The 144,179-nt window shown below is 38.8% G+C and overlaps 2 protein-coding genes and 1 pseudogene across 3 annotated transcripts; 2 read left to right on the forward strand and 1 right to left on the reverse strand.

Annotated features, from left to right (window-relative positions):
* The first annotated feature begins 27,519 nt into the window (after window positions 1–27,519).
* On the forward strand, window positions 27,520–28,319 carry LOC117654949 (peroxiredoxin-1 pseudogene; annotated as a pseudogene).
* An 11,854-nt stretch (window positions 28,320–40,173) lies between these two features.
* MAP3K8 (mitogen-activated protein kinase kinase kinase 8) lies at window positions 40,174–71,183 on the reverse strand. 2 transcript variants are annotated; one of them, XM_034401984.3, is made up of 11 exons: window positions 70,941–71,173; window positions 62,176–62,233; window positions 61,712–62,046; window positions 61,105–61,198; window positions 58,788–59,152; window positions 55,348–55,512; window positions 54,001–54,262; window positions 47,205–47,311; window positions 46,446–46,598; window positions 43,260–43,506; window positions 40,174–41,999 (listed from the first exon to the last, which is right to left on the reverse strand). In XM_034401984.3, the coding sequence occupies exons 4-11, from the start codon at window positions 61,121–61,123 to the stop codon at window positions 41,869–41,871; spliced, it is 1,449 nt and encodes a 482-aa protein (XP_034257875.1). In that variant the 5' UTR covers window positions 61,124–61,198; window positions 61,712–62,046; window positions 62,176–62,233; window positions 70,941–71,173; the 3' UTR covers window positions 40,174–41,868. The 2 variants fall into 2 exon arrangements, with proteins under 2 accessions (XP_034257875.1, XP_034257877.1); XM_034401986.3 differs by lacking the exons at window positions 61,105–61,198; window positions 61,712–62,046; window positions 62,176–62,233 and having other exon boundaries at window positions 70,941–71,183.
* A 14,430-nt stretch (window positions 71,184–85,613) lies between these two features.
* MTPAP (mitochondrial poly(A) polymerase) lies at window positions 85,614–100,247 on the forward strand. The gene is made up of 9 exons (XM_034402644.2): window positions 85,614–85,829; window positions 90,042–90,214; window positions 90,548–90,781; window positions 92,919–93,143; window positions 95,240–95,451; window positions 97,337–97,563; window positions 97,781–97,873; window positions 97,971–98,044; window positions 99,534–100,247. Exons 1-9 carry the CDS (start codon window positions 85,658–85,660, stop codon window positions 99,831–99,833), a joined length of 1,710 nt encoding a protein of 569 aa, XP_034258535.1. The 5' UTR covers window positions 85,614–85,657; the 3' UTR covers window positions 99,834–100,247.
* Window positions 100,248–144,179: the final 43,932 nt, after the last annotated feature.

The raw sequence follows: 144,179 nt of genomic DNA on the forward strand, positions 1-144,179 counted from the left end.
GGATTTGTCCTACAGTGGCTTCATCTTGATGGAATATCAAGATGGAGATGATCTACCTTGATTAAAGATGGGCTTCTTGCATGTTTACATTTATATTTCTAGTGCATTGTAAGCTGTACAAAATTGCTTTGGATAGCGAAGTGGGCCGCAGATAATAATAAATGAGTAAATTTTAAAATATGAACTGAGCCCTTCACTGATCAGAAGTTCCCTTTTGCATGGTGAATTCAAAGGAGTGCTTTGCTTAATTTCTGATTAAGTAATGTATCCCTCTGAAGACCTCCGATTTTGGCCCGAAAAATGACCTGAAAATGGCTTGAAAAACAGCCTGAAAATGGCCCAAAAATGGCCAAAAACAGGACAAAAAATGGTTGGTGGCAGGGCCAGCCAGCGGTCCAATTTGCCGCTTCTCTGAACTGTGAAGAATGGGAACAACTAGTTCAGGCGAACCGATCCAAACCGGCAGCAGTCCTCCTCTGTTTACAGCCCTCTCTAAGCGGTTTACAGAATCAGCCAGTGGTGGGATTCAAATAATTTAACAACCGGTTCTCTGCCCTAATGATTTCTTCCAACAACCAGTTTGCCAAACTGCTCAGAAAGTTAACAACCGGTTCTCCCGAAGTGGTGCGAACTGGCTGAATCCCACCACTGGAGTCAGCCTATTGCCCGCAACAATCTGGGTCCTCATTTTACCAACCGCGGAAGGATGGAAGGCTGAGTCCATCTTGAGCCAGAAGGACTTGAACTGAATTAGCCTAAAATACCGTATTTATCTATTGTGCCACACAATTCTTAGTATATACTGAAAACCAGTATGCCATTTCGCAGGTTACAATTTGTGTTGGGCACCTGAATTACAACAGGATTCCTTAGTATCTTAATCTTACCCCTGATATTCAGAAATTAGTTTAATTCTGAATACATTTCCAATTTTTTTTGTCTTCCTATCAGGCCCACAACAATATCACCTGGAACATCATAGGAATAGATCCCATCCCAAATGTTCTATTGATATTCCAAAATTAACTACTGTCCCTGCCCCCAAATGCTTCCTCCTCCTGTGGGAAGCCGCCCTGCCAGAAGAATGAAATATTTTGGGGGATCTTAAAAGAGGCAGAATATTACATTTCCCCAAAGGAGAAATGGAGAAAAATCTTAACAAAGACAGAAAGCAGCTCCAACAACCTCCAGCAGATGTCTGGATTCACTTACCTTTGCAACCAGTTCACTTGCCAGCCTATTCGCAAACAAAACACCTTCAGGTCCAGATGATCGGATTAAGAATTTACACCACCTTGCCGAAATTCTAAGAATAGGATATGACCTTGAGGACATATTAGGATTAACCCACCACCATTAGAATAGCAAAAGCCACTAGGCTCACTATATTGCACCACTCCCTGAAGCATCTCAGAATCTGATAAAAATCCATGTATTCATCAAACCAATTCATCAGCTGTTCCAGAACTGCATGCTGTAGTTGGTTCTGCTCATCAATAAACAGAGTCCTCCTTTCCAATCAGCCTCCATTTTATTTCCAGCACCTTTCTCCCAGCTTGGAACTGGACCGGATTTTTCTTCCAACACTCATAAACCTCTCCTCCCTCCTAGCTTTGGCAGAGTTAGGTATTGAAGGCTGTGCAGTGTGTCCTAAGCCAGTATTTTTCAAATTTGGCAACTTTTAAGATGTATGGATTACAATTTGCAGAATTTCCCAGCCTGCATTCTAGCTGGGGAATTCTGGGAGTTGAAATCATGCATCTGAAAAATTGCTACATGTGAAAAACATCACTTTAAACCATATTTGGTCATGCTTGTTGCATGAGGCCACAGTTCAAAGGGCAGCTGGAATGTCTGGAACTGTACAATATCTCTGACATGTTTCAAATTAAGAGGGACCAAGCTGATAATTTCCCTCTCTTCAAGCCACTAGGAAGTGTGGAAGATAAAGAAGATTATTCAGAAGGAATGAAAAAGCGCCTCTTGGATACAGTTCAGGCCACGTTCCTGCGACCACATCCCTTTATTATGTGAAATAAGTCTTTTTCTTTTCTTTTCTTCTGAAAGAAGGTTAGAGGAAACCTAGAAGTATTTGGGTTAATGTACATGAACAGGAGGGGGATTAAGAGGCCCAGTCAATTAAGGTGATCCCTTTAAGGATTTGCCCTTTCACCTTCCTGAGCTTGGATTTAATTTTGATTCAGACTGATGTGACCAAACTCATTCTAACCTGACAGGCTGACATAGGTCAAAAGTTAACTGTGCTCAAGCATTAAAAGCCAAAATTCTCATGCTCTCAGAAGGATCACAGAGATAAATTATACTAGAAAAAGAAGAAAGAAAGAAAGAAAGAAAGAAAGAAAGAAAGAAAGAAAGAAAGAAAGAAAGAAAGAAAGAAAGAAAGAAAGAAAGAAAGAAAGAGAAAGGAAAGGAAAGGAAAAGAAAAGAAAAGAAAAGAAAAGAAAAGAAAAGAAAAGAAAAGAAAAGAAAAGAAAAGAAAATCTACAGTAGTAGCAACCTTTGTGACTGCAATACATTTGGCCTTGATGTACATGTTTACTGCCGAAGGAGAATGAGGCATACTCTTTGGAAATAGGTGTGCATTGAGAGGTTCCTGGATAAATCTAGTTAAATACTACAGCTTTTCCAATCTGAGTACCTTCCAGAGTAAGTTTTAATGCCAAGGATTCCCAGTGAGCAATGTCATTACTGAAAGCTCCCATAACAGAAGTTTATGTTTCTAGAGCAGTGGGTCTCAACCTTCCTAATGCTGCGACTCTTTAATACAGTTCCTCATGTTGTGGTGACCCCTAACCATAAAATTATTCCATTGACCATTGAAAATATGTGTTTTCCGATGGTCTTAGGCGACCCCTGTGAAAGGGTTGTTCGACCCCCAAAGGGGTTCCGACCCACAGGTTGAGAACCACTGTTCTAGAGAGTATCAAATTTGGAGAATCTGGACTGTTTGTATGCAAGTTTCTCTAGAAATTGGCTTGCTTATCTCAGCCATGCTTATCTCAGGGGTTGCCACAAAGAAGAAGGAGTCAAGCTATTCTCCAAAACACCTGTCCTGAGGACAGGACAAGAAGCAATGGGTGGAAACTAATCAAGGAGACAAACAACCTAGAACTAAGAAGACTGTTCCTTCTAACCATTCTATTCTATTCTATTCTATTCTATTCTATTCTATTCTATTCTATTCTATTCTATTCTATTCTATTCTATTCTATTCTATTCTTTATCTTTAGCTCCCATTTGAGTTAACCCATTCGCAGAATCACTCTCTCAGTTCATGACATACAGTATGTAGTGAATTCCATGCTGGTTTCAATGAAGAAGGATAGAGCAGTGAATCTTGTTTTATTTTTTCAGGTAGAAGTTTCCTCTAATATAAAGAGAGGGTTGGGGACAGATTGTTGTTTTAAAACCAAGCCTTAATACCTCTCAACTCTAGCCATTCTGGCTAATTTTCCTGAGAGTTGGAATCTTTATCCCTGATACCAAAGCTGTGCTAATGAAATAACTTTCCAAAGTATTTAGGACTCCCCCCCACAATAATTTACTAATTATTTTGACTGCAGGAATTAGAAGGACGGCCCTTTGAAGAGAGACCATGAATTTAAAAGCAAGACTATGCTTCAGAAGTAGCTATCTAGATTAACTCCCATTGGCCCCATCATAGCAAGATAATGTGTCAAGTATAGTCCTCCCTTATAGAAGGCAGCACGTTATCTATCTTGCCCTAAATTATAGGAATGTAGGAGCTGCTTTGCTTTTTTTATGTGCATCAACATAAAAAGCATAGTTATCACTGTGATCTTGACCTTTTTATAACCACACCTTGCATATACTTAGAGACAAGTATATGAATAATCAAGAGGAGAATGGAAAAGCTTTCATCTGCCTGGGCTGTTCTGTGGATATCTCAAGGATAGTTTATGGTTTTGGCCATGATCTGCAATCCACTTCTGATTATTTTTCAACTATAGGTTTCTCGGCAACTTAACTTTGAGAGATTTCAACCCTGCAGACGCAAGGCTCTGCTCATGTAGAATAAAATAAACAACATCACTTATGGATCATAGAAAGTTTGCAACCCCAGGAACAAATCACTAGAACATTGAGCCTCTTAATCCATACTTGATGGTGCTAGATAAGATTCCCTTCCATTACCATGTACTTTTTCATTTCCAGTAGCCCTGAGCAAAGGCAGAATTGGCAACTCTGCAGAAAATGAGTTTTGTGTTAGAAATTAGTTGGCATTATGTTACCTACAAAATCAGTACCTTAAATGAGATTCATTTTGTATCTGGCAATATTGGGCTTATGTAAAGTAAGACACACAGACACAAACAGAAAGAGAGAGTGTGTGGGGGGGGGGAGACTTTTACTCCTGCATTCTTCAAAGGCTTTCTAATCATTTTAATTCTAATATTTTATTAGCTTTGGGCTGTCAGTTTCTTTTCTGGTGTCTGAAAGTTTGCATTGTGTCTAGTCCTTGGAAGAGCACACACAAAATCATTTGAAAACATTGGAGGTTTTTAAGAAGAGATTGGACAACCATTTGTCTGAAATGCTTTAGGGTTTCCTGCTTGAGCAGGGAGTTGGACCAGAACACCTCCAAGGTCTGTTATTCTTGCTACACTTCCAAACCCATCACTTCTGCAATCAGTTGAGGGGTGATGGATTACAAAAGGCAGACAGGCTCTATCAACAAAACAATGGATTCTAACAATTCTAAAATGTTTCTAAAATTGTTGCTGTGAGCCACAGCCTGCTCCACCCTCACCTCTGCCCCTTGTTGATTCAGTGCCTGAACAGTTTTAACTAAATTGTACTTCTAGGTGGCCACTCAGGACACAAGCAGCAGACCTGAGAGTTCAGATATAGATTGCCATTTCTCTAAATTAGACATGGGAAGGACATTTGTTTAAATTATATTTGAATGTGGACCTTTGCATTTTTTAATTTTTAATTTTTGAATTTTGCCTAAATATGATATGTCAATATAAATGATGTATAAAAAACATTATATCAAAAAAAAATTGTGTACTTTATGGAAAGTTGAAATTAACATGTTTGTTGGCTTCTTTGTTAGTTTCTTTGTTAATTTACATACCCACCCACCCACCCGTGTTTCAGAAATACATGCTGAAATACAGGAAATTTAGTACAATTGTTTTTATTTAAAAAGGTTAAGTAAAATAAATTTTATGAAGTAATTTACACAAAACTAAATTTTAAAAAAAACCTGAAACTGATCACTCTATTTTGCATTGCAGACAAAGGTTTAGCTTAGTGAGTTGGAAGAAACAGAAATGATGCAAAAAGAATACATTATCTTCAACCAACTCACCTGCTGAATTGTATACTAGATTTATAATTTTTTAAAATGTTTTAATTATACACTGCCCAGAATAGCTCTGTGAGTGACTTAGGCAGTTTGCAAATGAGAGAGAGAGAGAGAGAGAGGGAGAGAGAGAGAGAGGGAGGATAGATGATAGATAGATAGATAGATAGATAGATAGATAGATAGATAGATAGATAGATAGATAGATAGATAGATAGATAGATAGATATAGATGATAGACAGACAGACACACAGAAGTGTGTGTGTGTATGAGAGAGAGAGAGAGAGAAAAGAGGTGATAGAGAGGTGATAGAGAGACAGACAGACAGACAAACAGACAGACAGATAGACATGTGTGTTTGTGTGTGAGAGAGAGAGGTGGGGGAGGAAGAGGAATAATAAAAGATCTAAGCAGAGCTTATTTGAATACCAGGGGGGTGGAATCACCCAAGCTGGAGCTTTGAGGTTTTCTCAGTATTACAGGTTGCGTAACCCTTGCTTCTGCAATGATGGATCTGGTCCAGGATACAAACACTAAGCCAAGACTTGTGGAAATTAAAAACGGTATGTATGAAGAAGCATTTGAATAGAAGGATTAACATCAGAGGAGTGGGTGAGAAATGAGATATCCAATTGAATTGGCAGAAGATATATAGTTAATTGAAGTGAGAAGGAGAAAAGGAAGTATTAGAGCAGCACAACATTTAAGCCTACGATGCAGTAGTTGAGTACCTGATCATGAACATTATTTTAAGGGTCAACTGCAGGCTGCAGATTATATTTTTTCCCATTATTATTTCTTCTCCTCTTCTTCCTCCCCCTCCTCCTTGGAAACTGGCCTCTATTTATAATGGTTGCAGTATTCCAAGATCATATGATCACCATTTGTGACCATTTGCCATTGTCTGACAAGCAAAAAACATGGGGAAAACCAGATTGCCTTAATAACCATGCAATTCACTTAACAACTACAATGATTTACTCAACAACCTTGGCAAAAATTTTGCAAAATTAGGTGCACATCATTTATAGGAACCCCTTTGGTTAGCAATGGACCATTTGTCTGAAATAGCATAGAGTTTCCTGCCTAAGCAGGGGATTGGAATTGAAGGCCTCCGAAGTCCTTTCTACCTCTGTTATTCTATTCTGTTCTAAATTTTGTTCCCAATTGTAGTTGTTAAGTCGAAGGCTATCTGTATAGGGTAGGGCTTGGATCAAATGGTCACAGCCACCATCTTAATTTTTTTTTTACATCCCATTTCCTCAAAACTATCTCAAATTAAGGATTTGCCATTTGTAGCCATTACATAAGGAAAATGTGCAGCTCATATACCTGGGAGGTATATGATACGATGTCAAAACGTTTGGTGTAAGATCTTCTTACTATAAATTTATGAAGAAAGAACACAGGAAACGAGGGATCATATTGTTGGCTAACTTCTACTGAGTTCTTCTAAAGGCCAGATAAGTTTACATGTTTACAATGTGGATGTATGTTGACTTTTTCTGCACAGAGATAGCCTTGTATTTTGTAGGCTCTTTAGACTATATTTACTATAGCTTGTATGTAAGAGCATACGAGCTATACATGTACAGTTATGATTTCAGTCTTTGGATGAACATGTAGAAGTGCTATAGCTGAGATGTTGGACCCAAACTTGAACCCCAGCTTCACACATTCATTCTATACTGGTTTATTGACTGGATTCTTGTATCACAAAATTACAAGATACAAGAATTGATTATTGAATGAATACATTCTTGGGATTTTCACTATACCTGGCTCATAAACCAATCAAACAGGGTGGATTCTCACCATACCTCAAGCAACGAAAGACTAGCCAAGATTAAAAATAGCCAAGATTCTGTTGAAGGTCCAAATAGATGGACCTTCAACACCTCATGATTTACTGACGCATCATGATTTACTGACCACAAGATGGTAGTACAGGATAGATAAAGTGTTAATGGATTTATTCTGGGAGCATGATCTTTGACTCTTCCCTTAATTCAATATCCACTCCTCAACTTACAGCCATTCATTTAGTGACCATTTGAAATTACAACGTCACTGAAAAAATGGTCACTGTCATGACCATTTTTCACATGACTTTTGCAACCTCCCATGGTCACGTGATCAAAATTTGGATGCTTGACAACTGGTCATGCATTTATAATGGTTGCAGTGTCCCGCAATAATCTTTTAGGACCTTCTGATGAGCAAAGTCAATGGGGAAACAAGATTCACTTAACATCCAACTGTGGCAAGAATGGTTGTAAAATGGGACAAAATTCACAATTGTCTCGCTTAGCAACAGAAATTTTGGCTGAGTTGTGTCGTAAGTCAAGGATTTAGGTGCTTTGCCTATCATTATAATGCATTTCCTGAAAACAAGAATTTCCTTTCAATTGTAATTACAAACCTACTTCGCTAATCATTGTTCAGATCAGATTCCGACTCATAGGAACAGTCTCACTCACCCAGAATACTTCAGTCTCCAACAGATTCACCTGTTACATTCACCTGCAGCAGGTAGTGAAGTATTCAAGGCAAATAGTTGAAGTTGTAGCAAACCTATGGCAGTAACAGAATAATAGAGTTGGAAGGGACCTTGGAGGTCTTCTAGTCCAACCCTCTGCTCAAGCTGAAAACCCTATTCCATTTCAGACGAATGGTTGTCCAATCTCTTCTTTGAAAGTTCCAGTGCTGGAGCACCTACAACTTCTGGAGTAGTTTTCAGCTCAGAAGGACATAAATCAGCATTTATTCTCCACTGCTGATCGTATTTTCTCAGTGTTTGCTTAATTGCCAAATGCAAAAAGGGAACATGGACACTGTTTTCTCTTCAGTTCCACTTTGTCTTTCAGACTTTCTCTTGTCAATCTCCAGTAGCAAAGCGAACAGAAGAACATCAGCTCTGCTTTGGCAGCTATCTTCAGTTTGCCATTCCTCCCCCAGAAGTCTGGCTCTTCTGACTGCAATCTGTTAAAGAAAGCTCACAATGCCTGGATAAAGGATGATTGCTGTTATTAAAAGCTTTTTGGGGATATTCCTAAAAAATACACTCAGTCTGAAGAGGATGAATTATGCAATATTTACATTGGCATTAAAATTCATATGAGTGCCATTGCTGTGCTATTTATGGCTTTCTGCCATTGTTTACATATTCCAGACATATATATATATATCTATAATCAAATTGTTTTCAGGTTATATTATTATTATTACTGTTATTGTTGTTATTATTTTGCTAGGAATTTTTCCCCTCAGAGAATCAAATCTAGAAAATCTTAGGTTCTGTAAATGAAACGGCTAAACAAACATCTTTCTGTCAAGTAAACCTATTTTTCCTAATGCATGTTAAGAATAATATGAAATTTATCCTATTCCTTATGAATAGTTTTCCTTGGCACTTAAGTCACACAGCTGTCAATGGACTGAGTTCATATATTCCATGTATACAAATCTTCTCTCAGACATTTCTGGAAATGTTCGACTATCAAGCACAGCCAATGCCCTTTGTAAGTAAAAATTATGGATACTTAGTCTATTACAGTTGGATAACAGCTGTAAGGGGAAATATCTATCAGATAAATATTGTATTTGAATCAAGTTATAAGAAATTCACATGGGTAAAATGATTATCACAGGCTAACCCTAGGTGGCAAAACTGCAAGAAGCAAGCCATTTATTAATTGCTCTCACTGTCAGAAAATTTCTCCTTATTTCTAGATTATATCTTTCTTTGACAAACTTCCACCCATTACTTCTTGTCCTGCCCTCTAGTGCCCTAGAAAATGTTTATCCCCTTTTCTTTGTGACAGCCCTTCTAGTACTGAAAGACTATTATCATGTCCCCCAAATCCTTCTCTTCAAAAGGCTGGACATACCTAGTTCCCTCAACGTTCGCCATACAATTTAGCCTACATCATCTTTGCTGCTCTTCTCTGCACATTTTCCAAGGTCTCAACACGATTGAGTTCTGCTGCTTTATTATGTGTGTTGCAATCTCAACACAGAAAGAACAACCATATAAAACTAAGTTGGAAGGGAAAAAAACAAGATGTGAGACTCAAACAAAGCATCCTACAATGATATTGCCCTCAAACAGAGCAAAACAGTACCTGAATTACATTGCCCACCATTTTCAACATTGGTTGATGAAATACAACCAATACAGTCCATACCTTGGGCTATTAGAAGTTGGGACACAGTGGCCCACAGCAGGCCCAAGATTCCCAAGCCTATCATATAACATCTGAACCTGAAAGCAGAACATTTTTTGTGGTTTTAAAGACCCTTTAGGTCATGGGTGTCAAACTTGCGGCAGCACATTGCCATCACGTGATCTATCGCAATGTTTTCCCCTTTGCAGAACTGGGGTGAGTGTTGCCTGCACATGACAAATATGGCCTATGGGCCACCAGTTTGACATCCCTGCTTTAGGTCCATATTTCTCAATCTTGGCAACTTTAACATGGATTTCAACCAGAATCTCCAATCAGCATGCCTTAGATTGAAAACTACTTCAGAGTTCCACATCTTAACTTTTACATTAAAAGAACCACAGGTTAAATAATAATTCAGAGTTACACATGTCAACATTTGTGTGGGGTCATTTGGAAGTCAAATCAGGTCAAGCCATCTACAACAAGAAGTCAATCTTTCCATTCTGGAATCCTAGGCATTGAAGTCCACCTGGCACTCCTCTTGAATCCCAGCACTTGCCTAGGATTTAACTTGGCCAGAATTTTGCACGACAAATCATTTATTAAAACTCAGCCAATCATAACAGCCATTTGGTATGGCTGGGAAAGTAGCACCTCCTTGCCAGAAGCTGCTCCTATGCTGAACAGGGGGAAAATTGCATAAATATTCTGAATGTATATCAAAATAAATATTACCAGTTGCAGGAAATATGTTTAAATTACTCTCATTAATATTTCAGGGTGGATTTGGCATTGTAGTAACTGTTATAAAATGCCCCCCTCTTATGTCCTTTGACTGATTCTAGAGCTGAACCTTTACCACTTCGGCCCAAAAAATGCAATGAGGCATCAATTTTCCACCTCTAGGAAATTCCCCAATCTTGGCATTTCTCAGCCAGATTCCATCATCATTTGGTATGATTTTTGTCACCAGGTTCTTTTTACTGCAGTAATTCAACGGTTCTTGAAAATATAAGAAAGAAAAATAAAAGGGAAGCTTTGATGGTGGAGAAGGGTACAAATGACAGAGGGTGACAATCTAACCCTGAACCATAAACATGGTTTTCTGGTTTTGCTTTAACAGATTTGTGGAAACGGAGTCACTAAGATTTGTAAAACCTGCTTCACAATTTAGTTCAGTGTTCCTCAACTTTAAGTTATGTCGACTTCAGTTCAGTGGTGGGTTGCCTCCGGTTCGCACCAGTTCTATAGAACTAGTAGTAAAACGGGCGGGAGGCTCCGCCCACTGACCCTGATGTCATCAAAATGCTTCTGCGCTTATGCAGAAGAGCGTGTGTGGCCCCATTGCGAACCAGTAGTAAAGATAAGTAGAACTCACCCCTGCTTCAGTTCCTAGAATTTCCACCCAGCATGAGAATGGAACTCCAGACATTTTTTTTTTTAATTTGATTTATATGCCGCCCTTCTCCGGAGACTCAGGGCGGCTTACAATGCGTTAAGCAATAGCCTTCATTCTTTTGTATATTTATACAAAGTCAGCTTATTGCCCCCACAAACTGGGTCCTCATTTCACCTACCTTAGAAAGGATGGAAGGCTGAGTCAACCTTGAGCCTTGGAGAGATTCGAACCAGCAGAAATTGCAGGCAGCTGTGTTAATAACAGGGTGCACTAAACCACTGTACTATCAGGCTATTTCATTTTAAAGCAGGGGTGAAATCCAGCAGGTTCTGACAGGTTCTGGAGAACCAGTAGCGGAAATTTGAACAGTTCGGAGAATAGGTAGTGGAAATTTTGAATAGTTCAGAGAACTGGCAAATATCACCTCTGGCTGGCCCCAGAGTGAGGTGAGAATGGAGATTTTGCAGTATCCTTCTCCTGCCATGCCCACCAAGCCACGCCCACCAAGCCACACCATGCCCACCAAGCCACGCCCATAGAACCGGTAGTAAAAAAAATTGGATTTCACTACTCTCGTAAAGTTGCCATAATTGAGAAACACTATTAGATAGACTATTAGATATGAAAATCGGAATAGGGCTGGAAAGGACCCAGAATACAGCTAGAGGTCTTCTAGTCCAGCCCACTGCTCAAACAGGAGATCTTATTACCATTTCAGACAAGTAGCTGTCCAGTCTCTTCTTAAAAAACCTCCAGTGAACTTCCAGACTTCATTTCCTTAGAGTCCTGAGAAAAATCAGGTAGAACAACGGCTGATGACTTTTTTCTATTGGTCCACAATAGAAAGTGTCCTCACGTACTGTATAACAGTATGACACTCTGGTTTAACACGGACAGGAAGGCACTACAGAGAGTGATTAATTCAGCACAAGAAACATTGGTTGCCCCTTAACACCACTGGATGGCTGTTTCAGCAGAGTAAGGAAGATATTTAGGGATGATACACCCTAGTCAGTGTCTTTTTTTCACTTTTACCGTCAGGCAGAAGACACAGAAGTATAGCCAGCCGGACAAACAGGTTTAAAAACAGCTTCTGCTCATGGGCTCTCAGACTCCTACACACAATATAGCACCACAAATTTCACTGGTGCCAGTGTGGTGTAATATGTATATACCATAACATAAGATCATACATCCAAGTAATATACAAATTGCACAGAATATATTGGAGATATGGGAACATATGACTAGTTTTTTCCCTAACTACTTGTATAAAGATTATCCTTTATATTATTCACGTTGTCTTGTATGAACTGCACCAGTAGAGGCTAAACCAATTTCATTGTATACATGATGTACAATGACAATAAAGGCTTTGACTTTTGACTTTGATGAAGCACCAGTGGTGGATTGCTACCAGTTCTCACCGGATTGGACGAACCGGTAGCGGCGGTGGTGGGAGGCTCCGCCAACCCGCCTGGATGTTTCTGCACATGCACAGAAGCTTCTGGGTATGTGCAGAAATGCCACGCACATGCACGATCAAACCGATAATGACGGGATTTGGAACCTGCCCCTGCAAAGCACCCACAACTTCTGAAGGCAAGCTGTTCCCCTAGTTAATTGTCCTCACTGTTAGGAAGTTTCTTCTTAATTCCAGGTTGCTTCTCTCCTTGATTAATTTCCATCCATTGTTTCTGGTCCTGCCTTCTGGTGCCTGGAAAATAAATTGACCCCCCTCCTCTTTGTGGGAGCCTCTCAAATGCTGGAATACTGCTATCATGTCCCCTCTAGTCCTTCTTTTCTTTTTACAAACCAAACCCAAATCCTCCAACCACTCTTCATATGTTTTAATTTCCAGGTATGTTTGCTGCCTTTAGTTATTTATAAAAACAATAAAGGCATGATAAAAATGAATAATTAACATAGGAATTGGACTGTACCTGAAGCAGCAGATAGATAGAGAGGTGGGCTTTTTTCTAATCTACAATATGGATTCCTGTGTTGAGTAACAGAAGCTAATGCAAATATAAGGATTAGTCTACAACAAAATTATATGCTTTCAAATAATACGCTATTCTATTAAATCTTTGTGTTTTATCTTCTTCATCCCAACATTTTTGATGGTAATTTTATCCAGTAGAAATATTTTGCTCATACTATTTCCTAATATCCAGATATGAATATAAAATAGCTCATTTTTGCTTCACCACCCCAAATTTTTGTTCTCAGAGTTAGGTCTGCTGTTGATGTTCCATCTAAACATCCAGTCTAATAGTTGTTGATAGATGCTTCTGGCCCATCTCTTTTGCCATTTATCTCATACAGAAATATAAGGCTGTTGAGCAAAGAAGAGAAAGCTTGCAGCTGAGAACAGATGCTCTCCTTTACCTGCCACAAATGATTTTTATCCAACCAATTTATATCATCAGTAGGCAGTAAGAAATCTTTGGATTTGTTTCCACATGCCATGAATGGCAATTCCATCATAAGTCCAGATCATACAATGTGCTTTAGAACATTGAGAACATAGAAATATTTGGACAAATCATTAGCTGTTACTGTTTAGATTACTATAACATACAGCAATACCTTACCTTTTCCTCTGGATTATATTGAGAATAAATACATTCAATAAATTAAAAGAAATAATAAATAGAATGAGAAAAATAGAAATGTCAGTGAGATGCATGACACACTGTAAGAATGTTGTGACCTTCCAAAAAAAGCTGTGCTTGAGAAGTCAGAGATAACAGTAATTGGGAAAATAAAAAAACTTTTTACAGGAAAAATGTGGCTGGCAAACAAGATATAAAACAAAACAAAACAGACAGCAAGACATGGGATGATGCAAGCAGCAGTTAATACAAGACTACAGCAAACACGGCAAAAAAATAAAAAGATGATTTCTTGGAATGAGATAAAGATGACTCTCTGGGAATTAGAGCTGAAGTCCACCATTCTAAAATTCCCCTTCAAAACAGAGGAAGAAGAATAACTGGTAATTGGGGCAATTCATTTCAGGGTAGTATAGTTTTTCTCCAACTCAGGGATGGTAATTAGTACCTTGTTTCCCCCAAAATAAGACATCCCCTGATAATAACCCCAATCAGGCTTTTGAGCACATGGCAATAAGTCCAAGCGCTTATTTCAGGGTTCAAAAAAAATATAAGACAGGGTCTTATTTTTGGAGAAACATGGTAGTTTAGTTCAGCAATGAGGAAAAGCTTATGATGACTACCATGTTTCCCCGAAAATAAGACCCTGTCTTATATTTTTTTGAACCCTGAAATAAGTGCTTGGCCTTATTGCCATGTGCTCAAAAGCCCAATTGGGCTTATTATCAGGGGATGTCTTATTTTGGGGAAAACAGGGTAATCATACTGCTAGAAGATGAACCACCAGTTGTTTGGGTTTTTAAAAAGTTTTTTAAAGATTATTTTGCATTTTTCACCAAGGTTCAGTGGATGGTTTGGTCCCCTCTTGATGTTTTGAAGATTGATTTTTGCATTCAACAGGCTTGACTAACCAAGATCATTGATTTTAGAAGTATTTCCATGGGAATCTGCTATAGCAGTCACCGTCAAACAGATAAATGCATGATATTTTATGTTTGCATTTGTTCATAACTATAACTGTCCTGCTTAAGTCACTATTGTTGCAAGAAATTAAATCTATTGATTTTTTTATCCAAACTGTACTAAATAATTGTTTTGCAATTTCAAAGGAAAAAAGTACTCAGCTTTAACAAATATGCATCTGTCCCTGTTTCTTTTGCATTTCTGACTTTCTTAGGCCAAAACAATATGTATTCAACTGCCATCTACTGGAAAGTAAAAAAATTAAAATAATTGTACCCAGGGCAAAGCTAAAAAAGATACGGGTATCCGAAAAGCAATCTATATTTGTGTTGCAAATATGTTTTCCCCCACTTTTGATTCTACAATAACAATGGTTAATATGGAGAATGTGAGTGAGACTCAATAAAGATTGAAACATCACATGGAAAGTGTATTCTTAAAAACCAAATCATGCATGTTTCAAATATGGACTAAGAGGTCTTCCATTTACAACCATCTGTTTAGTGACTGTTTAAAGTGACATCATCATCATGTGTGAAGCGCATAGGACAGTAAGCTTCTTCTAATGAATCCTATTTTATTAGCGTCTTTGGCATTTTTCCATTCAATGTCCACTGCAGCTGGAGTTTTTGAAGTGACAACAGCACTGAAAAAATGACTTGCAACCAGGCTTTACACTTATGTCCATTGCAGTATCTCAATGGTCATGTAATCAAAATTTAGACACTTGGCAACTTACATGTACGTATGACTGCTACCACATCCTGTGATCATGTGGTCCCCATTTGCAACTTTCTCAGCCGGCTTCTGACAAGCTAAAACAAGGGGCTGAATTCATTTAATAAATGCATTAATAGCTTAAATGATTTGTTGGACAATTCATTTAATAAATGCACTAATCACTTAAGTGATTTGTTGTACAACTGTGGCAAAAAAGATTGTAGAATCAGGCACCACTCGTGGAACAACTGCCTTGTTTAGCAATAAAATGGCCTCAATTGTAGTCATAAGTTGAGGACTACACTGTATATCCAGGATTTTTGCCTCTATCTTCCACCTGTGAGGACACTGAATGACTGGTCCATAGCCAGGAGTCATAGAAAGTTACTCTAGTTTTTACACATAATTTCTCATCAATCCACTAATCGGTTTCTACTTCAAGTTGAGGTTTATTTGAAGGTCTTTGATTTTTCTGGAGGCACTGGAACTATACCCCCATCTCCATCGACACAGCATGCTATTGTATATAAACAGAAAGCAAACCCCACTTCCTTCTAGCAGTGAAAAAGTTACCTAGCCAAGTAATGAAACGTCTGCAAGCATACAAGAAAGTATGTACTGAGAGCACCAAAGACTTTGTAGTTCAACCCTGAACTATGTATGAACTATGTAGTTCAACCCTGAACTATGCTTCTATTGGTACATCCAAGAAACATCATTTAGGATAGAATAGAATAGAATAGAATAGAATAGAATAGAATAGAATAGAATAGAATAGAATAGAATAGAATAGAATAGAATAGAATAGAATAGAATAGAATAACAGAGTTGGAAGGAACCTTGGAAGTCTTCTAGTCCAACCCCCTTCCCAGGCAGGAAACCCTACCTCAGACAAATGGTTATCCAACATCTTCTTAAAAACTTCCAGTGTTGGGGCATTCACAACTTCTGCAGGCAAGTTGTTCCACTTATTAATTGTTCTAACTGTCAGGAAATTTCTCCTTAGTTCTAAATTGCTTCTCTCCTTGATTAGTTTCCACCCATTGCTTCTTGTTCTACCCTCAGGGGCTTTGGAGAATAGTTTGACTCCCTCTTCTTTGTGGCAACCCCTGAGATACTGGATCACTGCTATCATGTCTCCCCTAGTCCTTCTCTTCATTAAAATAGACATACCCAGTTCCTGCAACCATTCTTCATATGTTTTAGCCTCCAGTCCCCTAATCATCTTTGCTGCTCTTCTCTGCACTCTTTCTAGAGTCTCAATATCTTTTTTACATCGTGCTGACCAAAACTGAATGCAGTATTTATTTATTTATTTCATTAATTTTGTTGCATTTCTATGCCGCCCAACTCCGAAGGGACTCTATTCCAAGTGTGGCCTTACCAAGGCATTATAAAGTGGTATTAACACTTCAAGTGATCTTGATTTATGCATACACATATGCAGATGAAGTAAAGGCTAGGATAGAGAAAGCTGGAACAACATTCTTCAAAATGAAAAAGGTCTTCTGTAGTCAGGACATAAGCCTAAGATTGAAAATCAGGCTTGTCAGATGCTATGTCTTTTCTATCCTGCTCCATGGAGTTGGTCTCTGACAAAAAGCCACTTGAAGAGACTAGAAGCATTTTGAAATATGGATTTAGAGGCGGCTGTTACTTATAACTGGATTGACAAAATCAGAAAGAAGGAGGTGATAAGCTACCTGGGAAAGCCAAAGGAAATCATCAAAACCATTAAAAATATTTCGGACATGTAATGCGACACCCAGAAAAATATGGCACCCTTCACTTAATCCTCCAGGGAAAGATTGAAGGCAAACAAAGTCCAAGCAGAAGAAGAACATCATGGCTTCAAAATCTAAGGGACTGGTTCAGACAAACTCAACAGCATTCTTTTGTGTGGCTGTTGATAAAAAATAGGATCGCCAACATGATCGTCAATTTCCGATGACAGATAGGGCACAAGAAGAAGAATATGCAGAAGTTGGAGTTAGAAAGTGTGTGAATGGTAAAACAATTTTTTAATTTTTTTCCTTTGTGCTTATCACCTAATTAATGCATTATATTATGGTTTGTTTTCATGTGCATCAACTCAGCCATTTGATTGGACAACCATGATTTATAGCTTTGGGCACTGCATAAGCTCAGTCAATTGAAATTTATTTTATCAAGCAAAATATGCAGTGGTGAAATCCTCCGCAAATTACCACCCGCGGATGCACGGTGCATACCAAAAGTGATGCGCAGTGCACGCCAAAAGCACGTTGCACGCGCATGCATAATACACACCAAACACATGCTTTCCACGAAAAAAGGAGGCTTGGGAAGGTAAGTAGAACAGCAAGGAGGGAACAGCTGTGCCGTGTGATTTAGCTTCACTAGAAAGCAGGATTTCCTGCTTTCTAGCGAATATAAACCGTGCGGCACATCTGATCATCGAAAATACCGGTCCGTACGAACTGGTAGCTTTTTTAATACCAATTTGCCCAAACTGGTAGTTTTTATCACTACCAGTTCACCTGAACCGGTGCGAACCGGTAGCATTTCACCCCTGAAAATATGTCTTAGCCCACTAAGAGCCAAAGGAAATACTATGTTATTTTCTGTCTCTCTATCCCCTCTCTCTGGATAACCTGTAAGTGTTGCTTATTCACGGCATAAGCATTAAGAAAAACAGTTACTGCTAGACAAAAAAAAAACCCAATATCTACCAGAGGACAGAGGCAGAACATCCAACAATCCATTAAGTCATTTGAGGAAATTGTGGACCCATCCTTTCAAGGATGTCGAGGGCATGTGGGTTTGAGTGGCTGGCTTGGCTGCTGTTGTGCTAGACATGGATCAGCAGAAGAAGCAGGAAAAATATGGAGAAGCAGCTCAGGTGTTGCTTGTAAGAGCAACATAATAAGCTCTCCTAGATGTTAGACAAGACCCTAGGGGGTGCAGATGTAGGCAGCAGCCCCATTGCCAAGCCTTGTATATAACTTTGAGGGGGAACCCACCATCTCAGCCACTGGAGGACATGTTGCCAGTGTGACCTTTGAAGGTGGACAAGAGGAGAGAAAAACAGAGATATGTCACCATGCTTTAGCAAGTGTTACCAAAAGCACTGTTGACTGCTAGATTCAGTTGATACACTGAACATCAATTTGATCGACTGAAGCCTACATACATACTCCTTGATACAGCCATACCTTCACAAGTCACTAGATGGCGCACAATCCTCAGGTGTGCTATCCCATAAAGTTTATAAACTGAGCACTGACTCAGGACTTTGCTTCCCCCCCACTTTTTTTTTTTTTTTTGAGGTGGGATGGGGATAGTTGCTTGCACACATGATTTTCTAAGCATTCTATAGCAAGTTCTTCCTGTGCTATTTCCTTCCAATGCGAACCTGAGGTCCTAGACAGCCCATCAGGCAAGGGTTATACCTTCTTGCTATTATAGTAGTCATGTGAATAGGAAGCAGTTTAAATAATTGTTCATTCATAAAAACAAGTTCAAGATACTTTTATAGAAAGTCAGCACCCACCCCTCTCCTAGAAAATGAAGTATTTTGATAAATATTTTAAAAAGGCAGAATATTATATTTCCTTGGGTGAGAAATTGAAAAACAAGTTTTTTTAGAGAGAGAAAGCAGCCCCCACCTTTCTTAATAGCCCTCAGCAGATGTCAGCACTTAAGAGATAAAGAGCTTATTGAAAAAAGCCAAATATTTAGGTAGCTCTATTCATAGCCAAAATTCCCTGCAACAAGGTCTGAACAAAGGTAGGATTAGCCCTCAGCCATAATAGGAATTGCCAACACCCTTTCAGAACACAAGCTCCTTCATTGCATTGTCTCAGTTGCACCATCCCCAGCCAAACTTAGCTCAGAAAAATATGATCCTATATGGTCCCCTGGGAGTTTGACAACAGCCAATAGGATACACATTCTTGCACAGGAACAGGAAGCTCAAGCGCAAAGCTCAGAGAAGGTATAAAAGCCACTCACTCTCAACTCCATGTAGTCAGCGGCCCAGAACCATGTGCTTGGTGGTTCTGTTCATCATTAAACCATCTTTCCAATCAGTCTCCATGTTTCCAGTGTCTTTCTCCTAGCTTGGAACAGAAACAGATGGATTTAAGTCAAACTGGCTTTTTAGAATTGCATGGATAAAATTGTGTAATGATTTCAATAGCAGGACAAAAGTGATTGACCAGTTTCACATTCCAGCATATTTCTCAACTTCCCATTATAGCCTATAGCTCTAATATTCCTTTGATATCTCCCACCCAAATATTCATCATGCCTGAAGCTGTTTAACGTACAGATTGAGCCAAGATCAGCCAGGTGTTGCCACCTGTTGAAGCACTTTGCAATTTAAAAAGATCTATTAAAGCCCAGTAGGAGCTCAAATCTAAATAAGGCCTTGAGCTATAGACTATTTCCAATGGCACTAATTTACCTATGCTGATTTTACAAGAATGTATGCAATATAGGATGCAATTACTCCTGCTTTCAAAAGATAGGTTTCACCTCTGATGAAAAACGGAATGCCAGGCCAAAGCTTTGACCAGTGGGAGGAATGCCTATTATGGCATATTTTAGAGTAAATTCATCAGAGGAAGTTATTTGCTTGATTTTCAGGCTGTTGATTCCCAAGGCTGGCAGATACTTTTGTCACATGCCATAAACATAATTAAACCTGCTTTTCCACATAGCTGCACTCTCAGTTGCACTCTGACTCATTGTTGTTGAATAAAATTGAGCAGCCAAAAAAAAAATCAGAATGAAGTTTGCTACCATCAAATGCTACCAATAAATTAAAATTACTGCAATCAAACATACCAATTAAAAAAACAACAACAGACAAATTGTTCATCTTTAGAAAATGAGCCATATGAGAGAACTGCAAGATAGAAATGTGTTTTATTATTTGATCCATTGGTGTTATCTGGACACATTGGTGTCCAGGTCAATTAATTTAGAGAAGCGGTAGTGTCTCTTTACACTTGTTGCTTTCATCAGAATAACCAAAGTAGCATTGCAAAATTATACCACAAACTCTGCCCTGTCAGGTATGCAGGTGACATTGTGATGCATACAAAGAAGCGAGCAGGATTTGCATTGTGTTGGAAGAAAAATCCATCTGGTTCAGTTCCAAGCTGGGAGAAAGACACTGGAAACATGGAGGCTGATTGGAAAGATGGTTTAATGATGATGCAGAACCACCAGTGTTTAGGGTTCTTGGTGCAGCTGACAAAATGGAGTTGAGAGTGGAGATTTTTTATACCTTCTTTTGGGCTTTGCATTTGAGCTTCCTGTTCCTGTGCAAGAATATGTATTCTATTGGCTGCTGTCAGATTCCTATGGGGATCATGTAGGGGTTATTTAGGGGTCATAGCTGGCTCTATAGGCAAAAGAGGAAATGCAAATCCTAGGTGTTTGTCTGAGCTAATCTAGTCAGCCTCTGTCTTATTGTTTATCTGAGCTCCCAGGTAAAGTTTGGACTGCTCTGGGATGGTGCAATGAAGGGACTTGTGTTCTGAAAGAGTGCGGGGCAATTCCTATTGTGCCTAATGACTTTTGTCCTGTGTTGGATGTTGGGTGAGGGGCTGCTTCTAATCTTACCACTCTGCCTCTTTTTCAAAATATCCTGTCTTGAATGGATTACCAAATCTGCATTTCTAAAAGTTGGCCTCCTCAGTTTCTGCTTGGGGCAGGGAAACTGGGGCTAGTTTCTGAATAGGCTGTCCCAATCTTTCTTAATGGGCACAAAGTATCTGCTGGGGGCTATTAAGAAAGACTAAGTTTGCTTCCTGCCTCTAAAAAAATATGTTTCTCCATTTTTCATTTAGGGAAATATAACATTCTGCCTTTTTAATATTCCTCAAAATATTTCATTCTTATGGGGGGGGGCTTTCCACAGTTGTGACACTGCTATGCTGTGATCCTCCTCCACTTCGATTCTCCTTGATTCCTCTCCAGACTCTAGATAATGTGAATTTTCTTGGAATTATATTTTCTGAGCCCGCTTTTCTTCTTACAAACATTTCATTCCCAACTTTGATTATATCATCAGGACTTTGACACAAAGGAGTGCAGTTTAGATGGGAACTTGTCCTATTGTTTTGATCAGGGTTGTTGTAGTTTGGGAGGGACGCTGTCTCTGATTGGCCTTCCTGGCATACTGCTTGCAAGACCCCTCCCTTTGCCATCCATACCTTTGGTTTTTAGTCTCTATTTAATTCTTATTAATTGTAACTGTTTTTATATTTATCTTTTCATCAATTTGTAAGTTGCCCAAAGGTACTCCAACAATGAAATGGGTAACATATAATTTAATTAATAAATACAAATGTTACATAGTTTGATAATACAATATTTGCAAGAAGAAAACCCTGCTCACAAACCCCAAATCCTCAACATTCCACCCCTAAGCTACAGCTATTCTCCACTACAATATTCACAGGCTAATTTTTAACCCCAAACAGAACTGGGTTTATTTGGACTAATTCACACTCACACCCACCCATATATATGCACCAAGTTGTCTGAATTACTTTCAGAATGATTAGATATCTCTTTCAACACCCACAATTGAAATAATGGCCTAAGTGTGACTCAAAAAAACAGAGATTTCTATAAGCCTCTTGTTTCAATGGCTGTTTCATTTCTCATTTTTTAAATCATGCACTTGAGTTTAATATTATAAAACACAAAGGTTCTGGAAAAAATAAAATATAATGCACAACTGGATATGTGCATAAGAATATGAAGTGTAGACTTCATATTAATATTGTATATGATAACAGCAGCAAGATTGTTGATAGGTAAATATTGGAAGAATGAAGCTTTGCCTATTATCGAGGAATGGACTTTGAAGATGGCCAGTTTTGCAGAGATGGCGAAGATTTCAGCATATTTAAAAGATTGTTCACAAGAGACTTATGAATGGGAATGGAAAAGGTGGATAGAATATGTTCAGAACAAATACCAAACTAGAAAGTACCAAATAGCTTTTATTTGAAAACAATGTATTAGAAATATTTTAATGTAAAGAGATAAAGAGGGAAAATTATATAGGGGGAGGGATGGGTTCAGGTATATATATCAGTATTATTAGTTATGAGTATATAATAGGGAAGTCTGGGGGGGAGGGTTAGGGAGGGCTAGGGAGGACGGGAAGTTTGGGGAGGGAGGTGGGGGGGTGAAAAAAAGGGGTGAAAATGTAATTGTAAAACTTTTGCAATAAGAATATGAAGTGTACATCATTACCTTTAAAGCTCTACAAAGCTTAGAGCTGGGATACTTACAGGACATACATTTTTTCCTGGTTTCTACCCATCCTATGAGATCTGGCAGGAAAGGCATATTCGAATGCACCTTTGGCTAAAAGGTGTTGTCTGATGGGACTTCAGAGAAGAGATTTTTTCTCTTCTGGTCCCCTGGAGCATCTTCTAACCTGAGATTAGATTAGATTAGATTCCCTCCAGGCTAGAAGGCTTTGAACAGTTCTGTGATTGCTGCCTGGGCATGTGATAGAAATCATTTCTTCCTGCTCTATGTTTTTTAACTCAATTTTAATAAGAGAGCGTGTGATGGTGTGCACTGCCCAGAGTCATGGGCAGAGATGGCCATAAAAACCAGAGAGATCAGATAGACCCTGTTTCCCCAAAAATAAGATCCAACCAGATAATAAGCCCTAGCATGATTTTTCAGGATCTTGTAATATAAGCTCTATCCCCAAAATAAGCCCCAGTTAAGATTGTCAGCCAGATGGATGCATTTAGTACTGTATTTCCCAAAAATAAGACCTAACCAGAAAATAAGCCCTAATGTGTCTTTTGGAGCAAAAACTAATATAAGACCCAGGGAAAAACTAATATAATTTTCAGGGAAACAGTAGATAGATGATAGATGATAGATAGACAGATATAGGATAAATGGTAGATATATTTATTTATTTATTATTTATTTATTAATTATATTTCTATACCGCCTTTCTCCCATAGGACTCAAGGCGGTGTACAGCCAAGAAAAATATAGACACACAAACATCATAAAGTTACTAATTAAAATTATTACTTTGTTTGGCCAATATGATAAGAAAAAGCAGGGATAGAGGGAGGGAGAGAGAGTATATCCTAAGTTTGGACAGAGAAATAATAAACAGTAGACTTAAGAAATGTAGAAAAATATAAGTTTCTGGCTAGACCTCTCTACAGAGACAAAAGTCTTTTTAAAGAGATGTTGCTTTTGTTTTTCAGTGTACCTGGATTTCCTGGTGATGCTATACAGTATATGTATCAATCAGGGGCTGTCTGGGTAGATGATACAAACCACTTGTTTACCAGCCTCTGACCGAAAATTTCATCCTCATTTTAGCTGCAGCAGAGATAAAGAACTCTGCATCTGACCAAAAGAACAAGGATGTTTATTGAGATGTAAGAATCCCTGTGGTCTGTCATTGGGAAGAAGCTTACATTCACAATAGCCCCCCAAGCAGTCAAGGGTATCATATAAGAGTTATGTTCCTCCATCTCTCTCCCTCTCCCTCTCCCCCCCTCTCTCTCCCCCTCCCTCCCCCCTCTCTCTCTCACCCACACACAGTCTATCTCTTTCAAAGGGACAAACAAAAAGGCAGGAAGTGGGAGGGAAGTAATAACTATCCAGCCTCTTGTTTGGTGGGCTGGGTCGAGTAAAAGATGCTCACTGCTGAGTGTTTCCATCATTATGGATCATGTGCTGATGACACGTGAACTTGACTGAATTGACTAAGGGATACTCACTGGGTGAGCCACACTTTGCAAACAAAGCTACTGAAAGACATTAGTGCGTAAAAGAGATTTTTGCAAGCTGCATACAATTTATTTCACAAGGAGGTTTTTTCAGGATTGTCATGGACACAACTTGGCACATTATTTATTTATGAATTATGAGGCCACAGGACAATCAAAATGTTGCTTCTTTTTTATAACTCCAGTACTCTTAAATTAATTTAGATAAGGAATCGAGTAGGATGCAAAGTAGGATGCTAAAGCATTTTGCTTTGGGTATCTTGTGAATCCAATAGGATTGAAGATTAACATACTACATATAAAGTTTCCCAAATCTAACGCCTCCCAGTTGTTTGGACTCTGCTATAACTATAATTCCAAATTATCTAGATCAGGGGTGTCAAACATGCGGCCCACTAGCCGGATGCGTCACATGCTGGCCATGCCCACTCCCATTTTAACAAAGGGGGAAAAAATCACAATACATCACATGACAACAATGTGACAATGTGAGTTTGACACCCCTGATCTAGATAGCGCTAATTGAAAGACTGGCCTGTATGATGCTCTGCTTTCAAACATGCTTTAGTATTTTCAAGTGCAGTAACTCATCTTAACACCCACATTGTGACAGTAGCTATCTTGAATTTTACAATCTTTCAGAAATTTTGTCTCTTAAAAGATCAGATTCAACAAAATGGCAGGTGATAATTTTTTGCTAGGTGTCTTTCTACACTTGCTGGAAACAATTGCTTCTCTTAATCTACAGTTCCTTTGCCAAATAAAACTAGCATTCCTTGTGCTTGGTTCCCATTACTGTCTAAGTCCTATCATGGGAGTAAATTGTGGAGTCTATTGTAAGGGGAAGGAAAATCAGAATCGAGCATATATGAAGAATCTATTAGATCAAGCTTCATCTACTGTGGTACAGGTTATTCACTTATGACCATTTGTTTAGCAACTGTTCCAGAGGTTAGTTTCAGCAGGTTCTGACCAGTTCTGGAGAACCAGTAGCGGAAATTTTGAGTAGTTCAGAGAACCGGTAGTAAAAAGTCTGACTGGTCCCACCACCACCTATTCTCTGCCTCCCGAGTCCCAGCTGATCAGGAGGAAATGAGGATTTTGCAGTAACCTTCCCCTGGAGTGCAGAGGGAATGGAGATTTTACAGTATCCTTCCCCTGCCATGCCCACCAAGCCATACCACATTCACCAAACCATGCCACACCCACAAAGCCACACCCACAGAACTGGTAGTAAAAAATTTTGAAACCCACCACTGAACTGTTCCAATTACAGCGGTGCTGAAAAAAGTGACTTACAACTGGTTCTCACTTTTATGACCATTACAACTTCACCACGGTCATGTTATTATGATTTGGGCACTTGCAACCATCATATATTTACAATGGTTGTAGCATCCTGTGATCACATGATTACCATCTGCAATCTTCCCAACCACCTTCCAACAGTTGGAAGGAAGTTGCAAATCTTGGTCATGTAATGTCTCAACTATCACAGATGGTTCATTTAATGACTGTGACAAAAAAGTTGTAAAGTCGGGCATGGTCACATGGTGCCTCACTTAATGACCACATCATTTAATGATGTGGCTGTAAATGAAGACTATCTGGATACCAGTGACATTTGATTAGCTAAATGTTTCTGAGAAAGTCACATGCTGGACATGAAAGCAATCAGTGTAGGGGCCAAGATTTTGAGCTTTCTTGATGTATTTTTATACAAAATACAGAAATACAAAACAAGAGTCCTTGGACATTTAATCAGCAACTAGGGCCAGAATGCTTCCATTTAATTGGATCACATTCTGGTTAGAAAGAGAAATCAAGATCTTTGTAGCTTTTTCTTTGCTGTGATAGCTAAATTCTTAGCTTAGTTCTTTCTACGTGGCAGAGAGTGAAGTCTCCTAATGGCTTAAAATCCACATGTCAGTTTCATTTTAATTTTATACATGTAATTTATACATGCAAAGAGATGTTTGGAGGGAAAGGCCCAAATATCAAGATGGCAAACCACAATCATGAGATCAAAGCCTTTCTCCCTTTTTTATGTATATTGCTGAATGTAACAGTGATTCATTCAACTAGCAAAGTATCCCTATGCTGCTAATGTGAATATTATAACAATAATATTTAATAAAGCCAGATCCTTATTTTAGAATAAGATCTTACATTTTTATAATAATTTAGAATGCAATATGATCATTCATTTGCTGAGCAGTGAATTATTTTTCTTCAGGTAGAAAAAAATTCTTCTAAAATACTTTTAGCAAAATCTTGGTTTCTGTTCTCATTTGATCTTCTCTATGGGGAACTTAATGTGTCACATTTCTAAAACATTTGTAATTAAGGATATTGAAACTCTGTTTTAGCTATTGCAGAAAATCATGCTTTAATTGTGGCAAATAGGTAGGTTTGCTTTTTAAAGTAAAATATTTATGCTTCATTATTACTTTGTCTTTGGAACTCAGCAGTATTCAAAGAGGTCCATAGTATATAAAAAATAACATTGGTTTCACTATAAAATACAACTAGACTGGGGAAATAGTTTTAAATAATAGCAATTATTCAAATATTCAAATCTCTAATAGAATAAATATTTTGAGCTGTTCTTTTAAAAGCATATGTATTCTATAGTTTCCTAAAAGTTGATAGGATGCTTGGTAATTAGATACAGGTTCTTTTTTGTGGTGGCCCCTGGCATAATTTTTTTTCCCCTTTCAGTACCAGACTGAAGGATTTTGGACTTGGAGATTTTTTATTCCATAATTTTTGGCTTTTTTTTTAATGTAGTCAAGCTGTATGGCTTGTTACCTTAGATTAATATTATTTAGCTTTGTATTAATTCAGTCTGAAAAATATTGCCCTGAAAAGTAAAGTATGAATTACCACTCTCCTGAAATCAGTAGTGGGTTTCAAATCCCAGCACTACTGGTACGCTATCGGTAGTGTGAGGATGTGTGCGCTCGCTTTGCAAGAGCATGGCACTTCTGCTCATGTGCAGAGCATTTTGATGACATCTGGGCAGGTGGGGGGAGCTCCCACCACCGCCGCTACCGGTTTGCCTGAACCAGGGTGAACTGGCTGCACTGCCTGAAATCCTTAGAAGAAAACAAGGAAGATTTTCCAGGATGACATTTTTTTGGAGCAGAATAAGTATGAAATATACAAAGATAAAGAAAGAGAAAAAGTTGAAAGAGACTTTAAAAAGGCTTTTTAAGACTTTTTAAAAGACTTTAAAGACTCTGATCAGAATCAGAGCATTGAATGTTACAACCAAATAATCTCTAGAAACTAATTAATGTGCTCAGATAGGCACATTAGGCCTATGATTCTGACAACCAAAGTATGAAAGACAACAGTTAATTTACCTTAATTCACCTTCCTCTGAAATAGATTAATGGTGGGCCATATAATGATGAGAATAATTCTGCTACTCCCCAGAATTCACTGCTTCATTTGCTGAGTGATAAGACTGGCTTGACCATCTAGCTTGTACTGGTCGAGCCCGTAAGAGTCTGATCTCAATTCCCTTTAGCTTCAGTCACAATGTCCTTGGGAAATGCTTTCATTGGGAAACCAGCCCCAGACTTCAAAGTCACAGCAGTAATGCCAGATGGGCAATTCAAAGATATTAAACTTTCTGACTACAAAGGGAAATACGTTGTATTCTTTTCTATCCACTTGATTTCACCTTTGTCTGCCCAACTGAAATTATTTCATTCAGGGACCGTTCTGATGAATTCAAGAAGATAAACTGTGAAGTGATTGGTGCTTCTGTTGATTCTCACTTTTGCCATCTAGCCTGGATCAACACTCCCAAAAAGCAGGGTGGACTAGGCAGTATGCGCATTCCTCTGGTTTCTGACACAAAACGTCTAATTGCTAAGGATTATGGTGTACTAAAGGACAATGTAGGCATTTCTTACAGGGGCCTCTTTATCATTGATGAAAAGGGGATATTGCGCCAAATCACAATCAATGAGCTGCCTGTTGGTCGTTCAGTTGATGAGACACTCAGGCTAATTCAGGCTTTTCAGTTTACAGACAAAAATGGAGAAGTGTGCCCAGCTGGTTGGCAACCTGGAAGTGACACTATCAAGCCAGATGTCAAGCAGAGTAAAGAGTATTTCTCCAAACAGAAATAAATGTATGTTGTATTTTGTACAAAAAAAAGGTATACTGTAACATATGACAGAGCAATCTTTGCCATTTCTTATTTAAGAGTAGCCATGTTGTGAACTGATTGGTTTACTGCCTCATTTTATAAGTCTTTAATTTTGGATCGTGTGGATCTGAATAAGGGGATTATAGAAAGACAGATTTTAACTATCTAGCCTATTAACCTTGGCCAAAGTAGAGAATTTGGTCCTTGTACTCATGCACATAGCTGACAATTGTTAGCATATTAGTGACTGTCTCTGGTACATGTGGAACAAATGGCTTTTCTTGTATTTTGTACTGTTATTAAACTTTTATGAAAAAAAAAAAAGACTGGCTTGACCACACTTGAACCCTGAATTCAGGAGCAAAGAGAAATCAAAAGCACCCCAAGCCATTCATCTGATCCTTGAAAACGTGCACTCAAGATGTCCAACTTTTGTGTAACTTACACCAACATTCCCTCAGCATCTTCAATTTATTTAGATTCATCTTCTGCTTGATTACCCGCAGTTGTTCTGTGAAAAGCTGCTTCTGATCTTTACAATAGCTAATTAAATCATTGGCTTATTATGACAGATTACAGACATTACACTGTTGACTATTGCAAGTTTGCTTGCTTGGTTACTTGCGGGTAATTGTAAAGCTTTCAATACATCTTTTGCCAGAAATTGTTCAGATGCATAATGCCTAAGGATGTTAAAATGCTAAAGCTATCTTTGAATTGAATTTTGTATCTTTTTCTTTTACTTCCACTTGTATACATAGCTTTATTTTCAATAGTTGTTCCTAAGTAGTTGAAACATTTCCAAATTTGCAATAACCTTAGATTGATGTTCTTTTTTCACCATGAATTATCAAAACATAAAGCATTACCCTTTAGATAATTCCTAACATAGGAAGCCAGAAGCACTTCTGTTTTTTTCTGATGTAGCAAGTAGAAAGGCTGGTTAGGCAGCTGTCTTGTACATTTGCTACTGCTGTGCTGTGTCACTAACAGAAACTGTGCTAATTTACTCTTGCATGTGCTGTGAACTGACCAATCTTATGAGGAACCAATTTTCAAAAGCAAGTTATGAGTCAGGTCTGAAACATGAACATCAAGTAAGATAATTTTAGGATAAACCAGATCCTATCTCATGAGAAGGCTGGGGGGAAAATATCTCCCCTGGATGGACAAAAACAATTGATTGCACCACCAAAGATTTATAAACATTCATTGGACCAGAAGTGAACCAAGAACATAAGCAAACTATGCAGACAATTACTTCTGTAGGAAAACTTATCTAATTTTAGATCTTAGATTTAATGATTCTACAACTCCATTCCTTGTTTGGGAGAGCATTATTGTCTGTGTAATTCCCCCCCCCCCCATTTGGTTATGTGCCTTTGGGTTAAAGTTGAGTATTAGAGACCACACCAATAAACTTCTCCAGAATAATCAGTTCCAACCTGGCCCTTCTAATGGTGCACTCATTGTAGCTATAATTGAACCCTTTCGCATTGATGATGGTTGTCTTTTTTTTTTTTTCTTGTAGTTTTAGTTTATCTCAATCTCTGGGGCATTTATGAAGTCATTAAAGGTTTTTATTAAAATGGGGGAAATGTACAAACCAAGTACAGAAAACAGCACAATAGAGATAATATAATAAATAACGATAAATAGCAACACAGCATAAGAATGACAATAATCAAGAAACATTCAAAATAGTAACCTTGCAGAAGCACCAAAATAGTTGTTCAAAATGAATGGTGGATAAATAAGGGGGTCACCTGGTACCAAGAATTGGGCAGTGTCCAGGGGTGGGTTCTAAAATTTTTTACTACCGATTCTGTGGGTGTGGCTTATTCTGTGGGCATGGCTTGATGGTCATGTGACAATTATTTAGGATTTAGCAGAGGTACTGGTCTACCAGGCTGTTAACTGCTTGCAGAGCTGTACTGACCTACCCATTTATTTTTGCAGGCACTGGTCTAACCATTTATTTTTGCAGGCACCGGTCTACTCAATTGTTTTCTTTTAACACTGATCAGCTGTAGGGCGGCCCTTTGAAGCCCCACGGCAAGAGTTTAAACAGTTTTTTTCCCTCTAGCCATCAGCTGGGACTCAGGAGGCAGCAATAGATTGGTGGTGGGGCCAAATAAAAAGTAAGAATAATGCGAGGGGGCAGGGGGGGGAGAACCGGTTTGGTGACATCATATCATCACCGCTACTGGCTCAGCGGAACTGGGCCGAACTGGGAGGAATCCGCCACTGGCAGTGTCTCTTATGTCATTTGTGCAACATGCAACAGTATTCCTTTTCTTTCTTCAGCATGTGATTTTTATCATACTTTATTTTGTCTGGTAAAGAAAAAAAAATGATGAATCAAACAACCCAAATGTAGTTTCTAGAAAAGAGACTGCAGCACATACAATCAAGAAACTTGTGGCTTATATATATAAAAACGAAATACCACTCATGCATATCACAAAATCTCCAGAACTGTGAAGTCTACAAACTTGAAATTTGCCATCTCCGTTCCTCTTGGCTTCTAGATGCTCACTCAGAAAGAGTTTTTTTGAAATGACCATCAGAGCATTAGTATGTCCTATATTATTATTAACACGCTCTGATGCTAAGGAGTTCTACTCCCCTTCCCCACCTGAAAAGAAATCTGTTCCAAATGCAAAACACAAGCAGAGGAGAGGAGCTTCAGTTTCAGTTTTACTTTCACAGCAGCAAGTGGGATAGGACAGGGGAGGCTTCTATGGGGCAAGGCTGAGGGAGAGAAGGGGATAGGATAGAGGAGGCTTCTGTGGGGCAAGCCTGAGGGAAAGAAGGGGAGAGGAGAGGGCAATCGTAATTACTCGTTAATTTTCAAGCTGTAAATGTCGATTTATCAAGCCCAATCACATAGTTTCATAGCAGAACACGGGTATTCAGCTAGTATCTAAATAATCCTGTCCCCAAATTGTAATGTTTTTCTCTATCTGATCATGGTCATTTCTACAGCTTTTGGGTGTAAATATGGAAATGTGCTTGGATTTCCTTCCACTGTCTTTGCTAAACACATTAAAAGAAGAAGAAAAAGCTACTGTGACAAGCAATGTGCATGTGAATATTCTGAGCATAACCATGGCAGCAAACATGATATTAGCTCCGTTTACTACAGTCCCCATAATTTGCCACCCCAGGGAACTGAGGTATGAGTTCCTGAAATCCTTCATTAGGCTCCTTGTTGAATCAGCTTCCAGTAAACCATGTTGTGAAGTTATGGTGCATCATTCTTGGCTAGGGTCATGAGACTCCAGTATCCCCAATTCATAAGGAATTGGATTGTAATTATTTTATAAAAGAGCAGTCCTCTGCAGAAGAAATCTCTCTCTATCCCAGAGGCAATGGTGGGTTCCTCCCGATTAGGTCCGGTTCAGCCGAGCCAGTAGCGGTGACATATGACATCACCGAACCGGTTCTCCCCCCCCACCCGCCCACGTTATTCTTACCTTTTATTTGGCCCCACTCCCAATCTATTGCTGCCTCCTGAGTCCCAGCTGATGACTAGAGGGAAAAAAACTGTTTAAACTCTTGCTGCGGGGCTTCAAAGGGCCGCCCTACAGCTGATCAGTGTTAAAAACAAACAAATGAGTCGGGTCGTAAGTGCAAGGACTGGTCGTAAGTGCGAGGACCTTCCGGAAATGACTCTGACCAGCTAGCCACGCCCACCTAATCACATGACCTCCAAGCCACACCCACAAAATAAGCCACACCCACAGATCCGGTAGTAAAAAAATTTAGAATCCACCCCTGCCCAGAGGATATACTGTATTCCCTTGACAAGGATCAAAAAAGCAAAATACCTTTTGTACAGGTATACAGGTTCCTTTCCTCCTTAAGGCAAAGGAGCTCAATTAGTTGAGATAGCAACATCTTAAGAAACACATTTAATTAGTCTAGTGTAGAATGATGATAGTCTGTGTCTTCTTGTCCCAGGTAGCCAGAGTTTGCTCCACTATTTCCAAATTCTCATTTCATCTTTTGTGTCATGATTTGGAAAGATGGAAGGGAAACTATGACCTGGATGAGCACTAAAGTAACTACAAGTCAACACCAACATGTGCAGATGACACTCAAGATTCACTGGCCATGTGTTCAGTAACATAGCCACACTTCCTTTACATACTCAGCTGGCCATGCTGCTCTGAAGCTGAAGGCTGTTTGCACAAGTGTGTCCTGGGTGATACAAAAACAACCTAGTTCAGGAACTACTCAAGCTCAAGAGTCATATTCTGGAATAACCACAAGGAAAAGCATTTCAGATAGTTGCATTTTAAGGATTGGTTGGAGAATCCTGTCTGCTAGCCAAAGGAATTTGTAAAGGTGGATCGATGCATAGTCTGAATGTGGGAAAATCTATGCGAATAACGTAGTCCTTGACTTACAACTGTAACTGAGCCTGCCTGTTATGGTCATAAATTGTGACTGTCATAAAGTGGGTCATCACATGTTTGAACCCAATTTTACAATCTTTTTTGTGGCAGTTGTTAAGAGAATGTGGCGGTCATAAAGTAAATGTGGCAGTTGTTAAGAAAACCCATTGGGTGGGGAGTTTTGGAAACCTGAAGAAAATGCAGGTTTCCAAAGGAAAAATGTCATAAATTCCAGTCATATGACAGCAGAGTCTTCAAACAGCTGTAAATGTTGGTTGGTTGCCAAGTGCTCAAAGTGTGATCATGTAATGCAGTGGTGGGTTTCAATTTTTTTTACTACCGGTTCTGTGGGCATGGCTTGGTAAACGTGGCATTGCTTGGTGGGCGTGGCTTGGTGGGCGTGGTAAGGGAAGGAATATTGTAAAATCTCCATTCCCACCCAACTCCAGGGAAGGTTACTGCAAAATCCCCATTTCCTCCTGATCAGCTGGGACTTGGGAGATAGAGAATAGATAGGGGCGGAGCCAGTCAGCATTTTTACTACCGGTTCTCCAAACTACTCAAAATTTCCACTACCGGTTCTCCAGAACTGATCAGAACCTGCTGAAACACACCTCTGATGTAATGAGACAGGTGTTTGTGTGTGTGTGTGTGTGTGTGTGTGGTAGGGGCGCAAACATTGTAACTTCAAAACTGAGTTGTAAGTAGCTTTTGGAAAGTCCTTGTAATTTTGAATAGTTGCTAAAAGTAACCAGTCATAAATCATAAATATATGTAAGATTAAAAAAAAATAGAAAAAGAAATAAACAGAAATAAACACAATATTCTAAAGGACATTTTATAACAATCACAAAATAAGCAGTTAGCATCTGGTAGCCAGGCTACATTCTTAGGTATCCATGATTTCCAAACTTACCACTTGCATTCCTTACACAAATTTCTATTACACACTGATGATATCAGAGGTAGGAATGCATATCCACTTGTTTTCTTTTATTCCCAGAATGATGTTGGTGAAAAAAGAGATGGGATCAGAGGAACACAACATGGCAAGAAACATTCAAGTTTTCCCCTTAACTAATGATGCCTCATATGGAAGGAGGGGAATCTCATCACAAAAGAATACGATCAACTCCTTCCTCCTTTAATAGAGACCATGGTCAAATTCACAGAGCTTTGTAGCAAAAAAAAAAAAAAAAATTTTTTTTTGGGAAATCTCTAATGTGACAATCACAGCTATATCCATTTTAATCTTGGGATGAAAAAACACTAGAAGTGATGATGAGAAATGAATCTTCCATTTGTAACACTGGACCAGCCTAACACAATCTGAAATCATCTAGATTTTTAGATTACAACTCCCAGTGCACCTAGCCAAGAGCCAGGAATGATGGAAAAGGAAGTTCAGAATTATTGGAGATCGCCTAACCTAATCTACTGAGAGAAAGGTGTCCATTAAACTACAATATTTCTCTCACAAACAAGAACAGAAAAACAGACAACATATGGTGGTATGAGTTTTAACCCAGAATCTCAAATTATGGATCGTTGTGACCCAACAAAATGGCCTGTTGGGAATTGGTAGTTGCTAACTAGAATCAAACATTTGGCCAATATACTAGATCCCAATAAGCTTAACCAGTGGTGGAATTCAAATAATTTAACAACTGGTTCTCTGCCCTAATGATTTCTTCCAACAACCAGTTCACCAAACTGCTCAGAAAGTTAACAACTGGTTCTCCCGAAGTGGTGCGAACTGGCTGAATCCCACCACTGAGCTTAACCAAACTCAAACTTATAAGAAGAAATAAAATACAGAACATAGTTGCTTATATTTTCAGATACATTAATGACAGCTATCAACACAAGGGAAGAGAAAGGAAGTGTTCCCAATTGTGAAATAGGCAGATATATAAATCATTAACAATTTTTTTAAAAAAACAGGGAGCTTCACTATTGCAAAGTACATATTTCCTAACTTATAATGTATATTAGAGACAATTGGATATATATTTTATTTATTTATTTTTTATTTTATTTTGATTTATATGCCGCCCTTCTCCGTATTAAAGGATGGTGACGGTATTCAGTATATTTCTATATTCCTGCTTGATTTGTATGTACCAATAGAAAAAAAATATTTGTAGCTCGGGATTAAATTATTGGTGTTCTCTGAGCTTGGTTGTTTTCTTGCAGACTCTTAATTACCAACTAGTCATCATTAGTGCAGAGAGTGAGGTAGGCTCTCTGTTTATATATTAGTGGCTTGTTGATGGGAGTTCCTTGATTGGACTGTTGCTTACTGTTTGTTTGAGTTGGTAGCTCCTTCATTGGAGTATTGTTTACTGCTTTATTTTTGGCTTAGTATTAATCTTGGTGTTAGTCTCTGTTTATGTGGGTGTTGATTGCTGGTGAGAAGAGAGGTTGGCTCTGTGTTTATACACTAGTGCAGTGGTTCCTAACGTGGGGCCCACGCCCCACAGGGCGGCAATTTGAATTTTAATGGGGGGCAATTGGAACCTTGTTTAAACCAAGTTAATGGCCTTTTAGGCTTCCTCTGCATGAGTAGTTCACTTTTTAAATAGTAAGAATTATATGTCACGGCGGTGTGGGGGGATCAAGATTTAAGAGATGCTTAGGTAGGGCATGGCCCAAAAAAAGTTGGGAACCACTGCACTAGTGGCTTGTTGATGGGAGTTTTGATTTATTTATTTATTTATTTATTGGTTTGATTTATATGCCGCCCTTTTCCAGAGACTCAGGGTAGCTTACAATGCGTTAAGCAATAGCCTTCATACTTTTGTATATACCTGCTTAGTAGGGCTTCCCCCCCCCAAGCGGTGTTCTTTTTTATAAAAAGTCAGCTTATTGCCCCCACAAACCAGGTCCTCATTTTACCTACCTTGAAAAAATGGAAGGCTGAGTCAACCTTGAGCCTGGTGAGATTTGAATTTGCAGTAATTGCAGGCAGCTGGTGTTACTTAATAATGCTTTAGTCTGCTGCGCCACCAAGACTCTTCAGATTGGACTGCCTTTTGTTTCCTTTTTAACTTTTTGATTGTCTCTTTTGAATGGTTTGTAGATGTTGCTTATCTCTATGTGCCTGTTTGATTTGCCTGAATACCAGGCTTCCAGGAATTCTGTAGCGTTTTTGGACTTAGCTTGATCTAGGATGCTCATAGTTTCCCAGTTGATTTTATATTGAGGTTAAGGTCAGTCACATAGCCAACTTGCCACAGCCAACTCATCAGGGACAACTCACCGCTGGACAACTCACCATGGCCCACTTGCCACGGGACAACTTGCCACAGGACAAGAGTTACACTAATATCAAAGAAATAGTGGAATAGAATTATTAAAGAAAGGATGCCAAAGGAGAGGAAAAATGAAATGTGAATGATAAAAATTAAAATAATTTTTAATTCTTTTAAATAATTAAATTGAATTGTTGAATTATCCCACAGCAAATTATCCTGTGGCGAGTTGTCCCTGGTGAGTTGGGCTTGGTGAGTTGGCCGCAACGAATTGGCCATGGTGAGCTGTCCGTGGTGAGTTGGCTGAGGCGAGCTGTCCCATTCCGCACTTCAACAAATACTGCCATCTAAACTAGAACACTGCTGATTTGTAGTTAGGGTAAATTTTTTGAAAGTTGTATAAAAAAGTATACAAGTTTGTTTTATAATCCAGGGAGGTCTATTGTAGTTAAAACAATCAAATACTCTGTACTTTAAATGTTAACTAAGTAATTTGTCACATGTTTTCATAGACTGCAGCTCATTTCATTAATATCCAGTCATCCAATTAGAGATAAATACCGTGTTTGTCCGAAAATAAGACCCTGTCTTATATTTTTTTGAACCCTGAAATAAGCGCTTTGCCTTATTGCCATGGACTCAAAACTTATTATCAGGGGATGTCTTACTTTGGGGAAAACAGGGTAGTTGTCTCTCAGGATAGTTCATGGATCTGGTGATGTAGTTAACAACATTTGTTAATCTTCATCATGCCACAGGATTCTTGGCTCTTTGTATGTGGGAGGAAATTAACAAGCCGCTCTTGGAATGTCCTACACATAGAGAGTAGGCCAAATATATACAGTATAGCAAGAGAGTAGGCTATTCACCCACCCACCATCCCTCCCTCCCTCCCCCCTCTCTCTCTATATGTATATATGTGAGTGTGTGTGTGTGTGTGTGTGTGTGTCCCATCTAATAAGACACAAATAATTGATGATTGAATATATTAACAAAGCTTACAAGAGAATGATAATTGTCTTCTACTGTTGCTCTTTAGTAGCTTGATTTTATATTCAGGCAATACCATGCAGCTATCGAAACTACTGTGTTTCCCCAAAAATAAGACCCTGTCTTATATTTTTTTGAACCTTGAAATAAGTGCTTGGCCTTATTGCCATGTGCTCAAAAGCCCGATTGGGTTTATTATCAGGGGATGTCTTATATTGGGGGAAACAGGGTAGTAACTACTGATAGTCTCTAGTTCTTTTTTAAATCCATTAAATTGGTGACATCAAATTCGATAGCAGTAAAATATATAATTCAACCTTGTATTAAAGGCATTGTTGCGCTTTTTTCCTTTGATGATAGGTATTGTATTTCCATTTAAATGACAGCAATTATTCCTAAATTTCTATTTGTACACAACCAAACTGTATAGTTATAACGGGGGTATAATTGCTCCTCCATCTTATTCCATCTGGATTCCAATCTGAAATAGGAATATGGTTATTGGAGGAATTTACACTAGAACCACACCACACCACTCTAAATTGTGACCTGAGAGCCATGTTTCTTTCAGGATAAGAGTGATGAGTTTAAACACATTTTTTTTAAAATGTGAATGAAAAATATAATATGTAATATGGCCATAAACATCTACTCTAATCTGATTTCATTACATGAGTAATATTTTCAGATCATTCTGTATTTGCTAATTAACATATAATAAACCTATGAATGAAAAAAGATGCAAAAGTCAATTTGACAGGCCTAAATATTTGGTAGATCATATTTAAGAAAAATACCCGGCTTGTTTGCAACATACTAAATTATATTGTAAGTGTAATTTACAATTACTTTTGTTTATTAAACAATGTTTATGTTCATGCATGCCACCCACAGTTTCTATGAGTTAGGCAGTCTATACATTTAATTTAGAATCAAACAAGTAAATAAAAACTAAGTCCACACTTACTGTACTTACTATTTCTTGCTTTATTATTTCATAAACTTCTTCCATTTCATATCTCAAGTGGGAATTTTCCAGATGCGTTTACACTGCAAATCCCCACGTCTTAAAATACACTAGCTAGAATGATGGTCCTCTGGATCTGTGAGGCCACAATTCTTTAATGTCCAAGTAGCATGGCCAATCCATGCCAAATGTAAATGGCCTTATTTCAGTTACAGATTATTACAAAATCATTGTTTGTTTTGTTTTATTGGTGAAGGGTGGTTTTTTTTTTCTTTTGATATGGTAATAGTCTACTTCCTGTAAATGTTAGTCTTCTTCAGATACTGTAATTTCGTTTCATCTGTGATCCTTGTAACCAGTTAGATTCTGTACTGTGTTGTATGACCATTTATAGCCACTAACACTAGACGCTATAATTGCTAGTTCAGTCAGCCATACGTAATGGATAGCCAAAGGTTCTAAGGCTATATTTTTATCTCCCTTCCACAACTCTTTTAATTTTATTTCCCCTGATAGTAAGATTTCTTGCCATTTTCACATAGGAAATGTACCAAACGTAACGTCCAATTTTAATTTATGTAAGTTATCTCAAGAAAGAATAACTGGGATTTTCAAGTGCTGTTATGTAAGTGAGACAGCTGCTAAGTGAGTTTTGCCACATTTTATGACCTTTCTTGCCACAGTTAAATGAATCACCTTGATGAAGTAATGTTTCTCTTCCAGCCGATTCCAGGGGGTTCCTTGGTTTTTTGAAGACCTTCGCAAAATAAAGCTGTAGAAGCAATGCCTGCAATGCAGGTTGAAAATGACTAAGAATGAATCTGACATAGCATATGTGCATCAGTGGTGGTGAAATCCAATTTTTTTTACTACTTATTCTGTGGGTGTGGCTTGGTGGGCGTGGCAGGGGAAAATCTCCATTCTCACCCCACTCCAGGGAAAGGATACTGCAAAATCCCCATTCTTTCCCCACTCTGGGGCCAGCCAGACTTGGTATTTTCTGGTTCTCCGAACTACTCAAAATTTCCGCTACCATTTCTCCAGAACCTGTCAGAACCTGCTGAATTTCACCCCTGCCTCAGTCTCTTTTCCAGGATTCTGCCAGTCAAAATTCCTTGGCTGAGAATCTGCAGTGAAACCCCTCTGCCAGAACGGATGGGACAGGACAGTCTCCTCAGGATGAGACGGTTCCTCAAGGGTTATTCTATTGACCTGACCACTGTGACCATTTTGCCTGACACTTTGGCTGGCAAAGTTACTCTGATCTGAACTTCAATTTGAGTGGAGTTTTGTAGAGTGATTCTCTTGCCAATTTATCTGGACTTCCTTTTGACCTGTTACTTCCAAAGAAGTGAATATGACTTGATAGATTGTCTTTGATCTTGTATCCTTATCCTTCTTAACTTCAGACAGCTGTGAGTGTGTGTGTGTGTGTGTGTGTGTGTGTGTGTGTGTGTATGTGTGTAATGGAACAACTCACCGTGGCCAACTGGCCGTAGGCAACTTGCCATGGGACAATTTAATAATTCACAATTTAATAATTCCATTTATTTAAAATAATTTAAAAATATTTTAATTTTTGTCATTCACATTTCATTTTGTCCCTCCTTTGGCATCTTTTCTTTAATGAGTCTATTCCACCATTTCTTTGAGGTTAGCATAATTCTTGTCCCGAATTGTCCTGTGGTGAGTTGGCCATGGTGAGTTGCTTGTGCTGAGTTGGCTGTAGCAACTTATCCTAGACTTGTGTGTGTCCTCCTTGACTTACTAGTGGAGGCTGTAGACAAAAGGGCCTTTACTCAGTATCAGCTTTAGTCTAACTTGGAGGGGAGAACTAGACTAAAATGGCTCCCACCTTCGTGACCATCAATTAGACTAATATTGTGGTGCGGGAAACATAAGGCTGTTCTCATTTTTTCTCATTAGGTGGCTCAAAGGCAAAGCATTGTTTTTCTGTAATGGTCCACTTCTCTCCAACATATTAGCCTTCCTAAAGAACAGAGCTTTTGAAGACTTTTGTGGGTGGACACTATGTTATTATTTTATGTATTGCTTTAACGTATTTGTGATATTTTTCTTTGATTACTGTGTTTTATTATTGTGAACTTCCAAGAATCATATAATTGAAGTGAGATGTACCATAATAGAGCTAGATGAGAGAGAGAGAGAGAGAGAGAGAGAGAGAGAGAGAGAGAGAGAGAGAGAGAGATATGACATACAGACAGACAGATCTAGAACCCACCCTTCTTGTCACAAGAAGCTTCCCTGTGACTCTCCAGAAAGCCCAGAAATTAAGTAGCAATCCTTGACCTCTGAAAATTTGCCCTCCCAACAACTTTGAAATAAACATGTTTAATAACAAAAGAGAAATGGAACAAAACAAACTAATAATTTCATATCACTTTATTCCAAAACAGTACATATGTTTAACAGATTTTTTTTTTTTACAGTAACTGATGCAGGAATTAGGACTTCAAGAAATTAATACAAATACATTTTGCATACAAAGATATTTCAGTATAACATCTAAACCAGGATGTTGTTAATCACTCTATTTAGAACATACATAGTATGCCTCTAATAAATTGTTTTTTTTATAAAAGTTAATATATTCACCCCATAGGATGTACAAAGCTTTGTTTTTGAACCAGTTTTACTATCATTCAAAACACTTGTTTTAAATGCACTCAAATCTTCAAAAACAAAAGGAGGTATTCTTTCCATAGGAACATAAAGTAACCACAACACCTAACTACATGTCTATTTTTAACACATAGTTCTTACAATTAAATTAAGCTCACCTCATGAGTCATTTATACAATGTGTTAACATTCAAATAGCCTATGATTACAGTTACTAAGTCTTTGTGCAATTTACATTCACATGACAGAGTTTATCTCAAGATCTGGCATAGTTCCCATTCATGTCAAAGAACTATTGTGTTGGAAAATATTTGCAGCCAGCGTGGGGAGCAAGCATTTTGACAATTCCCTGTCTAGCAGCTTGATAATTAAAAACTTAAACAGGAGGTGCAACTAAAGTCACAATAGGGGTTTCCCTCTCTCAAAACCAGTAGATATACATGAATTTTTTTTAATTTTTTTTATTTTTTATTTGATTTATATGCCGCCCTTCTCCAGAGACTCAGGGCGGCTTACAATGTGCTCAGCAATAGCCTTCCTCCTTTTGTATATTTATACAAAGTCAGCTTATTGCTCCCACAACTGGGTCCTCAATTTACCTACCTTAGAAAGGAGGGAAGGCTGAGTCAACCTTGAGCCTTGGCGAGATTCGAACCTGCAGTAATTGCAGGCAGCTGGTCTTAATAACCAGCTTAATAACAGGGTGCCTTAGACCACTGTACTACCAAGGCTCTTAAATAATACATATTATTAAATAATACATATTCATTAGGAAAATAGGTGACCCAGAATTCAGTAATGTTTTCTTGGAAATGTTCTTAGCTTAAGTACCGAATTCTTAAATTTGCCACACCCTCAGTCTGAAAGAAAGGAGGTCATTGTAACAGCACTAAGGAAGAACGACAAAAAAAAAAAGAAGAAGAAGAAAGAAATCCCAAAATATTATGTATAAAGAAGATGCTTATTTCACTTGATAATCAAAACGAAGCATAAACAAAACTTGAGGTTTTGTGGTTGAGCATAAATATGCTCTTTTGCTCCAGTATTACTTCATTCACTTAGTAAGAAGACAATGGGAAAATAGGGGTTGAACTACAGGTAACAGAAGGCAGGTTGCTGGTTTTTAGGTAAGACAAGTAATAGAAACCAAGCAAAGGACTCATTGTCAGTGTAACTGTATTTTAAAAAATCACAGTTACCAGAGCAAGGATGTGTGTGTGTGTGTGTGTGTGTGTGTGTGTGTGTGTGTGTGTGTGCGCGTGTGCGCGCGTGCGCGATTAAAAGTAGCAATGGAACTCATCCAGGACATTCATTAAACATTATTAGAGTTCAAGCAATCCAAGCAAAGCCAATTAAAGGTTTCGTGCTTCTCTCTCTTTCTCTCTCCCACCCCTCTATATATAACTAGTCCTGTTCAGTTCCACATGAGAGATCCCCAAATCTAGTCATAATCTAGTGTTGTTGGTCCCCGGACAATATTAAAGTAGCCAGCTAATGCTCCAAGGTCTATATATAATGATCGTTGTCTCCTCAGCAAATCCGATTCCTCAGTAATCCCAAGATTTGTAGAATCTAACAAGGAAAAATTAAAGGAAAAGATATATTATACACTAGAAAAGTAGTTTCAGAACAATTAATTAGCCAGACTGGGAATTCTTCATCTCTGGAGATGACTCAATTACTGTTTGAGGACGCATTAATTGGTTTTCCTCCACATTGCAAAGGGTTGGACTAATTTTGTAGTCCCTTCCAACTCCACAGTTCTGTGATTCTATAGTTTATGAATTCCCCTCCTTCCTCTATGAATAAGTCAAGGAACTGTATACATAATAGTGACTCCCAATTAAGATAACTTCGAAGGGGAAGATAAGGTTATCAGCAGTTTTACTCTTCTTAGCTAAATATTGCCCTTAATTAAATAGCTGTTTGTTCCTTTAGCAAGCCTCAAAGTATTCGTCATTAAATCCCTCCTTGGCAAAACTAAAAGTACAATGAGTTTAAGAAATAGTTCATTTTGTAAAACAATTAGGGATGAACACATGTCTAATGAAGTTTTATATCAAATATGAAATAGAGCTTTATGTGAGCTGATGCAGATTTGCCTTAGTTCTGTTAGAACAGGAATTGTTCGACAAATGAATACAGAAAATCAGGAATAAAGTCCACCACTATTAAATAAAAACCATATTGGCCTGATATTGGCTAGGAGAAAAGTAACCTGATGAACTATGAAATTTGACTGCATTGTTAAAAGGCTGGGAATATAATTACTGATGAAAATAATGATGTTCTGGGAAAATGAAGAAGACATATACAGCAAACCAACCGCACTCAGGGTCTTCTATTGTGATTTTCTCTCTTATAGCCTTTTTAAGAAAATAAACTAATATTTCAGATTCTGCAGAACATTATAAATAGTCCTCAGGTTATAATGACAATCCAAGTATTAGGACTGCAAGCACGTGACTGCAGGAACATTGCAATGGCCCGAATTCTGTGGACCCAATGTAAGTTCCCGTCATTCAGTCCTGTGGCAAGTTTGAATGATTGCTGAATGAGTGATTGTAACCTGAGGACTACTTAGATTACACAATTTTGGAAGTTCCAAAATACTTGTTGAGATTACTAGATGCCAATGTGAATTTACTGAACTGATTTTGCAGGTATTACACACTTCATCTAAAGCCTTTTCAATTGAGAAGGATTCTGCCCTGCTCTTAAATATTGGTTTTGCTGGCTCTCAGATTTTTATTAAGACTGGCGAAGTGGGTGGGCTTTTGCCATACAGATCAAAGTTGTCTGGAAGTAGCTGGAGATAAGAGCAGACCGTACCTGAAATATTCTCAGAGAGTTCCAGCTCGTTCTTCTCCAGCAACCTCTTTCGTGCAAAAAGAGCTGAGTCCAGACTCTGACACCGGGGCTGTTCCTCCCGTGATGGATGCAAGGCTTCATGTTTGAGCAATTCTGTAGCTGAGAGTCTTTGATTGGGATTCCTTTCAAGAGCTGCTTCCAATAACTGTCTCATATTAGCGCTACAATCCTCAGCAATGTCTTCAAGTGGCGGAGCTTGCTTATGGATCTACCAAAAGAAATGTTTTAAAAAAGAAGGTTATAACTTGATGCTTAAGAGGAGGCAGGGAAAAATTTCCCAGAGCTGCACAAATATATGCATGTTGTAAAGTTACCGCTCTAGGAACTTCCTCTCCCTGATTCACAGGTTGGAAAATTGCCATTCTACTCCAGAGACAAAAAGCCAGCGGAATTCTGGAAACAAAGCCAGTTTCACATTGAAACTTGCCCCAAATTCAACCTAAGATCTACAATCCTAACTCAGAATATCCAAGGCAAGCAAAGACAGATGCACAGCATTTGAACAATATAATTTGGGGAGCAAAAGGGAACAAGATGGGCATGCTATAAATGAGAAACATAGTTCTTTTGGCTTAGGCTGGTGTTGTCACTCCTGCAACAAAACACAACCTCCCAAGGCATAACTTGCTAGCTTTGCTTATGGAAATACTTAAATTGGTTTCAAAGTGAGGCAGGGTTTATATGTACGAAAGGAGTCTATCTAGGAATATTGAATATATTTTTAATATTCTATTTCTGGTCTGATAAAGAAGAAATTATCCAGAAAAATACTGCCTAATTTTAATCAATTGAGCTTTGGGCCAATTTAAAACAGTACTGATGAATTTTATAGTAAGTAAGCTGAATCATTGGCTGATCCAGTTTAGGTTCTGTAAAAACAAGTAAGCTGAATTACTAGGAGCTGCCTTTTTAAAAATTATTTTTCGCTTGCAAATTTCTCAGCTTGCAGTTTTTATCTCCCTCCCACTCAGAACAACAAAACATCTTCATTCTCCAAATTGTTCCCCTATCCACAATCTTGTGGAGATTTACGAAGTTACAAAGGCAATGCAAAAGGCCTAAAAGTTAGCCAGCAGCGTATCAGCTTACTTCATAGATGCATATCCACAATGTTTTGTTTTCACTATATTTCAGTAGTCAGGCTCTATTTTTCCCTATCCCAAATACCAAAAACCTCCCCTCTGACTTTAGTTTTCCATGAATAAGAGTATTAACTCTGTACTGCTTGGTACATAATTATGGCATCACCATCTCAATTGTCTGGACTGCCTACAGTAGAATAGCTATGCTTATCTCTAATACAATGGAAACTTGGGAGTTCCCAATCAACCAGTTGGGGAAGGCTCCACACAGAAATTTAGATTGTACTGGTGCTACTGAAAGGCATCTGCTTAATCCTTTTTCCTGTGCTACTTGACCACTGAAGTTGTCTCTTCCCCAATTGTTCAGGGTTGGGCAAGCAAGTAATCACACATTTGGAAGGAATTTTGGAAGCCTTCAGATTTGACTCCTTGCATATTTCCAGAAATCCAAAGCAACAATCCTTTTCACCACACCCAAACGTGCACGCGCACACACACACATACATAAAAACACATCTCGCCAAGAGCAGCATTCTTTAGATACCTATGGGAATAGAAGATGATAAGCACGAATATACTGAATGTAGACGCACTGATTACAATTCTTGTTTAAAGAAACAGGATGGGTACTTAGGATTCCAAGCCTCAGGCAAAGTATTCTGTGAGAACTAACTAATGCCTTCCTTTTGTAGCAGTTTGTGTTTTTGTTCCAGTCCTTGCCAGATTCATTATGTGACCCAAATTGAAATGTTACATTTCTCTGAAACAAAACTCCTATATTAAATACAGAAGGTTTTAGGGTGAATTTCTGTCTGGTCCACTTAACAAGTTCAGGATGGCAAACTCCTTGGCTCAGGGATGCAAAACACAGAAAATTTAAGTATCCTGACCTGGTCTTCAAAGTTTCACTTTCTTGTTTACAATTTCCAATATGGTTAATCATATGTGCACCACATATGCACCCAGCATCTACTGTAGGACTGGGTGCATATGTGGTACACAGAAGCAAAAGCATGGCTTCTCCAATGTGTCGTTGTGGACTGAGGTGAGAATGTGAGATACAAATAGATCTTGATTTATGACTGTGATTGAATCCAGAATTATATTTGTAAGTTGTTCCAGTTTTTAAACAGATCACTGCACCCAATTTCTTGCAATGGCTATAACATGAATATGATGGTTATTAGGCAAATCCATTATCCCAAATAGGTATTTTTTTGCTGGAAACCAGCAACACAGTCACAGAACCACAGAATGCTTTAAATGGTCATAAATGTGGGTTGATCGCTGAGCACCCAAAAAATGATCATGTGACTATAGGTGATGAGTAGCCCTGGTCAGGTCTATTTTAATTTTGAACTGTTGCTAAATAACCAGTCAAAAGTTGAGGATCACCTGTACCCAAGAGCTTGGCGTGAACTTATCTGTTGTTTTATATTATAAGACACTATATTTAATGATTGGCATATGATTTAGATTAACTGCAGTTACTATTTGGTATACTTAAAAATATTGATAATATGATGATTATTGTATGTTATGTATCACATCTTATTGTCTAAGCCCATTCAGAGATAATAAGTTTATAATAAACCACAAGTAATGTAGTTGCCAACTCATTTTGCCTGATTTTTTTTTGTTTGGGATTAGGGTTAGGATTAATGAATGTGAAACTGCAATGCTGGAAAAGAAAGTCTATTCCCCACATATACCCTAGATTTTCAACTATGATTTTCTTCCAGTTCTGTTGCTAAACAGACCCTGAATGACACCAAGAGCAAATCAAACACAGTTCCATTTCTAAAAACCTCATCACCTTTACAAAACCAAGAGGTTTTACCCAATTATCTACCCAGTATTTTTCAACCTTGCTAAGTTTAAGATCGGTGGACTTCAACTCCCAGAATTCCCCAGCTGGGGAATTCTGGGAGTTGAAGTCAATGTATCTTAAAATTGTCAAAGTTGAAAAACACTGTTCTAATCACTGCACTACTATAAAGTCTACAGAAAGAGGTTGTCAACTGGCAGCTGAATACCTATTGAACAGCCAATTAAATAAACTTACTATGTAGAGATAGGAGGGATAGGCTGCACGAGGATACCGACTGACCCATGGTGGAATGCCAGTTTGCATGTGGATGATGGTTGCTCCTAGGCTGTAGATGTCAGCTTTTGTACTATGGCCTCGGCAAAGAATCACTTCTGGACTCATGTAAATCTGCAAATAAAATCCAGAAGAAAATTAGCTTTACTCTGGAATCATCTTTATAGCCAAGCAATTTGGCACAGAAGGTTTTTTAAAAAAATATTATTATTATTATTATTATTGCATTTTTCGCTGATCTCATTTAAAGGCCATGCAAAATTTGAGCTTTTGCTCAAAGAAACAGGAGATTGGGTGCCAATTTTGGCTGCCCATTTTGATGCAGTGATGAATGAACAACTAACAAAGATCATGAAATCATAATAGGCTATCCCATTTAAGATTTATATTGATAATAATGACTACATTTGTAGGGAGGCTTGCTTCTGTTTGAACTTGTCTAGATCTGAAACACTCTTCAGTAGTGTTTCACCTGTTTCCCCTTATCATTAGACAAAAGGATTCTAGTGCAATTCTATCTCATAGGAATGTTTAGCCAATATTAATCTTGATAAGTTCTAAATGACATGTCAAAGCTGTTTAACCATACCTTGATGGTTGTTTTACTAATGCATAATTAATTGGAAAAGGGGACAGAGAAGAACAGTAAGTCCATGGCAGACATTCTTAACTACTATGTTACATACAGTATGGGGCTATCTTCTCATGGAGAATCATTACCTCTGTTCCTCGAAGTTCTTTGGGATAATAAACATCTTCTGTCATTTGAACGCTAAGTCCAAAATCCACTAAAACAGCTTTGGTGGACATGAAAACAATGTTGCTTGCTAGAAATTAAAGGAACAAATGAGGATTAGTTTTCATGTTTAGTTTAACACAGAAAATATCTTACAGGCAGGAATTAAAAGGAAAGCGATTATTAAACAGGCACACACCAAGCAAAAATACACTTGGGACTTCTTCTACCAGTGATTCTAATTGGATGGGGAAAAGCCATTATAGCTGCTTTGTCCCACTTCCTGCACTTGAACAAATCTATAGATGGATTATTTGACTCAGATGTTGAACTGCATATCCATATAGTTTGGGTCTCAAGATACATCAGAAGGGACAGAAGAGATAGCAGAGATATCTCTGTAGAGATGGGCTTCTGATCTTGATCTCATCTTCCCCTTATATCATTGTTCCTTTGAGAACCTAATTATGGGTTTTCAAGAAGCTCACAATTCCAAGTTAAGAAACTTCCTGAGCTTCCAGACCCAAGGTATGAGATACTCTTTGGTGGACCTCCAGTAGCAATTTGAGCCACACAATCCACACTCCATTCCAGAGTTTGTGGAGATTGTAGTCCTAAAGCAAATTAAAATTCTGAGATCTGAAATTTCTATATATTTTTTTAGATAATCATAGCATTTCATATGGATAAAACCATGACTCCGCAGATGTCTTTGAAATGATCTAAGTTTCAAAGTAACCCAAGTGACAGCAATGATGGGAAAACTTTATATGTTGATGAGAAAAAGGAAGAAAGAGAAATATGATAACTCCCCCCCCCCATTCTCTCTTCAAATAAACATTGGAGAGATCAATTTAAACATGAAAGTGGCAGGCAAGAGACTAAAGGCTGCATCAGATTGTTGGGGCAATATACTGACTCTGCAAACCACTTAGAGAAGGCTATAAAGCCCTGTGAAGCAGAATATAAATCTAAGTAATATTGCTATTGGATTTCTCCAACATCTGCATGTCAGGTAACATACGCCTCTGTAATTTAGAAAGTTGAATAGTTGTTGCATTTACATTTCTGTGAATGCTAACATTCTGGCTGAGGGACACTCAAACAACAAAGGATCAACCATGGTTGGATCAACCAATCACCCATGCAGGACACATATCTCCATATAATATATAACTGAGATTTAGGAGGTCTGCATGGAGATTTGGCCTGTCTGCAAACATTTGAAACTACTCTTCCTCTCAACTCCTTCACTGTGTATATATGTGTCAACGCCTATATCATTTTGGACAAGCTAAATCAAGCTTAACTCTCACTTAATTTGGCACAGCTTTCTTAGTCAAAAAGGAGAAGAAATTATTCAGTGATCAAAATCTTGTATCTTCCTCATCATGATTGGAATACTTAGGTCTCTCTGGTTCAAATACCAAAATAGGTCTTTAGCAATCCCCTCCTTGTTGTACAAAACTAAGTCCTGTCCAGGGGTGAAATTTACTTATCTTCCCTACCAGTTCAGAAATATACGCACGACGACCAGGCAGGTGGGTGGAGCCTTGTACTGCTGTCGCTACCGGTCCTCCGAACCACCCACCGCCATCGCTACTGGCGATGGTCTAAAACTGGTAGCATTTCACCCCGGTCCTGTCTTACTGCAAGACTATGAAATATTATGAGATAACATAAGCAAAAGTGCATGACATATTTTGTGCAGTCTGCAGCTCAGACCTCTGATTCCTGCTTTCTGAATAGCAGCATTTCACTGCTATCACAGCCATCAGTCCTTCAGATGTATTTAGGACTACAATTACACTGACAAATCTAGAAGGTACTAAATTGGGGGAAACTGGCTGGCCAAAAATATGCTTTTGGAATGAAGCAGACTTAAAGTAGCAAGGAGCAGAACTTTGCTCAGAAGGATGGTGAATATTATAACTTCGAAAGGTCTTTCCTTATGGCTGAATTCAAGTGCTATTTACTCAGCCTTCATTTGGTAGAAAACCCTATTGTTGAGCAATTCTCTACCCACATTGCCAAACTCTATCCTGCCTCTTCAGTAATGCATTTATTATAAGTCACTGCTACATGCTACTGTCCTAGTTTCGGATGATAGAGTGTGATAATCAAGCCTTCAGTTTTACTGCCCTATTTTGCTTGTCATCAGCCAGGAAATTAAAAAAAACTTGTCATTTGTAGAGTTATAACAAGAAAGGGGCAGGCCTGACAGTTCCTTCCTGTGTCTTTCTCTTATGCCCCATTCTTTCCTAACTCATGTTGAACAAAGTAAAAAAATAAATAGAGTAGAGTCCCAAAGGAAGCTGTGTTAGAAGCAGCTCAGTTGCTTAGGAATCTTCTTCCTTTCTTTGTGTAGCAGGGAGTATGTGTAATGGGGAGGGCCGACTGCGGGGCGCAGTGCCGATCAGCTAAGTGGCTTGGCTGGGGGTGTTCCAGGGTCTGTTTGCCCTGATCCCACTTCCACAGGGATCTCAGTTGGGTCCAATCGGGGGCAAGGGAGGGGCAGGAGCTAATTGGCAGCCCCGATCGCCATGGGCACCTGGACTGGCCAGCTGGAGATGTCCCGGGACCACAGCACAGTGTGACAGGACTCAGGATAATTACAGGGAGTGATACTCATGCAGCGGATAAATACTGGGCAGATGACCTGCCAGAAATTAGGGGGGAAAGGAATGGCTGAGGGAGGATATAAAAGGAAGAGGTGTGTGGCACAAAGGGGAAATAAAGGAAAAGTGAGGTAGAAAAGAAAAGTAGACAGAGAGAGAGACAAGCAGAGAAATGGCAGGAGGGAAACGGAGGCAAGCGGAGGCAAAGTAAACATAGGAAGAAGAGAAATATGGGAAGAGGAGCTTATTGGCCCACTCTGCCACTACCCCACTACATGGTCCCTGCTTGGTGAGGCTGCATGGTGAGGAGACGATAAAGGCAAAAGAGAGCGAGAGTGAGAGAGACACACAGAGAGAGAGAGAGAGAAGCTGCCTGGCAAGTTGCCAAACCAGTGGCCAACAGGGGCACCAGACATACCAGGAGGAGAACTGATCTAGGCAAGTGGGTGAGCCAGTGATCAGAAAGAGCGCTAGACATACCAAATAGAGAAGAAAGCTGATGCAGATGAGTGAGTGAGCCAGATGCACCAGAAGACAGGGAAGACAAGTTGATCCAGGTGAATGGGCAAGTCAGTCAATGGTGGGATTTAAATTTTTTACTACGGTTCTGTGGGCGTGGCTTGGTAGGCGTGGCATGGCATGGCATGGCATGGCAGAGCTTGGTGGGTGTGGTTTGGTGGGTGTAGCAGGGGAAGGATACTGTAAAATCTCCATTCCCACCCCATTCAGGGGAAGGATACTGTAAAATCTCCATTTCTTCCCGATCAGCTGGGACTTGGGAAGCAGAGAATAGATGGGAGTGGGGCCAGTCAGAGGTGTTATTTATCGGTTGTTCAAACTACTCAAAATTTTTGCTACCGGTTCTTCAGAACTGGTCAGAACCTGATGAATACCACTTCTGAAGTCAGTGATAAGAGAGGGCGCCAGATGCACTGGAGGATGACGGAGGTGAACTGAGCTGGGCGAGTGGAACTGCCTGGGTGAGCGACCAGAACGGGTTGAAGGCCAGGATGAGGAACAGAGCAAAAGACCTTGAGACATCAGACCAGCAACTGAGAGCAGGGAGGCTCTAGTTCTCTTGGGAAAGGGACAGAGGGATCCAGACTCCAGTGGTCCTTTTGGGGATAGCGCTATATTTACATCAGCAACAACTGTCATTCCAGAGTTTACCATGCTCTCTTCAGAAGGGAAAAGGGAGAGGAGCTATGCTAAATTAAACTTAATCCTGGCTGGGCAGTCAAGTGGAGATGTGCAGATCTAAGAGAACTGCAATACAAAGCTGTCCTGCAGATTACTGGGGAAGGCACACAAGAGGAAAAGGAAATTTTTCCTGGAGTGTTCATCTTTGACTATAGAAGAAAAATAAAGTTATGGAGGTCTGCAGGAATATGAATTGACTTTTTTTTGCTCTAAAGCACTTCATAAATGCTAGATGTGAAATGCTTTCAATTGCTAGGATTTCTACCACATTTTTCTTCGCTGGAACATTTCCTGATGCATTTCCATGCCAACTTAAACATCATCCACTGGATTTTCAAATGTCAGCATAGCTTTAAAGAGAGAGGACCCTCCGACGGGACAGGGAGGCAGAAAAAGCAATAAATTTTCTTCATAGAACTTTTCATTTTCCTGGGCCTGGAAATGCCCTTTTAAGTATAGATAATCCTCAATTTAAGACCGATCACTTTTCTACAATGGAGGCATTGACATACCCAAATGTGATGGCTATGGGAAAAATTGTAAGATGTAAAGACATTTTGAATGAGAAAGGGGAGCTGAAAAACAAATTGAATTGAATTGAATAGACAAGGGAGAGACTTAACATGGTGGCCCTATGTACAAATACAATCTAGATATCAAAAAGACGCTAAAATATATGGTTTTTATAAAGAACCAACAGCACTGGATCAAATTTTAATAGGACCGGAGGAGAATCTAATTAAAAAATTCTATAATTTATTGAGTATTAGAATGGAAGAAGAGCAAGTAAAGGAAACCATGACAGCGTGGGCATAAAACTTTGGGCACTCTATAGAATTGGATAAATGGTAAAAACTGTGGGATAGAAACTATAAATTAAGAATGTCCACTGCATATAAAGAAAATTTATATAAAATGTTTTATAGATGGCACTTCCCTCCAGCAAGATTAGCCAGGATGTTTAAAGATATGTCCAAGTGTTGGAAGTGCAATCAGATCCCGGGTTCGTACTACTAAATGTGGTGGACGAACCAAAAGCAAAAAATATTGGACAAAAATACATATCGGGATAGAAAAAATGACAAAGGAACATATAGATCTAAAACTGGAAATATTTCTGTTGGGTATTATACCTGAAAAATATTGTAAAAGGAATGTGTATTTAATAGTACATGTGTTAACAGTGGCCAAAATTCTGTTTGCACAACATTGGAAGGGCGAGGAGATCCCTACAGAAGAGAAGATAATAAAAAAAATCTTAGAATGTGCAGAAATAAGTAGACTAACTCTTGAAATTAAAGAAAAGGAAGACCCTGAATAGTCTGAGATATGGGACTTGTTCTATCGATGGTTAAATAAGAGAAACAGAAGTTAGAACTTTTAAAACTATAAGAGAAAGATTAATTTTATCATTACGGTTGATTACTGTAAGCTATTATTAATTCTAATTAGTATGAATAATTAATATGTATTAGTATTATGAAGGAAAAGCACTGTTACCATAAGATTATTGCTAGAGAATATCATCACTGTCATGATGTGGAGTACTATTTAAAGGAATTGTAACCAGAAAACAAACTGTCTATATGGATATTGAATATGTTGATCTTTCTATTTATAATAAAAAAAAATATTAAAAAAGACCGATCACTTAATTACCTATTTTCAAAGTTATGATCACTGCACATCCACCCCATGATCACCCCAGTCTGCATTTGTGGCAATTTGCACATCCAGTCATCATGTGACCGCAATCTGCAATCTTTTTTGCCGGTTTTATGCTACCTGGAACTTCCAGGTTCCAGCAACAGCAATTGGGGAAAATGGATTAACTTAAAGCATTTGCTTAACAAGGTTCTGAGCATGTGATGCCTTAGTTTACAACTACATTGACTTATGACCCTAATTCCAGGCTCTATTACAGTAACAAGTCAAGGAAACCTGTACTCTAGAGGAGAACTTTGGGATAAATTTCAGGAAATGGAAATAATTTAGGATAATGAACACTACAATGACAGATGCTACCTTCCACCCCCATGCCGAATATTACTGAATTTTGAACAGAGACCAAACCTAACGATCCAGAGCAATTCAATGCCCTCCAGGAATGCTAGATGTTTATACCTTTAACCAGGAGGTCCAAAGGACAAAGAAAGTAATTCTTGCAGATGAGAGAGAGAGAAAGGACTGAGCAGTTCCAACTTCAATGTTCCTGCTTTTACAATCTGTCATTCGTGAATACAAAACTTCCACTGCACACTTTATGCTATGCCATAGTGTGGTTTATTTGATTTTGGCCTAGTATTCTGCGTAAAACTAGCCAATCATGTTTGTAAGGTTTGTTTGTCAGGTGTAAAAATATCATAGTTAATTAAATAACTGGCTGGGCAAGTCATGACTTAATGGTATGCATGACTCCAGAATTTGTCTAATTAAACCAGAAAATATATGTCTCCGTTCTCAGAATGTTTAATCCTGATTGCATCACTCTATTCTTTTCAAGGGGTTACAACATAAATGGGGGGGGAGTCATAAGGTTCGTTAATATATACCAGTGGAAACTTGCAGACTTCCAAACTTACAATAGGCTTGCAAACTTCTGACCGTTGACTAAGTCCAATAAGAGCTACAGTCATCCCAACTTTCCTATGTTTACTTTTATGAACAAGATTCCTGAATTTAATGGGACTTGCTTCAGAGCAGTCATAGTTAAGATTGCAATGCATGGAGCCCATTTAGCATTTAATTCATTCCATTTCCACATAACATATTGTCCTTAAAACATTCTCAACTTTATTATCTACCCACTGTAGATGAATGTATTAATAAAAGTTAAGTTGGATATACCATGTCTCTAAGGTGCAGAAATTCAAGTGATTTTCAGTAAGTAAAAATCTCCAAATAACCTTAAAAGAAGCTGGGGTTATCCTGAATATAGTTTATATTGCACAATCAAACTTACGTTTGATATCCTGATGAATAACTCCCTTTGAGTGAAGAAACTCAAGTCCTTTGAGAATATGTTTGGCCAGCCAGATGACTTCAAATTCTCTCAAAGGCCCACAACTTTCTATCTTTTCTAGGACAGAGCCTCCTTCTCCTGCCTCCATAAAGAGATGGATTGTCTCATCCCATAAGATGGCTCCATAAAGTTCAGCAATATTTTCATGGCGAAAGCAGGCTTGGATTTCAACATCTGATGGCTTGAACTGTTCCACGGGAACCTATGTGCCAAATATAAACTGATTAAATTATACCATCCAAGCAAAGATAGTTCTGGTAGAATGCCTGCAAAAGCTTAATTTGATGGTCTATATTGTGAAGTACTACCCTGTGTTCACATAATAATCTGGAAAATTAAGATTATTAAATTGAAAAACAAACAAATGAACAAGAAAGTAGATCCAGAAAACCATTCAACCACAACCTTCCTCTCTGGAGTCCCAAGGAAAAGCTAGGGCTTCTTTTCATGCTGGGGAGGCAAACTGACCCCAAACCAATTCAGCAAATTTAGCTAGAATGGGGAGGAGGGATTTCCCTTTGTTCTTTTTTAATAATGGACAGAGAAAGCCCATCTTTCTTTGATTGTTACTCATCGTCTTAAGAACTTTGCCAGAGAATGATGGAGTATCTATGACAGCAGGATTGTGGTCTATTGATAGAAATTACTGCTTTAATACAGCAATTCAGGCAAAGTATTAGAAATAAAAATCCTTCCATATGTTTCTACTGTAAAACGCTAGTATGTTCTTTTAAATCATAAAAGCATGTCAACATCAGTATAAATGGGCAGAAGCTTCCTATCTTTTTTTTTTTATGATAGAATGCTTATAACATCCCATCCCAACCCAAAGGGCATTAAGCTTTGGTTGATTCATTCTTCTAGTGGCATTCTATCTTTTCTCCGTGGATCTCTCATTGGCAAACCAAGACTATTCAAGTGATGTTCTATCTTATCCTGACCAGACTTAATTAGTTTCAGCATAGTTATCCACCTCCAGATGGTTGTTAACCATAATTACATTTAGTTATTTATTAAATGTATACAGCCACCCATCTCACATATGTGACACTTCAGCATTCGTTGATGAAGTATGTATTGAATCTCTTCCAAAGAAGAAGAGAACTGGGTATGTCTTACTTAGACCAAGTTTCAAAACTTGAGTCTACCATATGCATGTTGGAGTAAGTTCATTTACAAAATGCTGGTTTCTATCATAAAGGAACAAATAAGTCTCGTTTATTTCAGCATTATAGAGAAGGCCTAACGTGTCACAGGCATTGCCAAAGATAATTAAGAAATCCTTACCAGCTTGCAAGCCATCCGCTTTTTGGTTTCTGTATCTTGTGCCAAGTATACTTTCCCAAAAGCTCCCCTTGGAATGAAGTCAGTCCCAATATTTCTGTATGTTAGCTTCCAAGGAAATAGAAGCACGTCTGAGTCAATCTTATAGCGCCCATTTTTGGGTTTGATCTATTTAAAGATATTTGAGATAAAGGAAAAATCAAAACACAATACTCTTTCACAACCTTTTTATTCTGAAATACAGATGAGTTTACTGGAATACACATACCTGAATTAATCTATATGCACCAACCATCTACCATTACCTTGCAATGCCTTTTCTGAGGTCTTACATTTTCCCCAAGATCTTTCTTACTAGGGCCTAGAGTCTGTAAACTGGTATGTGGGAAAGACCTGGGAAGATGCTGCCAAGGGAATGGACATCTGAGATTCAGACATGCAGGATATTGTCCACAGAGGGTAAACCAGTAGTGGGTTGCTACCGGTTCGCCCCAGATCTGGTGAACTGGTAGTGGCGGTGGTGGGAAGCTCCGTCCACCCCTGGATGCTTCTGCACAAACAGAGAAGCATTGTGCGTGTGCGCAAGTGCCCATGTGCCCATGAGCGAACCGGTAGCAACCAGTTTTGAAACCTGCCTCTGGGGCAAACCAGGTAAGAGTCGTGACCTGATGAGCTAATTCTACTTTGTTGTGAAGCTGCATGGACAGAATCTTGTAAGTCTGAAAGTACAATCCTTTCCCACCTCCTTTAGTATCCAAGAAACTATGGATGTCTCTCACCCAGCCAATTATCCAATTACAGGTTATGCTGTGTCTTATCTAACTGTATCTTTGGAAGTGACTTTTTGCCCAGTCTTCCAAGGTCTTTGTCACATACCTTTACAGAGTCTTAGTAGGTAACAGCAGTTAATTTACCTTGGCTGATTTCAGAAGCTAAGCAAGATCAGCTCTGGAGTGTGTCTAGTTAAGAGACCATTGGGACACCTATGGCTGATAGATACATACTATAGAAGAGGAGATAAAGGAATACCAAAATGAGCCAGGAGTGAATTACATATGAAACGCTGCCAGGAAAAATACATGGATATGTGGATATCTGTATCTAGGACAGAACATAGGTCTTCACAAGCAATACCTATAAGGTGACAACAGCTCTAAGCTACAGCTCTTTTCTAACAGAACATTGCTGATGTTCTACTTTTCAGAACATAGCAGTTCCATGACCATAGTAGTCTTTATATAGAACATTAAAATGGGAACAGCATGTGAAGTACTCAATTCATCTTGAAAATATTTATAATTCCAAGTGGTGATTAGCCTTGCATAAAGCATAAGTTGCACTTAATTGTCTGGCAACAACAGCTTGATTGACATCCTAATCAGCAGGCTTACATAAGGTGTCCTTTTAGTAGTTTATTGGGTAATTCTGGCTATCTTCTAACCTTTTGCTCTACAGAATTGTGAGTTTGTCTCTGAGAGCAAATACAAGGTATTGTATCTTCAAAGGTTGTATTTAGGAGGTTGGCAGAGAAGTGTATAAACTAATTTTTTCTCAGAACAGATGATGCAGAAGAAATTTGAAATCTAATTATTTGTATACTGGAAAGAATGAATGGTTCTTTGAAAGTACAAGGATTGTTTTTTAACAAGGTAAAGTTCTCCAAAGGAAAATTAATCAAGAGAAAACTATCAAAATATCTGGGGTGAGTTCAAGTATAGCAAGTAGATTACTATATTTAAGCCTAGCTTCATCTGCTCTAAAATAGTGGGATTTCAACTGCCTCTACAGAGATTAATCTGTACTATGGAAGTTTAATTGTGTTTGAGGCCATGATTGAATTGGCACACAAGCAAAGCTGAAGTTGAAAAACTGAATGGAGAATGAGCTGGCAAGACATCATATGGTATGCTATCTGATTGGAAAACCTTGTGAAAAGACCTGAACATATGAAAAACAAAACTAAAAAGCTGATTAGATCCATCCAATGGTTTCTTACAACTATTGCCTGCCATTTGATTTTAAGCTAAGTCTACTATAAGCACTGGTTTATTACCTAGCCTCACTTTTTCTCATCTAAAAAAAAAAAAACTGACAGAAATCAAAGGGCAAACTCTCTTCGTGAGAAGTGACAAGAAGGTTGAAGATCCTCTTTTCCTGGCCTTAATTTCAACCTGTTATGGAAACTTCATATTTAATTTGCGTTTTGTCAAGAAATATCAAATTTTCTAGTTCTCATAGTCGCAAATAGCAACTCTGAGCAAGGATTGATACAACCACCATAAATAAGGGCTGACAAATATGCTCTCCATGGAGACATGGTTGATAACTGCATAATTTTAATAATTTGAACTGTTTTCAAATATTTATCTTTTTACCATTTCGTATGTCTACAGTCATCTTATTGGTGAGATGGGCAGTATATTAATTAACACATTTAATACTCAGACTTTAGATTTTTGTCTCAGTCTGTATTTTTACATGAGATTTTTAATTGCATCATGGCTGAGATTTAAAGTTGGGGAATGCACAAAAGTTGGCTTTAGTGAGGTGGGTGGCTATATAAGATGGATGGATGGATGGATGGATGGATGGATGGATGGATGGATTGGAAGTAGAGACAGAGACAGATATAGACAGACAGAAAGAGACAGGCAGATTAATTGGAAGGCAGCTCCAATGTAATTTCATATAAGGTGTCACAGGGTGATAAATGCATGCATCCTAGAAAAGCGCAAACTATCTGTTTTAGTTTTATGTTCATAACTACAACTCTCTTTTAAAGAAAGTGAATCAATTTATACAATAAGGTCTCACTCAACAAGCTCAATGCCTCCTCTTGATTGCTCAGCATGACCTACAACCTGGGATTCCCTCATGACCTCCCAAGTATTAATCAAGTCCAATCCTGCTTAGCTATTTGAAAGAAGCCAAGCTCAGCTAGCTGCTAATAACAGTATTGCACTCCGAGATTTGTTCATTATAGTTGCAAACAGAAACTTAAATCCAAGCTAAAGACTCTGCTTGCAGAAACAACAGCTCAGACTAAGATTCATTTTCCTGTACTATGTAATTTTCTCCTGGAGCTTCAAGTGGTATTTCCCCTTTCTTTTCAGGGTTTTTCCGGTAACTCTGGGCCTCACAAGGAAATGAGAAAAAGTGTAAGAGGTCCAAGGTCACTCAAGTAAGGTGCAGTACTTCAATACCTTCACCATCTCACCACTTTGGAACTAAATAATATCTAACTCCCATATTTAGATATTATACAGCGTGATAAGAGTATAGGAATGTCTGTGGACAGCAATGGCTGGTCAGCAAATTCTTATCAGCCAGACCTAAATTGTGAAAACTCCAAAATCCAGCCACAAAACCCACAGCTTTGAGCCAAGTTCCATATGAAATACATGCATGCAGAATAGCTGGTGGAGGTTTTAAAAAACACACACCATGTTTAATATGATTCCAGATTCTTGTCGTCTCTGCTGGCACAACTGCTTTGCGGTGTTTGACACCTGATTGGCAAATGCAAGCAGGTCTTCCACACTCCCATACTTGACACACGAAAGCAAAGAAACTTCTCTTCGGCTGAACAGCAAAGATTCAGTCCGTTCCTCATTTTTGTTCTTTTCTGGGTGCAGAGCAATGAGGCTGTCTTTGTAAATTGTCAGGTCACCTTCGGGATAAAGGTTCTCCATGATGTCAATTACTTCGGACATATTTAAATCTGTCAGCAGTAAGTCAAATTCTTCCTTATTTTCACTACCAGTACTCATATACTCCATTACTGTATGTTCTCTTCCTCTTATTCTACCTAAAAGAAAAAGGAGTAATATTTTATGGTTGGTTAAGAAATTGCAACAGAGGAAATACTACAACAGAAATATGTAAGGGCAATTTACACATCTCTACATTTAAGAAGGAGAAAAAGCAGAACTGTGCAGTCTACCTAATCATAAAATACAAACCAGCAGATTTTAAGTCCTAATTCTACTCTGTATAATTGGAGAAAGTTCACTCTAAGCAGAGACATGTCAAATAAGCATCAATATTAGCTCTTCTGAAAGCATTGATATTAGCTCTTCCTCCTCCAGATGTGCTAAATGTTAACTATTATTCCTGATTACCAAGGTCAAATATGGCTGAAGACTAGTAGAGCCAAAGTGAGAGCAAAAGATTGCTGAAGATCAATGGGTGAACAGGGTCTGACTTAGAGCAATGTGTGTTGGCAGTGGGCCTGATCCAGAGTTGCATATGCTTAAGTACCTCTGAATTCAAGGGAATCTCCAAGTCAACTGTACATTAGGCAACCATTGGTTTTGAAAGGAGTTCAACATGTCTTGTGTCCTTTTCCAGCAGATAATCAAAAATACATTTAAGAGTTAATATTATCAACCCTGCTAAAGCAGAACGTACTCACTGAAATCTAATGCAAAGGTAGGGAACAGTGGCTGTTTTGTTAATACTGAACTATATTTCCCAGCGTCTATGACCTAGGCAATTCTGACCGGAACTGTTGGGAATTACATATTCAGCAAACATTGTACAACTATGATTCTTATCCTTGGAATGGAAGGCCAGTGATGCTCTCCAATATGATGGAGAATGGTGACTATTTGAATTGATTATGAGACATCAAGTGGCTGTCAACTCCTGTCGCCCAAGTAGACTGAATGTAGTCTTTAAGGTTTTCTGGTAGTACTACTTAAAACCCATCTTTTCAACAGTTCTTTGCATGCAGAAGGTCACCATTCTGAATGATCGAACTATCAACTACTAAACAAGGGCGGGGTATGGGGAGGAAGGAAGGGGAGGAAGTCAGACATCTGAGGTGGCAGAAAATTTAATTCTGCAATTCTCTGGGTTAAACTATCTTGCTGCTTCTACAAAATGAGCAGCACCAACCTGGGGAGATTTTGCTTTGGTCTTCTCCCTACCACGTTTATTTCTCATGCTTGAACTTCATCCACCGATAGCCGCCAAGGCTGATTGGACCCATATCTGCTTATGATCCAAGTAGTCCCAAAGAAATCCCAGGACTTCTTTTACTCATGGACTGAAATGTGCCTGTTGCAACCAATAGATCAGTGTTTCTCAACCTTGGCCGCTGGACGATATGTGGACTTCAACTCCCAGAATTCCCCAGCCAGCAGAGCTCTGCTGGCTGGGGAATTCTGGGAGTTGGAAGTCCACACATCGTCCAGCGGCCAAGGTTGAGAAACACTGCAACAGATTAACCCTCTGGGCTGATAAAAAAAAAAAAAGTGGAACCTACAATTGCAGGAAAAACATTAAGGCACCAACTAGAAATCAGGAGACTGTAAGTTTGAATCCACCTTAAGCATAGAAACTGGATGAGTAACTTTCTCAGCCTGTACAGTAGGCCTGGGTAAATCAAATTCCGTCACAACCAATGGATCAACACTTTACTAATCTGAAAAAAAATAGACCCAGCAATTCTGAGAAATAACCTAGGAAGGAAAGAAAAATTCTAGCTTCCCTGCTTTTTTCCAGTAATTTAGTGCAGGAACTTTCTCCATGGGGAAAACTGGAAATTCTGCATAAAACAGCAGAGACTGTAGGATACGAGTGTTAGAGATGATATGCTTCATTACCATAGGAAAGTTCCAAAATTTTTCTACATTACTGTACAATGATATCATAGAGTTAACTTTCCCATTACATTGTTTCTAATTTACTTTTTTTTTTCTGTGCAGATTTTTGACATAGTTCCAGTACGAAGCTGGGGAAAGGAAGGGAACTTACAGGAATCCAAAACTGACATGTCAACTAAAATCACTTCCCAGTGCTCAATCAGAAGAAGAAACCTTCCTATTCACAAGAGGGCTCCCTTAAAAACCTGGAAAAACAAGGATTGCATTATTTTAGATAATTAGATCATTGGAAATCCCCTGAGGCTTTATTTGTAGACAATGCTCCTGTCTCTCTCTCTCGCTCGCTTTTTTTTTTTTTTAGAAAAAGAAAAAGAATTATAACTACTGGCTTGTAAAAATATATTTATTTTCAGATTTTATATTAAAAAGCACACATTAAGCAAAGATTTCTCCAATCCACTGCTACTGAATTTGATGGTTTACCGAGATGACAATTCTAAGAAAAACATCTCTTCTGGAGAACTGCATCATTGTGCTAAAATTATTTGGCACTGAAATCTGAGAAAGAAAAAGAAAATTCAAGAGGAAAGGAGGGCTCAGCCAGCACAAATTCATCTACTTACTTGAGACCTTTAGACCTGATCAAGGATCAAGGATCTTTCTCTGCAATTACTCTCCTATTTGCTATTCCACCTATACCTAAACCTATGTAGACCTACTTTTCCTCAAGCTGACAGGCAGGTTTCCCCTTGACTCACCTGGCCCACCTGACAGATTCTCGACTATCTGTATCTGCGGAGGGAAGGATGAAAAAGTGGACGGTGACACATGAGCAGAAAATATGGGTCAACTCCTCCTGAGGTTAAGTGACATCTGATCTGATGAAGCTGCCAGGCAATGTAGCGTGCGTAGCTGCAGTTTTGGGTCCAAGATTTTTATCTTTCTGCTGGCGGGGAGCCTTTGGGCCAAGGCTTTCATACAGGATCAGTGGAAAGCACATTTGCCAATCCTGTCTTAAGAATTCTGTCTCTTCTGTGGTGACTAAGAGCTGCCAACCAGCTTTGTCCCAAATGTGAAGAGGATCAACTCACACCTTCAAAGAAGCAGGCAGAAAATTTCAAGGACAGAAAAATGGAAGGAAGAGAGCTGGACAGACTCTCTGTGGCCACAGAGAAACTTAGGGAAGGGGGATATTGCTCACAAACTCCCTTGGTGTGCTCACCCAGACTGTGTCAAGTTGAAACCAAGCAAGGAGCTCAGGAGTATCACTTTCTCTTTCCCTAAGCCAGAAAAAGAAGAAAACATTCCAACTTAATTTTTTGTACATTTCAGGCTCAGTCTTGTGCTGCCCACATTACTGCTGGTTTTATATACAAGAAACAAAATACATGAATAAAATAGTTTTTTTTAGTTTCTTCTGAAGGCCGCCTAAAATCTTCCCCATAGCCAGCAAATATTTACAGTAAATGTCCTCCATTGGGGTTTTCACATGGATGCTCTCTATCTGTATAATGATAGACTTTGTGCCAGGGGTGAAATCCAGCAGGTTCTGACAGGTTCTGGAGAACCGGTAGCGGAAATTTTGAGTGCTTTGGAGAACCGGCAAATACCATCTCTGGCTGGTCCCAGAGTGGGGTGGGAATGGAGATTTTGCAGTATCCTTCCCCTGCCACGTCCACCAAGCCACACCCACCAAGCCACACCACACCCACCAAGCCACGCCCACAGAACCAGTAGTAAAAAAAATAGAATTTCATACCACTGCTTTGTGCCATTTTTTAAAAACACCTTTCAAACTTGCTGCAACTGTCGTAGTGGAATTCCTACTGCAGATTCAAACCCTAGATAAAATTAAATGCATGAACCCATTGCCCTAATGAAGTCTGGCTTGTCACGGAAAGGATTGCCAGATATCTGAAAAGGACAAGGATAGTGGTGTGTTGCCCGCGGTTCAGACCGGTTCTATAGAACCGGTAGTAAAACCGGAGGGAGGCACCGCCCATGGACCCCGACATCATCAGAACGCTTCTACATGCACGAGTGAAGCGAGCATGCACACGGCCCCGTTGCGAACCAGTAGTAAAGATGAGTAGAACTCACCATTGGACAAGGAGGACAATTGTAAAGGACAAATAGGGAAAAAAGGAAGGCACACAAATTGTTTAAATTTCTTGGCATCCATGACCAACACTACAGTGAAACACTGCAAAAAAAAAAAAAAAAAGAATTCGGCCTACAGATATATGAAATTATTCTATCCAATATCAGAAAGACGGGTTTTTCAATTGCAATATTTTTCCAAATATTGCAATAAATCCAATAAATTCAATAAATCTTTATTTTCAAGAACATCTTGAACAATAATACTGAATTGATCACAGTAAAAAAAAATACCATTATGAAAGCAGCCCAAATTTTTTCAAAGAAGCCCAAGACACTAAAAAAAACCTGGACAATATTTGATTTTAAGGCTGTACCTGCCAAACAAAACACATGAGAGAAAAAGGATGATTATGTTCCTCTTTTTACTGGACCTCTGGTAAGCATACTCCCAGGTAGAATCAAGGTGGCTGCTAGTGTCCAAATTAAAACATACTTTTTCTAATGTTGCACATATTTTTTTAAAAAGGGTTATCTCTACAGCTACTTAAAATCCAACCTCAGCCTCACTAGACTACGTTTTTAAAAAAAGGACTCCTGTGTTGGCATTTAACTCTAGAGATATAGGCTTTGAAAGGTTTTCTCTTTCACCAAGAACAATAATTATTTCCCCAATAATGAGAAAAAGTCCCTCAGTGTCATAATTCCAACATATAATCTTTAGTCAGAGTTTCAACCAATCGAAGGACTTTCAGCAGCAGTTTGCAGGATTTGTTTTCCTCTTAATGGATTTCCCAGGACAGAAGTATAATGTAAAATGATACGAAATGGTACGATACTTGAAATAGAAGAAAAAGATCAAGTGGGACTCTGATAAAATAGCGGGGCAATTACGGAAGGAAAAAAAAAACCCTGACAAAAGGAAACAGGAAATTACATTCATTATAAGTTGAAGAGAAGGTCAGAGCAAATCTTTTACAGGTTCAATCAGTGGTGGGTTGCCCCTGGTTCGGACCGGTTCTATAGAACCGGTAGTAAAACCAGTGGGAGGCTCCGCCCACCGACCCTGAGGTCATCAGGAGGCTTCTGTGCATGCACAGAAGTGCGCACGAGCAAAGCAAGCCCTGCTGCGAACTGGTAGTAAAGGTAAGTAGAACCCAACCCTGGGTTCAATGTCTATTATGAACCACCAGGTTTTTATAGGAAATCTGGATCCGAGCACTGATCAAATCCCAAATTGTTATCTCAATACCAGTTCTTGGAAGTCTTGTTCTTTACCAAACGCCTAAAATGTTGAAATTCCCCCCCCCAAAAAATAACATTATTATCCTAGTTTAACAAGGTATACACACTGTGTGAATCTACCCTTTTATAAGTACGTTACAGTGGATTTCTCTGATGACAAATATTCACCAATCAGTGATCCGTGGCTAGGCAACTGGAGGATCGCAGGAGGCAATCTACATGCCGTCCATCATGTCAGATCACCTTCTGAACACCTTTGCAGTGAATTCCAAACTCTACCCATACAGACCAGAAAAGATAAACATAGCATTGTTTACGCTTCCATGAAGTCTTTAAATATCTCTGTGTAAACCTTCTTGTAATTTCAAGATAATTATGAATACCTGCAGCCTCTGGAGATGAGAGCTTTGCATAGTTGACATCATTCTAATAGCTCCAAAATGGGTGAGGCTGTGTTTTAGAATTAGTCTTCATTTAGCACAAGAGAGAATGAGTTGGGGTGACCATATAGATTTTCTTAAACAAATTTTGTGACCAATCCTCTTATTTGTTTGTTTGTTATTATTTTATTTTATTTTATTTGTGTGCCACCCATCTCATCTAGAGGTAACACATACAGCTTTCACAGCGAAAGAAAGCTGAAGTAAGACTATAACCGCAATTGCTATTTCACTTAACAATCGTTTCACTTAACAACCAAGTTTCCTGGTCCCCCTTTTTTGCTCCATTCCTAAGGAATTACCTGTCATCAGAGGGAGGGGTTTCGCAAAGCACAGGAAGGAGAAGGGACACAAGACTTCTTAGGTTACCCCATTGCGTTCCTTGCTCTTAGAATCCAACCCCATCGCTTTCTGTTCTGATACAAGTGTGATCCACAGTTCTCAATGGCTTCAGACAACTTATAAGAATAACTTTTCATAATTATTCTACCTGCAAATGATCACTAAATGAGGCAATCACTAAATGAGCACTACCTCTACTCTCCCACCAAGAAACTACAGGTAATCATCACTTAATAATGTAAATTGGACCAGAAACTCGATTCTAAGTGATGTGTTAAGTGATAAAGCATGATGTTATGAGACTGTGCTAGCTTACAAACGCAATTCTAAGGATCCCATAGCCCCATAACTGTCATTTGTAATCTCCTGCCAGTTTCCCCATTGGCCTGCTTGTTGGGAGCTGGAAGGAAAGGTTGCAAATAGTGTTCATATGACTATAGGACACTACAATGTGGTAAATGCCAACCAGTTGTCAAACACCCAAATCACGATTATGCAATTCCCAAAATATTGTAATAGTCACAACTACAAGGATCCATTGCAAGACCTCCTCATTCAATGCTGGTTGTAACTTCAAACAGCCACTGAATAAATAGTCATTCAATAAGGACTGCCTGTACTCACTGCAATTCTATAGGCAGGTTAACACTATTTTCTTTCAAAGAGTTTTGGAAACTGGCTGACTACAGACACCTCTTTTGAGTTTTATTGGAGGTTTTATCTTTGCCTTCTAGGGTTATTTTTGGTTTGGATTTTGTTCAGTTTTAGTGGCTTATTTTGAGGGGTGGAGTATTTTGGGATTGGGTCAGGTTATAAATTCCATAAATCAAGCAAACAAGCAATAAACATTTTTGTAGAGGTTCTCAGATTTCTAGCTTCTGTGTCCCAAGCTACAGAGCTTAAAATTATAGCAAAAAAGACTGGCAAGATTATGATAATGATTAAGGCTTGTTGAATTACTTTGGAATACTTACTAAGTAAGTTGTTTGTTCATTTTATATTTAGTACTCTGTTATTTGCCTCATTGCTCCAGAATCACAAGGACACCAAGTAAAGACTGGAATATTATCACCAGGAAAAAAACTCACAGAACTATCTTTTCCAAGCATTTTCTTTTCCTCATTCCTTAAATGCATTGTGTACAATGTTATCTTCCTAGAAAAAAAGGTTTGCTAGGAGATAGAGAGGATGTGATGGAGCCTATTCTAGAAAAAAAGGACCTGTGACCCCTTAAATGATATACACACAAAAGCACTGAACAAAAGCAAGGATGCTTGTTGATAAATACCTGCACACAACACCTTCCCTGATTAGGCATCACCTTGATATGTTGGACTACAATCTCTAGCCAGCAGGATAGCAATAGCACCTAGCATCTATTTACCTAGCTACCTACTTACCTACCTCCTACCTAATTCACATGGACATTGAGTGGCATAAAAATCCCAAAATTGAACCTTAAAATCACATAGACAGCCCAGACTAAAACGATCTTAATGCTAACAAACATCACAACAGAGCCCCCAAAAATGCATTAAATGCATTAAACATTAAACTGACAGGAACCAAAGTCAGGTTTTAAGACCTCCCAGGAACCCCAGAAAAGACAATATGTTGGCTGTGGAATTCTGACAACTGTAGTCCGCACCTAGATTTATATACCTCTTCACAGTGTTTTCCAGCCTTCTCTAAGCGGTTTACAGAGTCAGCCTATTTCCCCCAACAATTTTGGGTCCTCATTTTACCCACCTCGGAAGGATGGAAGACTAAGTCAACCTTACTAGATTAGGCAAAGTAAAAAAAGAAAACAAAACTAGATGAGGCAAATCTGCTCTACACTTCGGAATAGTCAAGAAGACATTGCCAAATAGCTATACTAAAATGCTTACCACAAAGAATGCTTAAAATGTAATGAATGAGAAAAATCATAAGGTCTAGAAAGGTGGCACCCCAATTAACTTTCCACTAACTGACCTGCAAAGTCATTAAGAAAGGCGTAAACCAAAATTCCTAGGGGCAGGGACACCCCATGTGTTTTTATGTCCCCACTGAGTTGAAACATGACCTAATTCTGAAGCAAGTATTTTTCAGTGACTTTTCTCCATGAACCTGATTCATTCAATTTACGCCTATCAGATCAACATGACAGGTGATTCAGGACTGTAGCATCCAGACAAACTTGATGCTGGAGTGTCAGGCTAGCAGCCTGCTTTTGCCCACTCCACCCAAAATGCCAGGATGAGGGTTTTTTACAGGATGCCATTCGTCTTTCTTGCCTGGGATTACCAATACAGGAAACCAGGAGTGTTCCAGCTGTCCACTTTTCTTGCCTTATTATTGCTGGGGGAAAACTACTAAAGTGGTTGGATGGCTGCTGAGTTGCTTGGTCAATAAAATCCAACTCAGCTTCTCTCTTTGGGGATTCAAGGTTCTTCATTCCACAAATGAATATGCAAATGATAAAGCAAAACAAGCAACTCAATGCCATTCACCGGCTTCTAACCTCAGCTACCCAAAATTTTCTCTTTTAAATATTTAAGATTCTGCAAATAGAGTTAGATCCATGCTTTTGGCTTTTCTGTCTGCTTTGGAGAATAGCTGTTGAATTGCCTATCTATCTACCTACCTACCTACCTACCTACCTATTGCCTAATTCACATGGACATTGAGTGGCATAAAAATCCCAAAGCCGTAAAAACAATTAAACCATAAAATCACATAGACAGCCCAGACTAAAACGATCTTAATGGTAACACACATCACAACCGAGCCCTTAAAAATGCATTAAATGCATTAAACATTAACCTGCCAGGGACCAAAGTCAGGTTTTTTAAGACCTCCCAGGAACCCCAGAAAAGACAGTATGTTGGCTGTGGAATTCTGACAACTGTAGTCCACACTTCTTAAATTTAACAAGTTGAGGCACACTGCTCTGATCTCAGTTGTCATCATGAAAGGAAGGAATGCATCACATTTCATTTCAATAAGGTGCTTTTAATTGTTGTTAGCCACCCAGAGCCAGGAATTTGAGATGGACAGCCATATAAATGAAAATAAATAAAGATCAATGATAAGTTTGTCTTAGCTTTTCAATGTTATAAAGAAGAATGCTATATGAGGCTAGAATAAAGTCCTCGGGATACAGGCCATAGAAATTGAACTATCACTATTACCCTGAAGTACCAGTGACTTTAATGGGCTTCTTCCAGGGGTGAAATGGTCCCAGTTCGGACCGGATCACCCGATCCAGTAGCGATGGCAGCGGATGGTTTGGAGAACCAGTAGCAAAAATCCCTGCGCCCAGCCCCCCCTGCTCAGCTGAGCCATGTGATCATCAAAGACTTTTTTCCCCTCTTTTAAAAGCATTTTTTCTACAACCTCTTCAGCCCAAAAAATACTTTTAAAAGGAAAAAAAAGCCTCTGATGATTGTGCGGCTCAGCTGGGATCGTCAGAGGCTTTTAAAAGCATTCTTTTCTACAACCTCTTCGGCTGAGGAGGTTGTAGAAAAAATGCTTTTAAAAAAAGAAAAAAAAAGTTGGCCACGCCCATCCAGTCACATTACACACACCCCTACTAAGCCACACCCACAGAACTGGTAGTAATTTTACATTTCACCACTGGCTTCTTCCCTAGACAAAATGACATTATCAACAGAATATCAGTGAATTTTGCCCATTTTCGAACCAATAAATTTTGCCACAGTTGTTAAGTGAATCATTATAGATGTTCAAATTAGTGACATGTTTGTTAAACAAAATCTGGCTTCTCCATTGACTTTGCTTGTCAGGAGCTTGTAAAAGTTGATCACATGACCATGGGACCAGTGGTGAAATCCAAATTCTTTTACTACCGTTTCTGTGGGCATGGTTTGGTGGGCATGGCAGGGGAAGGAAACTGCAAAATCTCTATTTCCATCCCACTCCAGGGGAAGGATATTGCAAAATCTCCATTCCCACCCCACTCTGGGGCCAGCCATAGGTGGTATTTGCTGGTTCTCCAAACTGCTCAAAATTTCTGCTACGGGTTCTCCAGAACCTGTACGAACCTGCTGGATTTCACCCCTGCCTGGGACACTGCAACCATCATAAATGCATGCTAGTTGCCAAGTATCCAAATTTTGATTGCATGACCACAGAAATGCTACAATTTACCTTAAGCATGAAAAACAGTTGTAAGTCACTTTTTTTTACTGCTGTTGTAATTTCAAACAGTCACTAAACATATGGTTCTAAGTGAAGGACTACTTGTGCAGAGTAAAAGTCAGGCCCATAGGCCATTCACACTGTATTTTTTTCTCCCAGTTAATATATTACTGCAATTGTGAAAGTTCAAATGTCATGTGTCAAAAGCATGAGGAAATGTGTAGAAGAAAATGGGAACCATTTCAAACACTTAAGGTAATGTTTATAACGAACTGTGTATAGACCTGAGTTTTGCTACACTCTATATTTTAGTAAATAGACTATTTCTTATTTGAAATTGGAAAAATGCATTTTTTTAAAAAAAGGGTGAATGAGTTTTCTCCTTGTCTCTTGCTTTTCACTAGTCAAATATAATTTCTGCATAGGCAAATCCAGAATAATATCAATTAAAAACAATAGGCAGCAACTCAGGATGTTAGGAACATTCTTTGAATTTTTCATGCATTTGTACAGGAAAGAAATTAACAAAATGAATGCCACAATTCTGAGCAAGTATTATAAACATGTTTTTAATCTGCAAAAAATAAGTGTTCTTTCTTAATTCAGTGATTTAAGGCATAATAATATTTAGGAAACTAAACAAATACCCTCCAGAGAATATTATTGCTATGGACTTGCTAAAAACTTTGGAAGCTGGTATTCCACTGCCCCTCGAATGCTAAACTGGAGAAATAACCTTCAAATCACTTTCTAGCACAGATTTGTCTTGAGCTTTGCAACAGTCCTATCAGGTAAAATAAAGTTGCTATTCTTATATTGTAAGCAAGAAGAAGGGAGAGTCCGGAGCTCATGATAAACTTTGAAAGGGAATTTCCTCGCAGATTCACCTTCCTCTCCAAGGACAAATATATTCCACTGAGCTTCTCCCACACTACTGATGGGAACATTTGGTGATAGTTAACACAAAAGACAAGGAGACTCTTGTATAAGTTTGCCTTCCATCCAATGCAAACTTAAGAAGATCCATTTCCAACAGACTGATACGAGAATCCGAGATTCCATTGTTAAATATTAAATTCAACTGTTTTAAATTCATGCATATAACATTTGTAGCTTAAAACACAAGTTCATACCTATTCTGAAGATATTTTTAAGTAGATGTTCGTCAATTGCTTAGCTGAGCCCAATAAATTAACCAACCACATTTTAGCAAGCAAACTGATATAAAAAAACAGTTACAGAAGAGCAAAAAAATTATTTTTATTTTTCCCAATGCTCTCCAGGATGGAAATAATGGGTGTAGACGGGTGTAGCTAGGAAACATTACAGCATAAACTGCTTGATTTAAAACCTGGGTTGGACTACCATTAAAGAAAAGAGTACATCAAGCAAACGCTGACAGGACATTCAATATTTAAAGAGACTAAGATCGCCCTATTTAACGCCTAAATCCTTATAAATGGTTCCTAGTTTTAGTTCCCGGCTGTAAATGCGATGCATAAAATACTTACTACATTCCCAAGTAGTAGGGTTGCAAAAGCATAAATAAAACATTTCCCAAAGACAAGTTGTGACCGAGTCGAAATTCCCACGTCATTTTTAACCATAAACAGCCGAAGATCAAGTCAGGTTACATTAATTCCAAAAGAAAGAAGTAATTTTCTTATGCCCAAACTCGTCCTTTCCTTCATAGAAAATAGGCAACTGGTTTACTTACACCCGGGAGCGCGAATACGTTTGACCCTCTGCTCCTCCGCCACCCGCGGCTCTCCTGTCACCTTCCCTCTTCCCTATAGCTGACCGGGCCGAGGGGAAAGTTGCCTCCCGTCCGATCCTGTCCCGCGAAAGGAAAAAAGTATCCCAGGCGAGCAACAGGTGAGCGCGCTGGTTCTCCCCGCGCGTCACGTTCGATACCTGGGCAGGCTGAGCGCTCGGCTCCCCTGCTGGAACGGGAAAAGCCGGGCAGAGGAGGAGGAGGAGGAGGAGGGAGGAGGAGGAGGAGGGCCGATTGGAAAATCCAGCCTATGCAGCTGCAGAGCTCGCCCGGCAGGGAGGAAGGTCCAGTTTTGCGCCGCTTTCGGTTTCGGAAGCAATGCGGAAGGAGAACGGGGACCGCGGCGTGGTGGGTTTATCAGGGCGAGAGGCGACGAGGCTGTCGAGTAACAACCTGCCCAGTCCGAGTGTTTTTGGACACTGAACAGGCCTGCTATAGGGCTGTCTTTCTTTTAGAGTCGGGCTGTGTCTTGAAAAAGAGGTGAAATGAGATGGGGGGCGGGAGAATAGAAAAAAGAAAAGAAAAGGATTTTATTTATTTAGATATTTTATCCCACCCTTATTATTTTATTAATAGGAACCAAATTAAAGGGCGGGTGGGTGAGGGGAGATGAAAAAAACAAAAACAATTTGGAGAAACAAATTAATGGGGGCAGAGAAATGGAGGAACAAAAGTGGTCAGTTCTTGTAAGGCCACCAACAGCAACAGGGTGGACCCTATTGTGTGGTTCCTACTACAATCTAAAAGTTGGCACAGCAGGGTTTATTTTTTAAAAAAATAACTGTGTGCATGTGTAGGAAGTTAGCACCCACCCCTTTCCTAGAAGAATGAAATATTTTAGGAAATATTAAAAAGGCAGAATATTATGTTTCCCTTGATGAGAAATGGAGAAGCATGTTTTAAAGACAAAGCGGCTCCCACTTTCTTGGCCCCTCCCACCCTTTGTCAATGGGCCAGAGGCAGAAACTCAGTTCCCTCCCATCTTTGTCAATGGACCATCATCTGCAACACAATAGGACCCATCTAGCAACAGAAACTCACCACATGGCACCTGGGAAGATTACATCAGCCAGCAAGGCTAGCTAAAACCCCCACCCCCTGGGAGTCTGACAACCAATCAGGATACTCTTTCGGGGGCCCAGGAAGTTTCAAAGCCAGAGAGGGCATAAAATCCGGAGACTTGCTGCATCTTGGCCCTTTTCTGTTCAGGAACTCAAACCATGTGATCCTGTCCACCATTAACCATCTTTCCAAGCAATCTCCATGTTTCCAGTGCCTTTTTCCCCATTTGGAGCTGAACCCAGAAGGATATTTCTTCTAACACATGGAACATACAAACATTGTATTGTCTGGACTTAAAGCAACATGCTAAAAATAAGCAGTGATATCAATAAACAATGACATCAGACCTGAATCATTGACCAGCTAGCCCATACTTCAATTCAGTTACAAAATCTTAGATTTACTACCATACAAGAGTTCTAGAGATTAGTTTAATACAGGTAGTCCTTGACTTACAGTAGTTCATTTAGTGATGGTTCAGAATTACAATGGCACTGAAAAAAGTGGCTTAATGACCGTTTTCCACAGTTATGGCCTTTGCAGCATTTTTCCATAATCATGTGATCAAAATTCAGATGCTTGGCAACTGGTTCACATTTAGGACCGTTGCTGTGTCCCAAGGTTATGTGATATCACCTTTTGACAATCAAAGTCAATAGGGAAGCCAGATTCACTTAACAACCGGGTTACCAACTGCAGTGATTCACTTAGTAACTGAGGCAAGAAAGGTTGTAAAACATGGCAAAACTCACTTAACAAATGTCTTACTTAACAACAAAAATTTAGGGCTCATTTGTGATTGTAAGTCGAGACTACTACCTGTATTCTAGTAAAAATTCTCAAAACCATAGGGAGAAAGATGCCTCTAAAAATTCCAATGACATTACCTACTTTGGATCAATGAAATATCTGCAAGAAAACAACCAAGCTCAGAGAGTACCAAAGACCCCTCGTTTCAACCCTGAGCTACAAATATTCTCCTTTATTAATGCTAGTTTCTTCAGAGAATCTTGGCTAAACGAAGCTTAGTGAGACATCTGAAGCCTGGCATATGGATGCTCTTCTTTGCTGATTTTAGCAGATGCTTGCTTTTATTCTTACACTGTCCTGCAGATTTGTTGCTCCAAAAGAGAATTGCTAATAATGTTATGAGTGTTGTAGGCTAGGGCAGTGTTTTTCACCCCTAGCAACTTAAAGGGTCTAGACGTCAACTCCCAGAATTGCCCAGCCAGCATGTAAACCATAATGAAACAAACTAATGTTATGTCTTCATAAAACAAGCTAGGTCAAAACCTAACTTTCACCAACTACTAAGTTAAACCTAACAGTCTTTATGATAAATAAAACATTACAACCCACATCATTTATTTTAGTCATCTATTTCTATTGGAAAAGACAGAAAATGTATTTGATACTTCATCTGTCATATACAAAATTGGTGAAATGTATGGAAAATTACTTCATATTTTTTGAGAACATGTTGGAGATCCATTGAAACAAGCAGATGACCTGTTAAAAAATTATTTCAGTCACACTACTGTATTTACCACAACTGATGTAATGCAGAATTTAATTTGAAATAAGTGCCAGAATGGTGACCAACCAAAGCCTTTACACTGGCATGCTGCTACAGTTTAGATTATGAATTACAGTTCATAATCTAAAATTTGACACAAAAGCAGTGTTCATTAAAAAAAAAATAGCTCAGGAATGTAATGTGGAAATCATTGTCTAACCTTTTTGACTATTGGCTCAGCTCAGGTAACATGGTAAACCAGAAACAATCACATCACCTCTTAACATATTGCAGTAAACCAGCCTATATTTAATTCAGTTAAAGCTTTAGATTTACTCTTACTGTGTAAGAGATGCAGAGACTACTTCATGTGCTAAATTATAGATTTATACATTGGCTGCAAAACTCTGGATGGCTACTAGGTGGCAGCACTGGCATACTAAACACCCCACTTTGTTTCCTTCCAGCAGTTCCAACTTATCTAGCCCAGACCAGAAAGTTATATTTCAGCAGCATCAGAGAACTGCACAATGAGCCCCTATCAATAGTAGGTTTCTACCAATTCGCCCCAGTTAAGGCGAACTGGTAGGGGCGGCGGCTGGAGGCTCCACCCACCTGCCTGGTCGTCATCACGGACACTCTGCACATGCACAGAAGGTTCTGCACATGCGCAGAAGTGCCACGCGCGAGCACTCACAGTTCCGAACAGTTAGCGAAGATAAGTGGAACCCACTACTGGCCCCTATGTTTATGAAGTGTATGTTACTGTAAAAATAAATTAGAGTAGTGTTTCCCATCTTTGGCAACTTTAAGATGCATGGACTTCAATTCCCAGAATTCCCAGCCAGTGTGGGTTAAGCATGAATGGCTAGGGAATTCTAGGGGTTGAAGTCTACATCTTGAAAGTTGCCAAGGTTGGGAAACCCTGAATTAGATGACATTCTGCTGATGAGATGGGATGCAACAGAGGATATTTTTTTTTCCTCTTAACACACACAGCCAGCCTACAAATTTACTTTGGAGGCTTGGGGAAATCCCTGGGCAGATTTGTAATGCATGTAAGATTCAGGGAGACGGAAACTGAAAGTGAACTGAAGCTTTAACCTAGTCCTAGTGGATATAGTACCTGCTCACAGGTTCACATCGAATGTATCCCATGGTATCCATCTTACTTGATTTCTTTTTTTAAAAAAAACCTAGGATTTAGTACAGATGCAGTGTGCTACAGTTCTCTTATGTTGAAATGTACAGGTTTGAAGAGAACTGAATGTTGTTCCTTTTATGTATGTTTCCTGATCTTCCCAATATAAATAGAATTTTTTAAAAAAGAGAAGAGCTAAGTGGCACCATCAGTTAATATTGTCTAAATGTTAATACATTTGTATTATCATATGAAGGAGTATAATCACCATTTTAGCCACTGTCTATCCACTGCAGGATAAAGGCCTCTTCTGCGTGTTTCCAACCAATATGGTCCTGAGCTTTCTTTTGCCAACTGGGCTCGTAATACTTGCTGATGTCATTGATCCATCTTATTTTAGGTCTCTTTGGTGGATGCTTTTTATTAAGTGGGATCCATTCTGTGACTGCCTTGGTCCACCTGCCATCAGTTCTTTTTGCTGTGTGACTTTTCCATTTCAGTTCTTTTACTCTCTTGATGATATCATATATTTTCACTTGTTCTCTAATCCGTATGCAGGCCTTTCTATCTTGTTTTGTAATGGCAAGCATGTATCTTTCCATGGCTTTTTGCGCCACTCATAGCATCCACATGCCTTGGTGAAGCCTTGGTGGCGCAGCAGGCTAAAGTGCTGTTAAGTAGCACCAGCTGCCTGCAATTACTGCAAGTTCAAATTTATTTTTTTTATTTTTATTTTTTTTTATATGCCGCCCTTCTCCGGAGACTCAGGGCGGCTTACAATGCGTTAAGCAATAGCCTTCATACTTTTGTATATTCTATACAAAGTCAGCTTATTGCCCCCACAAACCGGGTCCTCATTTTACTCACCTTAGAAAGGATGGAAGGCTGAGTCGACCTTGAGCCTGGTGAGAATTGAACTCGCAGTAATTGCAGGCAACTGGATGTTAAATGCTGCCTTAGTAATAGGCATTAGCCTCCTACACCAGTCAGGCTCCTCACCAGGCTCAAGGTTGACTTAAAGTTGCGATGGAGTACTTTGCGTACTCCACCGCAAAGCCACGGATGATCTCACCCAGCGGCTTCACATAAATGTTGAACAGAAGGGGGGAGAGGACCTGAGGCACCTCACAAACAAGGCGCCTCAGGGTCGACCTCTGCCCCCTGCCAACACCGACTCAGACTGGTCGGAGAGATAGGAGGAGAACCACCGCAGAACATTACCCCCACACACACCAAACCATGCCCACAGAACTGGTAGTAACAAATTTTACATTTCACCACTGATTTGGAGGTTAAGTTATGTGAGACATTGGTTGGATAGCCATATTAATTACTATTTTATGTTAGTTATTGCAAATTAGAGTTGTTTGAACTGGGCAGTATGGAAAAGAGGGAGGGAGAGCGGGAAGGAAGGGAGGGAGGAAAGAGAGAAAAGAAAGAAAGAAAATTGGTTTCTAAAGTGGTTATTTTATGTTATTTTTATGTTATTTATGAGGATAACTGTGGGATTCAACTGCATCTTCTGTTCCATCTTGTGGATGCTCACAGAAATTAGAAAGATAGATCTAGCCAATGTCCATTGTAGTCCAGAATTTATTTCTCGTAATAGCTAACAAGGCGCCTTTTGGGTGCTCACAAGTTGATTAGGGACATGGTTCTTTTGTCATTATTCCTCTGCAATTAAATTAGCAGCCAAGCTGCACCAATAGTGAGATCTATATTGAAACACGATGATGAAGAAATACTGAGAGTAAGGGGGGAAAGTGTGTGTGTAGAACATGACAGTAAATTTCACCTCCAGTGATGGTGATAAAAGTTGCTGCTTCAAGTGTAGGCAACAGGAATCTTGAGTGCATCATGATTTTTGGGAAATGGAGACCAAGATTAAAATTTCATTTCCCCTCTACTAAAACCATGACTTTAGTGAACTGCTGGCTTTCCCCATGTATCCGTATCTAGCTAAAGACTGATCACTTGACAGCAGAATGAGATATTTCTCCAGAAATCTGTGGGTTGCCCAGGAAGTGATAAAGAACGTCCTGCCAGCTGCAAATATCCCATCTTTGTTGTACATGATTTTTCTAGTCAGGTCCACTACAGTTTATTGATGTGCATTTCACGTTATTTATACTCTAGTGTCTAGTCCAGTGATGGCTAACCTTTTTGCCATCAGGTGCCAGGAGGGGAGGGGGCAGGGAGAGTCATGTGCGCATGTGCAAACCCCCCCCCCGCTCCTGGCATATGATGGCCCGGTAGGCCCCTTTTTCTTTCCAGATCCTCTCTCTTTATCTGGGAAGGGCGAAAACAGCCTTTCTCACTCCCTCAGAGGCCCTCCAAAGGCCTGAAACGGCCCATTTCCCGACTCCCGGTAGGAGAGGAAGTGACATTTTTTGCTGTCCCCAGCCTCCACAGCCTCTCTAGGAGTCTCTAGGAGCCTCTCTAGGAGTCTCTAGGAGCCTCTCTAGGAGTCTCTAGGAGCCTCTCTAGGTGTCTCTGGAGGCTGGGGATAGCAAAAAACGTCACTGGGATTAATGCTTGGATAGGGATACCATTGAGAAACTTTAGGGCTATAGACTAGATACCTCAAAGGTCATGACAAGCCACTCCCATATTAGTTCTTTTTAAATGCACATGGGCATCACAAGGAATTGAGTTCAATTCAAAGGAAAATTAAGCATTATCTTTATATAATATACACCTTCCTGGAATCCTGTATAACAGAATAACAGAGTTGGAAGAGACTTTGGAACAGACCTGCTCAAGGAGGAGACCCCATACCACTCTAGACAAGTCCAGTCTCTTCTTGAAAGCCTCCAGTGATGGATGATTATATTCAAATACCATAATGATTATATAATAGTCATATATTATTATATTTATACATAATGATTATATTCATATATAATGAAGTTGTATATAAATGTTTACAACAAAATAAAATGAGTTAAAATGAGTTTACTTTTCCAGCAGTTCCAACCATAAACATCTAAAGTCAGTTCTATTTGAGATAAAATTTTATTCCTTTCTTTAACTCATCATTGTCTACCTGGTTGAACACTGAGCTAATGAATTGATCTGGTTAATCTCTCACAGAACTCCGTTCCAGCCAATTCCTTTCCAAAACTCTACCTTTGATGTGAATCTAGTACAGGTGAGGAACAGAGGGTGGAAGACATCAAAGGAAGAGAATTAAGGAGCATGATCGGTGAAGGTGAAACCAGGAGTCAAGCACCTTCTCCCCAGCAAGCCTCAAGATGTCATTAATTTAAACAACCTGTCAGTATCATTAGTATGTTTAAACTCATAATTAATTGTAATGAAGCCTTCGTCCTTTTAAGGCCAGCTTCACAGGAAAGAGAGGCGGCTCTTTCTGAAGCCATCTTGGCAGATTTACAAGGGCAGGTCACAAGAGTCTATTGGAAAAACAGTATAATTAATGGGGCAGGCAGGAGCACTGAAAAGAATTTTTCACATAGCACGTGTATAGAAAGGACACAACTCTGGCTATGTGTCATTTGGCTCATTTCATGATCAGGGTGGAGAAAAGGAAACACGAAGTAATAAGAGACATTTCATTAAATGTAAAAGCATCCTGAGAACCCTGGATAACTTACACCTTAAAAAAATGATAAAATAGAGAAAAGGTATCATGCAAATTCGGAGAAAGCATCCATAGCATATCAAAGAAGCAACATATAATGTACCTTAAGATTTGGAGATTTTCAGTGACTTTTAAAATAGCATCAGGTTGAGAATCATACAGGGTATTTTTGGCAGGGAGGAGAGGGGGTCTGTTCCAGAGGGAAAGCACCATGACAGAAATAGTAAGTCTAAGTCTCAATAGATGATACCGTTTAATTGAAGGGATCTGGAGCACATCCATTCTGCCCAGTCTTTCTGGATGGTCAGAAGCTATCAGAGATCCTTCAAATAGTTCTGGGTCCCTCAAATGGTCTTGAAGCATTTTATAGATAGTAACTGGCACCTTAAATTGTACTTGGAAATCAACTGGCAATCAGTGCAGCTCAGAGAACAGCAGACACATAAACATACCGCAACATGCCTATCATTGCCTAGATTATTACATTCTGGATCACCTGTAACTTCTGAGTGATTTTCAAGGGCAACCTCATGAAGTTGCATTGCAATAGTCCATTTGTGAGTTGAATGGATCATGAGTAGATATAGGACTGGCACATCAGATAACTGCAAAGCCTTCCTGGCCAAGCTATCACCTGCAACTTGGCTCAATATCTATTAGCCTTGATGGCAGTGTGACTCACTGTAGGTCATGTACTGAGACACTAGTGGTGTTCCTTGTGTAATCAGGGGTCTGATCCACTAAGGACAGCTTATGTTCTTATGCTATCTCTTCCAAGACTAAAGATAACATGTTCCAAGATCCAGGGATCCAAACATCTACAACTATTCAGGCTGGTTAGAATTGAACCTGAATCTGTTCCATCTCTGGAACTGCTTCCAGACATGGACAAAAGACTGACAACATAACCTGGATTGGGTTGAGATGCATAACTGAATATAATCCACATACTGATGGTATCAGGTCCTTCATCCAGAAGGGTTGGGATTCTTTCACAAAACCGTGATGTATTTTTGATAGTAGTATATTCTGTAAGCTACATGCTGATGTTGCAATCTATATTTTTCCATCTGCAGTCAACAAAACAGACAATAACCCAAATAGCATATAAAGGTGTCAAAGAAATGTGAAGTCTCAGTATCTCTGAAAATGGTTACAAGTGCAACTGAAGAATATTTATAGTACTGCACCACCGTTTATGCTGAGATAGTGATTCCAAATTCCTTGCAATCTCTGCAATTTTTTTTTACAAATTTAATTCACAGGTTGGCAGCCTAGAGCAGAGGTCTCCAACCTTGGCAACTTTAAGCCTGGATGACTTCAACTCCCAGAATTCTGGGAGGTGAAGTCCTCCAGGCTTAAAGTTGCCAAGATTGGAGACCCCTGGCCTAGAGCCACCAGCAGAATCAGATTTTAATCATAGAATAAGTAAGTGATCAGGGAACTCCTAGCCCACACAGATGGAAATCACAACTCAGGGTTTATCTCAAAATAGCACAAGGGTGTGGTTGAAACCTTCCAGAAGTGCATTTGTAGGACAGAAGCGAGATCAGGATCTACTGGCAGATATTGGGTGATACCTATAGTGGAACAGAGAGGATTCCTAATTCCCAACTGTTGAACAGTAGCAGCTGCAAATTAGGCCTCTGCCCTAAATTATATCACTTCAAGTTTGCGTAACTGTCTATGGGGTTTGTGTTAGAAGAGCAGTAACTGATTTTTGGCAGTCCTTAGAGCCTTCTCCATCAAAACTGCCCAAAACCAATAAAATAATTTCATCCCATCTTGAGGACAAATACAAAAATGAACTGAATCTTAAAAAGGGTTAGCTTGTTTTAAACACACATCACTATTGAAAGTGTTAAGGAAAGATACAAGATCATCCTAAATAGTGAAATAAAGCTTCAAAGCATCCAAAGATGGTCAACCTAATCAAAGGGACAGATTACTAATTACAAATTAACCTGTACAAATTACCCAATTGTAAAAAAAAAATGTAATTTCATAGAAGCAGGGTGATTTCTCTCCCTCCCCCTTTCTTTCCCTTGTGTTGGATGTAGCACACATTTAGCTATCAGGGGATTCAATAAATTCTCAATCGTATAAATGAGGACTGTAAAAAAGTGTGAAAAGAAAGAAAATAGACAAGTAAAATTATTAATAGACAAGTAAGATTTTTTATTCCTAGGACCCCAAAACATGATATCTACAGATGAAAGAATCTTCCACTAAGTCAGATCATGGAGAGTAAAAACTGTAGAGTCCTTGGTGCTCTCTGAGTTTGGCGATTTGCTTGCAGTTGTTTTGGTTGAAGTGTAGTTTTGTCAAAGAAACCTGAGGAAATATAAATAGGCAGCACATACTATAGTCCCCCACAGCAATGATGTCACCTAGTTAGATACAGGCAGACCTCACTTAACGAATATCCTGTTTAGTGATTGTTCAAAATTACAATGGTACTGAGAAAATAAAGTATGTTTATGACCAGCCCTCACATTTATAATTGTTGAAGCATCCCTATGGTCTGATGGCCAAATCTGGGTGACATTTGGGAACTTTGCAACTGGTGGGCATTTACAACCATCGCAACATCCATGGTCATCATTTTTGTGTTTCACAGCTAACTTCCAACAAGTAGAGTCAATGGAAAAGCCAGCAATAAAATTGCAAGTCAGGGTCATATGATGTCTTGCTTAATGTCAACAGCAGAACTGACGTAAGTCTGTTACTGGTCACAGTTGCAGTTAAGTGAGGACTACATGTAATGAAATGTTGCAAGCAATCAGCCAAGCTAAGAGAGCACCATGATCCACAGTTTAAACGTGAGCTACAGATATTTTCTATTGAAGCAGAGAACTTCCTGCTGCATCATTTCTAATGAATATTGTTTAGTGTATAGTCCTGCTGTCTGCAAGGCATTTCACTAGAAATATCAAATAATTAACATGTGTTGTAATATGTACAAAATAAGTATGTTACACAGGATTAAATTCAGTGGTGGGCTGCAACCGGTTTAACAACCGGTTCTGTGAGCGCGTCTAATGCGCTTGTACGCAGTGTTCAAAATACAGCCATTTGGAGCTCAGCTACTTCAGCTGCTAAGCAGCCCCGGTAAGAACAGCGAAGGCGCGGAAATCAGCTGTGGCAAGCGAATCAGCTGAGCCAGAAAGAAGGAAATATAGGACAGGATAGGGCGGGGGTGGGAGGGTGGGCCCAACTCCTGGCTGTAACTACCGGTTCGCCTGAACCAGTCCGAACTGGCTTGAATCCCACCCCTGATTATATTCTATTCTTACAATATGGCAGGTTGGGGACTCCTGATGTAGGCTTTTGCTATGAGTTCAATTCGATATACTTTACCATCTGGGCACTGAATACATTTTCCAAATGGTGGGATCAACCCAGCACTTTAGCATGGTGAAATCATATCCTTTCCACTCCAGCACTGTTCTGTACATTCAAAAGTTGCCCAGCTATATAAGCTATATCTGAAACGAGCAAAATACTTGTGCCAAACCAGAACAAGTTTTGACAGATGGCTAAACAGCCAGTAAACCTGCTTCCTTCCCCAGTCTCTGTTCACATTAAGGGGAGTGTTTAGTTAACGGGGGAGTGGTAAACGAAGTTGGCGGAAATCTAGCAATCTTTGCTTTTACCATGGTCTGTATGCCTTAAATAAGGACAACAGCGTTTGCCAGTATCTCTCACCTGGCAGGATAGGGATCACAATTTGGGTCAGCAAATGTACTCTGTAGTCAACATCAGTCCTCTTGGCTGAAATCTGTGGATAGCATTTAAGTGGGCTGTGAAGAAGGGGCTTTTTCCTATTTGTACCTAAAGGTGACATGAACACACACTGTTGTCAAACTCACGATGACATGTCGTCATGTGACATATCTCAACTTTTTTACCCTTCACTAAAACGGGGGTGGGCGTGGCCAGTGCGTGATGCATCCAGACCGCGGCCCACAAGTTTGACACCCCTGGTCTATGACATTACATTTATCTCCTTTCCAGGTGACAGATGAAACAGCCTTAAATTGTTTTTAGCCACAATAATGCAAACAAAATTAATTTCTGTCCCCACCCCACCCCCAGTTCCAATGGAACCACAAGATCTGTAAAATTGGCAAACATTGATTACAAAGACAGTTGTCCTGGGGAAGAGTGCAAATTGACCCCTAAGCAGCAGTAGCAGGATCAGGATCAGCAGTGAAAATAGCTAGTTTTATGAGGTTTAGTTTTGTGGATAACAACTCAACAGCAAAGAAAGACTCTTAAGAAAATGTAGAGCACCAAATAAATTGGGAATCTCTTCAGCCTGTATTCTGGGTATGGCTGACTCAGAAGCCTTGTCGTCTCTTTCCTCTCCTACCCATGGTTGACACTCCGTCTTCCACAATTTTGAAGTATGTTTCCCAGTAAATTTAAAGCAGTTTACACTTACGGTTTAAGAGGATGATGCTGTTTTCACCTTCTCCACCCTCTTCTCCTGACATGTTGCAGTTAATGCCTGCTTATTCAGCATCCTGCCCAGCAGGCAGAAACAATGCCATCTTTGCCCTGGTCTGCTCCAGTGAATATTTACCAACTTTCCTGATGCTTTTAGATAGATTTCATTTCTATTAAAATCAAAAGGCTGCCTGATCCCCTGAATGGACCCTATTTTTTCATATATTCAACCAACTCCATCCATAGTGACATCAAATCAGAGCCTTGGTAGCACAGTGGACTAATGCACTGTTATTAACATCTGGTGCTTGCAATTACTGCAAGTTCAAATCCCACCAGGCTCAAGGTTGACTCAACCTTCCATCCTTTCAAAGGTAGGTAAAATGAGGACCCAGATTGTGGGGGCAATAAACTGACTTTGTATAAATATACAGAACTATGAAGGCCTTTGCTTAACGCATTGTAAGCCGCCCTGAGTCTCCGGAGAAGGGCGGCATATAAATTAAAGCAAAAAAAAAAAAATGTTGTTGTTGCTATACTTGAAGAACACAGTACGTTTAATACAAATAATGGCTTGTTTTACATTTGGTTGCTCTGAATAGTCAGCCTTTAGGAGCAAAGAAAAAACAGGATGGGTGGTTATCTACTGTCTGGGTGTAAAACTGAAAGCATGTCATCACTTCCAACACACATGTGCACACTCATCTGTCAACCCTGCCCACTTTAATAACCCTTGTCTTTTCAGCGGAATTAATGCATTTCTTTTCAGAGGTATCAAAATGAGACAGGTGGTAAGTATTTTTCCAAAGATCCTAAGTGCTGCCATTATGGGCCACCTTGAGTGATAAATACAGGGCTGGTATATGAAAAATGTACATCGGGAGGGGTTAAGTCTGCTTTAGGCGGTGCCTGCAAATTTTCTACTCACTGACCCAGTTGTTGAGGGAGGGTGTGCTGAAGGGTCCCTCCCCTTATGAGGTCTTTAGGGTGTGGATGAAGCCGCAGACCCTTCCTTGATGGAATACTTTCTCCCCAAGCCACTGTTTCTCAGCTGTAACCATTTTAAGATGCGTGGGTTGTATTATATTCCAGGCAGTATTGCTGGCTGCAATATTCTGCCAGTTAAAACCTACACAGCTTAAAATGGCTTAAGTTTGGGACACATTGTTTCCCGATGCTAGAAAGCATAAGTAGCACTCACCTTGCTCCAACAGGCAAAAATTGCTTTATTTCTATGTGCTTTCCATCCCAGCTGGCTGAATGTAGCAACTATCTTGAATTTTATGTGGGATTTTATGTGTTTTAGCATTGCTACCTATGGTTATGCTTTGTTTTGGGAATTATTGCTATTATTCTATTTCTGTTTTGCCTTTTTTATATGTAAGACAGCAAACATACCTAATTCTGCTTCCTATTTTCCAACTTCTGTAAGGTGAGAAAGTGTGACTGGCCCAAAGTCATACAGGCAATTTATAGAGTATGTCTGAAACCTAGAACTCAAAGGTTTCTAGTTTCTAGGCCTTAAGCAATACCCAGGTTGTTTTCAAACTTGCAACTTTAAGATGTGTGGACTTGACTCCCAGGATTCCTCAGATAGCATATTTGTAGTTGAAATCCACACATCTTAAAGTTGCCAAGTTTGAAGGACACTGAGCTACACCAACTGGCTCTTTTTGTTCTGATTTTGCTATTTATTATGTTGTTCTTTTTGTTGCTTAGCTTTTGTTATGCCACCCAGAATTCTTTCAGACTGGATCTGATTATAGTACCAAACAATATAAAGAAATATCAGAGATATATTCCTGGTGACTTGGTGGCTAGGTTCATGTCATTTTCTTGGCAGTGATACTGTATGGCAGTGCTTGGCTTTTGATTCTTTTAGGATGTTTTCCAGCATCCCATCTAGTCTACAATCGTGTATCAATCAGGTCCACCTTTCTTAGTTTTTTTTTTTGAGAAGAGCCAATGGGAGCTATATTTGCAATTATCTGGTAAAAAGTGCAAAGCTTTGAAAATAATGAAATATACAACGTGATGAAGACAATCCAGCTTCCCAACCTTGGTTGCTGTTTTCCATCTTCCTTTCCACTTTCCTTCTTCTTTCATATTTTGCTGTTTTTCCACCTTCTTCCACATCAATTTAGGGAAACCTACATTGTTGTTGGGTTAACACAGTCATTGTTAGCTCCTTATCCAAATGGAGTCTCTTATGTTCAAAATCTGCACATATCTCTCATATGGAATATATGCGTAACATCAATTACAAGAAATAATTCCAGCATGATCTCTTATGGAGCAAACAAAAACAAAAAGAAGAGCCTTGGTGGCACAGCAGATTAAAGTGGTGTTAAGGACACCAGCTGCCTGCAATTACTGCAAGTTCGAATCTCACCAGGCTCAAGGTTGACTCAGCCTTCCATCCTTTCGAGGTAGGTAAAATGAGGACCCGAATTGTGGGGGCAATAAGCTGACTTTGTATAAAAAAGAACACCGCTTGGGGGGAGGGAAAGCCCTACTAAGCAGGTATATACAAAAGTATGAAGGCTATTGCTTAACGCATTGTAAGCCGCCCTGTCTCTGGAGAAGGGCGGCATATAAATTGAACAAACAAACAAACAAACAAACAAACAAACAAACAAATAAATAAATAAATACAATCTTGACTTTCATCCAGCGCAGTAAAGCTAAATTTATGCCTTTGCCAGGTTAGTCTTTCTCCCTCCAATAAGCCTTCGAATGAAGCTGAATAGATTTGATACATCCGCAGCTATTCCCTGACTGGAAACGCGTTTTTTGTCATCCGAGGAATATTGGCCCTCGCGCTACCCTGTCCCGTTCGGTTTCGGTCACGGCGCGCAGGCGCACCGCTCTCCTTCCTCTCGGCAGTCATGGCTGCCCCCACAGGGACCTTGCCTCTGTTGCTTCAATGGCGAGGATCGCTTTTATCCCGCCTGGTTGTGGCAAAGAGGCGGGTCGGCGCGATTCGATTCAGCTCCGCGGAAGCCGCTGCGGTGTCCCTGGGAGAGCCGCAGGCTCCTGGCGGCATGGCGCCGACGAAGGGTAAAAACGGGGAGTCTTTTTGTTTTTTCCGACTAGTCGGCTAAGGGAAGAGGCGAACGTTAGATCGGCTGGTGTAGATTTTCGAAATAGGGGAGGAAAGCCGTTTACTCTTCATGGTTCGTAGATTTTTACCTGCGAAGAATAAGACTGGGCAAAGGCCTATCAGAGAGGAGGGCATTGGAGAAAGCGGCTCGGGAGACAGGAGGGCCACGAGGTGATGCCCTAAGATCAGGGGCTTCCAACCTTGGCCACTTTTAAGACTTGTGGACTTCAACTCCCAGAATTCCTCAGCCAGCTTTGCTTTGCTTTGCTGGCTGAGGAATTCTGGGAGTTGAAGTCCACAAGTCTTAAAGTAGCCAAGGTTGGAGACCCCTGGCCTAAAATATATGGAGCATTTTGCTTTCTAGAGGTTGGTGAAAACCCAGTCAAGTATATAGAATAGAAGAGAGTAGAGAGTAGAGTAGATAGAAGAATAGAATAGAATAGAATAGAATAGAATAGAATAGAATAGAAGAATAGAATAGAATAGAATAGAATAGAATAGAATAGAATAGAATAGAATTCTTTATTGGCCAAGTGTGATTGGACACATAAGGAATTTGTCTTTGGTGCATATGCTCTCGGTGCACATAAAAGAAAAGATACGTTCGTCAAGAATCATAAGGTACAACACTTAATGATAGTCATAGGAAAACAAGTCAATATAAATCTTAAGGATACCAGCAACAAGGTTACAGTCATACAGTCATAAGTGGGAGGAGATGGGTGATAGGAACGATGAGAAGATTAATAGTAGTGCAGACTTAGTAACTAGTTTGACAGTGTTGAAGGAATTGTTTGTTTAGCAGAGTGATGGCGTTCAGGAATATCTTATGTGAACAGACAACGAATGAAAACCTAAAGAGTGAATGGATTGAAACCCAACAGCCTAGCGAAATAGAACTGAAATATCAAATTGAAATATCAAACCAAATATCCCAAAGGTGCTTTTTTTCAAAAGGCCACTGGGCTTTCTTTTCTTCTTTTCCTTCCATGGCTTCCAGGAAAGACAAAGAAAGTCCAGTTGCTTTTTTGGGGGGGAGATAAAAAGCACCTTTGGGACAACCGTGACTGAGAATCTCCACAGGCATCAAACCAAATAAAACGCTGTAAACAGAACAAATAAAATTGAAAACATTAAAAAAAAAAATTTTTTTTCTCCCAAAGAGTAATTGTTTTCCCCAAATACAAATGTTGATATTTTAGAATCACTTTAGCAGTGCACTGAAATCACATTTAGGAGTTGTTTCTTAGCTGACAATAGATAATGTGGCAGCTAATTTATTTTTTTAATTCTTTATTTGTATTCTGCCTTTATTGTTTTTACAAATAATTGAAGGCGGCAAACATATTCATAACATCATCTTCTATTAGTAATTAATATTATTAATAGCAATAGCACTTAGACTTATATACCGCTTTACAGTCCTCTCTAAGCGGTTTACAGAGTCAGCATATTGCCCTCAACTATCTGGGTCCTCATTTTACCCACCTCAGAAGAATGGAAGGCTGAGTCAACCTTGAGCCTGGTGAGATTCAAACTGCCAAATTGCTGACAGCCGGCAGTACTGCATTCTAACCACTGCGCCACCACAGCTCATATCAATATAATTAATAACCACTATTATGTAGTGGTTTATTCCAGTATGAAGAATGTATTTTTTTACCTTCCTGGATTTCACTAAAAAAGGTTCAGAAACACTTCTGATACTTGCCATACCGATAAACACAAAGCTTTTCTTGAGCTGAGATGCCATAAAATTGGCAAGCTTCATTATAATGTTCATATGCATAAAATGCAGGTAAGTCAAAAAGTTTTCAGATACTTCCTTTTCTTACTGCATGTTAGATATGTTTCCATTTGGAACTACAACTGTTGACAGCTGTTTTGATGTGAGCATTTAAATCTAAATTTTTCTTTATAACCTGTTCTTTAAGCATTACCCAGAGTATTGAATACAAACAGTTCTCAACTTTCAAACATTCGTTTACTGACTGTTTGAAGTTATAATGGCACTGAAAAACGACCATTTTACACACTTACAACCATTGCAATATTCTTATGGTCATGTGACCAAAATTCAGACAGTTGAAATGTCCTGGGGTCCTGTGATCACTTTTTGTGACTTTTCACAAGCAAAGTCAACGGGGAAGACAGATTCATGTAACAACCATGTTACTATCTTAATAACTATAATGATTCATTTAATAACTGTGGCAAGAAAGGTCATAAAGTGGGGTAAAACTCATTTTAAAACTGTCTTGCTTAGCAAGAGAACATTTGGGTCCAATTTGAGCTCAATTGAGGACTACCTGTAATAAAAAGTCTACAACTAGATTCATACATTTCTAATGCCATGGGTTTTCCTATTCTATTTTGCAAGAGAAACCTCAGATAGTCAATACTTTGATCCAATAATGCAACATTCTCATATGGACTAAGATCATAATAACCTCCACTTTAAATTCAGCTGTGACATAATGCACACTTTGTTACAGAAGTTATCATATACCCAAAAGTCTGTCTGGATCCTTTTAACTGACAAAGTATTGGTAAAATTGTATATTTCTGTGCTATAAATCAATATTGGAATAGTTTTAACTTTGAAAACATTTTAAGTTGGACATCTTGAGGTGGGTATTTCCAAATTAAAAGCTTATTCAGTAACTGGCAACATGCTGCAAATCTCAGCATGCATCTCTCTTGCTCAGTGCCCAAGTGCGCTGATGTGGAATTCTGGGATTTGAAGTGCAGATACATTAAAATTCTGCTGTAGCTGCATAACCAAGAATCTGAAGGGAAAAAGGCCATTCAAGATAACATTCAATGGCCTGCATCCTTGTTATTCTGATATTATTTATATAAAATAATATAAGTATATTTTTTTTCCCTTTTATTCAAGGACATTACATTAGATTAAACATATTTCATACCAGATTATTCTCCGATCTTTCTGAAGTTCCTCCTCCAACCATTTTAACAAGTAACATTGATAATATTATCCATATAAATCTGTCCCAAGCCAGATTAGGGAAAGTTGAACCATGCATGGTGACATGGTATCATTTCCATAATTTTCATTTGCATAATTGCTAAATTAAAAAAGAAATCAAAATATAATTTGGATTGACCTGAGTTCTTTGATTTCCTTTTTTCAACTGCTTTCTCATGATTTTACAATTCTTGTAAAATTACACAGAGATAATTTTTTGTTTTATATTAGGTGGTTTTAGTTCAAAGATTTTTTTTTAAGAGCAATGACAAAACCATACTTCGACAAAAATTGAGCAGACAACCAACGTGGGATTTATGTCATGTTGAACTATATCTGCATTTTTCACCATTTTAATCTCTTTTCATGAGGACATGGGTCTTATATCAGAATCCCACATTAGGTTTATTGATACTGATTGATAATCACTATCCTCTTTGTTTTTTAAATCTAGAAGAATAACAACTTATTCCTTCTTATTTCAGTCAGTTTAGGAAGGCTGTACATCAATTCAATTCTTTGCCCTTTTTTGAGGCTAGTCACTCATACTCACTTCATGTGTTGAGCTTGGTTGTTTTCTTGCATTACCCAACTAGGTAACATTATCAGTGCTGAGCACTGGTATTACTACCTAGTTTAGATAATAAAAATCTGCAGGAAAATAATCAAGCTCAGAGAACATCATGTATTCCTCATTTCAATCCTACAAATATTCTTCTTTATCAACACTTCACATGTTTTCTGCTAAAGTTATTCCGCAGATAAATGAGACACCAAACACCCAAAAATTAGCTTCCAGATAAATTCAAACTATATCATGAATTTGGTTCCCAACTTCCCCAGTTCACATGAATTCTGCCTCTTAACTCTTACAGAAATTTGCTACAAGGCAGTAAAATGCTATTTTAGCTATTGTAAATGCTAATAAACACAACAAACATGTACTTGATCAACGCTATCTATTTCTCTTAATAAATTTGCTGCGTTATCAGTGAAATAGTTTATAAAGAACAAGTCAGAGAAATATGCAAAGGGACTCAGGAGAAATACCATCTAGTTCTTTGCATCCCAAACCTTTTCTTTCCATATCAAAAACTTCTTAAAGGTAATTCTAAAAAAAACACTTTTAGTGTGTCATCTAAGTTTCTCACATTAGTCTCTTGTTCTCCTTCAAATCTAGATAGCGAAAATGACTCCAGGAAAAAGACATTCAGTGAAATTCTTGCAGAAAGACAAGTACAAGCACAGAGGACTGTATTAATAAATTGTCCCCCCAATTTCAATGCCAAGGCTTTTCTCAAATACTTATCACAGCATGGAAATATTAAGAATCATTTCTTCTATAAAAGTAAAGTAAGTATTTGAAAGGTTAGCAACTGAAATCTAAATATTTAAGGTATATGTATTTCAGAGAGAAAAAGCCTCAATGGATGAGTTTAAGAAAATCCATATTTTTCTGCTTTGTTGTTATACTGGATGGCGTAATAATTATTTTTTGACATTCTCTTTTTTTGCCCTGAAGGATTTTAAAAGAAGTTAATTTTATCAATCTAATGGACTTGACTATCTGAGTTGTAGATCAATTTAATTATTAAAACCTAATCCTTTAAATAGTTCATCTGTGTTCTCAAACTTAAGCTCTTATTCCTAATATTTTTTCCTGTTTCTTGTCTCATGTTACTTCAGGCTATGTATGCAGTCATAGAATTTTCTGAGAAAGAAAGCATAACTTCATTGCAGGATGTCATTACAATTCCAGAATTTAAGGATGAATACCCTATTCCATTTAAATCTAGAATCCTTACCTTGATGTTGAGAAAACAGTCAGACCCCGGTTCTGAACAAACCCAAATTCTTTGTCATAGACAAACCTCTATTCCAGTTGAAATGCTGCTGAAGAAACTTTGTGATGCAGAAAGTGTAAGTTCATGCGGTAATGGTTCATGCAGTAATTGTTTTGCAATTCTTTGATAGCAAACAAGCAGGCTTATTTTTGCTTTGAATATATAACTGGAAAATGGGTTGTAGCTAAAGCTGAGAGATCAGTATTGGTCAAAGAATTTGCTAAAAGTGCAGGTGTTTTTAACAGGTATGACAAACGATCAATATCTTGATTAAACTTGTAAAGGAAAAAAAAACCTCTGGCTTTATGTAGAACTCTATTTTGGGGCTTGCCTTGCTTGCCAAGCAAAAGAACATGGACCCTGTGTTTCTTTCTATTGTCTCCTCCTAATACATAAGAATTCCAGTCCCTGGCTTTTCTTGCCGGGAAGGGTGCAGGGATTGGGCCAGATTCATATCCAGTCTCACACGGCCTCTACAGCCTTCAAAAATTATGTGAGAACAAGGTGTGCTTTTGAGAATAGAGGTTGTCAATTGTCCGTGATTGCTTGTGTATCATCAAAAATATTGTTAGCATATCATCTTTGACACATGGATCATAGATTTGCCATCACTGCCTTAGAGGAAAAAGAAAAGAAAATTAAGATATTAAGTACATTAGTTGGCATGGTAAGGCAGAAGTTTATTTTTTGCTTCCGTTTTTCTATCCAACAAGAAAGTGACACAGGGTGTCTGGCTTCCTCATTTGTACTAAACATCCTATGTTAACTGTGAGTTATATATCAATTTGTATCAAAGCAAAGAGAATCAACTTGTACTACAAATTTATCCAGTTTCATCACTGATCCAGATAAGTATATTCAAGAATATTTCCAGCTACACTTTTGAAGAAGAAATATAATTCTTGTTGGAATTCAACTTTGCATGCATTGGCTTTCCGTACCTATAAACTTTCTAACCACAAGGAGCAATAAATATTGGGATAGTTAGCAGAGAACCTTTTATTTCCTTCCCTTGTTTAAAAGATTCACTTTGTGTGTCTTAGTATAACATGTCTTGTACCAATTATTCTGATGTTTTCAGGGCTTTCATCGCTCCTTTCTGTCTCAGTTCTCTTTCTCTTCTGACTCTGACCTGTGCAGTTCAAGTACCCACCTGACTTGCTTGTTCTTCTTTACATATCCTAGACTCATAACTATAGTTAGACTTAAGAAACTGTATCTCCTAGCCACTGTGTTATTTCCTAAATAAAACACTTTTTTTCATACAAAAACCAGTCTCAAAAATACTTTCTAATAAAAGCTACATCTATAACTTCAGTGTTTGTCTCTCCAAAAAGGGTATAAAACTATCTGCTGTCCAACAGCTCTAGGAACCAATTTTGGGAGTTTGTGCAACACAGCCAAATTAACTGGGACAGGGATGGCAATCTTAAAAACTCAGAAGAGCCATTTGGACCTATTTCCCACAGAAAAGAAAACACCGGGAGCCACAAAACCCTTCCCATGCCCGACTATTTGCTGAGCAGCCACAAAACTAGCATATGTAGTTGAATTAAACCTTCTGTTTTCTTCTGAAACTTTACTTTTCTTGGATTTATCCATGATTGGCCTACCGGCTCAATAAATTGCATGCTGGTGGGTGTCACAGTGGCAGTTGTGACAAATATTTTGAGTGACAGGGAGCCACAGCAGAGGAATGAAAGAGCCACATGCGGCTCCAGAGCCGCGGGTTGGTGACCTCTGAACTAGGATTTTCTTGTTTCTGTAGTCATAGAATCTTATGGTACATAATCATGGTGCCCTTTTCTCAGAAATTTAGCCATTTTATCTTTAAAAATACATAATGTTCTTAGCAAGCAGCAAGAACAATGCCAGCAGGATGCCAAAGCATTCTGAAGAAAAGAAAACTGCAACTAGAAATTATTTGCTGCATCTTTTAAATTGTTTCTCTTCTTATAGAATCAACAGCCGGTTCTTTCAATACATACTTAAAGGATTATTTACTTGGAGACTTGTCTATTAGAGGTTGTATCATCTGTTAATGTTTTAGCTATTCTAAGATTCTTTAAGGGTATATTCTATAAAGATTAAACTTGATGCCATTTCTTACAAGAATACAATTGTAAAAGGTTAGGCTGCATCTTACAAATACCTTGAGTGCCAGATACTTAAAATCTGAGATATTTCCTCTTTTTATTATTGTTGTTATTCAGGTGAGTGAGCAGTTGTACCTGCTCACAAATGAATGTCAGTTGACCGAAGAAAATACCAAACTCCGGTTTTTAGCCTGTTCCTTAATTCAAGATATTGCAAGTGCTTATGTTCCAGACTGTATTGTGAAGCCTTTTGGTTCTACTGTGAATACCTTTGGCAAACTTGGATGCGACCTAGATATGTTCCTGGAGCTGAATAAAGTTGGGAAAAATTCTGCCAAAAGGGTAAAATATTTCTCAAATGCTATTGTAAAATGACTTAATTGTGTTATGCTGAGATGAAAATGAGGCCATGACGATAGCATTGGCCTCTGCAGTTGGTCTGATTTCTTGATTGATTCCCATTGTCCTTAGCTTTTTAAAAAGATGTTTACCTCCTGAATAGGCTAAATGTTACTTTTAATACGTTAGAAATAGTTATGCTCTTATATTTTAAAAGAAGCAGCTGCTGCAGGAAAAATCAATATTATTGTAAACTGTTAGACTTTAGAACAGCAGTTTGCAAACTTGGCAATTTAAAGATGGATGGACGAATTCCCCACATGCTTCTCGCTACGTAGTCTCACTAAGCAAATCGTTTTGATGACCACTCCTTCCTGCAGGGTCTCTCATTTCTGGCAAATAAAAAAGAAGCTCTGACTTTTTCTTATCATTTTTCGTAGAATTTTTTTTTTCACTGACTCTCCTCATTGGAAAAGGATCATTTTAAATATATCTATCATACTTTTTAAATGGTTTTAAATATTTTATGTGAACATTTTTATTTATTTATTTATATTTTTAATCATCGTATTTATAGCTTTGTTTGTTTCAGTACTTTGAGAGCTTTTAAGCCCTAAGGCTCAAGCATGAGCTGAACGGTAAGAAACTAAGCCTGGGGAAACCTGGAGTTTTCCCCTTGATTTCCCACATACAGCCTTGAAACTTTACCACATTAGTCAACAAAGACATATTTCACAACAGGAGGAAGCTGTGCTTTCCTTTGCGCTGATGTGCTTTCTACTACTGCTTTTGTTCCATTGCTGTAAGAAAATGTAAACTCAAAGCGTAAGATTGTGCTTTGCCATTCACGGTCTTTTGAGATGCATGCAAGAAATGAATGAGGCATTGCAACTGCTTCGATCCCTTCTGGGCTTATTCATATCCATACTGATTGATTGAGCCTTCAGATCAGCATTGACTGCCTGTCCTTTTCTTGGCAAAGATTTTCAGAAGTGGTTTAATCTTGCCTGCTTCTTAGAATTGAGAGAGAATTATTGCCCAAGGTCACCTACACATAGATTTGTGCCTACGACAGGACTATAGGTTGTCCTCCACTTACAACCATTGGTTTAGTAACTGTTCAGAGTTACAACCATGCTGAAAAAAGGTGTTTTACAACCAGTCTTTGCCCTTAAAACAGTTGCCGTATCTCTATGGTCACATCAGGAGTGAAATGCTCGCCCGATCCGGTAGCTATGGAGGCGGGTGGTTCGGAGAACTGGTAGTAAAAATCCCCCCCCCCCCCATCTTAAAGTTGCCAAGTTTGAATAGCATCAAGTTTAGCAGCATCAGAAATTCCCCAGCTCTGATATAATAGTTGTCATTGCATCTGTGGATTCTTCTCCAACTATGAGTACACGGTATTACAAAAAGGTAGATTCTGATTGAATGTTAGAAACTATTTTCTGAAATGTACAAGCAGGTCATTTATTTTCTGTGCTGTACCAAAACAGATACATACAATTATTTGCCAAGGGATCGTTTACTTTGGATTTCTGGTGAGCAGGGAGTTGGTCTCAGTCAGTAGCCTAAATGAGGCCTTCTGAGTTTCCAGAATTTGAGATGTTAGATTCTCAAGTAGCTTTTATGTAACAGTAAGTGTGATTTCCAGGTGGACCCATGTAGGAGAATGGTGGGAGCTCAGATTGAGGAATTGGGGAGTCCAGCACATGCTGGAGGGCACTAAATTGAAAAGAGAGCTGATATAAATTAATATTCTCTATCTGAGCCAGAAGTTTTATATTGTTTGAAAAGTTTAATATAAATTTACATTACAGGAGGTATAAGGTGAATTTTAAGAATTTAAGAAGTTCAGAGATGTGCACACAATACTATAAAAGCAAATCAAGAAGGCTTTAGTTCCATGTAACTTTAATTCTCATTCCAATAAAAATGGCCATTATCTGGAAACATTTGTTTTTAGTATGGTTAACTGTACTCTGCCTTTTGCCTAACGTGGGAAAGTCTGACATTAATTTCCAATGCTCCCTCTCCTTGTTTCAGCTTTGGGAATGGGATGTCTGATTTGTGAATTAATTCTTTGTTTTCTTTTGTGTTAGAAAACAAGCCCCTTTAACATAATTTACCAAATGAAGAAAGCTCCTTCTGAACGAATAGCAGCCCAAAGGATCCTTAACATGCTTGGTGAATTTCTTGATAACTCTGGACCAGGATGCGAGGGTGTCCAAAAGATACTTAATGCTCGTTGTCCATTGGTGAGATTTTCCCATCAGCCTTCTGGACTTCAGTGTGATTTGACACTAAACAACCGGTAAGCATTTTTACAAGATTTTAAAATTACATTTCCCCTTTTTGCTATTGTTAGTCTCTTTCCTCCTGGGGGAGTATATTGTACTGCCATTTTTTACTCGCAACAGCAGTTGGTCATTATCAATTGGGTGGATTAAGAAAAGGTGCCATACCCACCCTGTGAGCTTCCATAGCTAATGGTGGACATGAACCTGAATTTCGCATTTCCTAATACATCACCCTAATCTCATCTTTATAAGGGCACTTGTCTGACAAAGTCAAACAAGCCAAATTGGCTACCAGAATCGTATAATCAAAACCTCACTCTTTGTGTATCTTACATAAAGGGGCAGAACTTCTGTCACATGATTGCGGACACCATCTTGACTTTTCTGACATTCCCACTCTCCCAGAGATACCCTCTCTAGCAAGGAAAATTCGTCTGGAGGGCTTTGTGGCAAACTAACAAACCTAATGGCTGACTTGAACCCAGATCTCACCATCTGAGCATTGTATGCATCACATGGTCCTTGTTCTAGAAATAGCCAGAAAGACATAACATTCAGGATTTAATGCTTTGTTATTTATTTTATAAATGGTTAAGATAAACCATGGATTTTTGTCCAAACTTGGATTATTCAGAAAGAATAATTTTCTTACAATGGCCACTAGGAGGAAGCAGATCTCTGTGGAATAATCGATTCATTTTTCCTTTGAATCTTCTTTCATTTGGTTTAATGACTCAATCACGAATTGCCAAGAGAGAGAAAGAGAAGTAGCTTTATTCTATTGAATAGATCAGTGTCATGTCTTAGCTAAGGATTTATGGGCCTTGTTATATCATTTCTCTTTGTGTGTATGGTGATGCTCCTTTGTTCCTAGTTAAATCAAGTCCTTTCCATTCCCACTCAAGAACTCTGTTCCTTTTTTTTTACTTCTGTTCTGAAACTGACTGATAAAACGGGGAAGAAAAGTAACTTCATTTGCCATTCCTATTGCAACCTCTTTGTGAAAAGTGCTTCCGTATTGTATATAAATTGTATTCAAAAACAGCCTTATAAAAGCCACTTCCTATACCTGACATGGGGCCTATCAGCTGTCACACATAATACCCTTATGTTGTAGTGCGATTTTTCAGCCCAAAGCTAGTAAGGACTCTGGTTTGGCATATTTGAGGACACTTATTAATTCTGGTTAACAGACTGCTTAAGACGTCACTGTTGCCAGTTGAACTGGCTCACTAGGCTCATATTAATCTTAATTAGTTTAATGTGCTTTCACGTTTTCTTCTTAGAAATTGCTTTTCTTATTGGAGTTCCATTTTCAAATATGCTTGCATTAGCTGTTGTGTGAAAGCTAAAATATTAATGTAGAAGAGAATCTATAGTACTAGTTCAGGGTTGATGCTCTCTCAGCTTGATTGTTTTCTTGCATACGTTTCATTACCTAACTAGATATACTGGTAATGCTACCTAACCAGGTAATAAAACATTTGCAAGCAAACAACCAAGCTTAGAGGTAACGAAGGACTCACAGTTAAAACATTGTTAGCTTTTAGTTAGTTAGTTAGTTAGTTAGTTAAGTTAGTTAACTTTATTGTCATTGCACATGGTACAACGAAATTAAATGCCGTCTTCAGTGTACATTATAACTATAAAAATAAAAACACAAACATACATCCTTTACATTCTGTATATTTGAAATTGGAAACCCGATGTTGCACTATATCGTAGAATTCAATATGGTTATTGCCCTAGGATAGAAGCTGTTTTTCAGTCTATTTGTCCTTGTTTTTATTGACCTGTACCGTCTGCCAGATGGTAATAAAGTTAATAAAGTTACTATAATATATTATCACTGCTACTGTAATTTCCCCTTCCATTTTTGATATTTTTATGTTCCGACAGAATTGCCTTGAAAAGTTCAGAACTTCTTTATCTCTATGGCAGCCTTGACCCACGTGTAAGAGCTCTTGCATTCAGCATACGATACTGGGCATGGAATCATGGACTTACAAGTAGCATCCCTGGTGCTTGGATTACCAATTTCTCTCTAACTATGATGGTCTTGTTTTTCCTACAACAAAGGCAGCCACCCATTGTTCCCACCTTGGACCAACTGAAGAAACTAGCTGGTAAAAGAATGATTAATTTACTTTTTTCTGGAGAACCACTGTTTATGAAATGTTCCTTTCCTAAGCAAGTCAACAACTTTAAGACAAATGAACTTCAACTCCCAGAATTCCCCAGTCAGCAATTCTGAGTTCTATAATTTTGTATAACCCTTTACAGAAATGCTAACTTGTTTTTGATGCTGAATTAATGAAGCTCGTAAAATTCTTCTTTTTTCAGATGCAGAAGACAAGGAAGTAATTGAAGGGTTTGACTGTACATTTGTTAGTAATTTGAACAAAATTGCTCCAACAAGCAACACAGAAACATTAGGTAAGGAAAGAGACATTTTCAATATTCCCACCAATTAATTGAGAACACTGGTTTCGTTTTTCCTTTCTACTAACTTCATGTCTATTTCATGTTTCAGATGTACTTCTTGGAGACTTCTTTGAATTCTATGGAAATTTTGCCTTCAATAAAAATTCACTAAACATCCGAAAGGTAACTGCATTAAGTAATTTCATAGAGAAATCTTTGGCGGCTTTTGAAAAACAACATCTTGTCATTAAAAGCATGGGCAAAAGCTGTGATACTGAGCAAAGCACCAGTTAGCCTGAGGCTGATAATTGGGACTTTCTAATTGATTATCCTGTCCAATCCTCCTGATCAAACCTCTTGTGGGGCAGGAGATGCTCAGTCCTCAACAGCCCTTTACAAAGTCAAGAGCACCACATCAAAAATTGATATATATCTACTGTCTAGAAAGACTGGAAACCTCTGGTTAAATATTTTATTGCAGTGCAGTACAGTAGCTAATTAGACCACTTGAAAATGGGCTGCTAGGGAAACGGACATCAAACCTTTTGACAAGTGGAAAAATTGTTCCATTAGAACAATCATCCATAAAGGGTGGATGATCAGGTTTGCCTCCTGCTCATCACTGGATGCTAATGTTTTAGATCAACCATCTGGTGTAAATGAAGGCCAAATGGGGAAGAGATAAAGAGGACAGAGTAAAACAAAGTGCAATCTTTATTTATTTGTTCATTGTTTTATTAGATTTGTATTTTGCCTTTTGTAGATATAAACAATTCTGTGAGTTGGACCAGGATGAGAGAGAGAGAGAGAATGTGTCCCAAAGTCATTCAACTGGTGTTCATCCTAAGGGAGGACCAGAATTCATCATCTCTCAGTTTCTAGCATAATAACGTATCCACTATAACAAACTGTTGCCCTTGAACCCCTTTTTTACAGGACTTCAGAGGTGTAAGATTGCATATACTGTAGTTTAGCAGTAAGCCACCAGGGGTGCACTTACTAAAGGAAGGAAATTAATTCAGTTCCAAAAGATATTACTACAAGTAGTCCTTGACTTACAACTGTTTGTTTAGAAACATTTTTAAGTTACAGTGGCACTGGGGAAAAATGACTTATGACTGCTCCTCGCACTTAGAGCTGTTGCAGATTCTCAGTGGTCACGTGATCAAAATTCAGGTGCTAGGCAAACAGCATTTATGCAAGCAAGCTACAGCATCCCAAGTTCACGTGATCACCTTTTGTGACTTTCTTAAGTGGCTTCCAACAAGCAAAATCAATGGGGAAAGCTGGATTCACTCAACGATCATGTGATTACCTACTAACTACAGTCATTAGCTTAACAACCAAACCAGAAAAGATAATAAAATCCAGCACAAGGACAATCTTCTTGCTTATCAATGGGAAATAGTGGTTATAAGTTGAAGACTATCTGTACTACTAACTGCTTTAGTGTCCTTGCGAAAAGGTGTCTCCTCTCTCTGTAGCAACTCAGTTCATTCCTTTCATTCGTTATCTTTCCGTCTTCTGAACAACATAAATTTGCCTGTATGGTTGGTGGAATATCTCTTTTGTATGTCGTGCAATCTCTCACATAATGGTTGAAAGATTGTTCAGAGAGGAAGTTGAAGTTCAGGTACTTAAGGATTTTGTTTCTCCTTTTCAAAATCTGCAGGGGAAAGAGCAGAACAAGCCAGAGGCTTCTGCCCTCCATATACAGAATCCCTTTGAGGAGAATCTTAACATTAGCAAGAATGTAAACGCAGCTCAGCTTCAACGATTTGTCAGCCTGGCCAGGGACGGTGCCTGGATTTTACAGCAGGTGGAGAAACGTCCTTTAGACAACTCCAAGCCTTGGGGCTTGGCTGCCCTTCTACAAGCATCTGAACCAGGACGTGTCGGCAAAGGCTTCAAACGACTGAATGTGTTAAACAGTGACAGAGTGAAAGACTTGCTGAACTCCTTAAAGATGTAGGCCAATGCTCAGAAAAGGTTCAGAAGTATGGCAGCTGCTATGGGACCCTCCAAATTTACTCTTGAGGAGTAGACGAGGCTTCTTCCTGGTCTAAAACAGATGGGGCATCTGCAACTGGACTGATCAGGATATCTTTCTTGTTGGGTCCTTTAGTAAATTCTCCATTCACCTTTTACTGATCATGTTTGATAACAGGCCAAGAAAGAAGAATACACTATTGGACATGGGGAAAAGGTTCTAGGGGACTCTGAATTGGATAACTAAATATATATATATATTTAAAAGCGTCCTCATGAAAAATCAGATTCACCAACATACTGACACGCTTGCAGCCATTTTTATTGAAGTACTTAAATTTATTTCTGCAAACTGTTTTTCATACCCCTAATGGAGAAATAAAATAAGCAAAACAAAGTATTTGAGCTCTTATTGTGAGGCTTCTTAATAACTAAAATACTGTTGGAGGTGTGATAATTATCTAGTTAGGACTAATTACAAATGGCAGTTCCATGCTACAGAGAAAAATGCCTTTTTTTAAAAAAAACAGTGCACTTATCTTTTGGATCATACTGTACCTTTGTTTTCAAAATCAATTTTAATTATATTTCAGGATAAGAGAAGTTGAAATAAGGTGCAGCCTTGCTTCTTGCTGCCTCCTGGAATTTTATTAGTCTAATTCAGGGCCTTCCGTGCAGGTTATGTCTGAAACATTTTAAAGTCAGAGTTGTTTGTGGATTCTGTACTTGTATAGGAATTTAAAGCCTAATATGGGTCTTCAGCTCTTGTCAAAGGAAAAAAAATCTCCCCTTTGATTTTAGGGGGGAGGTGGAGGAGAAAGGCACATCACACATATACCCCCACTATTGCACTTAATAGGCAAAAAGGATTTGTTTATTTTTGTATTCTGGGTTTCATCTTTTGGTATGTGGTTGCTGCACTTAACAGAAAGCAATTGTTGCCATTGAATTTCTGAATGCCCCTGCCCATTGCTCCCTTCCCTTCCCTCACCTCCCCTTGCCTCGCCTCTTCCCTTCCCTTCCCTACCCTTCTGATTATCAGTAGGTTTGCCAGCATCTTGGCATACTATAAAGGGTGAGCAAGTAAATATTTTTGCTTACCTGAAATAAAGAGATAGGAGTTGGCCTTCCAATTTTGATAGGCTGTTGTTTAATATGTTATGGAAAATCCTTAGTATATATATATGGTTTTGTATTGTTTTAAATGTTTTTTTAAGATTTATAAACTGTAAACATTTTAAAACAATACAAAAACAGCACTTAAATATAAAACAGTTTCCGTTCCCTGAATTAAAATTTGATCTTCAGCAAAAGTGTGCCTCTGAACTTCAGCTAATATTTGTCTATTCTTACATTTATTCCTATTTTTAGTCTGTGGCTATCCTCGTTGTATCTCACAATAGAGAATTATGTCTTTCGTTAATTTTTGTTTTGTTTTGTTGTTTTTGGTTTGTCCTGAACAATTTCATGGGGTGATTTTGTTTACAGTTGTGAAATGGGGGGGGGGAAGCTAATGAACCTGCTACCTGCTTGGATAAGCCATTCTCATAAGTCAAGCGTAAGGTGGGAGTATAGGCTCTTACAAGTTTGAAATCAGTGTTTTTCAAACTTATGGACTTCAATTCCCAGCCACAGTTCCCTTGCTGGCTGGGGAATTCTGGGAGTTGAAGTCCACTCATCTTAAAGTGCCCATCTTTGAAAAACACTGGTTTCAATTTATATGGTGGCAGAAAATAAGATGCAGTGCCACCACACACTCTCGCCCTCAGGTACATGAATCATCATTTGAGTTTCACAGTACTCCATCTACCATTAAATCTGAGCACAAGACTCCAAGCACTTAAACCAGCCCTCCTCCCTGCATCTGTGTTAGGAGGATTGCTGCTCCTAAAATTCCTAGCTAGCAAGAAGACTAGGAGCGGCAATCCCAGTGGAATCAGGAGGTTACCAAAGCAGAAAACATTGGCTGAAATCCGTCTCCCCGTTTCCCCCCACCCCCCCTCCGCCCTTTACACATAGTTTTGCCATGTGTAGCTTCAACTGAATCACTTTGCTCCCATCGCCCCAGCAGATGATCTCCTGCAGATATAGAATTGAATCCTGCTTTACTCAAGTGATCTATTTTCCTGAGAACTATTTTAACTCTGCTGCTGTAGTAAAATTTTCAGCATTGAATGGACAGCTAGCTGGCAGGAGGAAGCTGTTTTTTATATTATGCATTTTAAAAGCAGCTTTGCATAAACCCGGTATGTCAACTGGAAAGAACAGGAACCTCCAATGAGCAGAGCAGACTGTTTCATCTGTTTCCTCGACCGCAAAGAGTTAATTTGTGCTTCTTTTGGAGTTTTGGAGTCATGAACACTGCATTATATTTCAATTCCAGTCAGGCTCTGGTTAAGAACTTTTCATTCTATTTGCAAAACTACAAACAGGCAGGAAATAATTTGTGTTCAAATCACTTCTCCTTATCCTGCCTTGCAAGAGAGGAAATTGACTCCTTTAATATCTATTGTCTATATCTGTGATTTTTAATGCTACATTTAAGCAGAAGTGATAGAATTTTATGCTCCAAATAACAGTCAGAGCTGTATCCCGTCTCATTGGCCAAAGTTGACTTGATTAAAAGGCACGTAAATAGTTCTGAATCTCCTGGATGGCTTCAAACCATTCCATTTGTTCCACCCAAAAACCATACGTTAACTAGTGCCAACTGTTTAGTGTACTAGTGTTTCTTGGTTGTTACCGGTATAACCTTATAATAAGCATTTGGAAAGGTTTCTTTAAATTGATGAGAAAAGGGGATGGGTTTATGCTAGATTGCTAATTCCCAAGAAGATAAAAATATGCTTTTTTCTGGCATATACATGGCATAGACGGAGTTTTGTAGCATTGGCTCAGGTTTCAAATGTTGAAAGCTTCTGAAAATGCTCATCCTGAATTTGCCTAATTGAAGTGTGAAATGTTTTGCCAACTAGTATTATATTCACTAAGTGAAACCCTAATTATCTGTGGCTGTGGGAATATTTGCTTTCTGCTTGACCAATAAGAGTAGGAGAGGTTCCATCAGATACCACTGATGGAACCCAAGATTTTTCACAGAGAGGTGACTTCTTTGAGTGCTCTTTTTTTCCTTAGAACAACCTTGGAAATAACAACAAATGTTTTTCCACTTTTCAAGGCTGGGGTCAAAGAGGACCAGTGTAGAACCTCAATACAAATCCTCACATCTCAGCGGAGCCAAGAAACAGGATTAAGGTTGTTCACTATTTTAAGCAGACCTTCTGATATTTTTGAATGAAGTCAATCATCTCAAAGTTTTCTGGATGTTTAGGATCCCATGTCCCAGCTGAATTCATACTTCATTCTAAGACATATTATGGCTTAATAAATAGCACTTAGACTTATATATTGCTTCACAGTGCTTTACAACCCTCTCTAAGCAGTTTACAGAGTTAGTATATTGCCCTCAACAATCTGGGTCTTTATTTTACCCATCTCGGAAGGGTGAAAGTCTGAATCAACCTTGAGCTGGTCAGGACTGAATTCCTGGCACTGAACAGAATCAGTCTGCAATACTGCATTCTAACCACCATGCCACCATGGCTCTTTAGATATAGCTTAATGTATTGCACCATTCTTGTGCACCATTGCACCATTGTTGTGTATGAACCTTGGTTTATGGTTTAGCATCAGGAATACAGCAAATTAGTCAATAAACCATTATTAGACTACTGTGTAAATATGTAAACGTCATATGATATACAGAGTTCATACACTAAAGCCATTATGTAGATGGTTATGGCTTAATACGCCGTATGGATTCAATCATTTTTGGTTGATTCAAGCAAAGTAGTACATTTGAAAACATAGATATCCTCATGACAACCATTGACATCTCAAGAAATCTTGGGCCTGACAGATTGGATCTTGCTTATATCTCAGAATGGATGTTGTATTATCTGGGGAAAGATAATATAATTTTCATAACCTGTTGGCATGATCAGGTTATGCCCTGATCCAATTGTGTTTGTTAGCCACCTATCACCTCCTTGGAACCAGGGATCTATTCAGATTGTCTGCCTCACACAGCTGATGGAGCCACCGGTTTCCAAAGTGTGCTTGGACAATTTCCAGCAATCAGCCAAGAACTTTTGTGGTTAGCAATGGGATGTAAACCATGGCCTGAATTAGATGTTTCTTAAATGGCTTCTTTCTGGGATCTGATCTTGGTTTGTGCCTCAGTGTACTGAAGCTGTTAAGAATATGAAGTGCCCCCAAGAAGTAAAACCAACAAAACGCAAGAATGTGTCTGGATGATATGATAGGTTGAGTTAGTACACCTGAATGGAATACAACAAAATGAACTCTAAGCAATTTCTACATAAGCCCGGTTTCAATTGGAGAGACAATTATGACCTTAACTGGTTCTGGAAGCCCTTGCTACAGTACCTCAGTCCTCATCCGCAACTGGTTGGATTACTGCAATGCGTTTTGCGTAGAGCTGACCTTAAAAACTAGGAAATGGGGAGGGGGGGAGAAAGAAAAGGAAAACCCCACAACAGCCTGCATTTCTGTAGTGCTTCTTTGTGGGTCTTGAAAATGGGCCTTTGTCACTTGGGAATGTGGGCCTAAAAAGATATTCTCCCTAAACCAATGTTTTTTAATCTTAATGATATATGGACTTTTTACTTGGGAACATTCTCCTAGTTAAAGAAAAACGCCAATTATTCTGTCTTCTACTTTTGTACTCTCATTTGTTGCTATTGCTTTTACTTCCTGAGATTTAAGATATTATCTTTTACTCATGCCATGGATGTTTAAAAGTTACATTATAGACTTACTGAAGCCATTAGGAATTATCAGGTTGTGAAGGTATAAGTCAGTCTCTCTCTCTCTCTCCCCCCCCACACACACATCTCTCTCTTCCTCTCCCTTCCCCCCTCACACACCCCCACACAAACACAGACACACACTCTATCTCACTAACCAGCTTGAAACAAGCTTAGTCCCAAGTCTTTTTTGCCTTTCTGCTTCATATTCAGTGACTCTTTATTCCTCCCAAAGGAAAAGTATGTCTGCAAATTTTGTCTACTCCCCTTATAATTGTCTGTTGCTTGTCCAGAATAGTCAACACGGAAACATATAGCTTCAAAACACAGATCAAAGTGGAGTTTTATCTCAGATCTTTGAAACAAACAAACAAAAAATATAGGCAGTTTTCCCTGGATTGAGTTAGTAGCCAGCCTGTTTTTTCTACGGTATTGGCAAAATAAATAAAAATCTCCAAAGCCGAGACTTGTGGTTGTATAATCAGCCTGCTTTTCTTGGCACCTTTAATTAAACATTATGAACAAGTCTGTGCTCTGAGGCACAATCGTATTGCAAAATGTGTCTTAAGAAAGGCAGTAAGAACTGTGGGATATTAATAATAAACAGATCTTAATTTACCCGCTTCTTAAAAGGGAATTTTCCTCTTATCCAACGACATCACCATGAGAAAAATATAGGATGTCTGAGAATAGGTTGGGTTTGTGTGATAATCTGATAGATAATGGACTCGGTGCAATTAAAATGTTTGGTGATGAAAAATTAAAACAGAAAAACAACATTCACTTTTTCCTGATGTGCTCTTCTTCGGTGTTGAGGCTTCATGGACAAGGATGCTTCCTGTGCAATAATCTTTTCAGGGGTGGCCCCAATGTGGAAATTTCCTTTGAGGCAGGCAAAAAAAAAAAAAAGACAAAAGGGAAGGAAAGTCATTTGACTGAGCCATCAATTGAGCCTTTACTTTCTTTTAAAAAGTGTTCAGATTGCCTTAATTGGATTTATATGTATATGCAGTGGTGGGATTCAAGTAATTTAACAATCAGTTCTGTTCCCTAATGATTTCTTCCAGTTTGCCAAACTGCCAAACCAGTTTGCCAAACTGCTCAGAAAATTAACAACCGATTCTCCCAAAGTGATGCGAACTGGCTGAATTCCACCACTGTGTATATGCATATGTTTGACACAGATTTAAAACTGTGGGATGACCCGGGGCAAGGCATGAAGGTAACACAGTCAGCTGATAGTTCAAACTGCCCTTTTATTGCTCCAACTTTCCCCCAAATGCTCCCACATTTATGGCAAGTCACAAAGCAAAGTTCTCTCTCTCTCTGTCTCTCTCTCTCTCTGTCTCTCTCTCTCTCTCTCTCTCTCTCTCTCTCTCTCTCTCTCACACACACACACACACACACACACACACACACACACCTCCAGCAGCCTCTGGCTGCAAGTAGTCCAGCAAAATGCTGTTAGCACAATGGCTCCAAAGCAAGAAGTCCAGTGGAGCAAGGGAATAAGTCAATGAGTCTAGGAAGCAAATGGACAAGGCAATTAGTCCAGGAAGCAAGAAATAAGGCAAGAATGCAAGCAAACTCCAAACGTTGGCACACAAATCTCCACAAATTCTCCCTCTCCTCCTGAGTTGTTGAGTCGGCCTGCACTGTTCCTGCCTCCTATCCACTCTCTGTGCTCGGGGATCAAGAGGGAGCTGTCCTTGCTCCTTGCCTGAGCTCCATCATTATTCATCTCCACTGCCTGCCCTCTCTTGGTCATCCTGTCCCCGTACCTCCCTGCTGGCAAGTTGTCCCAAGCCCGACGGGCCCAGATCTGCCTCATCCTGCTCCTCCACTCATTCCTCTAAAGCCAACGAAGCTGACCTCCCAGTCTCCATCAGCCACAGCTCCGGCTCATTCTCCCCTGCGGATTCAGACTTCGATGGGGTATGACAAATTGTTTTGGTGGGTTGTTGTTTTTTTTTTTTGCTATTTATTTCTTTTTGCTATGGGTAAAAAACTCAAAAATCCTGGAAACTGTCCCCAGCCTCAGTGTCCCCAGTGTTTTTCAGGATCAACTAGAGACTTAAATTCTCTAAGACATGGGTGTCAAACTTACCATGTCACTGTCAGCACGTCAAGATGCTAGGATTTATCCTAGTGCTGACATAAGAAGGAGAATGCAGGCGTCTGCAATGGGACGGTTGCCTTTCACCTACTTATTTCCTCTGGAGATAATGTCCCCTAGGAGATGGATGGGAGGGGGAGAAATTCTTTGAATTGGAGCAGTAGATTAGGATGAATGATTGGGAAGAAGGCCAATGAATGCAGAGGAGTGGGGGAAGGAAGAGGAGGGGTTTTGGGTCGGCACGTCAGTGCCAGCTGCAACGAGTTGGTGTAAAAAGTGCTGTGCTTAATAAAATGGGAGTTTGTTTTATAAAAGACTTTGTTTGCGATGCAATTTATTTGAAGACAGCCTGAAAACCTGACAGTCACGTTGCCGTCATGTGATGTTTCGTGACTTTTTTTCCTTCACAGAGCTGGGGTGGGTGTGGCCTGCACGTGACACATCCAGCCTGTGGACCACCAGTTTGACACCCCTGCTCTAAGGCATTTTAGGAAAGTTTTCATGCTTTATAGATGCTTGCATAGGTTTATCGTGGCTGATTTTATTTTGCTGTTCAGCTTTTTTTTTCTTTATCCTCTATATTGCTTATATCATTTATTGTTTAACTGTCACTTATTTTACTTTAGTGCACTTGTGCTTAAAAGGATAAGATATATTGATTATACTTAATTGTGAGACTTTAAAATACTAATTGGCTGAGCTGGACATAGCAACTGACTGACCTTAGCTGATTTTGAAAAACTAAGGATGGTTAGTTACTAATTGGATGGGGACATCAACAGTATGGGCTAGAAAAAAGCAATGGTCAACAACATCAATAAAGTTATTGCCAAGAAAATTCTACTGAAATTATCTATGAGGTCTAGAGCAACTTAAAAATGATTTCTCAAAGTTCTAACTGAAATTACCAGGATATCAAAACATTATTTTTATATATTTGTTTTACATCATTGTTAAATCTCACCCATCACATAATCTTCTTTCTTTTGGATGGCACCTCGATTATACAATGGTCTCCCACAAAGTAATGATTATAAAATTATTTGTGTTATGTCCCTCTTTCATTTTTTCAATCCATACAGACATTTTTTTTTCTAAATGACCTGAAAATGCTCTTTATTCAATTGCTGGTGTAATGACACAAACATACATACAATCTAATCATAACTAGGTGTACTTCACACTCAAATTTTTCTATGCAATCTCTCTGTCTATCTGTCAACATTTTTTTTTCCAGTCATGAGCGACATGTCTTGCAGATAATGATTGGGTCCATGTGAAACATGATTGGGTACATGTACCCATGATTGGGTACATGTGAAACAAACACCTTAGAATATACTTCGTGTTATTTTAAAAAATATTATTTTAGTCCCTTGGATATTGTAATTGTCTGAAACTAGACAACTGGACAAAGAGGCTGGAAATAGCAATACTGATTTTTAGAAGGCTCTGAAAATTATTCTTTTTAAAGATTGTCTTTCTCATTGGATTTTAATTGCTTCTTGAGTATAGATTTTTACAAGATTTAATACTATTTCAAAAATGTGAAAAAACTGATCTGATCAGACTTGCTACAGTAACTTTTTTCAAGCAACTTTCTCTTGTCTGTTTGTTCTCCAATTATTAATGAGGAGTTATTATTACTTGGCATGGACCACTTCGAAAAAATAGGATAAGTAGACAGTTTTTAAAAGTTTAGCATGATCTTTTAATAAATTATTTTTAGGTCATAAACATGTATGAAATTACAGCTTCTAGTCAGCTCAGCAAGATGGTTTGTTTGTGGTTTCCTAATTTATTCCCAGTTTGTCTTTATATCCCATTGAAGCTTTATAAAATGTGAATCAGCTAAGAAAGAAAGGAAGATCGGGGACAAAAGCCAAAAACTGGCCAGGAAATCTCAAACTATCCATGCAATGTTTATTTGTTTGTAGATTACCTTGGCTTGTTTGGAGTTTGTTCAAATAAGCCACCATTTAGCATAGTTTAAGAATTAGCACTTCAAACTGTTTTCTATTACTTGGATATATCATTCCAAGAACACAGCTAAATTGACCTGTCTCAACCTACTTTAGAAGGATTGGTGGATATTATCTCATTAACAGGCAACACATGGTGGGAGGGAAGCCAAGACAAGGAAATCCACTAATCACTCTACCTAACTTGTCCCATATTAAAATAGTCAGGATCATCAATTTCGCTTTGTTCTTCTGGCACAGTAAGTTTGGAACCAATTGTATGCCTGCTCACTTTTCTTGGATCAAGGTTTGGTAGCTAGAGTTTTAACATGGGTTTCTATTCCTTTGACATAGTTGTTTGATTTCAGAGTGGAAAAAGCCATTCTAGATTGTAAAACATAGTTTATGGCTTAGTTCAGGAATTCTCAAACTAAAATTTAATGATGGCCTAAAAAGTTTAAATACATTTATATGAATTCCCTCTATTCTTCTGTGATCAAACTAATGGCCCAGGGATTAGTTTAGCTCTAGCATAGAATTCCTCCTTTTTTTTTTTTTTAATTTGATTTTATGCTGCCCTTCTCCGGAGACTCAGGGCGGCTTACAATGTGCTAAGCAATAGCCTTCATTCTTTTGTATATTTATACAAAGTCAGCTTATTGCCCCCACAACTGGGTCCTCAATTTACCTACCTTAGAAAGGATGGAAGGCTGAGTCAACCTTGAGCCTTGGTGAGATTCGAACCTGCAGTAATTGCAGGCAGCTGATCTTAATAACAGGGTGCTTTAGACCACTGTACTACAAGGCTCTTTCAGGGAGATGGAAATTTAGAAACAGAAAATATACATACATACATACATAAATACATACATACATAAATACATACACACACACACCTATACATACATACATACATACATACATACATACATACATACATACATACATACATAGCTTTTCCTTCTGGTCAGGGCTGCGTTGCATATTTGTAGTTTCCAGCCCAAAACAGGGCTTTTAAATCATGAGATTGGAAGAAATAACAATGTTCAACTGAGCAGCAAAAGCTGCTTAGAGTCATGAGATTGAAAGAGTACCAAAGTCTAATTAATTGAGTAATAAATTAACACAGGAGAGAAAACTATGGCAAGAGAGTAAACATAGAAAGAAAGAAACATATGCTGCTGGTGATTATAGTTGCACGACTATATAGTTGCATTCATATTTTCTGCAGTTGAAAGACCTAAGCATGTTTTAAGATTGAATTCATCAGGATTTCAAAGTACAGCTGAATCTTGTGCAGATGATAACTAGCCCTTTTCCTTAAATGTGAAATAGGCCTCTTAACATTAATAGGGGATAACTAGGCTGATACTGTGAACTCATGCAGGAAATACTTAAAATTTCCTCTTATCCTCCCTCCGGAGAAAAAAACCGCTTCCAGCATATTTAGAATTATACTTGCTTGACTCAGCAATCTAAAGCAAAATAATTTAAGTGCGCTGCAGTAAACTGAATTTTAATTTTTGTTGCCGGTGGAGGCTGCTATTTTAGGATATGTATTGCCTCCTAGCATGGTAGTCCCAAATCAGGGTTTCCTCAAAAAGATGACACCCTGGAGGGAAGAACTTGCAGGATATGATGAGCTGTTTCTTTGAATTCCTAGTAGGAAGATGAAAGAGAATAGATAAGCAGTTGTGTGTCCTTAAAACTGATAGCCACCAACCAGAAAGAACTCATCCTGCCACATGAAAATACTAACAACCTAGTGTTATCCAGAGAAGGTGCAGAGCACAAACAAAACAGAGCTGTGTCTTCCAATTGTCTGAAACTTAATGGAAAGTTTACAGCAGTCCCATGTCTTTCTTAAGAGGGTATAGATGGCAGTTGCTGTAGACTTTTTTTTTTTTAATTTGATTTATATGCCGCCCTTCTCCGAAGACTCAGGGCGGTTTACAATGTGCTCAGCAATAGCCTTCATCCTTTTGTATATTTATACAAAGTCAGCTTATTGCCCCCACAAACTGGGTCCTCATTTCACCTACCTTAGAAAGGATGGAAGGCTGAGTCAACCTTGAGCCTGGTGAGATTTGAACTTGCAGTAATTGCAGGCAGCTGGTCTTAAGCAGCTTAATAACAGGGTGCCTTAAACCCTTGTACTACCAAGGCTCTTATAATACAATGGATTCTAGGGCCAGAAAGAAATGTTTCAAAAGACACCTTGACATCATGACCCCTTTCTCTGTTTTTCCACTAGATGCTCATAAATTTTAAATACAGATGATTTATGAAAATGAAGACTTCACACTTTCCAAGAAATCTCCCTTCATACTGTCCCAGAAACCCTCTTGGTCAACATATCTTCCAAGGGATTGCCTTGATGTGACTTGACCAGCTCTTCCTAACATCGGGCTACTAGACAGGTAGAGATCTTACAGGCAGGCAAGAAAGAAGAAACAGCAAATAAATTCTATAGAACCTCCTTATGGTTAAGTGTGTGATTGTAGTATTCTTCTTGCCTACATAATCTCCAACTATGCCTCAGTCAGGAAGATTTTTCTGGATTCTATATTCCCTATCTAGGAAGTTATTCTTTGTTGTGCCTGCCTTATGGAATGTCATCCTCCTGAGGCTCTGGTCCACCCCATCCTGTTGGCCTCATCTATCGTAATACACTAAAGACCTGCTTGGTTTAATCAGACATTTGAACTGTGGTGTTAGATGAACTTGGTTGGTTTGTTAATTGGTTGATAGCTATTTTTCCATTGATGGTAAGGTGAGATGATCTTTCTGGACTTCTATATGATTTATTGATTATTTTTTTAATAATTTTTAAAAATCAGCTAAGTTTTAATGTTTTTTATTTTAATTATTTGTTCTTCAGAGTCACAAGAGTGAGATTGGTGGCCCATAAAAGAAAAAGAGAGGGGTGGAGGGTGGGAGGGAAGGAAGGAAAGAAGGCAGGAAGAAAGGAAGAGAATGAGAGAGAAAGGAAGAGAGAGAGAGAGGAAGGAAGGAAGGAAAGAAGGAAGGAAGGAAGGAAAAAAGAGAAAGAAAGAAAGAAGAAAGAAAAAGAAAAAAAAGAAAGAGGAAAGAAAGAAAGAAAGAAAGAAAGAAAGAAAGAAAGAAAGAAAGAAAGGAAGGAAGGAAGGAAGGAAGGAAGGAAGGAAGGAAGGAAGGAAGGAAGGAAGGAAGGAAGGAAGGAAGGAAGGAAGAAAGATCGGTCTATTTTAACTGTTATGTACAAAGGAACACTGAATAATATCAATTGTTGTTTCCTTTCTTCTGCAATTCAGTGTTTCTTTTTACCCTTTCTATGCATGAGGTATCAAGATACTATATATTTAAACCATTGTCTTTTCACTGAAACTTGCATTTGGTACAATAGAGATACACAATTGTATTAACCTTTTAAAATGTATGTATTTTAAGTGAAAAGTTTAATTACAAGCCTGCTTTATTTTGCAAATCCATTGAGGTTTCAGTATATCTTGTTGCTTAGTAGATTTATTTTCAAATACACGTACTCCTTGACATGTGACCATAACTGAGCCTGGATTACAGTTGTAAATTGTTGCAGTTGTTAAATGGGTCTCTATGTAACTAGTCCCAACTTTATGACATTTTTGCATTAGTCGTTAAATGAATCCATTATATCCAAATGGGTGTTTTTTGCTGGAAACCAGAAGTAAACATTGGAAACTGGCAAAGTTTCCAAAAATTGTGGTCACATGATTGCAGGATGCTACAAATAGTCAAAAAGGTGATCCAATTGCCAAGTACCCAAAATGCAATCAATTACTGTATGTGGGGGGGGGAGGGGAGCTGTCCTAACTTCGAAATTGGATTCTAAGTACCTTTGGTTTATGGTAACTTTGAATGGGTGCAAAGCAATTGGTCATAAATTAAGAACTACTTGTATTTCAGTCTCTGATGTTCTATTTTTCTTCCAGCTTTTGACAACCAGAACAACAGTGCATCTGAATTCTAGGGTATTTTTAATAGTTGGCACAATTATGCAAATGAAGTAGTCATTCTTGCTAAAAATGTCTATTCCCTCTAATAAGAAAAATGGGTTTCAAATTAAGATTTAGATTTGAAAGTCCAATTTCATAATCAGAACTTCTGTCCTGCTATTTAATTCTGTTCTGAATTAACATGCTTATTTGAAACACAGAAAAAAGCAGTTAGACCTAGATTATAAAAAAAGATTTCAACAGGAACAAGACTGAAAACCCTTTTTGAATTGTTCTTTTAAATGGAAAAGAATTTATTGTAATTTTCCATACAGCTAGCCAATTCAGCTTCAAGGCGCATAAATTAGAATAGAATAGAATAGAATTCTTTATTGGCCAAGTGTGATTGGACACACAAGGAATTTGTCTTGGTGCATATGCTCTCAGTGTACATAAAAGAAAAGATACGTTCATCAAGAATCATGAGGTACAAGACTTAATGATAGTCATAGGGAACAAATAAGCAATCAAATCATATTAGGAAACAGTCAATATAAATCTTAAGGATACCAGCAACAAGGCTACAATCATACAGTCATAAGTAGGAGGAGATGGGTGATAGGAATGATGAGAAGATTAATAGTAATGTAGACTTAGTAACTAGTTTGACAGTGTTGAGGGAATTATTTGTTTAGCAGAGTGATGGCATTCGGGAAAAAACTGTTCTTGTGTCTAGTTGTTCTGGTGTGCAATGCTCTATAGCATCGTTTTGAGAGTAGGAGTTGAAAAAGTTAATGTCCAGGATGCGAGGGGTTTGTAAATATTTTCACAGCCCTCTTTTTGACTCGTGCAGTATACAGGTCCTCAATGGAAGGCAGGTTGGTAGCAATTGTTTTTTCTGCAGTTCTAATTAAAATCAAACCAGACAGTTATAGAGGTGCAGATGATAGACTCAATAATGCCTCTGTAGAACTGTATCATCAGCTCCTTGGGCAGTTCTACACTGGATTTTATCATTGGAATTGCTAACTTTTCTTCTGTCTGATTTTTCTGAAGAACATGCATTAGATACTGGCACTAACAACTATTGTATTCCAAGCTTTTCCATCTTCTCTGGATAATTCTTTATTTTTCCAACTGGGTCATTGCACAATAATACAAGTCAGCTTAGCCAGTAGAGCCAAGGAAAAGGTAACTTAAACTTTAAGATAGGATTATGGAAATTTACACCTTTCCAGTTGTTAACTGAACCTTAACTTTTAACACCCCTTATTATTAGCTCTTCTGAAAAGGAATTTTAGATTTAGGTTTCGGTTTCGGTTTATTTGGATTTATATACCGCCCTTCTCCCGAAGGACTCAGGGCGGTGAACAGGCAAAGATAAAACACATACAATATAAAATTTAAAAACAATTTAAAACATATTAAACAAATTTTGGGGCTGGACTGATCTGTTTTGTTCAAAGGCTATGTCTATGTTACAATATATCTCAACAAACAAAGGACGACATGGACAGTTGGAAAGGAAGACAAATGGGGAGGAAAAGACAACACATTATTTAACTTTTTTGGGAGGGATTTGTGACAATAATTACAGTGAGAAACTAAAAACTATTGAGGCCTACATGCAGTCCTCCGCTTTTGGTGACCATTGGGACCACAATGTCCATTACAAAGCAAGGTAGCTGACAAGTGAATTATGCCCAATTTTATGACTTTTCTTGCTGTGAATCACTGCAGTTAAGTGAGTAACACGCTTGTTAAGCAAATCTGACTTTCGCCATTGACTTTGCTTGTCAGAAGTCAGCTGAGAAGATTGCAGATGATGATCATATCACACACACAAAACTGGACACTGCAACTGTTATAACTACACGTGGTTGCCAAGCACCCAAAGTTTGATTATGTGAACATGGGGATGCTGCAACATTTGTAAGTGTGAGGATAAGTTATCGCTTTTTTCATTGCCTTTGTAAATATGACTAGTCACTAAATGAATGGCTGTAATTTGAGGATTATGTGCATATGAAATTACTTTTCCAGCATCAGAAATATTTTTTTCCAGTTGTAATATTCTCCAACAAATCTTTAATTTCTGGAACACATGCTAGTAATAATATAGTATTGACAACAAAGTGCTTTTCAAATTTCACCATAGAAATATATGAAAATAGAATAACAGAGTTGGAAGGGACCTTGGAGGTCTTCTAGTCCAACCCCCTGCTCAGGCAGGAAACCCTATACCATTTCAGACAAATGATTGTCCAATCTCTTCTTAAAAACTTCCAGTTTTGGAGCATTCACAGCTTCTGGATGCAAGCTGTTCACTGATTAATTGTTCTGTCAGGAAATTTCTTCTTATTTCTAGGTTGCTTCTCTCCTTGATTAGTTTCCATCCATTGCTTCTTGTCCTGCCTTCGGGTGCTTTGGAGAATAGCTTGACTCCCTCTTCTTTGTGGCAACCCCTGAGTTATTGGAACACAGCTATCATAGTCCTTCTTTTCCCTAGGCTAGACACACCCAATTCCAGCAACCATTCATGTTTTAGCCCCAAGTCCCCTACTCTTCTCTGCACTCTTTCTAGAGTTTTAACATCTTTACATCATGGTAACCAAAACTGGATGCAGTATTCCAAGTGTGGGCTTACTAAGGCAATATAAATGTCATGTGATCTATAAACTACAGTGATTATAGATCTGGAAGGGCTGTATTAAAGTATAATGTCATATTCTGGCAGTACCAGGTGCCATCATCAGAAAAATCTCACATAATCACTGCATTCCCTCCAGTCACATGATTACCATTATTGACCACTTGTCAGCTTCCCATTAACTTTGCTTATTGGAAGCTAGCAGTAAAGGTTGCAAATGGTAATAATATGATTATGGGATGCTGTGACTATCCTAATTGCAAGATGGCTGCCAAGTGCCCAAATCACAATCAACTGCAGGGATATTGCAATGGCCAAAACTACAAGGAACAATCATAAATCCCCCTCATTCAGTGCTATTGTAACTTTGGTTACTGAATGAATGCCATTCAACTAAGACTGCCTGTAGTTGTCGCTGCCTTGTTTATATAGCAATAACACTTAGACTTATATATCTCTTCACAGTGCTTTGTAGCCCTCTCTCAGGGGTTTACAGAGTCAGCATATTGCCCCCAACAATCTGGGTCCTCATTTTACCAACCTCAGAAGGATGGAAGGCTGAGTCAACCTTGAGCCTAGTGAGATTTGATATGCCAAATTGCAAGCAGCCGGCAGTCACCAGAAATAGCCTGCAGTACTGCATCTTAACCACTACACTACCACAGCTCATATCCTCTCTTGTTCCAATGCATTCTTCAGGGATCTACCCTTGACATATGTCTTGCTAGCCAATGAACTATGTAAATGAAGAGGATTGTGGTATGGTGGAAACCAGAAAAATTGCAGACATTTCTGGGGGATGTTAGGATCTGGGTGGGATGATCAATAAAATAATTAAAGAGGGAATACTGTTGTGTAATATGAAAAAAACTACAAGAGCTACCAAAATTTTTGATCACCACAAAGGAATCACTATTAACAATATGCATAAATCAGAATTTGCAGTACTCACTGGCTATTTTGTTATGATGCTTCCAATTTTGAACTAGCTTGCTTGTGAGCTAGTTAAAGCAGAAAGAGGAAAAGGCAACAGTTGAAATTAAATGTTTGTTGACAGCACACATTTTTCCTGAACAAAGCAGAATGTAGTTAGTTAATTCATCCACAGTGAATTCAATGGGGATTATTTATGTTTGTGTTTCGTTAGATCATTCTGTAGACTACAAAAACAATGTAAATTTAACAATGATTATGTACAACAAATAAATAACTTCATCAGTTTAAAAGAGGTGTATAATTGCTCATGCGTCTGAATAATTTTGCAAAATGTTAATTATGTGATGGTTTTGTTTAAAAGAGGCAAAACATTTACTCAAAATCAGCATTGTTGCCATCCCACTCCTTGATGGAGTTAATTAACTGGTTAGAAAATTGAAAGCTGAACTATTAATGAACTTTTTAAAAAGAAATGAAGTGACAGCACTAATTAGAAGTAGTCAAAACAGTCTGCCTTCCCTTAAAACAATTACTGCATGGAAATGATTCCAGGCAACTCTTAGCAAATCTTTCAAGGGAAGACAAATTTTATCCAGAAAATAAAATATTTTTGAAAGGGGCCATTCCAAAGAAATGATGGTTGCTAATCAGGCCTGGATTAGAAAAAAGCCCAATTTTATCTCATGAAACAGAATGTGATTAATTATAGATAGTGTAATTGGTGGTGATACGATTGTAGTCTATTGTTTATTGAAAGATGCACATTTGAGAAAGATAATTATATTGCAAAAAACATTCTGTTCCCATCTCCTAAACTGTTTTCTTCCAGGTAGAAAATGAGTGCCAAAGTGAAATTTTCATCCATTTCTCTGTCTTAGAAAGTCCATGCAGTTTCACAAAGTTCATATTGGAGTAAGGGTGGCTATAGTTGGAAGTACAAACACTACTTTCTCAACACCCAACTCATTGTAGATGATTGGTTGCTTCTTGATGTTCTTGTACTTTTCTAGGTTCTCTTTCAGACATTATGTAATATGCCAAGTTATTCACATAATACATTTGTATAACATGGTAAACCCTGGCTACCAAATACAATGGCTGGTTCACACATTACATTAAACCACATTCATGCAGGTAGGTATTATGATTTGGCCCAGTGTGTAAACCCAGTTATACAAGAGGAGAATGGTCTGCTAGAAGAGCCTTTCTATGCCTAAAGCACCAGCTAGAGAGCAGCCATGGTTACCCAATGCAGGTGGGCAAATATTGCATACAGTCTACTTATGTATCTAATGTGAATACATATCTCAAGTTCAGAGATGGACAATTAATGGAAGGAAATCTCCCAAATCCTGAAAGTAAGTCAATATAATTCCCATCCCTTACTGCTTATAAATGACATTGTTGTGAGGTGGATAAAGAGGACCAAGAGAAAATATTTTCCCCTTCCCCAAATACTAGAACCAGAAATCACCCACTGAACTTGAATCTTAGAAGAACCAGGACAGACAAAAATCAATATTTTTTTACATAATATGTAATTAAACTTTGGACTTCATTGTTGCTGGCTACTAGTCTGGCTGGCTTCAAACAGGCCAGGATCAATTCATGGAAGTCATGGGAATCAATGGCTCTTAAGCTTGATGTTGCTCTGAAGGCCATCAAGACACCACGGCTTCCACTGTGGCCACTGTGACAATAGACTGCTCAAGATTGCAAGGTTGACTCAGCAACATTGACTCAGCCTTCTATCCTTCTGATATGGGTAACATGAGGACCAAATTGTTGAGGGCAATATGCTGACTTTGTAAACGGCTTAGAGAGGGCTGTAAAGCACCGTGAAGCAGGATTTAAGTCTAAGTGCCATTGCTCAGCTAGAAGGGCCAGGAGTCCAAACCTACAGAGCATAGTTATTTTTCTTAGTCTGGCGCAAAATAGATTGGAAAACTGTTTTTACATGAAGCAATACTTTTCTTTGTATTTATTTTTTAAACCCCCCTCATTTTTTGTATGCTAAACTGCCAGGAGAATAAGACTCAGAAAGACTAATAGGTTCTGTTGAAATGGGTTGGTGTATTTTATAAATCTTCTCTCATTCCTGGTGAAAGACTAAGGTGTTACTGTCAGCAGCAATAATGGGATTTGCTAGAAATTACATTCTATTTAAATTCGAAGAAGTAAATTAGTTCCAGTTGCAAACAGGGGGACTACAATGGAGGCCATTTTAAAATGAGGTCTGGCAGCTTAACTGGGTTATGGATCACAGTCAAGAAGCTAGAGTTAAGCAAGGCAGGACAAATTTGAAATTTTTCAAACAAGGTGTGGATTCTGCCCTGTATTTTACAGCAAGCCATATATCAAATTCATGTTCTGTTTTAATATCATTCATAGGAAATACTGGATAGCATGTGATAACATTTAACTATACAGAGGCCTGGACCAAATTCAACTGCTGTCAGTGAGATCAAAGTACTAATATATATTTATGCTTTATGTAGTCAAAACTTGGGAGGGGGAAGCCAGCAGAGAGCCACTTTAAAGTCAAGCTAGAAGGAAGAACTGGATTATGAACAATGGAAGAAATTTTGCTATGATTTTGTTTTTACTGGCAGCCCCGTTTATTTCAACACACTTGTTAGGGTAAACACAATCTAAGTCAAGTCTTGTGCTTTTTGTGTAAATATTCTTGGCTACTTTGAAGCATGAGATAAAAAGAGATTGATAAAGCACATTATCTCAGAAAATTATGATCTTAGCAGACTACAGAAAGCTAGAATGTTTGTCCATCAGAAATTGGATTTCTGAGTTAAGTCTAAGAAGTTGCAATACCACTGAAACAGAACTTTGAAGAAGCAGTACAGGAAGAGTATTAATGTTTTTGAACCTTGGTATTGAAGAAGACTCCTCAGAATACCATGGACAGCCAAGAAAGCAAACAAATGGATCATTAATAAATCAACCAGGGGTGGGCTTCAAAAATTTTAGCAAGGGGTTCTCGGCCCAGCTGCTGGGTAGGGGTGGCCATGGTGGGCATGGCCTAGTCGGCTTCCTGCACCACATCCGGATGGGGGGGGCATGTTTTTTTTTTTTTAATTTGATTTATATGCTGCCCTTCTCCGGAGACTCAGGGCGGCTTACAATGCGTTAAGCAATAGCCTTCATACCTTTGTATATTTATACAAAGTCAGCTTATTGCCCCCACAAACTGGGTCCTCAATTTACCTACCTTAGAAAGGATGGAAGGCTGAGTCAACCTTGAGCCTGGCGAGATTCGAACTAGCAATAATTGCAGGCAGCTGGATGATAATAACAGGCTATTAGTCTGCTGCGCCACCAGGTTCTTATGTTTTTGCCTTTCCCGGGCTCTGGACACTTTTCTTAAACCTCCGGGAGGGCGAAAACGGCCTCCCCAGGCTCCAAAGGCCCTCTGGAGGCTTGTTTCCAGTCTTCCAAAACTTCTAGTAGGCCCGTTTTTTACCCTCCCCGAGCCTCTGTGCACACCCTGCACTTATCTGCATCCAAAACGGGCTGCGTGGGGACTCCTGGGAGGGGAGGGGTGTGGTGGGCAAGGCCAGCCAGGAATGAGATTTGGGGGTTCTCCGAACTGCACAGAATCTTAGCTAGAGATTCTCCCGAACACCTGCACGCCCCCAGCAGTCCACCCCTGAAATCAACCCAAAGTTCTCACAAATGGCTAGGCTAAAATTATCCTACTCCAACCACATTATGAGAAGACGCAGCTCTCTGTAGAAGGCAGAAAGAAAAGTAAGAAGAGGGCAACCAATAGCCAGCTGGAGGGACTCCATTTCAGTGGTGATGGGTGGAAGGACCGGGTTAGGGACGGATCATCATGGGCAAAGCCTCTCTGTGTAATTGCTAAGAATCAACACCAACTTGCCGCCATATAATAATTAATCAGACTAGAACTATTTGCCTTTGTTCATTTTTGAAAAGGAACTCTTTTATGCTACAAATGAATCTGGTGAGGTCACTTGTAGCAGAAGACAACCAGGAAAACCTTCTCATTTGTTTAATTCATTCTTTCTTTTATTTCTTCTAGGAGTTTATAATAGTCCCCCCCTTTCTTTTCCTCCAGTTTTTCCCCCTCAGTATCCCTCTGAGAGGGAATGACAATCCCAATAGGCCTAAGTCACCTGCTACATGAAGTTTAATCTCTGACACTGAAGTTGAATTTGGTCTCCTTGTTCCTGGTGCAACATGATTACATACTGTTTATTTCTTTTCTATTTCAACAGTCAACCACTTGCTTAAATATTATTAATGCACATTAAGTGGAAGTTCAAAAGGCTTTTTGCAAGATTGCCTTTTACTAAATAACGGAGGGAGGAAGAAAAGAAGGAAAGAAGGAAGATTCAGTAATTTAAACAGCTACATTATTATCTCAAAATATGTGGGCTAAATAACAAAGGTGCATTAAGTTGTTTCATTTCTTTCCTGTCCTTCCCTCAAGTTGGATTCACTTATTTTGCTAAACCATGATTTATGTATTTATGTATTTATTATTTATTTATTTATCGTATTTATAAGCCGCCCTTCTCCTGTAGGACTCGTGGCGGCTCAAAAGATAAAACAACACGATAATAAAATGATATTAAAATGATCCTATTTAAAATCCCCAAGCAATTAAAACTCCTGGCAGATCAGGGAATTTGCTGAAAAAGCCATGTCTTCAGGTCGCCATGGAAAGTGCAGAGGTCGGGGGCTGTCCGGAGCCCAGTGGGTAACTCATTCCAGAGGGTCAGTGCGACCACAGAGAATGCCCTCATCCTAGGCGCCACCAGCCGACATTGTCTGGCCGATGGCACCGGGAGGAAGGCAATCCTATGTAAGCGCACTGGGCGGTGGGAGGCCGGTAGGAGGTGGTCCTGCAAGTACCCCGGGCCCATGTCATGAAGGGCTTTATAGGTAAGCATCAGCATCTTGAAGTGGATCCGAAGGACCACCAGCAACCAGTGCAACTCGCACAGGAATAATGTTACACAGGAGTAACAGGAAGCTCCCGTAACAACCCACGCGGCCGCATTCTGGAACAGCTGGAGCCTCTGGGTGCACCCCAAGGGCAGCCCTATGTAGAGGGCATTGCAGTAATCCAACCAAGAGATAATGAGAGCATGAGTGACCGTACGGAGGGCATCCCTGTCTAGGTAAGGGCGCAACTGGCGCACCAGGCGAACCTGTGCAAAGGCCTCCCTTGTCACAGCTGTCAGATGGTTCACCAAGGACAGCCGTGAGTCAAGGAGGATGCCAAGATTGCGAACCCTTGAGTAAAATCCAATAGCTAAATCAAAACATCATGATGTTAAGCCAGAACTAAACGAGTTACATTATGACAACCTTATAGTGACCCCTGTTTAAACACAAACCATGGTAAAGTATGACATCCAAGTCCTACAGCACTGAGTGTTCCTTTTTCCCTCTTCCCCTTTGAAACCATTACTGTATTGCTGCAATTTGAGAGTGCATGAGATGTTTACGTGCATCCTGAACTGGGCCATGTGGATGCAGTGAACACACCTTCTGATATAGAAGAAATAAGCTTGCAGTTGACTTGTGAGTGGGTCCTGACCAGATCACTTGCATAAAGAACTTCCAGACCTGTGTGTGTGCCTTGTCCCCTTCCTTTCTGGACCCTGGCCTTTTAATAATCTCTTATTTATTTAAACAACTCAAGCCAGGGCCTATGCATCTATTTCGGTTACTTCCTGGACAGAGTTCCTCCAATTGTTCAGCTTGTATTGTATGAGTCACCTTGTCAGTGAGTCACGCTTCCTCTAGGACTTTCGTGCAGCTGGGAAAATCGCCTTCTGCTGATTTCTCTTGTTCACCAAAACATTCTGCTGCAATTCCATCATTGCCTTCTATCACAAAATGCTGCCTGGACCGACCAAAAAAATATGCAGGCATTTCAGCATTGCAATCAGGCAACATTCCGTCATTTTAGAAACCATCCAAGCAGTCCCAGAATTGGAACGAAAAGAGGCCAGACCTAATAAGGACTGTCATACTAAGGTAGACCAGGGATGAAGAAAATTTAAGTTAGGATCTGCCAATCCATCTTGGGGTGTTTCCAGTAGATGCACAGCCCCAAGAGTTTTTCACTCTCAATAACAACAATCACAAAGAACACATCTCTGAAGCAAACTAGGAGTGGGTTATGTGGATCTGAGAGTTCATTTCTGATTCTCAAAAAATTATCTTGAAACATTTTGGATTTCCGCTACCCCATGCATATTTCTATATTGTTCCAGATGCTTGGATCTTAAGATTCAACTAAAAAAGAAAACCAATCAAAGTAAATCCCATAAAGCAGAGTTTTATTCATCTATGAGTTGGACTTTTGATCAACAGACCTCTATAATTGGATTCACACTAATGTAACTTGTTTCATTTTGGTTTGATGTGTTGTGGGAATTCATCTGCTGTGGTTATAGGCATACACACTGCAATGTACTACATGGGTTGAATAAATAAAAATAAGGCTTGTTTATGTAAGGAAACAAAATTCCTGCAGTTTGAAGAAAGGAAGAATAATTGCATGTCTTTCAAGAGGAAGGTTCAAACTGAAGATAATTTTATTATCAAGATAAAGAATTGTCAGTTTGTTAAAGGTTTAAATGCTTCAAATGAAAGTTTAAGTTTGATGTTGCACTCTATGTATGCATAGTTCCAAATTAAAAATATTAATGCTCAAGATCATGAAAAAAAATGAAAAATGGGAAATAAACTTATTTCCCATTTTTCATTTTTTTTCATGATCTTGAGCATTAATATTTTTAATTTGGAGAAAAATGAAGCAGATACTGAGAATAAATCAATGAACTGCCTAAGATTAAAATAAGTTGTGATCTTCCTTAGTTCCAGTATTGAAGTAGTACATCTGTGTAGCACATTTCACATGGTCCATTATGTTCTGAATGGACTTGTCTGAATTCCTCATTTTAGGTATCTTGGATGCTTTAATGTGGATGAGCTATTATGTTATATCTGAGCAATAAACAAAAATAATATTTACATTGTATTTTTGATGAATATATTTTTGAAAGTACAAAAATAAACTGCATAATAATAAAAAAATAACAAACCCCCAGTGAGGGACTGCCTTGATGCGGTTGTTGATCTCATCAGATGAGTCAGACAAAATATGATGAGACATAAATTACAGAAACACATACCAGCATAGTCACATGGTTGTAGATTTGGTCAACAAAGGCTGTGCTAGATGTTGGAGTTCCTGGACATCTGCTTAAAAATGGCTTCAGGACTGTTGGCTACGCAACCAGGGCCAGCAGCTGCAGAACTACTGGAAGGGAAGGTGTTTATTCTTCGCAAATACACAGTGATTGAAAACAAAGAAATGATCTGTTATTACAGATCAAATCTAACAAGAAGAGGATATTTAAATTGAATGCACCATTTCTGGAAAGAACAACATCCAGGATCAGAAATAACAGAATAGAGGCTAGCAGATCAACATTGATGCCACTTAAAACAAGGAAGATCAAGGAAGCATGTGAAATAATAAAGCAGCAAATAGCAGTTATAGCCCAAAAGCTCAGCAAGTACAAAGTTCAAATTGCAAATTATAGGCAAAAAAAAAATCTCCAATTTTAATCCAATCAGAAACATTTCTACTGATCCAGACTGCAATGAATCAGTCAGCATCTGACAAGGAAGAAATAGTGCAGTTTTGGGTGAATCAAATCAAATGAAATCAAATCAAACATTTATTGTCAATGCACAACATGTGTACAATGAGATTGAATGAGCTTCCCTTGATGCAGCACCCCTGAGGCACAGAATACATCTCAATAACTCAAAATAAACTCAAATAAAAGAAAAGAAAATCCCTAAACCCAAATAAGTAATAACTAACACACATTCCCATACACCGGGGTGAAATCCAGCAGGTTCTGACAGCTTCTGAAGAACCAGTAGCGGAAATTTTGAGTTGTTCGGAGAACCGGCAAATATCATCTCTTGCTGGTCCCAGAGTGGGGTGGGAATGGAGATTTTGCAATATCTTTCCCCCAGGAGTGGGGAGAGAATGGGGATTTTGCAGTATCCTTCCCCTGCCATGCCCACCAAGCCACACCATACCCACCAAGCCATGCCCACAGAACCAGTAGTAAAAAAATTTGAATTTCACCACTGCCATACACATATATGTATATAACATTATACTATATTACACTGGTATGAACATGTTGCACGTTGCACTGGCCCTGCAAGTCTATCATATTAAACCTAATTATGATGTTATGTTGCGTTCCAAAGTTTGGTGGCCCACGGATAAAAGCTATTTTTCAGCCTATTCGTTCAGCTGGTTATGTTTCTATATCTCCTGCCCGATGGTAGGAGAGTAAAGAAGTGCTGACCAGGGTGTGAATCATCCCTGAGGATTTTCCTCACTCTTCTAAGGCAGCGTGTGCTGGTGATTTCGTCAAGTAAGGTCAGGGGGCAGCCCATGATTTTTTGTGTGAAAATATGGGATTGGGATAAACCAAAGAAATATAACAAGAATGCAGCTTGATTAAAAGAGGTAGATAAGAATAATTAAAAAAAAGAAGTTGAAATGAAAGAACTACTAATAAATCAGAAATGGTGGAGAAAAGGACAAGGAAGATTAAGAATTGGTCAGCATCAGGTGAAGGATTCACCTGCATGGATTTTGGTTGAAACACCTGACTAGTTACATCCACTTATTGCCAAGCAGTTTAACAATATATTGCAGAGAAGTGAAAATGAAGAGTGGCTAATACTTGGCAAAAACTACCTGACAATTGAAAATCCAGCAAAAAGGGTAGCAACAGGAAACTATAGACCAATTGCCTAGTTATCAACAACTTTAAAATTGTACCAACTGGTGTGGTAGCTGATACAGTCCCATAATATCTAGTTGACTGTTTTTGCCTGAAAAGATTCTTTTCATCCGAGCAGAAAGGAAACTAAACAGCAATGGAACAAAAGATCAACTCCTAATTGATCTTGGATGACTGAAAGAGAAGGAAGACCATCTTGAATGTAGCATGGATTGATTACAAGAAAGCATTTGACTCCTTGGCACATGACTGTATAATTAAGTGCATAGAAATAACAGGAGTCAGTAGAAACATCAGAAGCTTTGTGCAAAGATCAACAGTATAATGGAAAACACGGTTGCTAGTCAATGGTGATAGATTGGGAGAAGTTAATATTAAGGAATCTTTCAAGGAGGCTCACTTTCACTACATTTGTCATTGCACTGATTTCTTTCTCAACAATACTGAATAATTCAGGCCTGGCTATCAAATATTAAAAATATCTGCCAGACTATCCCATCTCCCCTATATATGAAGCTGTAAGTAAAAACACTGGCTGAAATAGAATTTCTAGTCAGCACTGGCTCTATAGACAGCCAAGATATTGCAATGAAGTTGCACTGGACAAAAATGCCACGCTTGCCATCAAACAAGGAAAAATAGTGAAAATTGAAGGACCAAGATGCCCTATAACAGTCTGGATGAAGGTAATCACTGCAAATATCTGGGCATTGTTCAGGCTGATAATATCAAGCACACTGAAATCAAGAAAAAGTTTATAAGTGAATGCATATAGAGAGTGAAGAAGATCTTAAAGGCCATACTCAATGGAGGAAATATTATTAAGGCAGTTAGCATCTGGGCAGGGGTGAAAGTTACTTACCTTCGCTACCGGTTCACAAATGGGACATGATGACATCCAGGTTAGTGGGAGAAGTTTCCCACTGCAGGTGCTACTGGTTCGCCCGAGACAGATAGAACCGTGTCAATTTCACCACTGCACCTGGGTAATTCCAGTCATTAGATATTCAGCTTGAATAGGGGATTAGACTCAAGCAGAATTAAAAACTCTGGATAGAAAGAAAAATAGAACAATAACAACAATGAACCATATCCTTCATCCTTGGAGCGACTTTGACAGACTCTATTTAGCAAGGAAAATGGGTGAGCATCAGTGGTGGGTTCCTCCCGGCTCAGTCCGGTTTGTCCGAGCCGGTAGCGGTGACAATATGACATCACCGAACCAGTTCTCCCCCCCGCCCTCCCGCCCCCCCCCACATTATTCTTACCTTTTATTTGGTCCCACCCCCAATTTATTGCTGCCTCCTGAGTCCCAGCTGATGACTAGAGGGAAAAAAACTGTTTAAACTCTTGCCGCGGGGCTTCAAAGGGCTGTCCTACAGCTGATCAGTGTTAAAAGCAAACAAATGAGTCGGCTCGTAAGTGTGAGGACTGGTCGTAAGTATGAGGACCTTCCAGAAATGACTCTGACCAGCTAGCCATGCCCACCTAGTCACATGACCTCCAAGCCACACCCACAAAATAAGCCACGCCCACAGAACCGGTAGTAAAAAAATTTAGAACCCACCCCTGGTGAGCATGCAATGTTGCAAGTACATCAGATAGTTGAAGAAGAAAAATGGGCATTGGAAGAATATCTGAAGGACACTGAAGAAGATGCATTGAAACTAGCATACCAGGAAGGCTTACTGGATATTGGAGAGACCAAATTGGCCTACAAGAAGGACTAAATGAAGAACAAAAATGAGACGTGGTAAAGTTTTACATGGCTGCTACATTAAATAAAAATAACAGGTAAAGCAAATAATAACAAGACCGGCAATGGCTAGCAGCAAGAAAGCTGAAGAAAGAAACCAAGGGGCTGCACAAGATGAACAAATGAATACAAAACCAGAACTGAGAAGATAGCAACAGATAGCAAATGACGTCTCTGCAAAGAAACTGAAAAAATATTGGCCCAACTGGTTAACTGCTGCAAGACGATTTCATAGACTGACTGAAAACAACAGCTTAACAAAATAGCGACAATGGCGCACTGGAAGACCTGCAAGATATACCCTTTGCCTGCAAGCAAGAACTGGTGGACTCATAAAATAGAGAAAATATTTTTAAAAATGAAGAAGCTAAAATGTTCTGGGACTTTAGAATTCAAACAGGCAGCCACCCTGCTGCATAACACCCCAGACTTAACAAATGTCGATAAGAAAGACAAAAAACTCTGGATAGTAGGCGTGGCAGTACCTGGAGACAGATGAAAAGAAGAAAAGGAACTGATGAATATAACAAAGTACAAAGATCTGCAGATAATAATAGAACAATTGTGGCAAAAGAAAGCAAAAATAGCAGCAATAGTCATAGATGCCTTGGGTGCAATCCCAAAACAACTGGAGTATCACTTGAACACCATCGGCATTGACAAATTCACCATCAATCAATTATAGCTTTACTGGGAACAGCTTACATATTTCCACAATGCCTCTAACACCACAAAACATCAACATCTGCCTATCCTGGGTCCTTGGGAAGGACTAGATAGGTGGATAAAAATGCCAAATCCAGTCTGAACCTCTGGCTAACTATGCAGCAAACTAAAATAATTTTAAAAAATCAATATCTCTGGTGTTTATTATGTATTAATGTGAAAAATAATGTCTTTTCTATGCAGAAATTAACTCTTTCCAGGCAGATGCAATAGGATAGGGAACCATCTGCTGGGAACTTCCATGTCATGTATGTATTAATCAAAATTAAATAAGGCTTAAATCTTCTGCTACTGTATATATATTTCTCAGTCATGCATGAGGTTATGGGTATTATTTTCACAAGAATCAAATTTTGGTGCAGGTATGTTCTTTTAGATCAGAAATAAACAAGGACTATGGGAACATTTTAACGGGATGTGGTGGCTCAGTGGCTAAGACGCTGAGCTTGTCAATCAAAAGGTCGGCAGTTCAGCGGTTTGAATCCCTAGTGCCGTATGACGGGGTGAGCTCCCGTTCCTTGTCCCAGCTTCTGCCAACCTAGCAGTTCGAAAGCACGTAAAAAATGCAAGTAGAAAAATAGGGACCACCTTTGGTGGGAAGGGAACAGTGTTCCATGCACCTTTGGCATTGAGTCATGCCAGCCACATGACCACAGAGACATCTTCGGACAGCACTGGCTCTTCGGTTTTGAAACGGAGATGAGCACCGCCCCCTAGAGTCGGGAATAACTAGCACATATGTGCGAGGGGAACCTTTAACTTTATGGGAACATTTAGAAAGTATACTGCACTTTTTGAAAAGCCAGATGTGCTGCCAGCAAATATGCTAAAAGGTACATTTCAAAGATGCTGTCCCTGTAATTGCATTGGCCTTGAAAGGGTGGATCATATTTTATTGCTTGTAAATTTTATAAAAGTTTTTTTTGGGGGGGTAGGATATTATCTGGCCTATTTTAAAGTCAAGGCCAATAAAAGATATTCCAGAATATGTCAACAAATCATTCTCAGATAAAAATCTCAAAATTACAGTGATGACAGCCACATTTTTAACTGTGGTTATAAAGACAAGGTTTTTAGGAAGACATCCATAAGTTTGAGTTTTACATGTTTATGTAATACTTATCTATTTATTGTATTTGTTAAACCGTTTTATCTAATGTCAGCTTCTGATTACAGTATATTTGTAGTTTGCTATTTGAGTCTTTTGGCAGTAAATAATGTGGGGGTGATTATAATAGCAGCTACAAAATGCCAAAACATCTAACTCCCCAACTTGCATCCAACAAATGAGTATCCACCCATCTATCATCCCTAACATAAAGAGTTTTGTCCTAACATTTCGCTAAAATCATCTTCCTTGCATTCTTCCCTGTTTATTCTAATTCTACTTTTTAAGGTTCTAAGAGGAAGTTTCCGCCCTGAATACAACCCACAAGGTGGATATCTAGCGTTAATGCTTTTTTCTTTCAGTCCCTCAAGCTTCCCTCATAAACCATGGTTTCCAAGCTCCTTAATTAATCTGGCTAATCTTCTTTGGACATATTCCAGTTTCTCTATATCAGTCTTTTTAAATCTGGCACCTGTAAAACGAGTCAGGATTAAAGCATCCCTAAATCCCAGCCTACATGACCCAACACATCTGGAGGACATCAAACAGGGAAGGCTGGTTTACACCCTTCCGAAAACATGTCGTGAACAACTGAAAACAATTCTCCAGAAAGCTGTGATTAGTGCTGAATCATCCATTCTACTGTATGATCATTTTAGGTCTATTATATAATTATATGCATTATATTACATTTTACAAATGTTACATCTATTTTCACTTTGCTTTTGAGTTAAATTAAGTTTAAAATTGCATTCACTTTTTAAGACTCAGAAGGAGTCTCGGGTGGCACCTTGTAAAATGAGATATTTTTTATTTAAAAGCATAAATCTTGTTTTTAAATCTTGGACCGAAATTATTTAATTGTTTTTTAAATTGTTTTTAAATTTTATATGCAATGTTTTATCTTGGCTGTACACCGCCCTGAGTCCCGCAGGAGAAGGGCGGTATAGAAATAAAATAAAATAAATAAATAAATAAGATTTGGAGAGCTGCAACTGACTTCTTCCAACATATAGAGTGGTTTAATAGAAGTGGGATTTAAGTATATTACTATAAGGCAGGGGACAAAAGAGAGAAGAAGACGGGGTTATTGTGTAGATGCAGGATCCCATCTTCCCCTACTCATCTCATCCTAATTTAAATCTTACACCAGTTGTTACCCAGGGGTGAAATGCTCTCCCGATCTGGTAGCAATGGCGGTGGGTGGTTCAGAGAACTGGTAGCAAAAATCTCTGCGTCCCCCGCCCCACCATGCCCAGCTGAGCCGCACGATCATCAGAGGCTTTTTTTTTTACTTTTAAAAGCATTTTTTCTACAACCTCTTCCGACGAAAAAATGCTTTTAAAAGTAAAAATAAAAAAGCCTCTGATGATCGTGCAGCTCAGCTGGGATCGTCAGAGGCTTTTCAAAGTATTTTTTTCTGCAACCTCTTGGCCGAAGAGGTGGTAAAAAAAAAAATGCTTTGAAAAGTCTCTGATGATCCCAGCTGAGTTGCCTGATCAGCAGAGGCTTTTCAAAACATTAGAAAAAATGCTTTGAAAAGTTAAAAAAAAAAAAGTTGGCCATGCTCACCCAGTCATATTACCCACCACCACCAAGCCACGCCCACAGAACTAGTAATAGCAAATTTTACATTTCACCCCTGTTGTTACCCCTCTGAGCAAGTCAGCTGCAGCTTATGAACTTATTCCTTAAAAAAAAATTGTTAATTTTAAAAAGAAACTACGGACTAGTTCTGATGTTTGGCTACTAGAGATTAAAATGTCTCCCACAATGATTTTAAGCAGTGGTGAAATCTGAACCGGTTTATTACCAGTTCGCTGGCTGCACATGTGCGCTGCACACCAAATGTGCACTGCGCAGCGCATGTGCAGTGTGCACCACTCACCAAATGCAAGGTGTGTGCACGTGCATGTGCAATGCACACCAAAAGGAGGCATGGGGTAAGTAGAACAGCACACGGGGGGCGGGGGTGATCAGCTGTGGTGTGCTATCTTTTTTTTTACTTTTAAAAGCAATTTTTTACAACCTATATAGGAAAATAGGTTGTAAAAAAATGCTTTAAAATTTAAAAAAAGGCTCTGACGATCACTCAGCTGTGATCGTCCGAGCCTTTTTTTTTTACTTTTAAAAGCAAAAAAGCAAAACCTTCTGTGCATGCACAGAGGGTACAAAATACATTACTTCCTGGTTAAAACCAGGAAGTAACGACAACCGGGCAGGTGGGCAGAGCCTCACACTGCGATCGCTACCAGTTCTCTGAACCACCTGCCACGATCACTACCGGATTGGGTGATCCGGTCCAAACCGGGAGCATTTCATCCCTGATTTTAAATTTTGGAAAGCCCCTAAGTGAGGGAGGTTCCCAATGTCATTCTATAAAATTCAGGGCTAAAAATTGTAGGAGTTGAACCATCCAAGATCTCCACCTTCATATCGGATACACTTTATAGAGTTGCCTTGGAGGAAATAATGATTAGGGTTGTGCCTATGCTTCAAAAAGAGACACATATGCAGGATAGTGTATCTTTTCAACTTGTTTCTTTGGAGACTGATTGTCTTCACATCACATGTCTGTGCATGGATCACCCAGGCTTTCTGAGGCACCCCTTAAAAGAGGCGTGTAGCCCTAAGAATGATGCTATCACCACAAACTTAAATAAACAGAGAAAATCAAACCCTTTTTTTAACCATCACAAAAATGGAGCACCAACAGATATTAGGAGATTCTAATAGATCCATCACTGTAGGCAGGAAAGGAAATTAGTGCATAGAGTGGCATAAATGTTTGATATTCTCCTGGTTTGCATTCTTTTTGGTGACACATGAATCTCTAGAATAACATTTCCCTGCTAAATTTAAGTCAGCCAAACTGTATGGCTTGGAAGGGAGGGAATCTATTGCTTTGAAAATGTTGCTGGTTTACAAATGGGTTTGAGAGCCACAAGTTTCATATCTCCCTTTTGGGATCATTTACACACAGAGAGGAGGTCCTTTCAGACTGTCTTCCACATGAGGGTCCAGAAAGGCAAAATGAAGACCACAATTATGCAATCAAAGCCCTGCCTTTCTTTTATGTAAGTCATCTTGACTCTGAGGTTGGTTTTTTTGTGCCACGTCTGTGTCTGTGCTTTGTTGTTTTCTTACAGATGTTTTATTACCTAAACTAACATCACCTGTGAGCATTGTGATGTTACCTGGTTGGGTAATGAAATGTCTGCAAGAAAACAACCAGGAAACACCAAGGACCCCTCATTTCAACCCTGAACTATAAATATTTTCCTTTATTGGCATCTTGACTGTGGTAGCCCTCCCACCTCCTTCTCTGCAGATACCCCTCCTTCCATTTCTATAGAAGAAATATATATTGCTGACTGGCATTTCCCTTCTTTAAACCAGGACAAATTTTCCTCTGGGAAGGCATTCAAACTACAAATCACCTATTTGTAAAGCAATAATTATTTCTGCACATCAGAACCTGGATTTCAAAAATAGCAATTGGTATTAGAGACTGTGGCATAATAATTTTTAGAGAGGCTGCACGATTGTTCAGTTATGCTTTCTGAAGATAGCATAAATATATGACATTCTGATTTGGCCACCAAAAAAAAAAAAAAAAGGAAATAATGTCAATAAAATGATTTGTAAAAATGTAGGGAAAGAGAACATGGCTAGATTAATTGTGTTGCAAAAGGATTGTTCATGTTAGCCAGTTTGGAGTGTGATGAAGGTGCTGGTCTAGAATTGTGATTGTGAGATCTAGTACTGACTTAAATAAATAAATATTGCATCCAGTTTTGGTCACCACGATGTAAAAAAAGATGTTGAGACTCTAGAAAGAGTGCAGAGAAAAGCAACCAAGATGATTAGGGGACTGGAGGCTAAAACATATAGAGAACAGTTGCTGGATTTGGTATGTCTAGTCTGATGAAAAGAAGGACTGGGGTGACATGATATCAGTACTCCAATATCTCAGGGGTTTCCACAAAGAAGAGGGAGTGAAGCTATTCTCCAAAGCACTTGAGGATAGGACAAGAAGCAATGGGTGGAAACTAATCAAGGAGAGAAGCAACCTAGAAATAAGGAGAAATTTCCTGACAGTTAGAACAATTAATCAGTGGAACAACTTGCCTCCAGAAGTTGTGAATGCTCCAACAGTAGAAGTTTATAAGAAGAGACTGGATAACCATATGTCTGAAATTATATAGGGTTTCCTGCCTAAGCAGAGGGTTAGACTAGAAGACCTCCAACTCTGTTATTCTATTCTATTCTATTCTATTCTATTCTATTCTATTCTATTCTATTCTATTCTATTCTATTCTATTCTATTCTATTCTATTCTATTCTATTCTATTCTATTCTATTCTATTCTATTCTAAAGTTGCTGGGCAATCTTGGGCTTGTCACTCTCTCTCAACTGAATCACCTCACAGGGTTATTGTGGTGAGGAAACTAGGAGGAGGAAGGAGTATTAAGTATGTCAACTGTCATGAGTTATTTATGAAAATAATATATAAATAAACTAACTAAATAAAATAAATCAACTATGGCAATATTCTACGTATCTTATGTTGTCTATTGAAATTTAATTATTCATTTAGTCATGCAAGTGTTGATAATCTAAGATTTATATGAGAATAATATAATGTATCCAAGGATACATTGTATATACATTTGTATAAAATGTATACATACCTTTCTATACACAATTTGATTTAGTCTAAGTTAAATTAAAAAGTGAAAGCAAAACTTAGAAGGCTGATTGACTGATAGATTGATTATAGTGCCACAATCAGGTCACCGTTAACTCTTAGCAACCAGTTAGATAGACAACCAAATAGCAATAGTTGTTCTGCCTAATGCAGTATTTCTACTCAAATTTGGTCCCTATTCTGTAGAACAGGGCTTTCAAAATTAAATTTCATTGAGGGCCGCATCAGAGTTGTGTTTAACCTGAGGGCAGGGGGGCGTGGCGACAGTGGCTGAGGCCAGCTTGACGTCACTTGTGTTGGGTACGTCTGTGGTAGCCAAGTGCTCTACCAGCAAAAACAGGCTCCTGAGGTCCATTTTCAGCTGTGATGGCCTCCTGCAACCCTCTGCTAGCAAAAATGGAGCTTGGCCCTCCCGAGCTCTGTTTTTGCTGGCAAAGGCATTGTGGGCCAGTCCTTCACTGTTTCCAGGGCAGCCCTGTGGGCCAGATCTAAGTATCCCATGGGCTGCATCTGGCACCCAGGTCTTCAGTTTGGCACCCCTGCCTTAGAGGCAGACTGATCATACATTTCCTGTTTGCATCCCATAGATGTTATAGTCACTTGTAGATTGCAAGCTTAAATCAGCAGCTCAGGAAAGCAATATTACTTCTCTCCTTTTACCACAGTCTCACTCAGTGATGAAATCCAAATTTTTTTACTACTGGTTCTGTGGGCGTGACTTGGTGGGCGTGGTGTGGCTTGGTGGACATGGCTTGGTAGGTGTGGCAGGGGAAGGATACTGCAAAATTTCCATTCCCACTCCACTCCAGAGGAAAGATATTGCAAAATCTCCATTCCCATCCCACTCTGGGACCAGCTAGAGTATTTGCCAATTCTCTGAACTACTCAAAATTTCTGCTACCAATTCTCCAAACTACTCAAAATTCCCACTACCGGTTCTCCAGAACCTGTCAGAACCTGCTAGATTTCATCCCTGTCTCACTACCCAAATTCTTGCTGCTTTTTTAAAGGAGACAAAACCTTTTTCCTCTGCAGAAGAAAGAAGAGTTTGGAAATAGGGACAAATCCCAAGGGATTCTGCATGAAATGGAGAAGATTTTCATTCTTATCTGGCAAATAGCCGATAGGCTGGAGTAGTATTTCTCAATGTCAGTAACTTTAACATGCGTGGATTTCAGCTCTCAGAATTCCTCAACATGTCTGTGGAATTCTGGGAGTTAAAGTCCACACTTTGACTCCCAGTTACTGAGATGGGCTAACAATGCTCTAGAGCAGAGGTCCCCAACCCCCAGCCCATAGATTGGATCAATCTGTGGCCCATTGGGAACCTTGGCTGCACAAGAAGTGTGCAAGCATGCAAATATCCATTTGTTCAAGCAGCACATGCATAAAACCATCCCCTCTGCCACCGCCGCCATCAGTCCTCAGAGCCAGGAAGGTTGAAGTACTGCTGTTCTAGAGTACTGTGAATATGATTTGGCTTCCCAACTCCATGTAAAATTTTTAAAAATAATCTTGTCTCTACTTAGAAAAAAGCATCTTCAAGTACTCCCAGAGTTTCAACTCCTACTCTCTATAGAGCACTGCACACCGGAATAACTAGACACAAGAACAGTTTTTTCTCGAACGCCATCACTCTGCTAAACAAATAATTCCCTCAACATTGTCAAACTATTTACTAAGTCTGCATTACTATTAATCTTCTCATCGTTCCTATCACCCATCTCCTCCCACTTATGACTGTATGACTATAATCTTGTTGCTGGTATCCTTAAGATTTATATTGACTGTTTCCCTATGACTATCATTAAATGTTGTACCTTATGATTCTTGACGAACATATCTTTTCGTTTATGTACACTGAGAGCATATGCACCAAAGACAAATTCCTTGTGTGTCCAATCACACTTGGCCAATAAAAAATTCTATTCTATTCTATTCTATTCTATTCTATTCTATTCTATTCTATTCTATTCTATTCTATTCTATTCTATTCTATTCTATTCTATTCTAGTACGGTATACTGCTACAGATGACTAACAGGAAAAATGCGTAGCTCCAATTGAGTGGGACATATTGGTGGTTTCTCCACTAGTGATTAATAGCAGCTTATAATGTCACTTAGCTATTGCTGTGAGGATACAAAGCCTGCTTCCTTCCTGATATATTGCCTTTGCAATGACTGAATGATGTTTTAGGCACTATAAATCATGTCTGTTAAACTAACTTGCAATCACAGAAAGCAACAAAAAGGCTTCTCAAAAGCAGTGAAGAAGGCAAAAGGGTTGCAGCAAAGCCTTGGTAGGGAGAAGGAAAGAACCCACTGGAATGCTTTGAGGGAGATCATATTCCAGCAATGGGGAATTGAGAGGAATAAATACTCAGCAGAAAGACATCATTTGATGAAATAACTTGCAGTCTGGGTCACATCCATGGAGCTGATGTTCCTTATCTTTTGTCTCTCTGTGTGTATCTTTAAGTCATCATTGAGCCCAGGCGACTGTCTGCACTGGATCCTGCAGTTTTCTTGGCAGAAATGTTGGAAGTGACTTGATATTGTCTGTCTTCCTAAAACTGAGACGGTGTGAGAGGCCCAAGGTTACCCAGCTGGCTTCAAGCCTAAAATCACTATCTCCAGGATTCCAGCTGAGTGTTTTCACCACTAACCTATCTGGCTCTTTCTCTTGCTTTGACTAGATAAACTAGCAATCCAGTGGTTTGGTTCATGCCATAGGAACCAGAGATGGACAACATTTTGATGACTGAGATTGCACTTAAAAGTTTTTGAGAAGCCAAGATTTCAGTGGGAAGGGTTAAGAAGAGAAATGTGTGGGGATTTTTAGGATTCAAGGAAAGAGGAATTTCTGTTTTTATTTTAACTACTGCACCACCAGAAGCCCTGGTGACACAGTGATTAAAATGCAGTATTGCAGACTAACTCTGACCATAGCCAAGAGTTCAAACCTGACAGGGCTCAGGATTGACTTAGTCTTCCATCTTTTGGAGGTCAGTAAAATGAGAGCCCAGATTGTTGGGGGCAATATGCTGACATTTGTAAACCACCAGAGAGTGCTATAAAGTATATAAGTCTATGTGCTATTGCCATTTTCCAGGTTCTAGAACGTTCCAAGGATGAAACATTTCTTTGTTTTACCTGCCTACTTTTGGATTTATACTTCAGGCATTCATGTTTCTGTAGCTACAATCAGGTGACTGAGGAGCCCCAAAGGATGTGGCCACAGGTTGTCCTTCCCCTGACATTAAACATGGTGATTTACAAGATACAATGGATGAGGTCATATTTCATATTAAAGCAAAACAAAACAAACAAACTGTGATTTATGATTTGTGAATCAGATGGATTCCTTCTTCGATTACTGTATCTTTTGTTTGTTATCTCTGGCACTTTCCTCCTTTAAACCTTCAGACCCAGTCTTCTTTTTAATGTTTTGAAGGGAGTGTGTATGTTCACATTTGTTTTATATTTTCTTTTCCTTTGAATGTTCACAGGCTGGTGGTTGCGATATTATTTTATTCAGATGAAATAAGAGATTGGGTGTATATAGGTTTTCTTTTTTCTGTCAGGAATCTGGTACTCTTTACAATGTCAAGGCCTTAACGTTGTTCTGCCAAATAAAACCTGAGTGATGTTTGACCATTTCACCTCCATTTTAATGTCCCCAGGACATCCGTCTTTCAAGGCAGATATAAATAGTTCAAGCAAAGAAACAACCTTCTCTAAAATTAATCCAAAAATGGACTGGGCATGAATTCCAGCAAACCCCTCTGTTTTAATAAATTTCCTTATAACTAAAAAAAGTGGATGAAGATAACAAAGTATATTAACTGACAGAGTTGTATTCAATTTGCTGATTCGAAGAATCAGGTGATTTCCCAAGTTCCATGTGTATTGGAATTTGCACTTATCAAAAGTCAAATAAAAAAACCTCTAGTGCTGCATTTGCTTTTGGTAACTTTTCATAAGAGATGCATTTCATCCAGACTGAGCAGTTATGCACATTTCATATTACAGTACTTTCCATTTAGGAAATACAAAACTATTGGAAAGAACCAAGAACTTTCTGAAGGAGGTAGCACTTTTTTCAAGTCCATGACTTGACTAGTTGCCATGATTTGCTTGTTATATAAATGAAATGATATTATAGGAAATGACAAAAGAAGGAAAAATAGCTGAATTTGTGTTTCAGTCACAACATGTGAAGTGGATACTTGTGTATTTGTTTTAAGAAGTGAAGCGTTTTCAAACGGTTTTTGGAATAAATGTTTTTCAGAACATAATAGACATATCAGTCAAGTGGCTTGATCTGACAAGATTATAAATACTCTGTAAATGTTTCAGAAAATTTTTTCCTCAAAGAGAGTCTCTAACCTGCTAAACTGCTATTAGCAGAAATCCACTGATGATGTGTTCATGTTTAGGACAGAGGTTTTGATTACATTTCCCCAAATTGCAATTTTTAAATCATGCAAATCTTAAATAATTGCTGAAAAATACTGAAATAAAAGGACTGCACCTCTGCTATTACTTCCTAATATATATAATATTACACACTGCAGATCAAATACGATCTTTCAGAGAAAATACATAGTTTTGCGTTCTTGGCATCCTAATGAATCAAAATTATCTTTAAAGCAAATTTGCCCACTGGCATGGAAAACTGCAGCCACTAACTTCCCCCACCCACTCCAATTCTCCCCTAACCCCTAATAATTTCCTAGTTTTAAAAAGAACATATGGTAGAGACCAACATTCTTTCCGAAAAGCCTCACATAAAATAAAAATATTTTCCTTTTGCGGAGGAAGGGAGACATTTAATAGTGAAACTATCAAAATAGATACCTGAGCCTTCAGTCCTTAATTAATCAAAACACCACTGGGTGGGTTTCTTTTCTTTTTTTTTTTAATTCTAAAAGTATGGGTTAGGAAAAAGAGAAAACAGAATGTTTTTGTTTGGTATTCATTTCTTCTCATGTTTTTCTTCCTACTTTCTTGTTAAATATTTGACATAAAGCTATATTTCATGGAATGAGCTCTGTGGGTAAATTAAGTTGGCTTAAAGGGTAGGAGAAGATTGCCACACATTAGAAGGTCACATTAGAAGTTCAGAAATGTATGGTGTGAGCCATAGATCTTGATGGGCTCATAAAACTCCTCATGTCCAAAAACCACTCCCATCATGATTGCAAAACAGCCATACCGGCCCATTCAAACTCTTTAGTCCTTCATACCTAGATGGCCAAACAAATGAAAAAGTTCATTGATTCCTGCTAGATAATTTCATAGTATATATGCTTTCCTTTCCTTAATAGTTGTTATTACATGACGATAACTTTTTTAAAAAACCCTATAACTCATATAGTAATTACAACAGTGTAATTGTTTTAGTTTGGCATGTGTCCTGTATATAACATCACCCTTCAGCTAATTTTTGGTCTCTAAATGCCCCATAAAAACATAAAAAGAGGGCTCAGAAAGGATAAGTTGTTAGTTTTAGAGTAAGCATATTAAAGTGGCTTTCCTTAAAGATCCAGCATTGTCTACAGCTCAATTACTTATCTGAAGAAAAGATACTCGCCCACTCCACCTCAATTTTCTGTTACCAGCTTGTTAGACCTCAGCATACTATATAATTCAAGAAGGGATTGTACAAAAGAAAAAACAATAATAAAAATTAACTTCACTTTTGCACTATTTGGTTTGTCAGGTTCTTTACCCAATTTTTATTATTTCCAGCAGTAATTGTTTCAAATTATGTAGAATTCTAAGTGAATCTATTTTCGGGAATAATTTGTTTCCTCTAAGTAATGAGAAATAGAAAATAGAAATAGAAAAATAGGCAGTAAATAAATCTCTAGCTTTACTTGGATAGAGACAAGTGTCAGACTAATAGATTACTGTTTTCAGAAGGTGTGAATGCAGACACTGACACTGCTAAAGAGACAGAGATGCAGATTGGTCAAATCATCATGTGCTTTGTACAGTCTACCTCAGGGATGTCAAACTCGAGTTTATTGAGGGCCTTATCAGAGTTGTGTTTGACCTCAGGGGGCTGGGTGGGGCATGGCCAGGGTAGGCGTGGCCAGTTTGACGTCACTTGTGTTGGGGGTGCCTCTGGTAGCCCAAGTGCTCGGCCAGGGAAAACAGAGCTCGGGAGGGCTGTGCACAGCCCTCCTGAGCTCCATTTTCGCTGGCAGACCGTTGCAGGAGGTCATCATAGGTGAAAACGGAGCTCAGAAGGTTCATGTGCAGCCCTCCTGAGCTTCGTTTTTGCTGGCAGAGAGTTGCAGGAGGCCATCGTAGCCAGAAATGGAGCTTGGGAGGGCAGCACATGGCCCTCCCGAGCTCCATTTTTGTTGGCAGAAGTACCATGGGCCAGTCCTTCGTTGTTTCCAGGGCAGCTCTGTGGGCGAAATCTAAGCATCCCACGGCCGGATGTTTGACACCCCTGGTCTACTTAGAGTATAAGGCCAGAGTGTATCCATCTGGAATGACATACAAAAAGCAATGCTTTCAGATCTTGGTATATAAGATTATCAAAAGCTGGAATGCGGATGGTTAGAAGTGTTCTAGTGAGGATTTTTAATGTTGTAAAGTGCCAACCCAGTGTGTTTAACAGCCATATAAACATGTTTAATAAATAAGAAACTATTTAAAAATATAGATGAAAATAAATAACATATGTCACTGAAAATATGTATTTATTTAGTTTACTGTTAATCAGCACTCTAACAACAGGGCAAGGCAATGGAAACAGATGGAATTATCTACAGACAGAAAAATCAATAAAGGTTATAATCAAATTATCCCAGCAAATCTGAAGAATAAGATAGTGGTCAACAGATTAGAAGAGAACAATCCAAAACCAGTACCAAAGAATGGAAATTTAACAGAGACAGCAAGATATCATATAATAATTTAATTTCATATACTAGATATATGAAATTATGAATATACTAGAAGATAATGCTTAAACTCTTCCAATGCAGATTACAACAGCACATGGAAAGAGAAATGCCAGATGTTTAAGATGTATCAACATATTGGCGATACCTGCTGGATAATTGGAAAAATCATGCCAGGAAGTAAGCATCTGCTTCATTGACTATAGAAAAGTTTTTGACTGTACTGATGAGGTCAAACTGTAGACTGTCCTTAGGAAAATGGGAACCCCGGGACATTTTACTGTTCTCAGATAAAACCTATGGTCAACCAAGTACCCACAGTTTAGATGAAATATGGAAAAACAGACTGGCTCCAGGTTGTTGAAAGAGTAAGAATCTATATATTTGATTTATACACCATGTAGTAATTGTATTAGAAAATTGAATTCAAAAAACTTCAGATACATATTGGCTTCCCCTAGAGTAGTAGAACCAAACAGCTGCCTTATTCTTATGGTTTTAAAACTTGAGGAAGAGATAACCAGCACTATACTAATGATACTACTATTCTGAGAGCTGAAATGAAAATGACTTACAAATCCTAGTAATGAAAGTGGAACATAGTGGGGGGGGGAATGAAACTATAATTAAACGTAAGGAAAATCAAACTAATGACAAAAGACGCAGCCTTATATTGACAATGAAGATACTGAAGTTGTAGATTCTGCCTTTTGGGATTTACTGTCAACAGTTAAGAACCAGAATTCAAAAAACCAGCATGTGGTAGGACAGCGATGAAGGCCTTAAAAAAGATATTCCTATGCCACAATATGTTTGTTTTTACAAAGATCAGAATCATGCATGGATGTAGAAGATGGTCTTCAAAGAAGCAGGATAAAAGGAGTATTAACACTGTTGAGCTTTGGTCTTGGATAAAATCCCATGGATAATCATGGTATCTTGTTAACTTTCAAATTCCACTGGTGATAAATCAATTATTGCCATTTTGCTCAAGATGTCATCAAACCGATTCCTCCAACCATCATACGCAGTTTGTGAAGATAATGAAGCAGCTCTGGATCCTAACCTTAATTGAAGCAATTTGTTTAGAACTGCAACAGAACAACATGCATTTTTCTGGTGCTGGTTCAGGAATGGCCTTTCTCCAGCATGTCATTTTCTCAAAAGTAAGGGTATTAGAATTGACATACTGGCCTGGTTCCAGGGAAGGTAATTACAGTCCATTCAGCCTTACTTAATTCCTCTTGAGGTTTCAGCTGGATTTTCTATTCCTTTGCTTCTTAGCTGATGGTGGAGTAATCATACATCTGCACACTGCTTTGCACTTGGGATGTTTGGGTAAATTATGCATATGAATGGTTTTTATATTACATGATTATTTATAGATCTGGGTTTGGCTAAACCCAGATACTTTTGTTTCAAAGGAGGGATTAAAGTTGATTCTTATTTTTGCTGTGGTTTCATTTCTCCTCTCTTCTGTCTCGGTTTCATAGGCATGTTCTACTTTTGAAAAGGGGCATTAATCTTAGCAAGATGGCCATTTATAATAGTGGTTTAAGATTATTATTTCTGAGGTGAGGAAGCCTAAAGCTACAGACATGTTTATGAAATATAGTGTCATCAGGTCAAATAATATAAACCACGGGAATTGAGGACATATGGTTTTAACCAATTGCCATAAAATCTCCTCCTTACTTCTAATTACAGTATATCTGTAATTATTTGTTGCCAAAATCCTTGTTACTGCAGATTAGTTACTTGGTACAAAAAACAGAGATTCATGTATAGCATCAAATATATGTGGTGTTACTTTTAATTTGGATGGAATTTTGAGGCAATATTTCGGAAGCAATATTGAGATCAAATTTCTTGGCCAGAGTTACTGATTCTGATTTAGCATTAGCTTCATCATTAGTATAGGAAGTGTATTGTAATAATTCCCCAAGGAAATAGTTGACTTAGTATTGTATTCAGATATCCTGGATGTGCTAGAGATTGGCTTTAAATCTCCACTTACTCCTGTTGTCTTGTCTGTCTCACAATTCTCTTTGGTGCCAAGTTTTTTTTTCCTTCCTTCCTTCCTTCCTTCCTTCCTTCCTTCCTTCCTTCCTTCCTTCCTTCCTTCCTTCCTTTCCTTCTTTCTTTCTTTCTTTCTTTCTTTCTTTCTTTCTTTCCCTCTCTTTCTTTCTCTTTCTTTCTCTCTCTCTTTCTTTCTTTCTTTCTCCCTCCCTCCCCCGCCCCACTCTCTCTCCCTCTCTTTCTTTTTGCTTCTTGTTGCTAACAATCAGTTTTGACAAACTTGCAGGGATGTGAAAAAATAAAATACAGGTAGTTACAATGGCATTGAAAAGAGTGACATGACTTTTTTTCAAACTTACAACCGTTGTAGCACCCCTGAGGTCATGGTGATCAAAATTCAGACTCTTGGCAACTGGTTCATATTTATGACGGTTGCAATATTCTGAGTTCATGTGTTTCTCCTTTTGCAAACTTTTGAGAAGCAAAGGCAATGGGAAAGCCAGATTCACTTAACAACTATGCCACTAACTTAACAACTACAGTGTTTCACTTAACAACTGAGGCAAGAAATGTAAAGTGGGGCAAAATTTACTTAACAAATGTCTCGCTTAACCACAGAAATTTTGGGTTTAATGTGGTCATAAGTCAAGAACTACCTGTACACAGCAGATTCTGAAAAACGTAGCCTATAAGTAGTCCTCAAGTCACAACCATAATTGGGATGGGAACGTCTGTCACTAACTGATACAGTCACTCATGAATATGCCTGATTTTACAAGCTTTTTTGTTGTGGTTGTTAAGCAAATCATATTGTCATTAACTGAATCATATAGTTATTAAGTGAATCCATTGGCTTTCCTTGTGATTCTTGGAAGAATAGAATAGAATAGAGTAGAGTAGAGTAGAGTAGAGTAGGGTAGGGTAGGGTAGGGTAGGGTAGGGTAGGGTAGGGTAGGGTAGGGTAGAGTAGAATAGAATAGAATAGAATAGACTAGACTAGACTAGACTAGACTAGACTAGACTAGACTAGAATAGAATAGAATAGAATAGAATAGAATAGAATAGAATAGAATAGAATAGAATAGAATAGAATAGAATATGCAAGCCTGGTATATATTTTGTCATTCACCTATCATTTTGCACCTCCTCTTGCATCCTTTTTAAAATGATTCTATTCTACCATTTGTTCAATATGTGTAACTCTTGTTCTGTGGCAAGTTGGCCCATGGCAAGTTGGCCATGATGAGCGGTCCCTTGGAGAGTTGGCTGTGGCAAGTTGCCCTAGACCCCCGGAGAGGCAGCCAGAGAACCAGGCAACAGGCATACAGGCCAGTCTGCTAGCTCTGAATTGATTTTCCAGTTTGTAACCCAGGATTTTGGGCAGTACAACTGTTCAACACAAAAATCTGGCAAAATGAGCAGAAAGTAATAGTATTTACAATCTCTTGTTCTGGCAGAAGCCACTGAACTGTCTTTAATAAAATAATGTTTTTCAACCTCCTTTTGAACTTCAATTTCCAGAATTTCCCATCCAGAGTTGAAATCCACACATCTTAACATTGCAGAGACTGAGAAGCGGTTCCTTAGACCAGCGGCTTTCCGGGCCATGGACTAGTACCAGTTTATGGCCTGTTAGGAACCAGGATGCACAGCTGGAGGTGAATGGCAGGTGAGCACATGAAACCAAAATTCCACCCCAACCCCCAGACTTTGGAAAAATTGTCTTCCATGAAACCGGTCCCTAGTGCCAAAAACGTTGGTTGGGGGCCACTGCCAGACAATACTGCATCTTTGTATGT

This window comes from Pantherophis guttatus, chromosome 4 (assembly GCF_059756535.1).
Source record: "Pantherophis guttatus breed Tessera chromosome 4, ASM5975653v1, whole genome shotgun sequence".
In the NCBI taxonomy this organism is placed as follows: Eukaryota; Metazoa; Chordata; class Lepidosauria; order Squamata; family Colubridae; genus Pantherophis; species Pantherophis guttatus.

What these genes read in the sequence shown, in the direction of transcription:
- MAP3K8 (XM_034401984.3), bottom strand. An exon ending in AAGAACTTCGAGGAACAGAG is followed by an intron (nt 46,599 to 47,204) that starts GTAATGATTCTC and finishes TTTTATTTGCAG; the next exon opens with ATTTACATGAGTCCAGAAGT. An exon ending in ATCCCTCCTATCTCTACATA is followed by an intron (nt 43,507 to 46,445) that starts GTAAGTTTATTT and finishes TTCTTTTGGTAG; the next exon opens with ATCCATAAGCAAGCTCCGCC.
- MTPAP (XM_034402644.2), top strand. Translation starts at nt 85,658, where the DNA reads ATGGCTGCCCCCACAGGGACCTTGCCTCTGTTGCTTCAATGGCGAGGA. An exon ending in GATTTGACACTAAACAACCG is followed by an intron (nt 95,452 to 97,336) that starts GTAAGCATTTTT and finishes ATGTTCCGACAG; the next exon opens with AATTGCCTTGAAAAGTTCAG. An exon ending in AAGCAACACAGAAACATTAG is followed by an intron (nt 97,874 to 97,970) that starts GTAAGGAAAGAG and finishes TTCATGTTTCAG; the next exon opens with ATGTACTTCTTGGAGACTTC.